This window comes from Arachis hypogaea, chromosome 8 (genome assembly GCF_003086295.3).
Source record: "Arachis hypogaea cultivar Tifrunner chromosome 8, arahy.Tifrunner.gnm2.J5K5, whole genome shotgun sequence".
Lineage (NCBI taxonomy): Eukaryota > Viridiplantae > Streptophyta > Magnoliopsida > Fabales > Fabaceae > Arachis > Arachis hypogaea.
In genome coordinates, this window is record NC_092043.1 from 13,000,251 (window position 1) to 13,103,559 (window position 103,309).

Consider the following 103,309-nt stretch of genomic DNA (forward strand, 5'->3'; position numbering starts at 1 on the left):
TAAAAACGATGGTTTCAAACGCCGTTTTAACCAACTAAAATGCCACTCTATCAGAATAAAAATGGTGGTTCATAAACGCCGTTTTAACCATCTAAAAACGCCATTTTCACCCTAAAAATAATAGCGGCTTGAACCTATCCAAAAACCACCGTTTTAACTAAGAATTGTGGCGGTTTTCTAAAACCACCATAATAACCAGAATGATGCCCAAAATTATGTCGCTTTTTAAAACTGCCATTTTTGATAATAATGGCGGTTCAAATTGCCGTAAATACAAAAAAACTACTATTTTAACCAGATTTTTTTGTAGTGTGCTTATTATTGATTATTAATTTAGTGTCCCTGTAGTTCTTTATTTTATCTTTTCTATTCTTTGTTGTTTTTTTATTGGACTCGCTTTGCTTGTTGCAGATTTCTACAAAACAATGTAACAATATGACAGGTTAAGTTCTGTCAAACTTAATTGAAGAACCAGGATCGAACCTTGGGTAACTAAGAAAACCTTTTCAACTTTTAGAATTGTCTTAGATGATTAATATTAATGATAGTTGACATTAAAATTTTTATTAGTTATGAATTGGTATTTGATTTGGCTATTGTATTGGTTTCATTTACGACAATGTATGGTTGATATTGTGGATGATAAATTAGTTAATTGTTAATAGTTTGGTATGGTTGATTCTTTATGTAATGTATTAGTATTAGTCTAACCTAATCTCTAATACTTATCAGTATTGCTCTTTCGATTTTTGATTTAATTTTGTTCAATTTTTATAATTGAGAATTTGGTGTATTTTAAATATGATTTTTCTGCTTAATTGAATTCTTTTTTTTGTTTTAATAATATATAAACTTTGATATTTAAACTTGTTTGTGAACTTTTAACTAAAAATTATAGATAAATTATTATAAAAAATTGTAAAATTTTGAATTTTATTAATTTAAAAATTATTAAATTTAAATATTTAAATTTATATATTAAATTTTTAAGCAAATTAAAAAAATAAGTTTATCGTTGGATTTACCGTAAGTTAAATTCGTCGGTAACTATTAATTTAACTATTAATAATTAATAATAAATAATATATTACTGCCGAATCTATTGGAAGAAAAATCTGACAGTAGTAACAAATTTTAGAATTTCGTAATTAAAAGTTTATATCTGCTGTTAAATTCGTCGGTAATTAACAGCGAATGAAAAAATTCACTGGTAAACAGTTACTGACGAAATTTATACCCTTGAATTTATTCTACCGTTAAATTCGACAGTAAATAAGTTATTGACAAATTTTTTTGATAAATCTATCGGTAAATTCGATGATATTCAATAATTTTTTTGTAGTGATCAGAAAAGCCAACTAGATAGTGATGGATTGACAAATTTGATTTTGGATACGAACGAGAAGAATATATGATACTTGAAGTTCTACCACTTGAGTTGAGTTTAAAACTATTTGTTGATGCTAGTTGGGTTTTCTTTCCCCAATTAGAGTAGTTATGTTCTTTCTTTTTCTAGCTTTTGTGCCTCATGTGTACAAAAAAAAAATACATTTTTACGCTACTACAGCAAAAAAATTCACTAAAATATGTATATTTAGGAATTATTTTCATAGAGATAGAGACTTGTCTCTACAAATAAATAAGGATATGGCAAAAAAGATATTTTTATACTATGAAGGCACGTTAAATTCTCATTACGTGAAATTATAATATAACTATTATTCTATTTATATAAAAAACTAAAATGAGAATTTTAGTTTTATTAATATGAGAATTACTAGATAATATTATTATAAAAGTGTGATGATCAATATATGAATAATCTTATATGTTTGAGATAATTTGGCTTTAAAATAATGTAAATAGATTTTCATATTGTATTTTAACTTTATGTTGTTAAATTATGAATATTTTCCTTTTAAGTTAGAATATGCTGGATTATACTGTGTTATTTGATTATTTTATATTATTTTTATGAATTATTTAAAAAAAAATAATTAATATCCACTTATATCCGTAGAGATATTCTCTTAGGAAGATGGATAAATAGAAACCTGTGACTTAATTATTATTATTACACAAGTTACTTAATTAGTAGGTTACCAATTATGACACAAGTTACCGGTTGGAGTTATACATCTTAATTTGTGGACGGTCCACAATATAATTTATTTTGTGAAAATGGTGTGCGTTGAGTTGAGTTGCATGAGCACGTTTCCAAGAAGGCTCTGACCAAATTGACCAACCGTAGCGTTTAATATGTAAGGTATTAGAAGCAAAGAGCTATAGAGACTAGAGAGTTTGAATTTTGAGTGTTGTTGGATGAGTGTCCTTCAAGCCAGGGGATAAATGCCCTTAATAGGGGACATACAAGACAACCACGCATATGTACCCGGCGGCAATTGTGAATCACAAACTAATTAAGTAGGTAGCTCTCCAAGTCTGTTTTTAATTTTAAATCTTTCTATAGATTTATAGATGTATTGGTTGGAAATCCATTCCAGCAAGCAATTCAGTTGTTTAGCTGACACTGAAATCAAAATATCATATATTGCATAAAGTTAATGATAATTAATAATCTTACATCACTATACTATGCATGGTTCAAAGACATTATTATTAATAGTCCCGGCCCCGACAAGATGTATTGCTTAAAGATCAAAGCCTTTTAATTTGTGTGTTTGAACCGTTTACTAAAAATAAATGCAATTATGGCTGTTCGGGGGTAAAGACTATAGTGAGGGTTGCTAGCTACACATACATAAATTAAACAAGGAAATGGGAAGGTAAATTGTGTGTCAAAGAAGAAAAATGCTTGTCTTCATTATATTATATTATATTATATTAAGCCCTTTGTAGCTCGATGTAGATGTTGACACTTATCAATTGAATAACTTAAATTAAAGCTTAGGCTTGCTTGAAAATGTTGTGTTAGGGCCCAAGCCCTTGGAATGCACTATTAGAGGGTAATATACATTCTCAATCACTAAAATCAGCCACCAATAATATATTTGTATATAAATACATCTGTAATTTAATTTATTTTTAATGTATATTTATATTCTAACATGTATTTTATACTAATAGTTAACTTTAATTGCTAATTTTAGTGTACACGTAATATAATTATATATATATATATATATATATATATATATATATATATATATATATATATATATATATGGATGCATGATGTCCTGTCTAAATCCAATACGGATATATCTAATTGAATTTTCTCATAATTTCCCTTTTCGTATTATAAATAAAAGGCATGATATATGGACACATATAATTCTTATCATAATTCTTATATTTTTAAATTTCTAATGATCACTTGATTGTCATAATCTTTTGCAATATCCTCATCGCTATTATATTGGATCGTTCTTAACTGAAAATTTGCCTCCCTATACTAGTTAATCCATCTAACCAAAAATCCAGTTGGTACTCTTCAATATTTACCTTATGCATGAAGTAACAAATGAGGCACAATTTTTCTGGTAGCATGCAATATATATATTATTTATATATCAAAATCAACTATTAAAATTAGTCATTATATATTTATGTATAAATACATATATAATATGATTTATTTTTAATATATATTTTATATTTCAATATATATTTTATTCTAAAGAATTTTAACTAATTTTAATATATTTTGTGTACAAATAAAAACGTGTATATATATATACAATTTGGATGTTTATTATCTTTTGGAATATTCTTTTATCTTGCATGTATTGAATTCTATTTTTATTTAAAGAAATATAGAGAATAATAAAAATAAAATTTTAGATTTTTAGTTATAAAATTTTTATGATGTGAATTACATCTTTTAAAAATTTAAAATATTAAATAAAATAGTTATATTATTCATACATAAAAAATTAATAACTAAATCAATTATTTATACATAAAATATATATTAAAATACATAATATATATTAAAAATATATAAATAACATATTATTTATATGCAAATATATATGATAACTTATTTTTTTTATATATGTACATAACATTTTGTCAAATTATATGAATGATCCTATAGCTAGCATGTGTCAAAACACTTTTAGACTTTAAACGTGAATAATAGTGTATAGAGTAATGTTAATGAACATAATTTATTGAAGAATGTTAGCATTAGTAAATTTTGTAATTTATAGTTATTAAATTAGTTATTATTAATATTTGTAATAATATAAAATTATATTTAATAATATAAAATTATTTATTTTCTTTTTGCTAATTAAATATTGATCAAATTTTAATAAAAGTGCTATTTTCTTAGATTTTCTTATCTGCTATTAGATGAGCCTTTTAGTTTAAATGTATATCTGTTCCATAATAATAAATAATATAAATCACCATAATATCTGACAGATGCATCAATAAATTAAATACATAAAATTTCTGTTTCGGAATCATACTTCTTGAGTTCTTGGTCCCTTGACTCCTAGCATTTTAATAGAATATTTTTTTAATAAGCGACTTGTTTAATATATTAAAACTTTGATATTTCTTTGTCAACATGTATAGTTAATTTTCTATAAATAATTAATTATTAAATTCTATGAGTCGGATACAGAGATACTATTACAAATAAACAAACCAATTAGATTGAGCCAACCACTGTAGAAATATTGCTCAAGAACAACCCACCCAAAACCGTGTTTCTTTATGGAAACATCTTGAATGTAATTTAATTAGCCGATACAACATATATATAAATAAAATTGATTTCACACACGTTATTTGGCCAAATTTTGAAACATAATTTGTACTAAGCGATAACCTTTTACTTTGTATTACGTTCAAAAACAAAAGGCAAGAGTATACCAAGAAAATCTACAAGAGAACAAGGTGCTCGAGGACAAACTACACCAACAAACGCCATTGAAGGTTTCTCAACCGTGAAAAGAAAGAATGTCTATCTTAAGGGTTAACAAAAGAAAAAATTGGTGTAAATTTTGGTGTTTGATGCACCAAATTCTCCTTCACGTCTCCAACTGCACCACCCTCCACAGAGTCAAATGTGAATCACATCCTTTACGTCCTTTTCAGATTATCCTCACTCCTCACACTTTTTAACCTTTAACCTTTACGTCCTAATGTATGAGGTTTGGTGTGTTTGAGTAAACATGTTAATTATTGTTATTTAACCATCACTTTCACGATAGTTAGTATTCTCTTTTAAAAAAAATGATATGAAAACGGTATTTATAACAAGACCCAATGATATATGGTGAATGCTACGGTGACTTTGATATTGTGCCTAACTTACTAAAAAAGGCAAATAGATAATATTTAATAAAGTTTAAATATTTTATTTTTGTTTAAACATTTTATTTTTTACTTTTAAAAGAAAGTTAGGCAATTTAGGCACCATAGTAAAAGACACCATAAAACTCACCATGATATATACTATACATACTTAAATAAAGAATATAATATTGGAACTGATTTAACCAAGTTGGGTTGGTCTAATGGTTAACTCACTAGTCCGTTTAAGTAAGTGTCGCCAGCGACAAAACAAATCCTTAAATGAAGCTCAGTACAAAAAAAAAAAAGAATATTGGTATCTAAACTTCAGCAATTAAAAAATGAGTTTCAGGTGTATAAGATTTAATTTACGGTAATAATAGAAAAACAATAACCAAAGTTATTTTATTTAACATACTATCTATAATTTAATTTATATATATAATATAGAATAATTATAATTCTATATTCATTATAAATAAAATAACTTTAATTGTTTAGATTGATTTTTTTTTATTGTTTCTCAAATATTACTGTTGGTAAATATCCACAAGTGTATGTCCACACCATAGCTTTCATTTCTGATGCGAGCAAATAATGAACGTGCAAAGAGCAATAACCTGCCCAGCAATGGAAAGAACAAGCTGAGAATTCTCAACTAACAAGAAACAGATTCGAAGAATAAGTACTAGTGAGTGGCTGTTGGTAGTTGTGGTTTGTAGGGAAGGATAGGGTTTGGAGCCAATCTTAACCCTACTCGCGAGTTGAGATTTTTATATAAATTCAATCTTACTTAATTTGTAAGTATTTAACTCTACCCGCGGGTTATAAAAAAGATGTAATATTTTATAGAAGTTGATGATAATTTAAAATAGAATTGACTTTTATGCAAAAAAAAAAAATATTAAATTATCAATTAAAAATATTCTTTTAGTGACTAATGATCTTTTGGATTCAGTGAGAAGTCTTTAGTTCAACATCTACTTGAAACATATTTTTATATAAGTATATAATATATATATATATATAAGGTGCGGATTGGTCGAATATGATTGAGTCTCAACCCGCACCCTATTTGACCTGTACGAGAACCCTACCCGCATCATACTCTACCCGCTGCGGATTAGGTTGGGGTTGAGTACCATGGATAAATATGGAGAATTAATTTTTAATTAATTAATATTATTTTTTTTGGAAACTATTATTTTTAACTTGTTTTTTTAAGAATTTAAATATTAAAATTTAGAATTTAAAATTAAAAAGAATGAACCTAAAAAAATTATCTCCCTAACTAACTCATGATTATACGTTGATCTTTTTCACACAAAGTAATAATCAATTCTAGAAGGAATTCGGATTGAAAGGAAATGGCGTTTGTTTGTATACGGAAATCAATGCCTAGAGCTTGTTCATTCTCAACTTCCTACTATCACCTGAGGGCTGAGGATTGCAATGGGAAACGGTGTAGTAGTTACGGGTTTGATGGAATGTATATATATTCCAAGAATAAGAAGTATAATAATGGAATGATCTTAATCAATTATTTTTTTTTATTTTAGGATTTAACGTTTAGAGTTAGGATTTAAAATGAAAGTAGTTATTGAATATTTGAATTCTTTTACTAGAACTGTTATTTTAGTTTGGGGATTATTAATTGGTGGATTCTAATACTATTATGATATGTGGCTATAGTAATTATATAAGTATTCTTAAAATTAAAGTTATATTTTTTTTTAAATGTTGTTTAACAATAAAAAACGTTACTTTAATTTTAGTAATACTCATATTAGTCGTAACATAATTATACTAAAATGATACTTATTATTATTGCCAATACGTTTTATTTATTTATTTTCTATAAATATTGAGTCACACTAAAATAAGTGAGATGGCATAAGATATATAGTTGTCTCTGTTGATTATATGCGACAATATTTTTGTGGGAATGATTATTCTGTGTGGGGTAATAAGGGGCATGAATCCAAAAAGAGAGGACGTGAGGCATTGATGCCATGCAAATATGACGAAAGAGGGAAACAGCTTCCTCTTTGCGTGCATGGGAGGGGTTCCTCCGACAAGCTCTCATTCGCCACGTGTAACGTAATCAATTTTGTTTTCTTCGTCCTATCAGTAGTTAGGATTGTGCCATATTCATTTTCAGACTATATAAAATGATTAGTCCACAATTACCAAACTGCCCTAATGTCTTATATGAATATCAGACTTCTAATTTCATTTTCCAGTTTCTAAGCCAAGTAATCTCATTTTCCACACTCTTCATAGTATTTTGTCTTAAGTTGCCGTTAGGACAATATATCGTTTTATTACGCAGATTTTTAGTAAATTTTGTATGGTTTGATATCTATATGATCTGAGAATGAAATTTATATATATATTTTTTATGGATACCAATTTTAATGATTGTATCAAGGATTTCATTTTAAACGAGTAAAAAAAAATTTTGAAATATAAATTAAAATTAAATTGTTTGAAATCAAAATTACAAAAAATAAAGTAAATGACTTCAAATTAAAAAATAATAAAATGTCTCCAACACAGTCAAAGAACTTTAAATTCAAAAGACAATATGAAAATATTAAAAAAAAAGAAAAAATTTGCTAAGAAAAAGTAAATCGCAGAAAAGAAAAATTACAAGAAATTTTAAAAAAATGTAAAGATAATGGAAGGAATCTTATAGAAAAGAGACTCAAGACAAACTCAATAAGTTACTCAAATGTAAATGTGCGTGAGTGTTTTATAAAAATGAATTTTAATCTCTTGATGTTTCTGAACCTACTAAATTTTTTAAACAAGCTGACCAATCTCATTTTACAAAATGTCGCCCTTTGAGAAGTTCAAAAATAATTGTTCCTACCAATTACAAATTTAAATAACTGTCTCCGTGCATAACTTACTTTTGATCACAATATTCAACTTATTGGCTCCATTTTTCGACAAGCTCAAATAAATCGAGACTTTCTGTATCAATTTTCGTCTCTTGATTCAATGCTCCCTATCAATTTAATCGATCGGAATTCTTCGACCAACAAATTTCTCCCTAGAATTATTATTATCATTGAAATTTTCAAAAAGATGAAAAATAAATAATCCTAAATAAATGTTATTTAAAACTGAAAAAAAGTCTGTTTCCATGCAAAAATACTGTCCTAACACGATTTCATTAATTGCGAACTTCACGCATATCATTAATTAATTATATTTTTATTTTCCAAAACTATGAGTTTAATGATAAATATCTCTTCTTTTAAAATTTAAAAATTTTCTTGAGACTGTTATCTTCAAAGAGTTTTTTTTTTCACCTCTTTCATCTTTCATCACCGCGAAAGATCTCAAGCTTCATATCTCACTTCCCTTTTGCATTTTTTTGGTATGTTTCACTTTCTTTTTTTTTACTAAAAATAGGGAGACTCGAACCCGCAACCTCTTAAACGAGTATAGAGAGATTATGCTATTTGAGTTATAACTTATTAGCTATGTTCCACTTTCTTTACTCACTTTACTATTAAGAACTAACATCTTCCTCATTCAAAACTTCTAACCCATAGAAATTAAATAACAAAATACCCTCATCTTTAGGTACACCGACATATGATTATCTTCTCTATTCTACTAAATTCAGAAATTAATCATTGAATTTACTTCTTTACAGATTACAAAAATAAATATTTCAACTCCTATGGTATCCCCTTTAGTAAAAAACAAAGAAAAACAACTTGAATGACACAAGGATGAACAAGAATCTGCAAAATCTTTTAAACACTCAAGTCTGAAAATTTTTTCACCGATGCAGATACTATCATTAAAGATCCTGAAGATACCACCAATGGTAAGAAAATCTTATTCTCTTTTTCTGTCGAGAATGAACTTCATTGCTTTTCTAGCCCTTTGAATTATCTAGAACAAGCCAAGAAAGTTTTCCACTATTTTTTCAGTAGTGAAAATCAGGATTTATTAATCAAACAAAACCTTTTTGTGGTCCTCTTTATCGATCATGCTCGACCATTTTAAAATAACCCTAATTTTTTTTTAAAAACGTAAATTTTCTAGCTTAGTTTAAAAGATTAGAACCCTCTAGAAAAAAAGATTGGCAACACCGAAGAATTTATGATCTCTTTAAACTTTTTCAATTTCAACCATCAATACACCATTGGATGATCGAGGCTACCTTATGCTTTTGGAGTAAGACCACTAACAATTTTCAGTTACCATGTGGAATGGTCGGACTAACACTGTTCGACATCAGCTATCACAGGGTTATCAGCAATTGGACCTACAGCTACCTTTAACATAAAACCCGACAACAAATATCACATTGTCAAAAAGAACTCTTATATATGGAGAATTTATCACACAAAAAATGGGAGAACAAGACACACTAGTCACAAATGATGAGCATGTAGCTTTCTTGTATTACTGGCTAAATGCTATAGTTTTTTGTTCAAAGAGTGTTTCAATGCAGAAATTATACATTTCTCTTGCTACTCCCATTCATGAGAAGAAAAAAGAATTCAATTTGGCCAAGCTCCTTTTAGGAAACTTGTATGATGAATTAGGTTAGATGGCCGATAGCCTTCGTACTAAGTCTTCTGTTAGTGCTGGATGACCACTTTGACTCTTGCAACTTTGGCTCAGTGTAGTTTTTGAAAAACACATGAAACACAAAGGAGGAATACCTCCTTCTGATAGACCAGCAACCAAAGGTCTTCGATTAATTACATTGCAACCAAACTTCATTCATTCTCATTTTACTACTGAACTTTTCTAGAAAGTTTTTTCAGAGCTATACTTGAGCAAATATTTTCAAAATAGAAATTTGAACTTTGCTCCGTTTGTCGATAGTAAATATGGGCCACCATAGTTTCGACGTCCACTAGTTTGAAAAGATAATGATGAAGAGGCACAACATTTAAATGATGAAACATGGTCAAATTTTCTTTCAATTCAGGTGATACCAACAAGTATTCCTCAATACAAAAGGATCAATTTCGAGCTACTTTCTATGTCCCCATTATGTTGCAAGCCAAATAGTATTTTTCCAAGCAATTACCATTTTCGAGCAAAACTCCCCCTTTATTAGATTAACTTTAAGAGTGGGTAATAAGAAATCGACAAATGCCTTGAGCACAATGAGAGACGTCGAAAAAATTACTTTCCAATTTCTTTTGTTCACAACAGTTACATTACCAAGTCATTTGTTGACTGGTGGGGGAACTACTATCCCCCTATGATCGAATATTAGAAGATATTTTTCAAGGGTTTATCAAATCTCCTACAGATTTCCTCGACATCTCAACTTCCAAAACTTTGAAAAGGAAAACCAAAGCACCACAACACTAGAAAAAGAAGAAGACACAAAAATCTTCACCATCAATTAAACAAACTGACAAGGTAACTCTTAAGACTTTCATTCCATCCTCCTTTCTTAGTATAATTTTTCACATATTTTATTATTATTTTTTAATAATATCATTATACAGGGAACTTCTTCAAACAATTCGATTACTTCCTCGTATACTTCGAGCTCAAACAATACTGCCACAAACTCGCTGCACTTTTTAAGCTCACTTGCTCAAGAAATTGAGGTATACCGATAACCTCTATTTCATTTCAATGAAATCATCACATCAAATATTTACTTTCGACACTTGTTGCTAACTGTTATAGGTCAAAAAATCCATTAAAGAACCAGTTTCGAATCTGAACACAACACCAACCAAGAGCATATCTTCTGTCAAAGAACACAAAAAGAAAAGACCGTCCTCATCATCGAGTGGACATGTCTTGTCGCATTATTTGCAAAATAAAAAAGAGATTGATCAGCCTGACAAAGATGAAGATTTTGGAGACTAGCCAAAACAAGAAAATCCTCCAAAAACTCAACCCATCAAAAATAAGCTTCTCCTGAAAGGGTCAACGTCGATCTTACCACCTTTTCTTCCCCTTCTATTGAGAAGAGTCCATCGGAAAAATCAAAGAAAATTATTAAACCTATCTCTCAAGCTAATCTACAAGTTAGTAAAACGCCAGCTCGTTGATGAAGCCAAACCCACTGAGAAAGCTAATCCCAATACTAACACTCATCAATAATGCAATCAACCTGTATTGGATCAAGCTCCTAGTCCACAAGGAACCGAATTAAAAGAACTCCTTTCATCTGTTTCCAACTTATCTCATAAAGTGGACATGACATCTCAAGCATCATCCATCGAGAGTTCACCAAAGTCTCAATTCCAAAAGAGTTATCCCCTCGTGCTCTTAAAGATTTAAAGAAGCTTATTGAATTCTCAAAACATACTGTCGATGAATGGTAAATCAAGATGACCTGAACAATCTGTTTTCCGACATCTTGAGCTCATCCCTCAAGTATCATGTACCTGGAAGCTTCTCCAAGCAAGTAAAGAAGTTCGAGAAAATTATCAATAACTTGCTCATCTCTCACAACAAGATTGCTGACTACAAAAAGGGGATGACGAACATTAAGATAGAATTTGCGCAACTTGATGTTTTATATGAATCTTCACAAAAAAAAACTTATCAAAAATATGAAACCAATGTTGCTCATGCAGCTAGAACTCTTGAGCAACTGATTCGTCGGGAAGAACTTGAAAAAGAACTTGTTCAAGTTCGTGCAGATGTAGCTCTACTATGAGGTCCTTTCCTCAAAGGTGATAAGAGGAAGAAAGATCTTAATCGAGAACTGTGTGAAACAGAAAGTACTCAAGCTAAACTTAAAAGAAAATACGAGAAATTACAACTCGAAGAACATGAAGAAATTTTCGTTTTCAGCTCAATTGATAAAGAAAGAGTATGTCTCAGATTTGATTTGGAAGAACTTATGGGGCCTTATCTATGAAGCAAGTCATGTCTTAAATTACTTTTAGTATTTATTTTCCTTTGTATTTTGTTGTCTTTTACTTTCGACAATTTGACTTTTACTTTAAGTATTATCTTATAGATGTCGATACTATTTTAGATACTTTTCATTGACTGACTTTACTTCACCACCAGTATCCACATGTTTAACTTTATATGCATTTTCTGAATATAGCTTAATCACCTGATAATGTTATTCCCAATTAGAAGACCACTTTTCATAAATTCTCGACTTCTTACCTAATGGTAAAATAGCTTTCAAAACTAACTCACCAATACAAAACACTTTTTCTTTTATTCGTCGATTATAAATACGAGCTACATTCTCTTTGACAAATAATATTATCAAGTGCCGATATACACTCACTATCTAAATCGTTTAATTCATCAAACATTACATTCCAATAATCCTCGATTGGCAATTCATCTTGTCTCATCACTGTCCTAGTATTAAGATTAATTTTCAAAGGTAGCATCGCATCATGCCATAAACCAATTATAAGGTGATGTATTTGTCGAGTCTCTTGGTGAATTTCGATAAGCCCATAAAATTTGGCTTAATGTCTCGTGCCAAGTACGAGGTTTCTTACCAATCTTCTTCTTAATTAAATTAATTAAAATTTTAATGCTGCAAAACTTTCGTTGGCCAGTAAACATGGTATCTTGATCAGTGCTTAAAGTTTGAGAAATTCCAAAACAATGGATGATATGTTCCTCGATGAAGTCAATAATTTTATTTTGACCAACTTCTATTAAAGAAACAGCTTCAACCCACTTTATAAAATAATCGATCACTACCAAGGTGAACTTATGATTTTTTATGATTGATGATGAATCATTCCAATCAAGCCCAAAACCCAACCTCTAAATGGTCAAGGTTTCATAATCGAATGTAATTTAGAAGCAGGTATTTGTTATATTACATCATGTTTCTAACATTCTTGACACGCTTTTACATATTCAATACAATCTTTAATCATTGTCAGTCAAAATACTCGATCACATCGAAGTACCCATTTCATTCTTTCTCCTGCCTGATGGGCTCGACAAATACCTTCATCAACTTTACCAAGAGCAATTACTTGTTCAGGTTTTCTCAAACATCTCACAAGATTTTCTTCAACATCTTTTTTATGCAACTTATCACTTATTACTACGAAGTTCATTGCCCTTAATCTTGTTTTTCAATTGACCTGAACATTGGGATTCTTTAGATATTCAGGAATTAGTTTTCTCCAATCATTATCATCCCACTCATCAATTGCCAAAATTTCTCTTTCTTCAATGGGCACAGGATCTATTTTACCTCTAGCAAATTTTCTAAAATTCTAGAAAAAATTTTATATCTCGAAACAACTTCAGCTAACTCGTTTGCCACCTCATTTTGAACTCTTGGAATATGAATTACTGATATTTTTTAAAAAGAAACCAATAACTCTCATGCTATCGACAAATACTTTTGCAATCTCTCACTTATACACTTAAATTCTTTCAATAACAACTTTAAAACTAATTGAGAATCTCCTAAGATTTGGACATCTAATGCCCCTTATTGATCAATATTTTTAACCCCAATATTAAAGCCTCATATTCGGATACATTGTTCGAACATGGATATTTTAATTCAAACAAAAATTTCGATAGAACCCCATTCGGAGATATGATCAAAATACCAATACCAGCACCATCTTTATACTTCGATCCATCAAAATATAACTTCCAAGGTTTCACATCAACAATATTTTTTTCCTGGTCATTAAGACTATTTGGTCGATCAACTAGAAAATCTGCAATGACTTGACCTTTCAACTGCCTTGGCTGGGACATACTCCAAGTTAAATTCTGTTAAAGCAAGCATCCATTTCTCGATTCGACCTCATAATATTGGATAAGATAACATATATTTTACAAGGTTAGTTTATGCAATTACCTTAATTGTTTTTGCAATCATATAATACTTTAGCTTCGTGCAAGCATAATAAAGGAAAATGCAAAATTTTTCAATAAGAGAATATCTCATCTCGATATTGGACATCACTCTACTCAGGTAATAAATGGCTCTCTCATGTCCCACTTCATCGTCCTGTGCTAACATAAACCTAATAGGGTTTGTCGAGGCTACAACATACAATTTTAAAGGTTCCAAAGGATGAATCGTAGCCATTGTTGGTGCCTTGGATAAGTAATCCTTAATGGAATCAAATGTTGTTTGATGTTCTTTAGTCCACACATATTGTGATTTGTCTTTAAGTTTGACTAAAAGAGAAAAAATTCTGGTTCAACCAAACAATTTCGAAATGAACCGTCGTAAGAAATTGACTTTCCCTCAGAAACACTAAACTTCTTTCTTTGACGTCGGAGGACGTAATTCTAAATTGCTTTAGCTTTATTTTTATTGAAAGCAATTCCTTTCTTATCAGCCACAAATTCTAAAAAAATTTTTGCTGACACTCCCAATGCACACTTTAACATATTCATTTTTAACCCCTTCCAATGCATTGTATCAAAAGCTTGACGTAAATAATTAAAATGTTGATCAATCGAATTTGACTTAACCATCACACCATTGATATAAACATCAACAAATTTTCTAATATCTTCATGAAAAATAATATCCGTAGCACGTTGGTATGTCACTCCAGCGTTTTTTAAACCAAAAGGCATCAAATAACCTATTCATAGGTGCCCAAAATACCAGGACATCGCAAAGTCATTTTTGATACATCTTTATTAGCAATAAAAATTTGATTGTAACAAGAATAACCATCCATAAAATTTAGGATTTTGTTACCAACTGTGGACTCAATTAATATATATGCTATAGGCATAAAATACTCATTCTTAGAAGTAGCATTATTCGGATCTCGAAAATGAATGCACACACATAATTTTTCATTCTTTTTCATTATAGGTACAATATTCGACATTCAATCCACATATTGGGCTACCTGAATAAATTTACCTTTGAATAATCGTTCAATCTCTTCTTTAATTTTGAAATTTATTTTAGGGACAAAGCGTCGATGTGCCTGTTTTACAGGTCGAGAAAAGGGCTTCAACAATAAACGATGTTCCACTAGAAACCGATGAAGACTAGACAGTTCATCATAATCCCAAGCAAAACAATCTTTGTATTCAGTCAAAAGATTAATCAAACTTGTTCGAAATTCCTCACAAATATTTTTGCAAATATAAGTAGGTCTTAAGTCACCATTAAACCCTAAATTAATTTATTCAAGTGGATCTTAGGATTCAAATTCCTTTTTGATATGATTATCATTAATTGAAGACTTTTCAAAACCCAAAAGTTTGAGATCATAAATACAATGGATACTCTTGTACCTTTCGATTATGAAACTCATGACAATTCTTAATCCACTGAGCTCCAAGGGCGTGAGAATGATTAAACGAAGTGGAGTAATTATTTTGAGGATTTTGAGAATTTTTTCCCTCCTAACGCCGAGAAGGATGTCTCTGACGGACTTGCTCTTCTTTATGAGCTAAGTCCTCTTTCATTCTTTCTTTTTTGAATATTGCAGCAGCTTCTGCATAGAAAACAACATTGCACCTAAGACATAAGGACACGCCCCTATCTTACAGCTTCTGGTGCATCAAGAAATCTAACAAGTCATCCCCTACTCCAGGGTAAATCTGTTGAACATTAGCCTCGAAATCACCCAAAGTGGTGTCGAATTCAAAAGAAGTGAATCCATCCATGTTCCCTCTAAAAAATTGAGGCTCAGCAAAATTTGCAGTCGAATCAAAGGGATCGACATCAGCCTTCATATCTTTTTTTCCTTCATCAAACTTTAACTTTCTTTCTATGATCACTTCTTGAATAAAATCCCTAAAACGAATACAATTATTAGTTGAATGACTAGTTGCTTGAAGAAACTTACAAAAAGGTTTTCCTTTCAAATCTTTAACTGAGGGTAAAGTTTTATCATCTGGTAAAACCAATTATTTATCTTTAAGTAACACATAAAAAATTTGTTCCGATTTTAAAATATCAAAACTATACTTTTTGCCACCCTTTTACTTCATTTCATTAACTTTATCAATATTCGAAACATTATTCGATAAAGAACACGCATAAGGTGGCCCTTTTTTCAATTCAGCCAGATCAACTTCGAAGTATTCGTTTTCATAATCTTCACTTGAAGTCTCCATATTAATATAAGAAACTTTTTCTTTTTGAGCAAGAAGATATTTATAATTCATGATTTTCTTTTCCTTTTTAAGCAACTCATCTTGTCAGAGCCTCTCAGCTCAATGAGCCAAATCGAAAATATGAATATTCAACAATCTTTGACACATATAAACACTTAAACCCATGGTTGCAATTTTGACTACCTCACTCTCAAGTAATGACACATAGGAATGATTACATGCATTTTTTAATCTAATCATGAAATCATCGATCAACTCTTCAGTGTCACGTTTGATAGCAACCAGATCAGTTATGGTGACATTCGCAATTCTCTCCGGTAAAACTAGATATGAAAATCATTCTCTAATTATGCCCATGTTAAAATCGAATTTGGCTTTAAGTTCAAAAACTAGGTGAAGGCATTTTTTGTTAGAGAAGAAGAAAAAAACTTCATTTTTAAATTTTCATCGTTGACACATCAGTCGTTTGTACTTCAACAGGAAAAGCTGCACAAAATATGGCCAAATAATAAATTTCACATTGATGTCAACTCGATTAAGTACATTTTTTACAATTCTAGTCATTTGATAATGATCTCCACGCAGATTAGCGCATACGATATTCAACACCTTATCAGCATTCTGATTACGTTGAACAATATGAGGCACACCTTCGATCTCATTGGGATTAACATGTAAATCCCCTTGGTCGAGATCCAAATTTTCAGGATTCATTCCAAAATTTTAATTTTGTGGATGACCTTCAGTAATCAACATTTTGAGCAATTCATTCGACTTATCTAGTCAAACGCTCATACTTAGTTTTATTATCGGCCGTTATTAGATTTAAAGTGGTAGTCATTTATTGAGTTAATAAATTAATCATGTCATAATGACTCTCATTGATATGCTTTCGAAAAGCAGTCATAGGCCTCAAATTATTTGAAGTTGAACCAACACGATATTCTCGATTCATTTCAAAGTGAGAAAAACTAGGTTAATTATTAACTGTACTTATTACATTCCCACATCGCATTGGGGTGCAAAATTTCCTATAAAAATGGTGTAACCAAGAGAAAGACCAAAAGGAGGCCAACCTACGGTTACTGGCAATTGCACTGGATTTGGAGAAATTCTAGGACATGGACTACGCCCACTTCCTCCAGCAGTTGCATTATAAATCACAACATTTTTTTCCAAAACTGGATTTTGAATAACTCCTTCTGCATTTGTTATTAAACTTGCAGAAATTTAGGCCACAAAAACAGGAACATTATTATTTGAAGACTCTAAATTACTGTTAGAAACTTTTTCTGTTATATTAATAATTCTCCCACTCTGAAGTTGCATACACCAAATCAAGATCAAAGTAAAAAAATCTTTGACATAATTTTGAAAAAAATTGTCCCACTGGACGTGCCAATTTGTTATGCATATTTTTAGCAAATCTTGGTCGATTCAATATTTATGGTCTGGGAACAAAACCTACCCCTCTTTTATAGATACCAGTTTGAACGATTGCACGAAAGATTTCATTTTTGAACGAGTAAAAAAGAAAAAACTTGAAATATAAATTAAAATTAAATTGCTTGATATTGAAGTTTCAAAAAGCGAAGTAAATGACTTCAAATTAAAAGAAAGCAATAAAATACCTCCAACACAGTCAAAAGACATTGAATTCAAAAGACAATGTGAAAATATTAAAAGAAGAAATGAAAAGACTTGTGAAGGAAGAGTAAATTGCAGAAAAAAATTACAAGAAATTTTAAAAGAAATGTAAAGACAATGAAAGGAATCCTACAGAAAAGAGACACGAGGCAGACTCAGCAAATTGTCGCTAGGATGTGAGTGTGCGTGAGTGTTTTCTAAAAACGAATTCTAACCCCTTAATGTTTTTGAACCTTCTTAATTTATAGAATAAGCTGACCAATCTTATTTTACCAAATATTGCCCTTTAAAGAGTTCAAAAATAACTATGCTCGCTAATTGTAAATTTAAATAAATGTCCCTTTGCACAACTTACTTTTGATCACAATATTTCACTCGTTGGCTCCATTTTTCGACAAGCTCAAACAAATCAAGACTCTCTATATTAATTTCCGTCTCTCAATTCGACGCTGTAAGTTGAGTCATAGGTTGCTAATTATGCGCTAGTTGGCATTTGGTTTGTTACCCCTAATGCCTCGGCAAATTAGTTAATCAATTACTGTTATTATGTACATATATATATACAATAGCTATTAGGGTATTTTTTAACTTTTTTCCTTTGGGAATTCATTCAGCCCCTTTTTGAATATTGGTTCTCTATTTACTTCCCTTCCTTTCTCTCTCTGCAAACCATCTCTCTTCTCATCTCCTTCTCTTTATCCATTCTTTCTTTCTTTGTTCTCAGACTCATCTAATAGTGTTTGATGAGAGTGAAGCCTCTCTTTCACCAATTTTTACATGATGCGGTGAGCGTGGAGGAGAGGTGAATCTTCAATAGACGAAACTGAGGATAGAAGACTTGGGATTTGACATTGCAATAGATTCGTCGATTCTCTGTTCTCAACTATTTCAATTCTCGATTCTTGAATTTCAATTCTCAATTCTTGACCAGTAATGGTTGATAATCAAGGAGTAAGTTCTAATCCATTGGATGCTCAGTCAATCGCAACTTTCTTGAGCCAACTCTCAACGTTTCAAGCTCAAATGGCAAAGAACAATGTCAATCCAATGCAAGATCCGTCTAGCCCCTACTACATTCATCCAAGTGAAAATTCTGGTAATCCTTTACTCTCAATTACTCACAATGCTAGCAATTATGGTTCGTGGAGTAGAGCAATGTTATCAGCTTTGAAAGCAAAGAACAAATTGAAGTTTGTAAATGGATCTCTTACAAAACCAAATGAGAATGATACACTATTTGAGGCTTGGGAAAGGTGCAATACATATGTAGTATCCTGGATCAATTTGTCATTGAGTCCCAAAATATCAGCAAGCGTGGTTTGGAATAATATTGCTTTGGACCTTTGGAAAGATTTGAAACATTGATATTATCAGGGAGACAAGTACAAAGTGGCTGAACTTCAGGAAGAATTATTCTCTATGAAGCAAGGCGATTTGAATGTGAGTGTGTATTACACTAAATTGAAATCAATTTGGGAAGACCTAAACAATTTTAGACTGATACCTAATTGCAAATGATGTGAATTTTCATGCTCATGTGGATTGGATGTGATACGACAATATAGGCGTGAAGACTATACAACTCGGTTTTTTCAGGGTCTGAATGATCAATACTCCATCGTAAGGTCGCAGTTGATGCTTATGAACCCAATGCCTGATATAAATGCTGCCTTCTCAATGTTGACTTAGCAGGAAAGACAATTTGGTGATACTCAATAGTCAAAAGTTTTCTTCAATAAGACTAACTCTTGACTTCAGCTTAGTGATGAGAGGAATCGAGGCAGAGGCAGAGGCAGAGGCAGAGGAAGAGGCAGGTTTCAGGCTGAGGGAAGAGACAGTGAAAACTGAATGCAATGCACATTCTGTGATAAAACAGGACACACAGTGGATATATGCTATAAGAAGCATGGCTTTCCCCCTCATCTTAGGTAGAGACAAGTTAGCAGCATCAATTACATGGCTCCTGAACCACAAGCTGTGAAGAAAAGTGATGAATTCAGTCAGAGCAATCTAAACAATTACCAAAAGGAAGCTAGTGATTCACCAAAATTAAATCTAACTTCTCACCAAAAGGAAGCTATTATCAAACTTCTCAATGGACAAGAGGCTCATGTGCAACCCCAAATTACAAATCAGGCACAACGTTCCCCAAACACCACTCCAATGGGTCAACGTAAAGGTATCATTTTAAAATATAACACAAATATTTCATCCTTTGTTGCTGCAAAATCTTCCCTTTGGGTCATAGACACTGGGGCAACTAATCAAGTGACATTTGCTTTAAATGATTTTGAGTCATATATTCAAACTAGCCTCATAATTGTTAGAATGCCTGATGGGAGCCAAACGGTTAGTAGCACCATTGGTACCATTAGATTTTCTAATCAATTATACATCACAAATGTACTTTTTATTCCAAATTTTGACTTCAAACTGATTTCTGTGAATAAAATAACGAATGGATTGAAGTGCCAAATGCTTATAAATGATCAAATTTGTGAGATCCAGGACCAAGCTACTTTGAAGAGGATTGGAGTAGTTAAATGTGCGGATGGACTCTATACTATGGATAGTCAAGCTGTTGTTGGCATTAACAAGCATGTAAATCACTTTATTCATGATTCAAGCACTTCATCACACCCTTATGCAGTTGCTACCACTTTGGACAGCAACTATGTGACTACACACATAGCAAATAATGTAACTGCACTCTGGCATTCACGCTTAGGACATGTTCCACGGTATAGACTAGAAATCATGCACAAAATTTATCCTTTAATTGATTGTAATGAGAACATAGATCCTTGCAACTCTTGTCATTTGGCAAAGCAAAAAAATTACCTTTCTCTTATAGCGTGACTGAATCTGTGAATTATTTTGATTTGTTGCATGTGGATATTTGGGGCCCTATTTCCACCCCGTCTATGCAAGGAGAAAAATATTTTTTAATGTTAGTTGATGACAAAAGTAGATATACTTGGGTTCATTGTATGAAAGCAAAATCCGAGGCATCTGAAATTTTAAAGAATTTTGTCAAATTTGTGCAAATTCAATTTAACAAAACCATAAAATGCTTCAGGTCAAATAATGGACCTGAATTTGATTTGAAAACATTTAATGCATCTCAAGGAATTTTGCATCAAACTTCTTGTATTGAAACCCCACAACAAAACGGGATAGTGGAAAGAAAACACCAACATATTTTAGGCATTGATCGAGCATTATTATTTCACTCATTGATACCTAAATATTTTTGGAATTTTGCTATTTGACATGCAGTGTACTTTATTAACATTCAGCCTAGTCAATTTTTCAAAAATGAAGTTCCATTCGAAATTCTTTTTGGTACATTGCGAACTTTGTCAAATTTAAGAGTTTTTGGTTGCTTATCTTATGCATCAACCCTCACCAATGGGAGATCAAAGTTGGATCCTAAAGCTCGAAAGTGCATATTCTTGGGCTTTAAAGATGGTACCAAAGGATTTACTTTTTTTATTTAAATTCTAGAATTTCAAGAAATGTTGTCTTTTATGAGGATTGCTTTCCATATTCTGTGATTTCTTATCATTCTCATGAACATGACCAACCTCAATTTGCATCCAACTTGCATAAAAACACCTTTAACCCCCTTTATTGATGACACTACCAACTTGTGGAATCCTTTGCTGTCCAATCCTGCACAAACTACATCTCCAAACATCACAAGTGGGGACAACCATCTCCCGAGTCCCATTTCATCACATGCATCACAAACTACTCATGCATTATTCACACCTCAGCTAGCACACAACTCTTCATTACACACACCAACACCCCCAATTGAAGTAAGAAAATCTTCAAGAATAAAGAAAATGCCAACATACCTTAAGGACTACCATTGTAAGATACATACCACAACATCTACTATCAATTCTCTTTGCAGGTACCCGATATCACAATATATATCTTATGATGCACTTAGTCCCAAACACAAGTCTTTTTCTTTGGCTGTTGCCACAACTGTTGTGCCTAGCAATTATGAGGAAGCAATTATTCATCCTTACTGGAGAGAAGCCATTCATATTGAACTGGAGACTTTAAAGCAAAATCAAACTTGGTGCATTACAAAACTCCCCGCTGGTAATTAAGAAACTTATAGGTTGCAAGTGGGTGTTTCGGGTCAAACTTCACCCTGACGGTTCCGTTGAACACTATAAGGCCAGGCTTGTAGCAAAAGGTTTACCCAAATAGAAGGAGTTGATTTTATAGACACATTCAGTCCAATGGTTCGCATGACAACCTTGAGAATTGTATTGGCCTTAGCTGCGGCCAAGCAGTGGCACATCAAGCAGTTAGACGTTAACACTGCTTTTCTTCACGGCGATTTGAATGAGGAAATATACATGAAACTTCCTCCTGGGCTCGATCATCCGGCTGTACGATCAGATTCAGTTTGTAAACTTCAAAAATCTCTTTATGGTTTGAGACAAGCGAGTCGACAATGGAACTTAAAGTTGACTGAAACTCTCACCATTGGGGGCTTCACCAAATCTGAATCAGATCACTCTTTATATACGAAAATCACTTCTCAGGGGTTACTATCATTATGGTTTATGTTGATGACCTGGTTTTGACTGGTGATGACTTGGATGAAATTTAGAGAATAAAAAAAATTACTTGACCTGCGGTTTAAAATTAAAGATTTGGGTGATTTAAAATATTTCTTAGGAATGGAAGTGGCCAGATTCTCCAACGGAATTCACATCTGTCAGAGAAAATATGTGCTTGACATCCTCAAAGATTTTGGGTACTTAGATTACAAACCTGTTAGCACGCCTATGGATTACACTTGTGCTTCCAAATTGTCACGAGATAGTAGCACTGCTCTAGCTTATCACACTTCTTACCGGCAGCTCGTTGGAAGACTATTATACCTAACCAATACACGGCTAGACATTGTTTATGCTATAGGGCAACTTAGTCAGTTCATTGATGCCCAACTGATGAGCACATGCGGACAACTTTTCGTGTGTTAAAATACTTAAAAGGATGCCCATTCGTTGGTGTTTTCTTTTCAACAGACAATGACCTCAAGCTCACTGGTTTTGCTGATGCCGATTGGACAACATATACAGATACTCGAAAGTCTATCACTGGCCACTGCTTCTATCTTGGAAGTTCCTTAATTAGTTGGAAGAGTAAGAAACAAAGCACCGTCGCTAGATCCTCATCCGAGGCAGAATATCGAGCCTTGGCATTGGCTACTTGCCAAGCTCAATGGATATCTTTCATCATGCATGACCTTAGATAGCCCCTAACGGAGCCTATTACTCTCTTTTGTGACAATAAATTCGCCATTCACATTGCCACTAATCCTATTTTTCACGAACGCACAAAGCATATCGGGTGGATTGCCACACCGCTCGGAATCAAAACCTATTTGGCCTCACTCACTTGATGCCAGTCTCCTCATCTAATCAGCTTGCAGATTTTCTGACAAAAACTTTGGCACCAGATTCTTTTGCGGTTAATCTTTTTAAACTAGGACTTCTAAACATCCACAGCCCTAGTTTGCGGAAGGATGTAAGTTGAGTCATAGGTTGCTAAGTATGTGTTAGTTGGCATTTGATTTGTTATCCCTAATGCCTCGACAAATTAATTATTCAATTAATGTTATTATGTACATATATATACAATAGCTATTAGGTATTCTTTTTAACTTTTTTTTTTGAGAATTCATTCGGCCCCTTTTTGAATATTGGTTCTCTGTTTACTTTCCTTCCTTTCTCTCTCTTCAAACCATCTCTCTTCTCACCTTCTTTTCTTTGTCCATTCTTTCTTTTTTTTGTTCTTAGACTCATCTAATAGTGTTAGACTCATCTAATAGTGTTTGATGAGAATAAAGCTTCTCTTTCACCAATTTTTGCAGATGCTTCCTAGTCTCTATCGAGTATCAACGATCTAATCGGTGGAAATTCTTCGACCAACACGTTTTAACTCAACTTTTTTTTTTACTGAATATATAAGTGAAACATTATTTAATTATTCAAAAGTAATAAATCTCACAAATCACAAGTAATATTTAGGCGTAAAGTGGTAGTAGTAGTTCATCTCACCCATACCTCTATAATTAGAAATTGATTTCCAATAATAAAAAATGAAGCATATAATTGAGATTAATAACGATCGAGCTCTATATTTTTAAATTATGAAAGATTAATATGATATTATAAAATTATTTTTTTAAAAAGTTAAATTGATAAAAAATATATATATAAATAATTATATATATATATATATATATCATTTTTTTGTCTCTGACAGACAAGTACTCTATTTCTTTTAAAAATTTAAATAATAAAAAAATTAGTCATGGTTATACTGGATAGTTTTTTAAAAAGAAAATCCTTTTACATGCAACATTAAAGCAATAATACTATTTATGTATGTAAGTATCTTTTCGAACCTTCTATCTAAACATAACTATTTTAAAAACTTACAATAGTCACCATCTATCATTATTCATTCATCCAATATTCAAAGTACACAATTTATTGAAGAACAGATGCTCGAATTGGTTTTTAAAAAAAATTAGATAAAAAAATTTGATCCCTGATAAATTTTTATTCTTTAAAAGTTACATCAGATAAATTTGCCTTTTTATCATTTTGAAGGAAATTAATTTATCTTATAGTAATATTTTTTAAAAACTTAATTATTTTATAATAAAATTTGTTAGAGATTTATTTGTTTGATACGTATATTAAAAATTTGATTGAAAGTGACAGAATGATCAATCTATTCGACGAGAATAATTTTCAAAAAATTATAAAAAGCAAAGTCTTGATCTAAAATTTTTTGGAGATAAATTTATAAGCTTACTCTTTATTTAATTTGAAGGGTAATATGGTCAAGGCACGAAACATTTTATTGAGTATATAGTTTAACCGGATATGGAAGTGTCCAAATCTTTTACCAACCTAATAAAGATTTGCAAAATGTATACTTTAATAGAAATAATGAACGACAAGCTAAACTAAGAAGCAAGCAAAAAGAATAATATTAATGGATATATAAATAGTGTGGCGCAGCCCCTTGTTAGTTTGATTTGGTGCGGTAAGAGTGGAAAAATTAAAAAGACTGCACAATATGGGAAGGTCTCCATGCTGCGATGAGAGTGGCCTTAAGAAAGGTCCATGGACTCCTGAAGAAGATCAAAAGCTTGTTCACCACATTCAGAAACATGGCCATGGAAGTTGGAGAGCACTTCCTAAGTTAGCGGGTCAGCAAATTATAATTAAATCTCTTATATAAAGTTTACAATATTAATTTCTTTCACTGAATTCATCATGATGTAGTTTGTTGATTTTGTTGATGCAGGTCTTAATAGATGTGGCAAGAGCTGTAGACTTAGGTGGACTAACTATTTGAGGCCTGATATTAAGAGGGGCAAATTCTCCCAAGAAGAGGAGCAAACCATTCTCCATCTTCATTCCATTCTTGGAAACAAGTACTTTCCTAATATATACTTTCTATCTCACTTACACCAATTCTTTTTCTTCTTTTATTTTTTAGTGGAGAAGAAATTCAAGGGTTTTTAGTGAGCTAGATTCTATTCTATATAGTTTTGTTTCATTATTCATCCATAAAGAAAATGGACAAAAAGTTTTTACTTTTGGCAACAATTATGTTTAGATATATTTCTTTATTAAAAATATAATTATCTATGTGTTAGTTTTTAATAAAGTGAAAACTCAGATGCAGTTAACTTCATGTGAAGTTGATAACTGAGAACCGTTAGATAAAAATTTAGTCAAATCATTTAACAATTCTCAACTATCAACTTCACATCAAGTTGGCTATTCTTGAGTAGAAAGAATGGTTTAGTAATATAAGAGCGATATTGTTGAACAGGTGGTCAGCAATTGCGACCCATCTTCCGGGGAGAACAGACAACGAGATAAAGAATTTCTGGAACACTCATTTGAAGAAGAAGCTGATCCAGATGGGTTTTGATCCAATGACTCATCAACCAAGAACTGACCTTGTTTCTACCCTCCCATACCTCATAGCTTTGGCAAGCATGATGGATACATCATCATCAATTGATGAACATGCTCTGAGCTTACAAGCAGAGGCAATTCAAATGGCAAAGCTTCAGTACCTTCATTACTTACTCCAATCTTCCTCATCAAATTCCAACCTTGCCTTGGACCAACAAAACAATCCCATCAACATCACAAACATGGAACCTCCTTTCAGTTTGTTAAATGTGAAAGAGAATATTAATACTAATAATAATAATAATAATAATGGTCCTTCTTCATTTCCTCATCATCATCATCATGGGAATGGGATTCTTATTGATGATGATAGTAGCTGTCAACCACTCCACTACCACCCAAACTTGCTATTATCTCACTTTTTAGACCCACCATCACAACAAGTCTCTTTCAATTCCCAATCATGTTTGAATAATATTAATGAGCAAGGTCAAGGTTCTACTACTAACTATGCAATCATAAGTCAAATGGATCACACAACAGCTGATGATAATTCCTCCTGGATTCTTCCATCTTCTTCTCCATTGTCATCTATTGCTCCAAATAATAATGGACCCTCTACTACTACTAGTAACAATAATAATCCAGGAGATACAAGCAGCACCACTTCTAGCTATGGAGGAGGAGGAGGACCTGCTTCTTCCTCCTCTTCTTATTGGTCTGAACTCTTTCTTGTGGACCCTACTATCATGCATGAGCTACCTTAATTTTATTGGTGGGTACTCCCATGAAGATGTTATAATTGTCTTCATGTGATGATTTTTCTTTTTGACCCTTAGATGATAGATTGTAGGGTTAGATTTTGATATGTTATAAAAGTGTTGTTTTTATTTGAAGTGTGGCCAAATCAATAAATCATACTTTTATACAAAACATCTTCATAAAAAGATGTTTTTTGCATCTTCATTTGAGTAGCTCCCAATTTTATTTTTATTTTCAGATTATAGTTGGCACTGTATTTGGTTTGTGTGTGTGTGTTTTTATTCTATGCCTTGTTCATCATCACATTATTGTTTCTTGCCACTTCTTTCAAATCAACACACATCTACATATATATAGGTTATATATATTATAGTATGTATAAATATATATGTATTACATGTATGCGTATTTATATAATTGATACATGTTTGGTGTACATAACTCTTGGAAAGATTAGTAGGACATAGTATATGAATGTCAATACAATTATTTTTCTCTTTAATTATCTATTTTTATTTGTTATTAAATTAATTAGATTTCTATGCATTGAATTTGAATGAAAGAGGTAACGACTCATTTTTTTTTTTCAAAGTAATTTTATGATATAAAATCAGAATGTTTGTAACATAAAAATTATTACAACTGGCGCACAATGCACATTGTTAATTTCCATATGAATTATATATCAACAAACATGTATAGTAGTTTCTGCAGTAAAACAGAAGCAAAATAATAAATCACGGCTAATCAAAGTTTCCACAATTCTAAAAATCGTGGCTAATGAACCAAAAGTCATGCTAAATAAAAAAAAAATATTAGAAAGATAATAACATAAAATTATTTTATTTAATTTAATATAACATTCACCTAAAATATAATATCTATAATTATATATTATTACGTTTAAAATAATTTTTTTATTTTAATAATAATTAAAAAATACAAAATAAAAAATTAATACATTAAAAAAAAAACAAATTATCACTTCCAATAGTTCTTAAATTATAAATCCTAAACATTATTCTAAAAAAATTAAAATTCTCCTCTATAGCCACAGTAGTTTTGCGAGCTTTAACTATATATGATTTGTTTTTTTCCGCAGCTTAAACCCGCTTCTCTTGTAGTGAGAATGTATGGCTGCTATAAATTAAATAGAGAGAAAACAGTTAAGAATTGTTTTCTCATCCACCAACTCATCAAAGGGTGGTTTACTTAAGAATGTATATATAAACTTAGTTACTCGAATCAAGTATGGGGGATAGGAGAGGTATATCACTCTTGTAAATCATTCAAGTAAATACGTTCTTGTATCTAGGACAATGAAGGAAATATTGATATATAATTACAATAATCTGTTTGCTTTGGCCTCTTAAATATATTTGCTAATTGATCAGACGGAAGAGTATTAGAATCTTAATTAATTTATTTATTTTCCAACGTAGGATAACCAAATTAAGTACTTTGCCGGTATATATTAATAGAATAATGTCAAGTAGTGTACATCAAAATCAAAATTAGCCAGAAAAATTAGTTATTAGTATAAAATACAAATTAGAATATAAAATACATATTAAAAATGAGTTAAACAAAAAAAATATATATAGTGATAATTTTAGTATACAAGTAATATTTTTGATATTCATATTATACTATAAGGTGAATTCTATGATGTAGAAAGAAAGATTCTTCTACATGTGTATGTTTGTGTTGTCAAAAGGGTAGTGTGACAAGTATTTAGAAAAAGAGTAAATCAATAGACAAGATTTGACATATTACAAGTAAAATATAGTATATTTTGTCTTATGTAACATGTAAATAATGTATTGATTAAATAGACTAATTATATTTATGTTAATTAATTATCAAAGATAATATTAGACCTTGTATGATTTTTTTTATTTTTGGACTTTTTGAATATACGCTCTCTCTCACCAAAAATATTAACTTTATACACAAAAATTTATTAATACTTATTTATTTTAATATATTCTTTTTTTTCTTTTTTGATGACTTAGATATATTCAGTTTCACAAATATAAAAATATATTTATATATTTTAACCAACAAAAAAACATATAACTTTACGTATTTACATACATTTAAATTAATGGTAATATTTATATATATTTAATTTAAATATGATATCAATATATCTGCCAATATTATTCTGGGTACATATAGATATTTATAAAAAAATATTATTCAAACACCACATATTCTTGACATCTTATAAAAATAGTTTGTTATTAATTATTTATATATTTAAATTTTTTTAATTAATAAAACAAAAAAATATATATTTAATTGTTTAAAAAATATTGATGTCAAAATAGCATTTGTAATATTGTCATTTTTATGGTGTAGAAAGAGAGAATATATATTTTGGGAGAATTGATTTTTTTTAAAAATGAAAATTGTAATAAGAAATTTTGTTTTTTTTGTTATAAAGGAAAATTAAAAATAAATTTAATTTTAATGTAGTATTAAATAATTTTATATTTACATCTAATGACGTAACATTACATTAACAAAAATAATTACTTTTTATAGACTGTGTAAATTATCATCCAAAAGATCAAATATAATTATACGATTGTGTAAAATATTTTACACTGTCAATAGATCAAAATTAAACTCACTAAAAATATGTGCACCCAAAATTTGTAGACATATAGGAAAACATAGTAGACACCATAAAAAATATAAGAAAACATAGTTATTTTTTGGTATTATGTAAACGGTATCTTATTATTTTGTTTGTATTAAAATATCTATTTACAGTTGTTTATAAAAAATAATTAAAAGAAAATTTCAAATACTAAAATATAAAATCTTTTAATAATTAATATTTCAAAAAAATGTCTAAAAAAAATTAAATACTTCAAGTTATTATTGGAATATTTTAGATGCAACCTATTATTTATAATTAAATTATTAATTTTTTACGATGATTAAACTATGTTTAAGTGAATATTTAATATTTATCATTTTATTAAACAAAAAAAATGTCTCAACAGATTTAACAAAACTATATGATTAGTTTCTCTTTTAGGGTATAGAAGTGTGTTGAAGAAAGATAATCATTTTTCTAATATATATTATACATTCATTAATTTAATTTAAAATAAATATTAATAAATTTTTGTGTGTAAAAATTAATTTTTCAGATGATATTTATTATGTAAATAAAAATAATAAATTGAATTTTATTTTTTCAAGTAATATGAGTTGAAAAAAAATTATTAACTTAGATGAAAAATTAATAAAAAAGAAAAACTCAATTAATTATTTTTCTTCCAACTCATATTACTTGAAAAAGAAAATTCAATTAATTATTTTTATTTATAAAATAAATATTATCTAAAAAATTAATTTTTACACACAAAAATTTATTAATATTTAATTTAAATTAAATTAATAAATGTATAATATATATTAAAAAAATTATCATCTTTTTTCAATACACTTCTATTTCTTTAAAGAAAAACTAATCCTGTAGTTTTGTTAAATCTGTTTAGACATATTTTTTTCGTTTAATAAAATAATAAATATTAAATATTTACACAATAACATAGTTTATTCATTATAAAAAATTAATAATTTAATTATAAATAATAGGTTACATCTAAAATATTCCGATAATAACTTGAACTATTTAATTTTTTTTAGACAATTTTTTTTGAAATATTAATTATTAAAAGATTTTTCTTTTTTTAGTATTTAAAATTTTCTTTTAATTATTTTTTATAAACAACTATAAATAGATATTTTAATGCAAACAAAATAACAAGATATCGTCTACATAATACCGAAAAATAACTATGTTTTCTTATATTTTTTTTGGTGTCTACCATGTTTTTCTATATGTCTGGTGTTATACAAATTTTGGTGCACATATTTTTAGTGAGTTTAATTTTGATATATTGACAATATAAAATGTGTTTTACACAGTCGTGTAATTATATTTAGTCTTTTGGATGACAATTCACACTGTCTATAAAAAGTAATTATTTTTGTTAACGTAATGTTACGTCATTAGATATAAATATAAAATTATTTTATACTAACACTATATTAAAATTAAATTTATTTTTAATTTCCCTTTATAACAAAAACCAAAATTTCTTATTACAATTTTCATTCTTAAAAAAAATTCAACTCTCCCAAAATATATATTCTTTCTTTCTGCACCATAAAAATGACAATATTACAAATGCTATTTTGACATTGATATTTTTTAAATAATTAAATATAAATTTTTTTGTTTTATTAATTAAAAAATTTAAATATATAAATAATTAATAACAAACTATTTTTATAAGATGTCAAGAATATGTGGTGTTTGAATAATATTTTTTTTATAAATATCTATATGTACCCAGAGTAATATTGACAGATATATTGATATAATATTTAGATTAAATATATATAAATATTACCATTAATTTAAATGTATGTAAATATGTAAAGTTATATGTTTTTTTGTTGGTTAAAATATGTAAATAAATTTTTATATTTGTGAAACTGAATATATCTAAGTCATCAAAAAAGAAAAAAAGGAATATATTAAAATAAATAAATATTAATAAATTTTTGTGTGTAAAGTTAATATTTTTGGAGATAGAGAGTGTACATTCAAAAAGTCCAAAAATAAAAAAATTATACAAGGTTTAATATTATCTTTAATAATTAATTAACATAAATATAATTAGCCTATTTAATCAATACATTATTTACATATTACATAAGACAAAATACACTACATTTTACTTGTAACATGTCAAATCTTGTCTCTTGATTTACTCTCTTTCTAAACACTTGTCACACTATCCTTTTGACAACACAAATATACACATGTAGAAAAATCTTTCTTTCTACATCATAGAATTCACCATACTATAATTATGTTAAAGATATAACAGAAAGTATTATAAATATTTATATTTTGAAATGTATCCTCAACTTTTTTTTTTAAATCTGATATGTGATTGATTGTCTTATCTTATTTTTTTGTATTTTAGAGTAATAAGAATCAAATTTTAAATTTTTTTATAGTAAAGTGACAATTAGGTTATTGAGAATTTTGACTCGGATTAATTAATTAGTCTCTGAAAAAAAAGTATTAATTAGGTCTTTTACGATAACAAACAATAGACATATTATATCCTTTCATCTATAGATTGTGCAAACGAAATCGAATTATCCATGTATTTTATTATCTATAATGAATATCTCATTACTGCCACATAAATATAAGAACGATGTCGTTTTAGATGACAACATTTTTTATCTTTTAAGTTTTCATAACTCTCACTAACTACTTTCTATTTACTACATACAAACTCTAACGAAACAAGTTAAGTTTCGTTCTAAAAGTTGTTATCTCTATAACGATCTTCTATAACTAGACACATTACTATAATTAATAGTACACATAAATATTATCGTTCGATTTTACACGATGAATTGACAAAACGACGTAATATAGATTAACATATTGATATATTTTGTTTAAAGATTAATTAGTTTGAAATTAAAATTCTCACGAACTAAATTGTCACTTTACCATTCTTTTTATCATAAAATTTTAATATTATATTATAAAATCACTTATTTCAAAAGTTTAAAAATAAAAAAAAGTATATAAATAATTTATCTCCAATAAAATATAAATTTTAGATAAAATTAGACCATGTAGATTTGTAATAACTTATTAAGCTTGAACAATATCAACGAGACCAAATCTTTTCAAATATATAAAAAAAAATCATAGAAGAACATGTATATTTAAAATTAAGGAAGGGGAGGGGGATGACTGCTGAAAAGGCAAAAGTAGCAAAACCTTTGTTTCCAATAATGATGAGCAGTTAGATTTGATTCCTTTTCTATTAAGAAGTTGACTGCTAAGGCTTGGATAAATAAATATATATATTATATAACACCCCTACACTACACAACACATTACAAAGTCTTCAACACATGTCCATTCACAAGTGGGGAGTATATATGCCTTGTCAAATGTACTTGTGCAATCCCATTGGTTGGGGTCAACATTGTCAATTGTCATGGTTGTCAAAGTAACAAAGAAAAATCCATGCATGTGGTTAGGTTTGTTCTCCTTCTTCCTTCCTCTCTCAATTTTTAAGTGTAACGGCAAACTTTTTCACCACCTAATCCTACCCCATGGGTTGTGTACCACTTAAAGATTCTTATGTCACTACCACAATTTAATTATGTTTAGTTTTTAAAATGAGATTTTTAACGTCTAATAAAATAAGCGTTTTAGTCTTATAGACTTAGACCCCTGCATTCATTTCTTATTCATGGGCTTAATTACGAAAAAAAACTAAAAAATCAGTAAAATTAATTTTTTTTTTAGTATTTTTAATTAGTAACTCATTTTTTTTTAGTTTATTAATCTAATCATATATTTTTAGTTCATATTTTTAAATATTATTGACTAGTTATTAATTAAAACTAATAATTTTTTTTAAAATTTTTAGTATGACTCATTAATTATTACTAACTATTTAATCATATATTCTTTGCTATATCAATAGAAGTTATGAGTATTTGATTTAATCAATCATTATTTTAAAAATATTTTAAACACCATCTACTAATAATAATGACAATGTGTGTATCCACAAGAAGAATTATATATAATTAATTCTAGGCCATTATATATGAAAGCCAATAGAAGTGACGATGTGTCCTGCGAGTATCAACATCAGTGAAGACAATTATGTAATAAACAAACTCATTCATAATAGAAATATATAAATAATTATATTTTTAATATATTTCTTATATAATTTTTTTTAATGACTAATAATATATCATAAAAATTCTAATGACTAATATTATATCATAAAATTATTTTTTTCAAAAATTTAAGTCAACAGAATAAGACATATAAATTATTATATCTTTAATAATATTTTGATACAGTTTTATTATATATCTAAACATTTTTGTTAATTAAATCTAATTAAACTAATCTAAACCTAACAAAAATTACTCATACAACGCATGTGTGAATAACGTACTTCTTTTTCTTTTTCGCATTTCTCCTTTTTATTCGCGCGTTTCTTCTTTATTGTTATTTTTTTGTTGTTATTGTTGTTGTTTTTTTTCGTTTTCTTTTTAGTAGTTGCAGTCTTTTTTATTTATTTTTTTATTTAATTTTTTATTTTTTTTATTTTTATTTTTATTCTTATTGAGAGAATAAAACAAAAAGAATTATGAGTAAGTAAAACAAGAAGGAAAAAATAAAAAGAAAAAGAAAATAAAAAAAGAAAAAAAAGATGATGATTAAAAAAAAAAAGATATGGAATTTTGAATTGTATAAAATTTATTCAGAAAAATAACACCAAAATCTTTTAACCGTGATACAAAAAAAAATTTAATTTTGACACCAAAAATTTTTAACTGTGACACAGGTTCTTATTAAGAGGGTAAAATAAAAAGAATTATGAGAATGTGAAACAAAAAGAAAAAGGAGAAAAAGATGATGATGAAGAAGAGAAAGAAGAGTTTTAAATTGTGTAGAATTTATAAGAAAAAAACATAAAAAAATTTTAATTATGACATATAAAATTTCTTAATTTTGACACTGAAATTTCTTAATCATGACACACAAAATTTTTTAACCAATTTTTTTTTATCATTGAACTAATTGAGCGGTATTGAACTCATATATAAGATGTTTAACCATTTCTGTGTCTTTTATAATAAATTGTTGTATTTTTTTGTTCCAAAATACATTTAAATGTCTTTTATTGGTTGAGTAAGTTAAGATTTTAAATCTGTAATTTTTTAAAAAAAAAATTTGTGTCATTTATAAAAAATTTCAGTATCATTTTTAATAATTTTTTTGTGTCATTAACTTAATATTCTTGTGTCTTTTTTTTGTTGTCGTTAAACTAATTCAATGATATTGAACTAACTAAAAATAAGATGATAATAATAAAGATGATAATGATGATAATAATGATAGAAGAGGAAGAGGAAGAGGAAGAGGAATCAAATGAAAAAAGAAAAAGACGATAAAAACAAAGAAGGAGAAGGAGAATGAAAGAGAAAGATAAAAAGAAAGAAGAAAAAGAAAGTGGTAGAGAAGTGGAGGAGATGATGATGATAATCATGATATAACAATAATAATAAAAAAAAAAAAACAAAAATATAAATACATATATAAATTTGACTTAGTTAAACTTACTAAAAAATAAAAGTTTGGTTGTTTAGTATTTTTTATTCTGATATAAAAAATACAAAATAATAGGCATATCGATAGCAAAATAAAGATGTTCTCCGTCTGAACAATAATAATCGTGAGACTATATTTTGGCAAAGAGATAATGGCCGCCGGGCTGAGGTTAACACAATATGCACATGTGAACTTCTCATAAAACTAAAATAAAATAAAGTTAATAATCTCATTTTTAAACCCCTTCACAAAAAAGAGAGGCATACATAAAACAAGTTCTCCTAAATGTTTAATTATTAAGCTTTTAGCCATTTAGGTAGAAATATATAAATAATTTTATATTCAACATTGACTAATAATTATCATATCACTATTAAATGATATCCGATTTTACTTAAAATAAGACTACAGCAAATCTAATAATAGTGACTGAGATGTAAGTCTAAATTATAATGGATATAGTACATACAAATAATAATTCGCTTATATAAATTAGTTTATTATGTTCATAAAAAAAGAGTAAAAGGTTGCTTAATTAGTTGCTTCAAGAAGTGATGAGTTACTTATTAGTACTAAAATGTTAATTTTAAATTAAATTGATATTAATTTTGAAATAATAATGTGCTACCTACGACAAGTTTTAAATTGTGTATATCTAACCACTCTATAGGTGTTTTACCTAGGACCATCTTTTGCGAATCCCTGGGTGTTATCTTCTAGCTATTTATTTACCTTACTTCCTTTCAACCCAAAATTTATTCCTCTAACCACTTAGCTTCAATTATTTGTTATTTTCATTGTACTGTAGTCACCTAGTATAATATAATAATATAAATTCTTTACAATGGATATACTTAATATATTGCGCACTGGGGCTACGTTAGATCTCTCCCACTATAAGAAATAAGGGTTTAGTCACATAAAAAATCGTGGCTAAACTCTAAGATAACCGTAGCAACTATACATTGGTCACGAAAAAATATTTGTTGCTAATCGGAGATTGCATTTTTAATTTGTCACGGTATTAGTATTATTAGCCACAATTTTAAATATCGTGGAGACCTTCAAAAAGCCATAATTTGTATATTATTGTCCATACATAATGTCGTAGCTAAATAAAAATAATCAAATTAAAAAGTATAATTTTACCACACTTTATTTGTGTAGACCGAATTTTTCAGTCACAATTTTTGTGTGACTAATGTTGAGTTATTTAATCACATTATTTTTGTGACTAACTCACTCTATCTTTCACATACAATCCGTGACTAATTTTTACTAATTTATTCTAATTGAATAATTTTATTAATTTAAAATTATATTTATATATATAACATTAATAACAAAAATCAAACTTTTTAAACATATAATATCTAACATTTTTTATAAAAAAATATTAATAAGAATTCAGTATAATAATAATAATAATAATAATAATAATAATAATCTAAACTAATATATAATAAAAAATAAAAAAATTTTAACATAAATAAAATAAATTTTAATCTCTTCTAGAATAAATATATTTAAAATTTCAACTATTACTTATTAAATACACCAATTAAATGTCTGGCATATCACGACATAAACTATACACTTTATTTCTATATTTTGATAACAAAAATTTGTACAAAGCTGTCAACTGAATTTTAATTTCTTCATCTCCATAGCTTTTCTCTAAAATTTCAACCAACTTCTCTAAATTTATCACACGTCCTACATTTTCAGCACCAAAGATCTTTTCAATTTACAGCGTTGCTCTACAGGCCATTACACCCAGAAATCGTACCAATAAATTTGTGTCATTATCTCAACTTTGTTCATGCCCATCAAGTTTCATGATGTCTTTTACATCATTTTTCAAATGCCAAACTTGAATTGTCATTCTTTTGCCGGTTTTGATTTCTCCTGTAGAAGTGTCACAACTGAATACAAAATTAAATAAAATAAATAAACTAAATATTAGAACTCAAAAAATCACGTAAAAAAATTGAAATTTCATATACTTTTGACATTCACAACTAAAAGGGTCATTATAATCTTTTTTGGTAGGTACAGTTGGTTTGGACTTATTTCGTCCAAACCTTCTGCAAATTCTTCATTGTTGTTGATATTTTGTGGTTACCGTAATTCTGCTAAAAGGGCCTGAATTATTACGTTTTGCCTTCACAAAAACATCTACTAAAAAAAACCAATAAATAACACCAAAATGAAGAAAGAAAAAATCGGTATTTTGAGTTTGGAGGATACCTTATCATATAAGAGTTCATATAGTGTGGTTAAAGAAAGTACTTTCAGGTGCCGCAGAAAAGTAGGAGTTAAAAGACAACGTAAATGATGAAAAGTTATATTGGAATTTGTCCATTATTACTTTAACTTTCCGCTAAAAGTTACCTGAGAAGTTAAGCGCACATTAAAATTTTAAATCTAAAAAATTCAGTTTGATCATTGTTGTTTAGATTTTTTAACTTTCTTTAATCTTAAAAATATTTTTTTCTATTCTAATGTTTATTATCTACTAAATATACTTTAAATTATTTTATTTTTGATACAATAGTTATTTATTTATTTTTTAATGGTCAAATATAATTAAAAATTTAAATTTAAATTTAAATTTTGAGTCCGTAATATTTTTATCTTTAATTTTTATTATAATAACAATAAATAACAAAAAAATTATTTTAATAAATATATGAACTTCACAATCACTCATTTCATGCCATTGATAGTTGATGATTAACAATGCACTATCCTTTAATTATTTATCTATTATACACGAAACAGTATAATAAAAATGATACATTTAAGTAAGTTTTATAAATATTTTTACCTGAAAAATTTAATGTTTAATAAATTTTAATTACTAAATTAGTTACTAAAATTTTATTACATTAGACAAATTAATTATTATATAAAATTGTTATAAGAAATTTTATAAATTAATTTCTTTGTTACTGAATAAAATAGCAAACTTTTATACAAGTGACTCATAAATTAATTAGTATTAATTTTTTTATAACTAAAAATAATTATAAAATAATTAATTAATGAAATATACTAATTAAATAATATTATAAATAAAAAATTTAATTCAAAATTTCACCAACTAATTTTCAAAAAGATAATTATGCATATAATAAAAGTACAGTACTCACAAAAATATATAGTGAATACTAAATCATGTAAATAAAAACTAAATTTTTTTTAACTTATCCTCATTTTTTAAATTAAAAATGATAAAATAATTTATTTTTAATAAAAATTAAAAAATTATACTTAAAAATTATTAAACTTTTTATTATCTATTCAAATTATATTATTTTAGCTAAATAAATTTTATCTTTATAATTAACTTAAATATTAGAATATTATCTTTATTTTTATAATTTTTTATTTTATCTAAATTTATTTTTTTTATATTTTTAAAATTAATTTCATAAATATATGTTAATGTCAAACTATTTAAAAAATGATACTATACATTAATAAATTTATTTAAAAAATTAATTTATTCAAGACAAGATAACATGGCACGTTAATGTAAGCAGGAAGTACAGTTACGAAAAAATATTATTTGTGACAAAAGATTAAATTTTAGCGATTATGACAATATTTCGTAGTAAATAAAAGATACGTTCATTTATTTTTATCACGATTTAGTGTTTGTAGTTAAAATTTGATGGCTAAATTCTATTTTTGTGGTAGTGTGCCATTTAATTTTTTTAATATTATAAATTTAAGATGAAGGAAAAGTATAAGAGTAATTTAAAAATTTTAGTTAATTTTTTTAAAAATAACAAAAATTTAAGAGTTTGATATTTTTGTGGTACAAATATTATTTTTTATAGATATGAGTTTAACTTTATTCTTTTGTAGATAATTTTATCGATATTTTAAACATTCGTAACCGAATGAAAGTGTATATATATATATACCTTCTCTTTGATTTATTGACAAATGACAATCAAATAAGCCTGCCTAATTAAACTGATGCTGAGCCACGAAGAATTTTCTACCAAAGAAAGACCTAATAATATGTCCCGTTTTGTCTTTACATGTTTGATGAATTTTGTAAAAGTGTAGAGTATTATTTTTGTCTTTAATATTTGAGATAAATTTTATTTATATTTTTAATGTTTAAATCATCATATTTATATTCTAATGTTTATAAATATAATTTAATGTTATTCTGTCGTTAATTATACTAATAGATTAGATTATATTTTTTAATTATTTTTATTTAGACGTATTTATTCTTAATTTGGTCTCACTTGAATCATTCGATTTTAATATTATATTTATTTCTGTCCAGGTTTAATTATGTCTCTAAAAAAGTAAATTATGTAAATATTGTAGAAATTAATTTCAATTTTTGATGTGCTATTATCTGGATTGGATCATCAGTTTTGTCCTAAATATTTATATTTTAACTTCAAAAATTTTTTTTTAAAATTTTACCAACTAAAACTCATAATGTGTAATTAACGACAAAATAACATTAAATTACTTTTATAAATATTAAAATACAAATAAAACGATTTAAATATTATGGATACTAATAAAACTTATCCAAACGCTTGAAAACAAGAACGATACGTTCTTCTTTTATAAAATTATTATTTTATTGTGATATGTTTAAAATCCTGCTTCCAGAAGTGTTGACTCTAAATTAAACTTTAAATATCAAATATCAAACAAGGTAAATTTTGTCACATTATTATATTGCAAATTTACTTTTACTCTTATCATCTTTTTTTTTTTTATTTTTTTTCCAATAATGCTAATTTTAGTAAAAAAAAATTTATATTAAGAAATGATATTTATGATACTTCTTTCTTTTTCTCTCCTATATATTTATTAAGAAGTTGGCGTGTAGTTTCCGGGTAAAACTGTAATGTTAATCTCAATTTCCCTTTGTTTATAGTGTAATAACTGTTGGTAAGATTCACAGTATGCTGATGTTTTTTTTTTTTTTGGACTTGCTTTGCTAATGTTTAAATTATCTTTTCATATGGTAACTAATCCCTTAAAAAAAAGTGTTTCTACTTTCTCCAGTGTTGTACGTACATGGATCAAGATACTTTGGACTGGGATTTAACTCAAGAGTTGGGCTTTGTTTTCGTTGTCAGTTGTTGGGTTTAGGATCATCTTATTTTTGGAAAATGTATGTTTATATATATATAGGGTTTAGGGTTTAGGATTTTAAAAAAGTAGTCGTGAAAGTAGATGCTACTGCGGTGGTTCAAAGACTCAATGGAGAAAAGAAATTGGCCTCCTATCCAAATCCTGTAATTAGAAAAGTAAATGAGTGGAAAAGAAAGAATTGGAGTATACATTTTGTAAAAATTTATAGAGAAAGCAATAGAGATGATGATTGCCTAACAAAAAAGAGTTTAAATTTAGATGATAATTTTGTGTTTTAGAATTTACCTCCTTCAGATCTAGTTAATATCCTCAGTAATGATGAAATATGGATTACCTTATTCCGTTTAGTTTGTATTTAGACCTTTGTTTTCTGGGTTTTTATAATCCCGTTTCAATACCAAAAAATATATATAGTGGGATATATAAAAACACATGGAGAGATTAAATTGATTTATTGGGTTGGGAGATACATGAGCAACCAAAAAAAAAACACATGGAGAGGGAAAGGAGTGTGTCATGTGTGTAATAGAATATAACTTGTCTCTCTCTCTTTCTCTCTCTCTCTCTCTCTCTATATATATATATATATATATATATATATATATATATATATATATATATATATCCTTTCTCAATAAAGAGTAAGTTATTTTTTATAAAATGTCTGAATGAAATAAATTATATCATCATGATTAATATTAATTTTTAATTTAACTTAATAATTAAATATAATATTTTTTGTAAATTATAAGTTACAAAAGATATTTTATTTTATATTTTTTTAATTTTTTTAAATCACACATATATTAATTAGATCTAACAATAAAAAAATTAAAAACTAAAAAGAACAAATAAAAAAAAACAAAAAGTCGAATCACAAATTAAAAAAAATGGTGTTAATTAAGTAAGGACTATAGTTGTTAATGGAGTTGATAATTTGATATAAGAATTACGTAATTTTGTAGGTATGAAATTTAAGTGATTTTACTATAATTAATTAATTTGGTTGTTAAAATTTAAGTTAAATTAAGAGTTAATATTAATTATCTTGATGACATAATTTATCATTTCATCTAATAATTATTAAATTTATCATAGAATGTAATTATTTACTTTTTATTTGAGAGAAAATTGGATAAAATTTATCATATATATGCCAATTTTTCGGTGTGGATTATTTTAGCATCGAATTTGTCTAACTTTCTTTTTAAGATAAATTTATAATATTTTAAAATTATTTATTTTCATATTATGTAAATTAAATATTGCCTTTTAATATTTTTTAATAAATTAGACATCAAAATTTAGACACCATATATAACAATCACCATATATGTATATGTAGTAATGCAATTATTTTATGTGAAGTTGTTAATTAAAAATTCTAAGATAATTTAACATGTATGTTTGAATAATTTATTATCAAATAACTCTTAACTATCAATTTCATATAAAAATAAGTGCACATACATTTTTATCATAAATTAACAACAGTATCAAAACGACCACCTTTCTAAAATTTATTAGGAGTGTATATATATGAATTGAGTATGATTTTTTTTATTAGGTCATATGTTTATTAAATGGATGGCTTTAAAACAAAAAAAATAAATAGATCCTTAATTTTTTAGTTTGTGGACATTTGTTTTTAATAACATGATAAGATAAGGTATTGAGAATAAGATACAAAGGATAGAGACACAAAATTTTGTATTCTTGTATTTTATTTGGTAATAAATTAGAACAAATTATGAAAATCTATTTTATTCTCATTTTCTTTCGTTCAAAAAATTTAAGAAGAAAAATATAATAATAAAAAAATATAATTATAAAAAATTAACAAAAATAATAAAAGAAAATAAAAATAAGTCGTATCTATGGTTAGTATCTCTGTGTCATTCCTATCAGAATGGATACAAAATACATTAATTCAATATCTCTAAATATAATGTATCTGTCCATATGTCATCTGTCAAACAAGATTTTATATCTCTGTGTTCCTGTTTTAGTGTCCTGTGTCTATAAACAAATGCAGCCTTAAGTTTCTTCTGAGAATTTGAAAATACATTTAATTCATTGACCTTCTCAAAACTTGGACATATCGATCTCTCTGAATTTAATTTGTCCTAATTTAAAAACTCTTCCATGTGTGCATCTGTGTATTGGCCAAATCAGTACAACAGAAGTTACATTTGATTTTTTTGTTGAGTCTGACAAACTCAAATTAATAGAGTATTTATGATTTTCTAATAGATAAATTTAGTCTTTTAATAATTGATATAAGTATTAAAAAATAATTATGTTAAATATACCTTAAAAATAGAGTTTATAAAATATTAGTAATTCTTTTTCTTCTTAAAAAAAATAACTCATCAATTGGTTAAATTACTATGCTCTTAAATAACTTATACTATCAACATTTACTGTTATTTAGATTTTTTTTATCAATAATAGACTTATCATTGTAATTATTTTTTAGTAAGAGTACATAAAGAAAACCTAGTATATAAGGTGTAATAACTTAATAAATATTTTTAAAGAAAAATTTTTTATTTTCTTCAATAAAGAGAAGAACTTAAAAAAAATAATTTTTTTGTCTAGAAAGATAAAAAAATTTTACCAAACAAAATACTAATGAGAAGAGTGAGTGAGTGAGTGAGCGAGTGTTGATTACTTCACTATCCATACTGGTGTTCTTCTTAGATACATTTCCTTAACAGCGAAATGCATGACATGAATAGTTTCTAGAGGAGGATCCATTCATGCAAAGTGGTGCCTTATCACAAAGAGAATTTTGCACTGGGACAAAATACTTGACATCTGCAATCAGTATGATATAGCACTATTCATTGGTGACGGGCTAAGACCCGGATCCATATATGATGCGAATGACATGGCTCAATTTGCTGAGCTCTTGACGCAAGGAGAACTGACACGTAGAACATGGTAAAAGGATGTTCAGGTGATTGATATGCACAAGATTCCTGAAAACATGCAGAAGCAGCTAGAATGGTGTAATGAAGCACCCTTCTACACTCTTGGTCCACTAACAACTGATATTGCTCCTGGTTATGATCACATTACCTCTGCTATTGGTGCTGCCAATATCGGGGTACTTGGTATAGCTCTTCTCTGCTATGTAACTTCAAAAGAACATCTCGGTCTACCAAATCGTGATTATGTGAAGACCGGAGTTATATCTTACAAGATAGCTGCTCATGTTGCTGACTTAGAGAAGGGTCATCCACATGCTCAAGCCTGGGATGATGCACTAAGTAAGGCGAGATTTGAATTCCGATGGATGGATCATTTTGCTTTATCTTTGGATCCAATGACGGCCATGTCTTTCAATGATGAAACATTGCCATCTGAAGGCGCAAAGGTAGCCCATTTCTTCTCTATGCGTGACCCCAAATTCTGCTTTACGAAGATAACAAGGATGTCAAAAAGTATGCTGAGCAACATGGCTATGGCAACGCCGAGGAAGCTTTGAAGCGTGGAATGGATGCTATGAGTGCTGAATTTTTAGCTGCCAAGAAAACTATCAGTGGGGAGCAGTATGGTGAAGCTGGTGGAGAGATTTACTTGCCAGCAACATACTTAAGTTCCAAAGAGAGAGGACCATATAAATGAAGCAAATCAACGGGAGAATTGGCTACACAATCGGCCTTATCTATAAGGATAGTGTGAAATATTTTTAAGCTGGTCGTAGGAGAATAATATCTTAGAACTCCTATCTTGAACTTTACTTTTATTGTGAATTATCCATTTGTCAGGAATAAATTGTGTACTAGTATTTTGTTTGGTATAATCTTTTTATCTTTTTGGAAAAAAAATTATTTTTTTAAGTTCTTATTGTTGAAGAGAATAATTTTTTTTAAAAATATTTGTTGAGTTATTACGCCTTATATATTATGTACTCTTTATGTATTTTTACTAAAAAATAATTACAATGATAAGTCTATTATTAAAAAAAAATAATTTAGGTAACATTTATCTCAACATCCACTCAAATTTTTTACTTTAAACATGAAGGGTGAATTGGAATTTTTGACAAATTGAACTTAACAAATCCATTCTCAATATAATAATTAGTATTCACACAACCTAAAACACAAAAAGCAATTGAAACTCTTCTAGGAAACACATAAAAAATATCTAGACAATTAATTTTTATATGATACTAACCTTAGTTTAGTATTTTCTTTTTATGGTTAGAGTATTCATTGTCTAAAAAATATCTAGACAATTAATTTTTATATGATACATATTGTCTATTTTGGCCTTCTAAAAGTTTTTTCAAGTTTTATTATTGATGTACAAAAAATCAGTCAATAAATTAATTATTTATATAAAATATATATTAAAATATAAATTTTATATAAAAATATGTTAATCAATATATGTATTTATACATAAATACATAATATCTAATTTAACGACTGTTTTGTTTGAAGATTTCTATTAAGTGATGGTGTGTGTTGTGTCTAGGAATGAAAATCATATCCTCTCTATAAATGCGATTATGAAATAAAAGTTTCTCATATCAATGTGAAAACAAACTAAGGGTATAGCATATAGCTAAGTAATGTACCTTATCAATGTGTGACTTTTGAACTTTAAAAAATGAAACGAAACCTTGTCATAAAAATCAAAGCAAAACTTGAAGCGCAGCTATATATCCTACAAAAATGGCGCAAATTAAAGGAAGTATATATAAACAAGATGGCCTGCTATTAATTTGACTTGTTCCAATAGTCAAATGAACTTTCGGTTTTCTTTTTGAATAAAAGTAACTATCTTTATTTGTCTATTTCTTATATTAGATGAATAATATTTGGCGGTCTAATTAATAGTAAAATATTTGTTTCAACCAACAAATTGCTTTGTATATATTGAGTGAAATGAGTAATTGAGTACTAGCCTTTTCATAAATTTCTTTGTTTAAGAAGTTTCAAATTTTTTCCATAGTTTTACAAGTGTTGGATTGAAAGAGATGTTCACAGTGATTACAAAAGGACCAGTTATATTACAAAAGCACCTGAAAAATATTAATTAAAAAAATGGATTACACATCTTTTAATATAACTAAAAAGTTTATATATACAATAACAAATCAATATAATTTATATCATACAAAACAAATCTAGTGCCGAGAAATGTAAAACCAGTTAAACAACAGTAATGCCCCATCATTTATGATTAAGATTTTTCTCCACCTCACTATGTGTGATTTTTTTGCTGCCTCATTGGGTCATTGTTCACAGGTAGATAATTTGGCAGATATTGGATTCTATATGAAATAATGGTGATGATATGAAATAATGCTGAACAATAATTCGCGACCTTCGGATAGCAAGTTGACACTGTAGAACAAATGAAGCACAACCATCCCTTTATTTATATATATTCCATGAAAACTTTGATTTAGTGGGAAATTATCAATATATTCTCGGCGCCGTGAGAATCACAGGATAAATGAAGCTACAATTCCGGCACAAAAGCCTATCATAGCCTCATCATATTCATATATATCATGAAATTAAATCATACATATATCATTATTGGCCATCATGGGATCGTGTGAACTATGCTTCGTTTCTTTAAGAATCTTGGGATTTGGGAGGGGTTATCATTTCTTCCTTTTAATTGTTTTCCACTTTCCTACAAGCAATGGCATTGGATTCTACATTTACATGCTAAGCATAGTGTCCAAAGTCAAAACATTAATTAAGTAAACCTTATTCGTTTCCAAGGCTAGAGATCATGCATGTATGTCAATTAATTAAAGCAGCAACTTTATTTCATATATTTTTCATCTATTATAAAATAAAAGAAAAACAACTATTTATACCCATGAATTTTATAAACACGGACAAAAATACTTATTAAAGAAGGAGACTAATGTTGTATCCATTAAAAATGGATTTCGTACTACAAAAATACTAAAATTCTAAATTTATGTTAACTTTTTAATAAAATTCCAGAATTATCTCTAACATTATCTTCAACATCAACTCCCAACTATCTCTTCTTTCCCACTCAAACTTTTACATTCCTCCATTACCACCACCTTAACCACCTCTTTTTTCTCTGCTACTCCACCACTGCAATCATAATGACATTTCCATCTTCATGAACCCATCTCCAAGAAACTTGATCACTGACACAACCTCTCCAACTATATCCTTCTCCCCCTTTCTCTCTCCTTCTTCCCCAAACCCCGCGTCATCTTCGTCACAGTCAACGCCACACACCTCCATTGCCGTTGTGGTTATCGGAGTCATTCTCTGACTTGACAAGTATCCTAACATAGATATGATTGTAGATTTCTGAGAGAATTTGAACAATAAATACACTCAATTGGTTCAATTTGGGTATAGATAAAAATAAATAAATTATTAGTTACAGAAGATTTATTCAACTTCATTAATTATATGATAAATTTGTAATTTGTACTGTTGTAAATATAGGACCTTTTTCCATGGAGTCCATAAGCTTGAAGTGGATCTAGGAGGAATTGAATCGCACCATATATAGGAAGGGACCTTGCGCGCTGGATCTCGGTTCAGTCTTGCTTCCGGAGCTTCTCCATCTTGTGGCGACATTAGACGGGGTCTTGGCCGGAGAGGCATTGCGGCATCTCTGTGCAACGGCGCTGCTGGAGGTTGAATCTGGTGGCTCTAAACTCTGAACTTGCCACTGTGCCAAGGTATATGTGATCTGTGCATGGACTTGAGGCGGCGCTGGGGCCGCCGCGAAGTTTGGGTGACTGCAGTTGAAGGTGGTAGCATTGTGTGGGAACAGATGGATTGCCTGGTTACCTTGTTATCGTCTTTGACTCTTTGTCATCATCAGCGTAGAAAGATGGCGGTAGTGGTGGTTAGTGGAGTAGTAGAGAATAAATAATGGTTAACGTAATAATGACAATGGAGGTGTTTGAGATTTGGAAAAGAAGAGAGGAGGAGTTGAAGATAAAAATGGGGTAATTCTAGAATTTTATTAAAAAGTCAACATAAATTTAGGATTTTGGTACTTTTGTCGTACGGAATCTATCTTTGATGAATACAACATTAATTTCCTTCTTTAATGAGTATTTTTATCAGTGTTCTTAAAGTTCATGAGTACAAATGGTTGTTTTTTCTAAAATAAATATCTATTTCCAAAACATCAATAATAAAATCTTATCTCATTAAATGATTCAGTCATATATAGATCACACGAGATTATTGAGTTTTATATGGATAGATCTTTTCTACTTATTTTATATATGATTTTTTTGGGGTCTTCCTCTATCTTTTATTCCCCATTTAATTTTCATCTCATTCATCTTTGTAGTTGAATACTCTATCAATTTTTTTTATGTCTAAATTACTTGAAATGAGATTCTACTAATTTTTTAATAATAAACTTTACTCCAACTTTATCTTTTAAACTGAGTTTGTTTACAGGAATGGAACACAGAGATACAAAGACACAAAATCGTGTTTAACGAATGAGATATGAACAAAGACATTGTATCTAAAGACACTGAATTAGTGTATTTTATGTCCATCCTGACAGGAAGGACACAAAGACACTGACAAAGGACACAACTTATTTTTTATTTCTTTTTTTATTATTCTTGTTAATTTTTCATAATTATATTTTTTATTATTATATTTTTTTTCTTAAATTTTTTTAATGAAAAAATAAGAATAAATTAGATTTTTATAATTTATTCTAGCTACTTTATCACAAACAGAATATAAGAACACTAAATTTTATATCTCTATCCTTTATGTTTTGTTTTCAGTGTCTTGTCTTCCTGTTCTCAAAAACAAATGTAATCTTATATATCTTTATTTCTTACTTTGTCCATACGTATCTGGCTTCATCTATCTCAACACTCATTTCTACTACATTTAACATAACCGGTATAATGACAGTGCGATAACATTTATCTTTTAAGTTTTAGTGATGCCTTTTTCTTACCTATAAAATCAAACACACTGCTGTTTTGACTAACCCATTTGAATCTTATATTTTATATTCTCTTCAATTTTTTTATTATCTTGTATGATACATCCAAAATACTTATAATGTTTTACTTGTGATATGATATTTTCTTCCATTTTTACTTATGTATTAATATTTTTTCTTGTAAACCGAATTTACATTCCATATATTTTAACTTACTATAATTTACGACGTAAATTGTACACCTCTCCACAAATATATTAACTTATTATTTAAATCCTTCTTTTGACAAAATGATATTATCGAAAAAAATCATGTGTCATGGTATAGATTTTTGGATATGTTTAATAAGTACTTCTAAAATTAATATAAAAAAATATAAAATTAAAAATGATCTTTGATATAGTATTATAGTCTTACACCAATTTTAAAAAAAGAGTAATACCCCAAATAGGTCCCCAAGGAATTCACGTTTAGACAGATTTGTCCCCAACGAAATTTAACTAAAATTTTGTCCCTGACCTTCTTAGCTACACACCAGATACGTCCCCACACCAGGTTCAGCCGGTGAAGTCTAAGGTTAACGTCCTACGTGGAGGTAACCTAACTGACGTGTTGGGTTAAGAGTGACGCGTCACGTGGAGGACACTTTGGTCCCTGTGCTTGTTGGACAAAACGACGTCGTTTTGGGGAAAAGGAGAACGACGTCATTTTTTAAGAGACAAATAGGTCGCCGCGATGGAGAGCAGTGCAACCAAATGACGCCGTTTTATTTGGGGGGCCAATTTAAAATTAGGTTGTGTAGTTGATGATGGTTTCTGAAATTGATGATGGCTAGTGGAGGGACGACGTCAACTGGAAGTCGGAGACGTTGTGGAAGAAGCATGAATGGCGAGTTGAGTGCTGACAGTGGGACGATTCGAATCGGGAGGGGTCGACTGAGAAAAGGAGAACATTCCAAGTGCTTCTGCAGGACATTAGCTGTAATATGCAGGTCGCGGACGGCAGAAAACCCGAATAGGTTGTTCTTTGGTTGTCCCTATTTCAAGGTATTGGAGAGTATTTTTGTTGTGTCATGTGTGATAATTGCCATGGGTCTTTAAAATTGTTTGCCCTGTTGTTGTTGTGATTGCAGGAGAAACAAGGTTATTGTGAATTTTTTGCATGGTTTGATGAGATTTTTGGGTATGCGATGGAGGATGTAGTGGAAGGGCATAGATTGGCTTCTGTGGACAGTGGTGCGGTTGATGAAGGTGTTGTAAGGTTGAATGATTGCTTGGAAGACATAGTGAAGCAATTGGAAGATTTGTTGTGGAAGAAGGATGGGGATAACCAATTTGTGAAGAAGCGTAATGTGTTCGACTTTCTTAGGGGTGTAATATGTGGTGCATTGATAGGTGTGGTTGTGTTTTGTATATTTGTGGTGGCTGTTTAGACAAACTGGATTCTATGTTAATAATCAAGTTATTGTATTGAAATGTGTATTCATGGTTAGATGGATATTAGATGGACATGCATTATATTGATCAACTCAATTGTGGTCAAATAGGATAAAAGAAATACATTGCTTTTGGCTTCTTGCAGCCATATATCAAAAGAGTGAAGTAAATGATATTCAAAACATTGTAAGTACGTAAGTAATTTGATTCAGTAGCAACATAACTCAAATGAAGCAAAACAAAGGTCTGTTTCCTTCAACATACACCAAAACAAAGGTCTATTTCCTTCAACATACACCAAAAGCAAACCAAACCAAACAAAAGGTCTATTGTATTAAACACAGAGAACACTAAAACAAAACAAACTAAGCAAAGAGGTTCTACTTCCTCAAACATAACAAAATATGGTGTTTATAATAAGTTGCACACTGATTCTTAAAGGGTCATTTCTTCTTAGATTGGTTCAATCCCGGTGTTGGGATGAATTTAAACATTTCAGATGCTGCTGGAATAGTGGTAGCTGCAGTCGTATCTGTACCGAGACTCCCCTGTACCTGGGGCCTCCTAATTATTTGCTTTGGACGTCTGAATGGTTGTTGAGCCTAGAATAAGCAATATTGTTATGAATTTTTTTCTTACAACTTTCAACATACACATTAATCTAATTACAAGTTGCATACCTTGGGTTGACTTGAGACATTAGTTGTGGCTCGTGAGGTAGGATTTTCAGTTTGAGTATCATGAGAGGTAGGAGTAGGAATTTACATGCTACCCTCTACAGATCCTTCATTCTGTATGACCAATTATAAGGCAGTTAGGTACCCAAGAAATAACTAATAAGACAATTAAGTCCCTAAAGAGTAACAGTTATGGTACAAAAAGGTCCCCACGTACAGGGGCAATATTCAACTCCACAATATAATGCAAACTAAGACTCTGCAAGTGATGGACATATGCAATAGATGTTACCTGAGATAACGGGGCTGATTGAGAAACAGCCATCTCATGCTGTGGCTGGACCTGCTTCTTCTTTCCTTTGGCCTTTGAAGATGATCTTTGTTGGGGTGCCCCTTTGCATGTTTTGGCATTGTGAACAATATCTCCACACTTGGAGCATGTAACTCTGAAGGTCTTCCTGGTCTTTACCCCATCAGGGCCGTCTTCCACTGCATCAGGTCTCCTTCGCTTCACAGGACGCCCAATTGGTCTCTTAATTTTGGGGGGTATGGAACTAACTACTCCAGATTTATCCCAATATTCCTCACTGTTGACAGGGCATATGGAATGAGCATAGGTAGCCCTGAATGCATCCATCTTCAACCATTGATGGACATATCCCTCTGGTCTATCTCCTCTTCTACCAATTGCAGCCATTGCATGCACACAAGGGATCCCTAGTGTCTCATGTAAATTGGAGTTGTGATTAATATATGATGAATATATCAGAATGCTAAACCCAACAGCATGTTAAGCACACCATATAAATTCCAATGGAGCACTAAATAAGAAATTAATACAAGTAAAATGTAACCATTACCTGTTAGTTGCCGCATGTTACAAGAACATGTACTGTTTCCTAGATCCACTCCCACTTTCTTCATGTGATACTGCACCTCAAAAATTTGTCTGGCATCATCTCCAGTCCATTGAGCAGTCCAGTATTTACATTCTTTCATGATGTCATCAATCCTCTTTTGTTACACTGGTGCCACTATGCCTGTGTAGGTGCTCAAAACTCTCTTATGCCGGGCCATCCTCCTCATGATGTAGCATCTCAATTCTTCAAGCATTGTCAAAATAGGTTTTTCTCTGTAGTGTACTATCTTGGCATTCCACACTTCTGTCATATTATTGGTGATGTTATCTAGCTTCGGCCAGTGACTAAAATGTGATTTTGTCCAGCATCCAGGGTCAAATTTTGCAAGGTAAGCCCATGCATCCTTATTTACCTTCTTTAGTCTATTCATGTGCTCTCTGAACTCTGCCTTTGTACTGCTTTTAGCACAAGTCCAGACGACATTCTTCAACTGCTTGCTCTTGTACTTATTGGTGAAATTCTTCCATATATGTCTAACACAGTTCCTGTGATGGGCATTCGGCATAACCTCCTTCATCGCTGGCATCAAACCCTATACAAAATTCATGTGTGGTATAACTAAATTAATCATTGTTGCAAAATTAGGAGTAAATTTTATATAACAGTAAAATAAAGTATTCAAAGATAGCATTTACCTTTTGTTGATCACTGATGAAGTTCCATCCTTCAACTGCAGCAGGGCCTAAGTCATTTTGTAACAAGTCTAAAAACCATTTCCAGCTTTCTTTAGTCTCACTAGCAACCACTGCGTATGCAATCACGTAAAAGTGATTGTTGGCATCTTGTGCTACAGCCGAAAGCAGTTGTCCACCGTAATAACCCTTCAGGAAGCACCCGTCTAATCCTATCAACGGTCGACAACCAGCCCTAAACCCATTTTTACAGGCATCCAAGCACACATATAACTTGTCAAACAGTGGAGGGGATTGGGGAATTGGCTCCACTGCTAACAGAGCAGTTGAACCATGATTGGTTCTGTGTAGTTCTTGTAGGTAATCTCTAAGCTTTCCATATTGTGCCTTCTCATTACCAACATACTTCTCTCTTGCTATCTTCAAACCTCTGTACAACATCTTATCACTAATTATCACATTATAATCAATTTTTATATGATCCCAAGCCTCTGCATGGGTTAGCCTTGGCTGACTTAGAAGCCTTTTTGCCAACTTCTCCGCAACCCAATTTTGATCGGCCATGTTGCTTCCAAACTCTCTACCACAAGTATGCACAGGATTAAAGGTCTTAATCTGGTAGCCCCCGGACCTAGAGTTCCTAGCACAGTAAATAATCCAAGGACAGTCATTCTTCTCATGTTGTGCTTTATCACCTACTGCCTTAGACCCAGGCTTGCTAGCATTTTGTTCTTTATCACCTACTGCCTCAGATCCTGGCTTGCTAGCATTTTGTTTTTTATCACCTACTACCTCAGATCCTGGATTGCTACCATTTTGATCAGGGTTAGCTTCAGTAGAATTGGCTACAGCTGGAATGTTATCAACTGCATTCTCCTCTTCGCCTCCGTTTGATCCACCATCTTTTGTCTTAGCTTCTCTCTTAACTCTTTGTCTTGCTTTGGCCTTATCCTTCTGTATCTCCTTTCCAGCCATAAACCCTCCATGAACACATGCTGCTCTCACCCTCCTCTTATCATTCTTGATGTAAAATATTCTTCTGCCTTCAGCTATAGTATAGTCCTTTAGAGCCTTTTTGAACTGGTCTAAAGTTTCAAACTCCATCCTCAATTGAAATTGAACTTCTCCAAAATCTGCATTTGGATCATATTGAGGCCAATTAAATCCTTCACCCCCATCATCACTTGAGTCTGGAGGAGTCAAGAAGGCCTCTGACTCATACTCAAAATCAATATCTGACTCATCCCTTGACTCCACTCCAATCTCCTCTACAAATGTTGAAGGTTTTCTAGGCTCATTCCCATTAACCTCATTAGGTCCATTGTTGTCAGCTGGGCTTGGTTCAACACTGTCAGGCCCAACTGTCCTTGACCCACCATCACCCTTCTTCCTCACTTCAGGCCCATTTCCACCACTTACAGCACATTCATCTTTCTTATACCCTGCTTTTTTACCTTGGGTCTTAGCCTTGGAACCTCTGGTAACATTGACATTTGGCTTTGAGGCTTTCATTGTAATTTTTTTCTTTTCCTTATCAAATTTTCTCCCTTTCGTTCCACTATTTTTTTTGAACACTCTTCATCTTCACTTGATTCAGAAATATCATAACCTGAGGGTGGGGGCTTATATGGCTCATCTTCTGTAGATTCATACCCATCATCATCACTAGAACTACTCTCAATGTTCGCATCATTATCCAACCCATCATCTTCAACAACTACCTCCGTAGCACCCTCATCAGAATCAGATAATATCTCCTCCACCCCTTCTAGTATTGGATGGTCAAAATATATATAAAATTCATCTGTATCCTCATTATGTATCTTATTCTTCTGTAACGCTCTGATTTCTTTATCTCCATAAATCGGGTGTAGACCAGACTCCAAAGTTTCAGATGTGGGATCATATCAGTACATAGCTTTATAATCATGGTATCCCAAGTCTAGAAAAAGTTTCTTCAAGTCAAAGAAACAAATGAGGTCAACATCCATTGGGGAAAACCTTTCTACCTTCCCATTAATGTACACCAAGACACCTTTGTTATCTCGAACAAAGCTTCCACCATGATGAAACACTAGGACCACATCTTCCGACATCTAAATGCCAACAAATAAACAAGTACAACTCATTTCCTATTATATCCAATATTGCTAATCACTATAACTATCCACGACAATGCATGCAACCAAAATTGGAAATTCAAAAACAACCAAGTAAAAAAAATGTTTCACTGACCTTGATGAATTGGGTGTTGAACCAACTGCCTTGACAACCACTTTCACGATCAATGTCACCAACGAGTATGAACAGAGCAATGAGTATGCACAATGTTGATGGAGGTTGATGAAGGTATGGAAGGGTTTTCTTCGTAAAACCTAGCAGAGCTAATGGGGTATGGAGTAATTTCACAAACAATTGAATATGAAAAGACTTGTATATCAAATTGGCCCCCCAAATAAAACGGCGTCGTTTGGTTGCACTGCCCTCCATCGCGGGGACCTATTTGTCTCTTAAAAAACAACGTCGTTCTCCTTTTCCCCAAAACGACGTCGTTTTGTCCAGCAAGCACAGGGACCAAAGTGTCCTCCACGTGACGCGTCACTCTTAACCCGACACGTCAGCCAGGTTACCTCCACGTAGGACGTTAACCTTAGACTTCACCGGCTGAACCTGGTGTGGGGACGTATCTGGTGTGTAGCTAAGAAGGTCAGGGACAAAATTTTAGTTAAATTTCGTTAGGGACAAATCTGTCTAAACGTGAATTTTTTGGGGACTTATTTGAGATATTACTCTTAAAAAAAAATAATATAAATTCATTTTTTATAACTTTAATGTATTCTAAAAACAAAAAATAGTTCTTAGTAACCAAAAAGTTCTCAACATGCGTGATAATATATGCACAAACAGACAACATATATGTTACTACATAAGGGTTTCTTTTGTTATATGCATGATATGTTGGTAGTAATTAGAAAAAAGCTAAGTCATAATTAGATGCATGCTAAAAGAAATGTAGAATACTACTTCTATATATGTTATGTCGCTTATTTATGGTAAAAGTCTCTTCCCTCTTTGTTTTATTAATTAAAAAAAATACTTAAATTTTCAATTTATGTAAGTAATGGTGTATGTGTTCTATTTAGAAATTGAATTATATCCTCTCTCTAAATGAGATTATCAAACAAAAGCTCATAATATATATCAATGTGAAAACAAATTAAGGCTATAGCAATGTGTGACTTTTAAACTTTGAAAAATGAAACAAAAGCTTGTAATAAAAATCAAAGCAAACTTGCAGGCTTGCAGCTATCCTGCAAAAAATGGCTTATATTAAAGAAATTATAAAAAAGATGGCCTGCTATTAATTGACTTGTTCCAATGGCCAAATTAACTTTCGGTTTTCTTTTTAATAAAACTATCTTTATTATATTTGTCTATTTTTTATATTACGGTCTAAATTCTTGTTTCAACCAATAAATAACGTTGTATATTGAGTGCATGATGAGTACTAGTTAGCCTTGTCATGAAAGAATTGTAAAAGATGATCATCATTGAATATTGATTATACAATCAGAGTCAAATTCGGACCAATTCAATTCATTGGTCAATGACCTATGGTTTTGATTATTGTAATCACTGAAAATTTCAACTACTTGATGAATAATGCACTAGAAAAACAAGGTCATTTCAATTAAACTACCGTTTATAATTAATCATATTGATGTTGATATATATTTATTATGAATTTATGATTTCAAAATAATATATTCAACCCCATTGCTACAAATTTTCGACGTAATCTGTTAAGACTAAGAATAATTTGTAAAAACTAGCTAGCTCAGTTCGAAATTAAAGCACTTACGCAGTATGTTAAAACTAGAAAAGAACAATATTTTCAGATTTTTTTTCCTTAGAGCAAATTAATATAAGTAAGAAATATGAAACCTAAGTTAAAGAAATTATTTTTGTTAATGATCAAAGTATTCTAAAAGTACATATTATAGTTTTTTTTTTCTTTTTTAGAAAAAAAAGTTCAAATGTGCATTATATTAAAACACTAAGATTTTTATTTCTTCTATAACTTCTTTAGAAGTTTTAACAAGTGTCATTACTCATTAGCAAAATGGCTAAACCTTGTTGAAAGCCCTATTAATTAGTATCTATGTTTTTTTTATGGAATCATAAAGATTTGAATATCATTAATGCCATTTTAATTAACCATGTTTGAAATGGAAAATACTTCTGCAATTCAAAAGATATATTAAAATTAAAAGATAAAGCCAAAAAAAAAATATTGTGTCAAAGAAAAGACCGGGGGGGGGGGGGATGAAAATTAGAAGAGACGACCCTAGTATATGGTATGTTACAAATTACAATAATGTGACACCTAATATTGAGGTCCAAATATCATAACCCAAAATTTAGAGTTAAACTATTCTGATGAGGTGATAAAATTAAAAAAAAAATTATATATATATATATATATATTAAAAATCAAATACTAAATCAGTTTTTTTTTTCTAAAAATATAAAAACTTGAACCCACAATCTCTAAATAAGTATAGAGATACTATGCCGTGTGAGGTATAGTTCATTGGCAAATATTATACCCATTTTGATCTTCAAAAAATTTCGAATCAGACACTTTAGTCCCCAACTAAAATTAATTACTCGATTGGTTCCTAACAATTAATTTCGTCAGTCACTTAGATCCTTGATTCCGTCAACTTTAACGGAAGACAAAATGGTCCCTGACAACTCTAACAGGGGACAAAATGATCCCTGACAACTCTAACAAGGGACAAAATGATCCATTACCCCTTTATTCGAAAACGACGTTGTTCTTCCCCAATTTTTATCATATCTCGCACAACCCTAACATTCATATTCTCCTTCTTCACCTTCACAGTCTTCTTTTCCATCTTTTCCTTCCATCTCTTTAGTTCCAAGATTAAGACATGGTGTAATTGCCACACGTATCGCACCTACCCCAACATGTCATGGATCACACACTTCCTAAATCTCTATGACGGGTACATCCACCTCCTCTGCACTTTATCCACCAGAAGCATCCACTTTCACGTCCTCGATAACATCACCTCCAACCCCGACAACGTCCACGACATCCTCAAAACCAAGTTCCACAACTACCCCAAGGGCACGCATTTTATGTTGGACGTTAGGACATCATGAGAAGATTATCCTTCGACATCATATGCAAATTCTCATTTGAAATAGACACTGAGTGATTCATTCCTTCTTTTCTAGAGTTCAAGTTGGCAGACAATTTCAACCTCGCATCCAAGCTATTAGTACAATGAGCAATGTCGCCGTTGCCACTCGTATGAAAACTGAAGCGACTAGAATGGTGGACAATGTGGTCATGGAGATGATAGGTCAGAGGAGGAGGGAGATAGCAACGAGGATGACGGGTCTTGACAAATCAGACTTGCTGTCTAGATTCATGGGATTCATCGAAGACGACAGTAATTGAGAGATATAGTTATTAGTTTCTTGAGTATGAATTGGTTGAGAACAAGTTGATGATTTTTTTTTCTTATGAATATTGAAGTTGTAGAGTGTGCATTATGTAGCTTGAAGTTACAGTGTTAGACTATTAGTACTATGCGAGATATGATGAAAATTAGGAGAGAATAGTGTCGTTTTCGAATAGAGGAGATCAGAGACTATTTTGTCCCATGTTAGAGTTTTCAGAGACTATTTTGTCTTCCGTTATAATTGACGGAGTAAAGGACCTAAGTGACTGACGAGATTAGTTATTTGAAACCAATCGAATAATTAATTATAGTTAAAAACTAAAATGTCTTATCTGAAATTCTTTGAAGACCAAAATGATATATTCTCCTCCTCTTATTATTATTATTATTATTATTATTATTATTATTATTATTATTATATACAAATAATTAATGATTTATTGTTGACATTTACGCAACATGGTTGAAAAGTTATATATTTCAAGTTTGCAAATTCTTATAAGTTACATGTATCCGATAATAACCCTAAAAAGACACACCCTATCCACACTATTTTATTCTCTTTAAAGAAAACAATGAATCACCCTGCAATTTCCCTCTGCAAGATCATAAATAAAATATTTATTTTATTATGTTTTTAATATTTAGCGAAGATAAATGGTTGGATAAAGCAGAGAGACAAAATCACTAAACAATAGAAGCCAGCAAAGTCAACATTGCTCTGTTTTTTGTGGGCACCATAAGTTTTCCTCTTCGTATCACTCTCTAATTAAAAAAAGAGGAGTATATATCTTTTGTCTTTGTGAAGTTTAAGGCTTCCGAAGCGGTTACATAATAAAAATAATAATATCAATACACAAGAGAAGGAAGAAAAAATAACATAAGCTTCCTTTTTGTCTCGCACAATAATTATCGTTTTGTTTAGATTCTCCCACAAAAGATGTTCTCCCTCACTCCTTTTACTATGTTTCTTTTTTGTCATAATCATCATCATAGTTCATATATATATAAAGCTTATGCGAACTAGGAAGCTGAACAGAGGAAAAGAAAGAGAAAGAGCGTGAGCATAAACTATCATCTAATCAATTCCCAAGTTGAATTGAATCCTTTCTGAATTTTGATTGAATAGGTGAGCTGAGATTCACTCACTGTTCTGTTCTGTTCTGTTCTTATGCTTGGCTTTATGGTGTAGGTTTGTTGTTTATGAAAATTCTGCTTTTGACTATTGGATTTTTGTTTTTGACCATGAAGTTATTGAATTTGTAAAGGTGCTGTGATTTCCTGAATTGGGTTTCTTTCCAAATTTGAATTCAAGATGTCTGCAGAGTAGCCTATGCTGAAAAATAACTGAAATCATTCCACAAGTTGCTCCAAAGCTGTTCTTTTTCATGGCTAAGTTGTGCTGTTTCAAGGCTTCTTACTCTCAGGTAAGAAAATGTGACATTATTCTCTAATTCTTACTGAATTTGATGCATATTCAGTTTTCTGTGGAGGACTATTTCCATGATCAACTTGAATTTAATGTGTTTATATTCTTGTTATTGTTCAGTTACTTTGGAGGCTAAACTTCAGTTCTTCTTCTTCTGAAATTTCTAGTTTGATGGAAAATATTGAATTTTTTAGTGGTTTGGAATGATAAATGATTCAATGATTCTTTATAATTTATCTTGAATTTCTTTCTAAATCTTGAAATTCTAGCTTGGTTAGCAATTTTGGTGAATAATATTATGGTGTAGGTAGGAGAGATTATTAACCGATTAATGTTGCCTCATTAGTTGAATGTCACATCAATCTGTCGTTTCCCAACCACTTTCTTTTTCTTTTTATGCAACTTCTATCTTCTTAACCACAATAAATTTTTTTTTTTTGAACTACTACTTTTGTATGCAACTTTAATCTTCTTAACCACTACAGATTGATCTGGTATGCAAACAATGGAGCAGAATAAGAATAGTGACTTAATCAATCTTGATATGTAATGAAATACTTGTTTTGTCCGAATCTTCATGCTTTGGAACTTATAATTGTTTTCAATAATAGTCACTCAAATACAATTAACTTACAAACCCATTTTCTATTGTTCTTGGAGCACCCATGACCACCCAATAGACCAAATGATTATTGTAATAGCATGTTGTTAATGATATATCATCTGAAAATATTCTTTGAACATGTATCATATTTTATATTGATATTCATTCTATCATTTTTAGATGTTCAAATTATTGCAGATGTTTTGAGAAAGCAAACAAATTCTTTTATTTTGAAATCTTGTTTGGTTGCATTATAGCTTGTAGCAACACGTTCTTCATCAAGCACTGGTAAGGGGAAAAACCATGATGGGACAGTAAAGTATGGTTTCAGCCTAGTGAAGGGGAGAGCTAATCATCCAATGGAGGATTATCATGTTGCCAAGTTTGTGCAGATTCAAGACAAAGAATTGGGTTTGTTTGCAATTTATGATGGCCACCTTGGAGACCGTGTTCCTGCCTACTTACAGAAAAACTTGTTCCCCAACATTTTAAGGGAGGTGGGTTTGTACAATTCCATATGTTTCTATGCTATTCTCCTTGATATAATGAGATAATAGAATGCATTTCTTGTATTTCTTGTCCCTAAAGAAATGTTTGTTTGAATTGATATCTCAGGATGAGTTTTGGGAAGACCCAACTTTATCGATCTCAAAGGCTTATGAGAGCACAGATAAGGCAATTCTATCACACAGTTCCGATTTGGGCCGTGGTGGATCGACGGCTGTGACTGCAATATTGATCAATGGACGCAGGTTGTGGATTGCTAATGTTGGTGATTCAAGAGCTGTTCTTTCAAAGAAAGGACAAGCTTTACAAATGACCACAGACCATGAACCTAACACTGAACGAGGTAGTATTGAGAACAAAGGTGGTTTTGTCTCCAATTTGCCAGGTAACTTTCTCCATCCGAAACAAATACACAAAACATTACATGAATGCAAAGGTGATTGAATTAGTGATGATTTGAGGATGGCACTGACCTGAACAAATTAATGAATGAATGCAAAGGTGACGTGCCACGAGTGAATGGTCAACTAGCAGTATCACGTGCGTTTGGAGATAAGAGCTTAAAGTCGCATTTGCGGTCAGACCCAGATGTACAAACAAGTGATATAGATGCTGAAACTGATCTTCTAATCCTTGCAAGTGATGGACTCTGGAAGGTAATGACAAATCAAGAGGCAGTAGACATTGCCAGAAGGATGAAAGAACCACAGAAAGCAGCAAAGCAATTAACTGCTGAAGCATTAGAAAGAGACAGTAAAGATGACATATCTTGTGTTGTCGTTAGATTTAGATGATCATCATTATCTTTCAACACATACACACACAAACATACATACATACATACATACATACATACATTAGTATATCACATAATTGGTCTAAATTCGTGGTTGAGTCAGTTATGCAAAGCTGTAAAAGTGCCTTTTTTGTATTAGATTTTGTCCGTGTGAGAATGTCCCATTTCTCTATGTCAAAATCTGTGCTAGTGTAGTGATTGTTTGGACGGTGATTGGTCCTAATCCATGGCTGTTACTATCATTTGATACGAATGGACCCTATATATCTTTGATGTTTTGATTTTGGTCCACACATGTCTTTATTTTGTTCCATTGTTCCAAATGGGGAAGGGGAGAGGGCTGTGCACCTTGGTCCTTTAGATGGTTTTCCAAGAATCGGATTAGAGTTTTGGTACAAGAAGTACTTTGAGTAGTAAGAACACTTGGAAAAGGTATTCGAGGAGTTAATGATTTCTTAATAATTGATTCATCATGATCTACCTTTATAACACTAATGAATATTAGTCAATGCTCATAAAAAGATGGTAAGAGAATCAAGTCACAACAAACAATGCGTCAAGGGTTAGCTATCTTTCTACATCAGGCAGCAAATGAGAGGAACTAGGAAGGGGCTAGTTCAAGTGGAATGAATTCAATCACCAAAAGGGGCAAAAACCAGTAATTTAAAATTTAAATAATGGCTCTTGATAACAATGCTTCTATATGATATCTGTTGATGATCATCTTATTAAACTTTTACAAATATCCAAGCAAACATCCAGTACCTGAACATGGTATACAGTCAGTACTCAGTAATAAACGAGGATTTACATTCACTTCATTCCCAACAAAAATTAATTTATCAACTGATGGTCGTCGACTGACCTTCAAGTAAACCTACAAAGTCAAAGAATTACATATTTCAGCTCGAGTTTACTAAATTTTAAACTATACACATTGAAGTCTCGATTTTTCTAGAATGCTGAATGCAGGATTTTATAAGGGGCGGAATTACATCAATCAGTAACATAATTTGGTCTCACTACTCATAAGGCTTAACTGAGCACAAAACTACATGCCATAACTTGCAGCCATGCTTTCTTTTAGGATATTCCAAATGTCCAATTTCATGAGGGAACACTGGTTGGTTCCATATACTTACTGGTGCGTACCACGGCTAGTGCTAGCCTCCCCAATTGAGACTGAGGCAAGGGACTTAGAAGCCCAAGCTTTAGCATTCATTGCTCCTTCCTGCAGATTACTTCTCTTGCATGGCTCTTTAAGGCATTTAAATGACTGTACTGTTCGCTTCAGATACACCAAAGGATGTTCCAACAAGCTCCCTAATCTAACGTTTTGGAGAACCCTATTCCAAGCATATTGGATACACATAAGCAGTGTAGGAAAAAATAAGTAAAGTAGTCTCAAAACCACGAATGCAGTGGCCAAAGCCAAATAAGTCTCCTGCCGCAGCAAATGTTCTGGAGATCTGGCCCAAGAAAAGGGGCAACTTTCTTGCTCTGTGGTACCATGACTCTCATGAACTGACAGATGCCCAACTTTATCCAGGGATAGTTGATCAAGTGAATCAACCCTAACTCCTGCAATGACAACCAAAGATTAACTAAAAAGAAAATAGGGATATCATGATCAGCTAAATTCCCAAATTGCATAAACAGGAAAATATTCTAATTGTTTCTAATATTGTTGTGGAACCATTAAGTATGTTGTGTTTCAGGATACGCTTATTTATTTTCCCCCTTTAACATGTAAAAGACACTATTTAATTGCAATACAGAACAACCAAGGCACATGCAGAGCATGAGAATGATCAAATATTTAAATTTAAGCTTAACAAATCTTCAAGCTATGTAAAATAAATGAACTCATAAGCGACAATATCAAAATACAAATACAAATATGAAAGTGACATAACGAATGTTACCGGTAACTTCATTGTAGAAAACTACGAGAGAACCCAATATCCGAGATCCGTGATAACGAATGCGCATAGTAGAATTTAAAATGAGTAGTGTAGGGAAACCATGAACACCGTATTTTGATAATATGCTGCAAGAATCAAATAGGCATTAAATGGAAAGAATCCATGAAACTTGAAAGAAAGGAATTGGGACTGAAAAGTGAAAACACAAACCTTGGCCTAACAGATGATTCTTCAATAGCATAATGGGGAATGGAAGGGTATAGGGAAGACAGGATGGAGAAAACTGGTCTAAAAATCCGAGAGAAAGGACACCATGATGCATAGAAAAGTACAGCTACATATTCATGACTATTCTTGTGAACCATACTCAATGCCTTCTGCAAAGTAACCTCATCTCCCTGCATAGTTTCAATAGGCAATTAGGCATCATAAATTCATACTTACAATCCTCTATCAGCAACCATAAACATTTGAAAGAAGTTCTAAGAACTGGATTTAACAAATCAAAGTTTCTTTGAAAACATACATGTGCTACGAAGAAAAATAACATAGGTCTGTTTGGAAGTTATGGTAGTGGGAAGGGCTACGGATGGCAGTGACAAATCAGAACATGTGCGTGTGAAAGTGGATCCTCTCCTTACGATCCTACACACTGAAATGTGACCCTGAAAAACCCCGGGGTATGGAAGGGCGAGCTGCTGAGGTGTTCCCCACTTCCCCTTCCCTTTCTCTGTAAACTCTCAAGTATAAAGCTCCCTAAAACCATTCCTACTATTCCTTTGGCGAATGCAATCCCTACGGTTTCTAAAATTACCTAGCTAACAACAAGGCACGTTGATTCACAGTTGCTGAAGACATGAAACCTAAACAGCATAATAAGCAGTTCCAGCTTCCAGCTTCCAGATTCCAAACTCAAATTATTGAAAATTAAAGCAATCACAGATTCATCATCTCAATATCACAAAAAGGCTAGTCAAAGCAATAATCCTAAAATTGCAGTATCAACGTCAGATTAAGACGAAATAAATATAAGAGGTAAAGGGAAAGAGAATAATGAGTGACCTCGGTGACACCAGTGTAACGGATGGATCCAACGGAATCAGGGAGCGAGCAGGTCGCATCTCGAAACCCTAATATGAAATCAAAGACTGTCTCCTTCGGACATATGGCGGCGTCGGCGGCAGAAACCGAAACCTTGTGCGGTTGGGCGGTGCAAGAAATGCTCCAACAGAGCAACGTGGCGACCACGATCTCCGATCCCGAAAACCTCATCATCTCCCTCGTTCCTTTTTTTTTCCCCTCGAGTAACGAACGAACCAAAAATTGGCACCAAACCCAGCCGAAAAGAGTTTCCAAAAACAAAAAGTTAGGGGAAAAAAAAAAGAAAAGAAAGGAAGTTTGGGGGAATGGAAAACCCTAATCGTATAGCGTACAGGATTTGAAGGGAAGGGGGCAAAAAGAGGGGAATGAGGGAGATGAAAGGAAGGTCGTGAAGACAGAGATGAGAGGATCTGACGTGGCAAAATCTGAATGGATAGATTCTTATTTTCTTCTCTTTTTTTCTGAAAAATGAAAGAATAAAAAAAAGAGGAGCTGGGTTGGTTTGGAAAATGGGGAGTGGGAAGAAGAAGAAGAAGAAGAAGAAGGGGGTTATTGCTATTGGTATCAGTTGGTGGGTGCGACGATCGGTGGTGGCAACGGTATCACCGTTCAGCTTTTACCAGTGCGTGAGAGAGAGGTTTCACTTGCTTGGTTCATTCTTTACCTTTTTCGTCAACAGATCAAAGCACTATGGTTGGTTTAAGTGTCTCGGCATGCTTTATATGCATGTCAGCCTTCACCTTATTTTTGTTCTCCCCAAATATAAAAATGGTTAATTATTTATTTAACACCCGACGATAATCCATTTTCTCCCCCATAAACAAAATTTGTTAAAAAAAATTAAAAATTATTAGATAATTTAATAAATTTGACTAAATTATTATTTAATAATTTTTTTTTAAATTAGAAGTGAGACTGGAACTCATAATATTTAAATGAATATAAAGAAATTATGTCATTTGAATTATAGTTCGTTAGTAGTTATTATCTAATAGTTATTAACTATCACCTTCACATAAAAATAATTGTACGTGAGAAATATCTTTAAAAAAATATTAAATTTTTATATTATGTTTGATATAAAATATACAAAAATTAATTATATCTTAGCTTAATTTAAAATAAATATAAAAATTAAAAAATAAATTTAAAGTTTAACAAGTTAAATAAAATTTTTTACATATTGATGAATTTATCTCACAAATTTATAAATTTATTCCAAAACTTAATGGTTCGTGAGAGTATATATTTTAATTTTTTGCTTACGAACAAAAAATAATAGAAAAAACTACCAAAAGTACCAATAAATTTTACGAATAGTGACAAAAGTACTCATAAATTAAGAAAATTCACAATATATCCATGAAAGATGGATTTCATACGACAAAAATATCCAAATCCTAATTTTTTGTTAATTTGTTAATAAAATTCATAAATTATCCCACTCTAATTCCATTTTACCCTTGTTCATACACTGGGTCAAGCTGTCCGACCCGGGATGTTTAGCGACAAGCCGACCGACCTCTTCAGGTCAGACTATCCGACCTCTTCTCAAAGAGCTCGGCCAAATGCCCGACCTCTTCTCAAAGAGCTCGGCCAACTCACCAAAGGAGCCCAAAGCAGGCCCAAAACGAAGGAACACAGCCCAATCTAAAGGCAGCCAAAGCCCAGAAAGATAAAGGCGGTTCCCTTGAAGATAAGATGACCTCACTTAAAGATAAGATAAAGATAAGATAAGATAACTAACTTATCTTATCCACAGGAGGCCACATCTCACCATTATAAATACACTGGAGCACCCAGGTATAACTCATACTCTGATTCTACTCAATACCTGCTTAATACCCTTGTTAACTTAAGCATCGGAGTCCCTTGCAGGTACCCCCCACCCTCCGAGGACACAGGATCAGCACCACCACCAAGTCCAACAAATCGGACACATCAGTTCCAGCCGCCGTACACCCTCCGGACACGTCGGCTCCGACCAACACAGAAGATCTCGTCCGAGATCGACCTACAGTTTCAGGTAACCCTCGGAACATTGGCGCCGTTGCCGGAGAACCTGGAAGTCATCCTACCACCATGGCGGACAACCATGACAACGACCACAATTCAGATCTAGAGGATAGAACGCCGCATAAAAACGCGGATGCCACCCCCAAAAGCACACCCCAAAACGGGGGAGATAAGTAACCTGCAAACACAGAAATCATGGAAGCACTACAAGCTCAACAAAACCGCCTCCAACAACTCGAAAAAGAAGACGAGTATCAACAGGAAGCCAAGAAGGACCTCCGAAGGGAAACTAGGCGACGCCGAGAGTTAAAAGATAAGCTCTTAAAACTCGAAGCTGATCTCAAAACCGAGACGGCTCGATCCAGTCACGAAGATAGCCCCCACAAAGATCAAGACCCATTCACCAAAGAGATCATGAAAGCTAAAGGTCCCAAAGGACTTCAAAGCTCCCAACATGACTCCATACGACGGCACATCAAGATCCAAGCTATCATCTTAGAAATTTCAGAAGCAGGATGTATCTCACGGAGGCCTCAGATGCAATCCGTTATTCTCCATCCAGAAGGACAAAGCCAAACACGCATCAAGCCTATTAGGGATCAAGCAAGGAGATCGAGAGAGCCTTCGCAATTACATGGAAAGATTTAACAAAACATGTCTGGACATACAAAGTCTGCCAACAGAAGCAGCTATCAGGGGTCTCATCAATGGTCTACGAGAAGGACCTTTTAGTCACTCAATATCCAAGAAGCACCCAAACATCTCGGAACGAGGTACAGGAATGGGCAGAGAAGTACATCAACATGGAGGAAAACTCTCGACTAGGAGAGATCTCAAAAACCGAACATTCCTACTCCTCTCAGGATAAGGATAAAGAGTCCAAGAAAAAAGAAGATCAACATGGAGAGAAGCCTAGAAAATACCACAATTACACCCCCCTTCGGGTGTCTGTTGTGGATATCTACCGAGAAATATGCAACACTGAGAAGATCCCATCAACTCGCCCAATCAAAAACAAAAGAGGTCGGACGAGTTGAAGGTCAACCTCACACCAAAGAGGTCGGACAAATTGAAGGTCCACGTCACACCAAAGAGGTCGGACAAGTCGAAGGTCTACCTCACACCAAAGAGGTCGGACAAGTTGAAGGTCAGCCTCACACCAAAGAGGTCGGACAAGTCGAACGTCTCACACCAAAGAGGTCGAACGAGTGGAACGCCCACCTCACACCCCTGAGAGACATGTTCATGGAGGATTCGTGGGAGGAAGGATCTCTAAATCATCCCGCAAAGGACACCTCAAAGAGGTATATTAAGGAAGGGAGAGATGTTTGAATAGGACTACGGGGTGCAAACAAGCCTTCCAGAATTTTGAAAATTCTTGGGGCAACCACCCATTCTTACCCAACCAAGGAAAAGTGAAAAGCTCATATTATACCTCGTAGTGGGAAGTTTGGCAATAGCCTCATCACTAGTTAAAGAAGACAAAAGTGGGCAACAATCCGTCTACTTCATCATCAAGGCCCTACAAGGGGCTGAACTAAACTATCAAGAGATAGAGCAGTTCGCCTACGCCCCCATACTCACCTCTCGATGACTCCACCCATACTTTCAAGCTCACACTATCAGAGTTCGGACCAACCAGCCCATCGAAGGCATCCTACAAGAAAACAAACTTAGCAGGAAGAATTCTACAATGGGCAGTCAAAATCGATCTTCGACATAAAGCTCAGACAGCCATCAAATCATAGTATTTGGCCGACGTCATTTCAGAGTACACTGACACCCCGGGAACTCCTACAAAATGGAAACTCTACATGGATGACTCTTCAAACAAAACCGGGAGTGGTGCAGGTATAATTATAGAAAAGCGATCAGGGAAGCCAAATCAAGCCAAATGACTAAGCTGAATACGAGGCACTACTGGCTGGTTTAAGGCTAGCTAAGAAGGTAGGAGCTTACCATGACCAATGACTCACAAGTAGTCACCTCACAAATAGAAGGGAGCAACCAAGTTGAGGATCCCACCACAAAAAATACGTCGGGCAATTCGGGAGACCCTGGACAAAACCAGAGATCAGGTCGGACAATTCAGGGGACCCTGGACAAAAATAGAAAATAGCTCGGACATTTCGGGGAATATGAAGTCTGACACATACCTCGGGAGCAGAATGCCCGAGCTGATGCATTTTCAAAACTAGCCAACACCAAACCAGGGGGTAATAACAGAAGCCTCATCCAGGCTACATCACAAGACCACAACAAGTCAATCTCAGGGATGTACTCAGGGTCAGCCACAGTAACACGCATTAAAAAACTATGGAATCCAGCCAATTAGACATGCCGTCCGAGATCTTAGTATACATCTCAAAGACATAGGTCAACTATGGGGTTACTACCAAACAACTCGGGCAACAACTTGAACAATAACAGCAAAACATCAGGTGTCAGATACAACAGTAAAAGGGAAACCCCAGGACTCACACGAAGGTCTAGGGGCACCCTTTGGAGGCAAGAACGGAGCAAAAACCCAAATACAAAGTCAAAGCTTTACATCAAAAAGCATGCCAACTTCCACATTGCCCCACTAGAGGAGCTCATCAGTGTAATATCACCTTGGCCGTTCGCAAAGAGGGGACTCGACCTCCTCGGACTATTTCCCCAAGGATTGGGACAAGTCAAGTTCCTTATTGTAGGGGTGTTCATAAAATGGATTGAGGCAGAGCCCCTAGCTAATGCCACTGCTCAAAGAAGTCAGAAAATTCTTGTACAGAAATATTATTACAAGCACCAATTCACATCCATAGAACACCCACAAGCCAATGGACAAGCAAAAGCTGCCAACAAAGTCATACTAGCTAGGTTAAAACGGAGACTACAGGACGCAAAGGGAGCTTGGGCTGAAGAGCTCCCACAAGTCCTATGGGCATATTGGACAACTCCACACTTCACAACGGGGGAATCACCCTTACGATTGATTTATGGAATGGAGACAATGATCCCAGTAGAGATCAAAGAAGGATCCCCCAGAATGATCTTCTACAATGAAGAGGTCAACTCCCAAATCCAAAGGAAAGAACTCGACCTACTTCCAAGAGTCCGAGAGAGAGCTCCGATCAAGGAAGAGGCGTTAAAACGTCGAATGGCCTCAAGATACAATCAGAAGGTAGTACAGCGAAGCTTTGCCAACAACAAACCTGATCCTAATCCGAAATGATATCGGAACAACTCGACCTGGAGAAGGAAAGCTAGCAGCCAACTGGAAAGGACCATACCAAGTTGTTTAGAAGAACTGGGGAAAGGTTGCTACAGACTTTCCGAACTCGAAGGGCAAGAGCTACCAAGGTCATGGCATGCCTGCAATCTAAAAAGGGCGCCAGGCCGAGATCCAAAAAGATTGCCCGACCTAGAAAGGTAAGTACTAACATGTACACACTCTTATCTTTATATTATTGTTTAAAAGATTGCAGATACCCTAAAAAGTTTCCTACCAAGACGCCCGACTACGGCAGGTCGGCAAGGTGAAACACCAAAATCACCGCCCGATCACGACAAAGTCGGCAAGGTGAAACACCAAAATCACCGCTCGATTATAAAGCGACAAGTCGGCAAGGTGAAAACCAACTTCACCGCCCGACCACGATGAAAACCGAATTCATCATTTGATTTCGACAAAGTGAAAACAAAATTCACTGCTATACCAAGACGCATTAATCTGAAACGCAAATTTCACTGCCGGATCACGACAAGGTCGGCGGGGTGAAAACCAAATTCATCGCCCGATCATGATAAAAGTCGGCAAAGATGAAACCAGAATTCATCACCCGATTTCGACAAGGTCGGCAAAAAAGTGAAAGCAGAGTTCTCGCCCGATTATAAAGCAACAGATCGGCAGAAAGTGAAAAACAATTTCATTGCACGATCACGATAAAGACAACCGTCCGATAAAGGTGAAAACGCGATTCACCCAAAGGACGATCTAGAGACGACAACCACTTTCTACAAATCGGCAAAGATGAACACAGAATAATGTAAGAAGTTATCGAAAGTGATCTAAAAAAGAACCTGACGAGGTCTTACAGATCGCTAAAATAATAACTTAAGGACTGGTCGAACGTTAAGAAGTCGAACCAAGTCAACCCAAGTTATAAGTAAACCCTGGAAAGAGGTCTGGCCAACCCTATTAAAGAGGATTACTTTAACTTAGAAGGGCCTGACATAACAAAGTCAGCCCAAAACAAAAAGTTATACAAGTAGTCCTTGAAAGAGATCTGACAAAGATCCAAGAAAGAGGACTACAAAAAATAACTTAAAGGAGACCGACATAACCAAATCGGACTCCTACCACTAAAAAGTTATCAAAGTAATCCCTGAAAGAGACCTAACAAAGGTCCAAGAAAGAGGATTACAAGAATAACTTAGAAAGAGATCGACCTAACGAAGTCGGTTTGCTACAAAACAAGTTATAAAAGTAATCCCTGAAAGAGACCTAAACAAGGTCCAAGAAAGAGGATTACAGAAATAACTTGGAAAGCTACAGATTGGACCGACAAGAAGAAGTCGGACCAATAAAAGCAACAGCTTGGACCGACAAGAAGAAGTCGGACCAACAAAAGCAGCAGCTTGGACCGACAAGAAGAAGTCGGACCAACGAAAGCTACAGCTTGGACCGATAAGAAGAAGTCAGACCAACGAAAGCTACAGCTTGGACCGACAAGAAGAAGTCGGACCAACGAAAAACGTGCGCTAAAACGGACATAGCTCCGCCCAAAAAGCCACGGCTCCACGACAAGGCTATCAAAATTGTTCAGAATGACTAAAAAGTGTTCTACAAAAACACTAAAAGGTCGTCTGACAAATTAGCCCCAAGGACCACCTCGAACAAGCAGAAAGTGGACAAAATCAGAAGTGATCAAAAGAGGTCAGACAACAAAGTACCGACACTCTACAAAGATCAACAAAAACGGATAAAGACATCTCGCAACAGCCAGATGAAGGCCAGAAATGCTTTGCTAAAAATACGAAGTCTTGAAAAAAGACACCACTTAAAAAGCGAAAAGCATAGCCTCAAAGACAGAGCTAAAAAGTCATCCAAACAAACTATAAAAAGGTTCCCCATCGGAACACTACCTAAAAAGTTGTTGGATTATGACTAAAAGCCCGAACAGCGAAGACAAACAAGTCGAAAGAAGGCTGAAAAGTCCCCTCAACAAAGTAAAAGGGGCAATACCAGACTCGCACAAGGAGAAACTACTCAAAGATCGACCAAAGTCAGGATGCTTGAGCATGACTTCCCCAAAGAGATCAAATCTCTGAAAAGCACGATCTCACGGAAAGATCAAACTCAAGCAAGGGCAAAGTCAGATAAAGAAGAGGCGCAAGAACGACTTCAAAAAAGAACAAGCCAAAAGGTTGGGAAACAACTTAAGGCTCAAATGTGTTTAGCCAAAAGGGATACAACTCCGCTCAAAGAAGGCACAATCTCAAACAGGGCTATGAACGTCATCCGAGACTAAAAAAGGTTCTACATAAAGAACACTAAAAAAGTCATTGGACAAATCACTAAAAGTCCGGATATCAAGCCGCAAGGACAACTTCGCCAAAGCAGAGGGTTGTCAACACAAACTTAAAGCAAGGCGTGATCCAGAAGGCAAGGGTAGAAAACCCACGCTACCACACAAAAGAGGTTGGACTATCAAGTACCAAACCTCTAGAAAATCTACAAAGATTGCGAAGCAATGAAGAAACAAGCCAGACAGATGCTTGAGCACGACTTCCAAAGAGATCGAAGCTCTGAAAAGCATGATCTAATGGAAAGATCGAACTCAAGCAGGGGCACTGTTCATACACTGGGTCAAGCTGTCCGACCTGGAATGTTTAGCGACAAGCCGACCGACCTCTTCAGGTCAGACTATCCGACCTCTTCTCAAAGAGCTCGGCCAAATGCCCGACCTCTTCTCAAAGAGCTCGGCCAACTCACCAAAGGAGCCCAAAACAGGCCCAAAACGAAGAAACACAGCCCAATCTAAAGGCAGCCAAAGCCCAGAAAGATAAAGGCGGTTCCCTTGAAGATAAGATGACCTCACTTAAAGATAAGATAAAGATAAGATAAGATAACTAACTTATCTTATCCACAGGAGGCCACATCTCACCATTATAAATACACTGGAGCACTCAGGTATAACTCATACTCTGATTCTACTCAATACCTGCTTAATACCCTTGCTAACTTAAGCATCGGAGTCCCTTGCAGGTACCCCCCACCCTCCGGGGACACAGGATCAGCACCACCACCAAGTCCAACAAATCGGACACATCAATTCCGATCGCCGTACACCCTCCGGACACGTCGGCTCCGACCAACACAGAAGATCTCGTCCGAGATCGACCTACAGTTTCAGGTAACCCTCGGAACAACCCTCACTCCCTCTTTTCCTTCTTCCTCTCTCCTCACTTCTCTCTCTCTCAAAAATCCTCACAGAGTCACATAACTCTCCTCCTACATCCTCACTCTCCTCCGCCCCCACCTACTCCATCACCGTCAATCTCCTCCCCTCTCACTGCATCCCCCTCTCACTCTTAAAGTGGCTACAATATTTTCGTCGCGGGCCTATGACCCAACCTAAGGAGAACGTCGTTGTGGCGCACCTGTTCCAGCCAAGGAGATCGTTAATGAGAACACCGCCGTCGCGCACGTGAGAAGAGAGAGGAGTCGTGGTGCTGCTGCATGTAGAAAGAGGGTTCAGAAAGTTATGACTAAATCGGTTGAGGTCCAATCCTCCACCACCACCATTGATTTTGACCTGGTCTGTTATAGGAGCAGTTTTGAACTCCATGGCAAGGATTTTAAAAGTGCATGTTGGGTTATGAAAGGTTGAAAAAGTGAATTGAGGTTGAGGGTGGGGTAGTTTAAAAATTTTAATAAAAAAATTAACAAAAATTTAGAATTTGGATACTTTTGTGAACCATCTTTCATGGTACAACGTTAATTTTCTTAATTTATAGATACTTTTGTAAGCATTTATAAACTTCATAAGTACTTTTGGTAGTTTTTTTAATACAATATTTTAAGCCATGAAATAATAATAAAAACTTATGTTTAATAGTAAACTTATCCCGTTCATATAAATATATTTGACATATCCATCTATCGAGATAAGCCTCAATGTAGTCCATGAAGTTGCACTCGAGCCTCATAGTAGTCCCTGAACTTAAAAGTTCCTCAGAGTCATCCCCGAACTTGCACTCTGGGACTCAAAGTGGTCCTTCCGGCAATTTCAGCACACGTGGCGCAACCGGAAAGCTTAGCTAGCAGCGTTGGTGACACGTGGGACTCACAACGGCTAGCTGTTGTGGCAGAGTAAACTCTTCGGACTCAATTTGGTCCCTCAGGTGAAGTTAAAATCCTAATCCCCTTTTTTGAAGGCCACATTGTTCACTCTGCTGTCTCCTCATCGGTGCTGTGTTCTTCTATTCTCCCTCTCTGAAACCCAAAGGTTATGGCTAGCACGAGCAATGTAGTTGGGAGCTCGAACAACCCACGATCGTTTGGAAGCATCATGAGGAGAATGAACAGAAACAGAGAAGCTCATTTGCCAGAATGGTGTGCCTGCGGGTCGAGACCGGTGCTGCGATGGTCAGGGACGGATTCTAATCCAGGGAGACCGTTCCTGGGTTGCCCGAACTACAATGTAAGTATTATTGTTGTTGATTGCTGTATTTATGGATATAAATTTTGCTGATTGAATTTTCTTTGATGTGCAGACTGTGGGTAAGAAATGGTGTGGATTGTTTATATGGGTTGATAAAGTTTTGGAAAATGCCATGCCATGTGATGATAGAACAAAACATTCAGATGATGATGAAGTATGGAAGATGAAGATGGCTTGAAAATTTGGTAAATTATAAGCTAAAATTAGGGTTCTAAAAATGGAGGAAATTTTGATGTTTGTGTTCATACTGCTGATTGTAATTGGTGTTCTTGTATTAAAGCTGGATAGACAGTAGGGTCAACTGTATCTAGCAAAAAATAAATGACATGCATGTTATATGCATTCCTTGTTCATGTACTTGTTCCCATCCTTTTGTTTGAAAGAAATGAAAATTAAAGTGTTTGATTATATGCATACTTTTGTTCCTGGACTTCTTTTCAATGAAATAGAAATAGACAGGATTTGAACTACTCTTAAGTCTGTAACAGAGGATAAGATATAAACAAAAGATTGAGAAAACTCAATTCAATAAAGTCATAATTCATAATTCATATTGGTAATGTTTGATTCAAAAAAGACATTATAGAGCCAAAACACCAAGTATATCAAAGTTGTTGACATATTGACCTGATAAAATTTAAATACTAAAATCCTCAAAATTGGGACAATGTTTTAGGCATTGTAAACAATATCAGCAAAATAGATACAAAAAAATAGCCTGCTTTTCCTAAACATAATCATCTTAATTTTCATTTTTTGTGTCTGGGTGTCTTGAATCCAGGGTTGGGCACAAACGTCATGAAATTTGCAAGCCTTGTAGCAGTTTCCTGTGTTGCACCTTGCATAGGGCCACTTGTTCAAATACTCCCAGACTTCCTTATTAATCCTTTCAATCTTTTTGATGATATCAAGGAAGCCATCTTGGCTAGTACACCTTGCACAATCCCAAAGTAGCCCTCTAAGCTGGAGATCCTTCCATTTCTTATTGAAGTTCTTCCACAGATGCCAAACACAGAATCTGTGATGGACATCTGGAAAAACCTCCTTAACTGCATTTATAAGGCCTTGTTTCAGATACCAAAGAAGGGGTCAGATAGTTGTTTTCGGACAGCAAAACTGTCCCTACAGATATATAAGTGACATCAAAATAGTCTCTAGACTTGTTCAAGTGACATCAAACTAGTCCCTAGACTTATGTAAGTGACATCAAACTAGTCCCTACACAACACTGTTACAGAACATTATGCATAACAGGATAAATGAGTAACAATAGATTGACAGAACATTATGCAGCATATAATCAGTCCAGGATTAATTCTATATACATAAACAGCAGCCCAGTGTATTAACATCATATAATCAGTCCAGGATTAATTCAGCATATATAATCAGCAATATGTGCCTTAAATCAAACTAGCAAATAAATCACAAGGACATGCACCAAACTTCACTCTCCGTGTAGTTCCCCACAAAACCCAACACCAATACCCTTTTTTTTCTTTTGCAACTGAGGAAAATATATATATACAACTACAACTTACTACCAACAAAAACAGGCACACATAAATAAAGAAAATCTGCCAAATTTGGAGCTAAAGTAATCACTAACTAGAGAGGTTAAAAAATAATAAAATAATATACAACACTGAAGGTGGAGATGAAACAAGAAAAACCATCTAGAAATAGTAATGGTAAATAGTAGTTAATGAAAGCTCATTAAATGGCATCTGTTATCTTCTTTATATCATAGCATTGATTCAATCCTAATCTTCTTCTACCATTTTCATCATCACTCTCACTCTCTCCTTTTCATTACTTGACAGTCGGCAACAAAGCACCACTCTCTTGCTTTTCTACTTCTCCTTCTCCCTCTAATATTTTACTGTGCTATATTATCACTATATTCAAATTAACAATATAAGTTAAGTCTTCTATTATTTTGTGATTTTCTTTTTCAAAATTTTTATTAGAAAAGGTTATTGTGGAACAGGGTATTGAATAGAGTGCCTAACTTTGTTAGTTGTTAACGGTTAAATTATATGATATTTCACCTTTATTTTGATCATGTTGCTAATGATTTGTGTCATGTGAACATAAGAAAGTGTGAAATCAAGAACATTATTTTGGTGTAACTAAGGATAGCAGTTTTCTAGACACTAACTTCAATCTTGGTGGATCAAACCATTCAAAATTACATACCCTTTCCCACAACTAATCCACTAGTCCAGACCAAATTCATCAAACAATTTGACTATTTCAATAGCTAAGTTAATTTCATTAGCAATTGCAAAACTTACTTTATATTACTCTAACTTATGTATGCAAGAATCCTTTATGATCACACACTCAGTTTAACTAAACAGCATTACATATTACATTCAGTTTAATTAAACCAACCCAATACAAAGAAAGGCAATTAGGTAAATCAGTCAAATTCAAAATCCATTATCAGAGTTACAAAAAATTTCAACTCCCAAAAGATCTTTACTTCTACTGTGATCATGCAAACTCTATTTAACAAATTCATTGATCAGAGTCATTGTTTTGAAACACATTAACAATTTGGAAACTCCTCCACTAAAAGCAATAAACCCTAACACATAAAGAACACATTTTCATATCATCAAAACACAAAAAACACTCATACTCTACAATTTTCTTGGACAAACCACTACGAAAGCCAGTAGTGATCAAACCCTAGCACAGAGAACATAACAGAGGCGTTCATACCCACCAATTACAATCGAAAAAAACGGCCTGAACTTTTGTGAAATATTAGATTAACAACAATATCAAAAAACAGAGGAACCACATTTTTTTTCATTTTTGGCTTACCTCTTTCAGAGAAACCAGGCTTCCCATGATTTTTTTTTCATTTTTGGCAAACGAGCTTCTCTGTTTCTGTTCATTCTCCTCATGATGCTTCCAAACGATCGTGGGTTGTTCGAGCTCCCAACTGCATTGCTCGTGCTAGCCATAACCTTCGGGTTTCAGAGAGGGAGAACAGAAGAACACAGCACCGACGAGGAGACATCAGAGTGAACAATGTGGCCTTCAAAAAAGGGGATTAGGGTTTTAACTTCACCTGAGGGACCAAATTGAGTCGGAAGAATTTACTCTGCCACATCAGCTAGCCGTTGTGAGTCCCACGTGTCACCAACGCTGCCAACTAAGCTTTCCGATTGAGCCACGTGTGCTGAAATTGCGGGAAGGACCACTTTGAGTCTCGGAGTACAAGTTCGGGGATGACTCTGAAGAACTTTTAAGTTCAGGGACTACTATGAGACTCGAGTACAATTTCAGGGACTACATCGAGGCTTATCTCTCCATCTACCACTTCAGAAATCAATCGTATGATCAATTATGATTAGATGGCATAAATATTTGAGTTACACCACTTCAGAAATCATGCATATGATTAATTTGATTAGATGATCCTTGGTGTGTTAAAAAAACTCAAGCCACTCAATTTGATTGGAGTGAATCTTCTTATTTTTTTTAATTATTTGTTAAAATATTATTTTTTATCATTCAATATCTTTTCTCACATTTTTCTTTTTGTTTCACTTAAAAAGTGTAAAGTTACCAGAAAAAAAAAATTTTGAGAAAATCTATTCCCCTATTTGATTCACCCAAAGTTACTTTCATACTCCTTGTTTAGGATGGAATATCATGTTACAATTTTAAAATGTAACAATCTAAAGGAGACTACAATTATAGTTACAAAATTTATTGTCTGTTATCAAATCAAAATTTAGATTATAATCACTTTAGGCTATCTTGAAAGAAATCCTTTCAATATGATATGAGGGACTATCTTTAATGCAGTAATAAAAGGGACTGTCTTTGATTCTTTAAGTGTTAGCTTTTAAAGGGAAATTAAATACTAGATCTCTCTTGACCCTTGAGTTCCCCTCATAATTCCATGCTCATCAGTCATCATGCTAAAAAAAACCAATTCATCTTCCTCATAAGTGCAAGGTTGTAGTAGCCAATTTGTTATGGCGATGAGAACACCAATTAAAATCGAATAAATGTGATAAGGAATTTAAACCAGGCAGTACACATAAGATAAAGAATCTCAAAACAATATCAATAGGATGGTGCAGCAATGGTTATTTTCTTGTCAAAGACCAAAATCATCAGGTAATTTGGAATTTCTCCAAAAAAAAAAAAAATAGGGGAAAGAATAGCTCCAACATATGATCAACCTAACTAACATCTAGAATAGACCTAATTTTGATGTCATTATACCAGTCTACAAAAATGAAAAAACAAAAGGGAACTTCTTGAAAAACAAGCATCTGAGTACTAGCAAGAAGCATGAGAAGCATCACACCAGAACTGCAAAATGATCTCTAATGGAGATGCCACCAGCACAAACTTCTGAATCTACCAACAAAATAATGCTGCCTCCAACCAATTTTCTGTCTAGTACCAAAAGGAAAAGGAATCAACAGAGAGAGAGAGAGAGAGAGAGAGAGAGAGAGAGAGTCTACATCTAGTGTGACTTTGATTTAACAAAACACAAAACACAGAAAAGCATGCATAAGCAAATAATTCATGCTAACCACTATGTTGTTATCTCATCAAACAACCTTAAAAGTTGAACCTTTTTCAGCAACAATTTGATCAAAGAGGTATAGAAGATCCCTAGACACATGAGTTCATCATAAAATAATTTTCTATACACTGAATATAAGGGTGTTTCATTACCTTTTCTAGGCTATCGCACTTCACAGGAAGTTGAGAATATACAAGCAGAGCCTTGTGGTTACCACCAGAGCACTCTGCAGAACTACCAGTCTACCATACATGTTTAATTCAGAAACTTTTTAATCCACTGCATATTTGTTAGTCAGCCTATCTGCACCCGAACTATCTGACTGCTAACGAAAGTCAGGCATACCCATAGAGTTGGTTTGATGTATGTCAACTTGCTCACTCTTGGCATTCTCTGATAAGCAAGACTTATTTGCATTATCACTTTGCTTGTCAAATGGGTTTAAAACACTGCTACCAAGAGCAACAGATTCACAACCTTGCAATGTTCCCTGCATAATGCTTTCATTAGCATATGTATCTACTGCAACATCATTATTGTGAGAACCAAGCCCTAATTGAGGCTCCATGAAAGCATCATCAAAGGTACCAGCAGAAATATTATACAGATTTTCAAAAATCGAGGGTTGCTCATCATCAGGAGGAGTTAGTAAGTTACATTTCGAACTTGTCTGCAACAAATAGTCTATTCTGTGATTTTGGTCATTCAATGGATTCTTTTCCTCTGCAAAGCTTGTCACAAGCTCAACAGTTGGAGGATCGTGATTATCATTGACATTATTTGCTACTGAAAGATTAGGGGCATCATCAACCCCACCACAGTCAGAGGCACCTTCTGTGCACGTGCTTAAAGAAACATTATTTGTGTAGCCAGTGGGAAGGGAAATTCTCTTGTCAATAGGTAATAATTCACCGTCAAAACAGTCTCCGATAGCAGACTCTGTCAGCAAAAAACTCTGCATTCTGTCTGAACAATTTATAGAAAAATGTTTTATATCTTTCTGAGATGGAGAAAGAGAAAATCCATCAGAACTACTCTGCAATTGAGAATTACTAGAAACATCTTTAACTTCAGACTGATCACTACACAAAATGTGTTGCTTGTCATCCTTAGCAAGCTTTCCATCACTAATCTCTAAATTGTTGCCTAAAAACCTTTTCCCCTCAGCATTTGGAAAAGGCCTGTTGCTTCCAGAACCTACATTCTGCTCATCTTCCACTAGTCTCTCAGAAACACCATCCCCATTGTTGTCAACAAGTGTTTGTGCATTTCCCCAGGGAGCAGTTTCATGGCATTTGGTACTAAAATCACTAACACCATTTCTTATGCACGTCACAGAATTCATTTCATCACAATGTTGAATAATACCACACTCATTAATGGTGACAGGAGTTGGGAGAACCAAAGGAATAGGATTGCAGGCAGCACCACTAACTTCAATGATATCAACTGTCTTCTGATTTAGAACTCTATCCTCCTCAATTGAACATCCGCGAACTGAATTTACATTATGGGTACCATCCATCATGGATTGATAATTTGCAGTTTGATAGTCAAAGGCTCCACCAATAGAATCTCCTAATTTACAACCCCCAGCCAAAGAGCTACTGGAATTCTCATTCAGAGTGTTTAGCTTCTCTCTTTCAGTTGATGATGGAACACTAACTTGCGTTTTATGGTGAGATTCTACAGATGTACTAGCTAAACTTAGACAGCTTGCATCAGCATCAGGCTTTACGTCTCCAGCAGGGCCGTAACAAAGAACCTGCTGGATGGGAGGTGGACAGGGAAGAAAAAAAAACCCTAAAATTTCTGTCTTTCATTTTTGGAACAGAATAAGAAAAACATCACAAATATAATAGCTTACACTTCCAGATGGCACATTGATATTATACTGCGGACTGTCATCGGGATAACTAGATTTTACAATATTTATATCTTCTCCACAAAACGAAAGCAAGTGTGCAGAGACTTCCTTGAACGACTCAAACTGCTGCCCATAAGGGCTGCAAAGCAACAAATTAAGGAAATCCATTAAGAATCTAATATACGTATATATATGTATAAGAAGTTATAACTACAAGAAAGCATATATGCATGTCTCTACCATTAGAATTCAAGTTATGGCTATCACAACTAAATATTTTAATAAAATCTATTTGCCATCCTCAGAAATAATACTTGCAGCATTCTTGTTCGTTAGGGTGTGTTTGTATTTTGATTTTGGAGGGAAATGGAGAGAAGAGAAGGGTTTGAAGATTCAAATGGAGTTCTCTTCAAAATCAAAACTCATCAACTAACTCCTAAAAAACAATTCTATCAATTTAATCCATCAACCTTCAAATCCCAACAATCTCACTCATCCCTCCATCCATTTTCTAATTTTTGTTTCTTAGTCAATTACTCCTAATTGATGGTAAACACCAACAGCAAATCAAAGAGGAAGACAGAGATAATAGGAGTTAGCCACATCAAATGTTATATTTTCACCAAACGAGAAATATTTTCAATTCATTGTTCAAAAAATAAAGTCAAAATTAATTGGATCAAACACAAAATGTGATGAAATGTCTTCTTGAGAATATCAGAAGTTAACAAAGAACATATAACCCCCTCTCCCTCCCCAAAAAATTAAAAGAAAAAAAAAACAACAACAACAACAATGATTGGTTTGTAAAAACTTCACAATGACTGTAATTAAAACTAGACTCGCTAAGAAAATTGAGTGTCATTCTCCCCCGAGTTGATCATCTATAGGAAAAACTGATCAGTTTAAAAAAATGAAATATGCTAGGCTACAATAGCATGCACTAGAAATATGCTTAGAATTAAATTCTTTAAGAAAGACCCACAAAAATAAAAATAAATTGACACTGGCAAAGCATCACAACAATGCGAAGAAAACAAACACGTGAACTTGAACACAATTCCCTCCAATGGAGAACTGTGAGACCAAAACAATAAAAAAATAAATCAATCCATCAATAAACAATAGTAGAATTCCTAACCCTGTATCATATCTGCAAAGTACTATCACATGAAACCTTGATTGATATTACTAATACTATAATAGTGTGATAAAACTCTAGAACAACACATAAGTCTTGATAACAATAATGCTACAAATCTCTACCTCTATAGGATATATGCAAAGAACTATCACATTACAAATAACAATTCAAGGAAATGACACACATAGGTCAATTTAATTTCCATATACAAATCATTCAGCCGTTGAATTCGAACAATCAATTAAACACAAAATACCACACTTCCATGCATCTATAGCTAGCAAAACAATCAAATGAAAGAAACAAAACTAAATAAAAATAACATGAGCAAAGAGAAAAACCTTACGTAACGGCGACAAAGAATGGAAGCACGACCGGCTCTCTTCTTGACAGAAAGCAAGACCTTCCACCCAGCCGGCAAGAAAGAACCAAGCTCACTCGCCTCCACAGTCATTTTCTTCTTCCTTTGACTACTCCACTCTCCCTTCAAACCCTCCAAGAACTCAACAACCTGAGCCTCATTCTCTAACCCCACCGTCCTCTTCTTCACCTCTTCCGAAACCGGGTCAACAAAACCCTCACCCTCTTCCTTCTTCTTCGGTGGAGGCGGCGGAGGAAGAGGCGATGCTACTGGCACAATCGCCATCGAATTCTCGTTCTTCCGCGGCCGCCCTCGCTTCCGCTTCTTCATCGCGCTATCGTCCGCGACGTCGCAGATCGGAATGTTCTGGAGCGCGAAGACGTTCGGGTCCGGTGACTTGAACTCCCCCTGGAAGGGGACGAGTGCGTTGTAGCCTACGCTGGTGCCTCCTCCCCCGCCGTCTCGCGCGGCGGTGCGGAGAGACTCGACGCCGAAGAGCCTCTGAAGCATTTCTATGATTTTGGAGTTTTCTTCGTCAAGGGGAATGTGGGCGGCGGAGGCGGGAGGGGAAGGGGCGGGTTTGGGTTGCTTACCACGCGGTACGAGGCGAAGGCGGGAGAACGTCTGCTTGCGGCTGCCGGCGGACTCGTTGAAGACGGAGCGGTCGATTTTAGGGATTACGGCGTCGTCTTGGCAACGGTGTTGGGCGGGTGAGGAGGTTAGGGAGAGCGCGTAAAGCTCCGATTGGGAGAGTTGGCGGAAGTCCACGAGATGGAGAGACTCGATTTGAAGGGAGCGGCGGCGTTCCTCGTCGTCTGCGGCGGAGGCGGAGGGCTCTGGCGCCGTCGCCATTGCATTTGGGTTCGCCACCGTTACTTTGGTGTGTGCCTCGTTACGTGTGAGAGAGAGAAGCGGAAAGAGAGATTAGGAACTGAATCTGAAATCGAATTGGAGGCGAAGGATTGAATAATTGAAAATTTTTCATATATAAAAATATTAAAAATTGCTACCCTCTCCTCACTCTCAATATATTTGTTTCAACTCTCCAAATACATTTGTCATCTTCTTAATTTACTTTTTTTTTTATTGGTTAATTTATTTTCCTATCACGTGAGTGGTCAGTGCATCCACCAAAGTTAAACGGAATTCATGGGTAAGGGTAACTGTATGTCTGTAGGGATTAAGCCATTCAAGGACGGTTTAAAATGGCTGGGTGAACTGAACCGGACAACATAGAAGAAATAATTTTTTACTTTTTCACGTGGGTGTTCATGGGCTGGGCCGGGTCGGAATAAACTGGAAGTTAACTCGGTGTAAAATTAATATGTATAACCAAGTTGGGTTGGTCTAGTGGTTAGCTCACTAGTCCGCTTAAGCAAGTGTCGGGGGTTCGAATCCCGCCTTGTGCATGCAGCAACCCATTGGCCAGCGACAAACCCTTAAATGGAGCTCAATACCGCGGCGGATTAGTCCTTGACCTGTCGGGTTGGAGGATACCATGGGAAACCAAAAAAAAAAAAAAATTAATATGTATAAATTTATAAATTTTATATATTAAAATAATAAAATTTTATTTTTAAAATTAAATTTAACAAATGTTATATCATAATTATACTAAAATAAATTATTTTAAAACAAAAATAATACTATAATATAAAAAATATTAATTGAAGTATAAAAATATGATATAACCTTACTAATTTCACTCTAAAATATATATTTTTATCATAACGAATAACTTTGGATCAAATTAGGTGATCCCAACTTGACACGAAAATAATATCGGGTAAAAATAATAAACCTGAACCTAATAAAATATACAACGGATCTGGATCGGTTTCGGACGAAATTGGGTTTTGGACATCTTACTTTTTCTATAGATATAGTAAAATTGATAATTAAACGCGACGAATTAGTCCTTGATCATCAAAATTTCTTTAATCTAATTTTAATTATTAAAATTTATTATTTTTTATCGTCACCGGATCAGTTTCGGGCGAAATTGGGTTTTGGACATTCTACTTTCCCTATAAATATAGTAAAATTGATAATTAAACGCGACAAATTAGTTCTTAACCATCAAAATTTCTTTAATTTAATTTTGATTATTAAATTTTTTTTTTGTCATCATCAGATCGGTTTCGGACGAAATTGAGTTTTAGACATCTTACTTTCCCTATAGATATAGTAAAATTGATTATTAAATGTGACAAATGAGTCATTCACCATCAAAATTTCTTTAATCTAATTTTGATTATTAAAATTTATTATTTTTTGTCATCACTTAGTCATCAATTTAATTCCTTTAATCTAATTTTTTTAATCTAATAATTTAACAATATATTTTATCTCATACTTTTAAACATTAATGATTAAGTGATGGCCAAAAATAATAAATTTTAATAATTTTCTAGTATTTTTTCAAAAAAAATTGGTAAATTATTTTTCATAGCTTAATATATATTTTTTGTTACATTTAAAGTATGAATAAATGGTCAAATTCATTCTTGAAAAATTAATTATTTTTTAAATTAGTTTTCGAAAAAATTTTTAAATTAAATTTGTCCTTTAAAAATTTTAAGTTGATCAAATTAATTTTTTGTCACTTTTATTTTTGATGGCGTTAAAATTTGTTGATATAGCACGGTAAATAACTTTATAACATATATTTAACATCAGTTAATATAACAAGTTTATGAAATTAGATTAAATTAATTTTAAATTAAAAACTTTAAATGTCTTAAAATTCTCTCAATTTAGAGCTGGTTTAATATAATTTTATGAATTTTTCGTATTAATTAAGATAAATTGGTTATAATTCGAGCTACGTCAATTCAAATTATAAACAAATCTAATTCGAATTTTATTGTTTTGAATTACATTATAGTGTGTTTTGGTTGATTGATAAATAAAAATCTGATTTGACTGAATTACGTAATTAAAATCAGTCCTTAATTTATATGCGTTGTTTACCCTTAATATAATGTCACTAAGCTGTCACATTAATAAATTTTGAGGCGGTTAATAATAAAACTATAAAAATAATAGAAAGACTATTTTAAAGAACGGATAGCTTTTCTTTTTTGGATAAACCGTATATCATTTGGAATTTTGGATCACCTTTTTGTGGGTTACTTATGGACTTGGACTCTTGGATCATAAGTCATAACTGAAACCATATCTACAGCTGTTATGAATGTGAAACACATTTGTCCACGGAAGCCCAATATTTGCTAAACAACATAAAACTTTCATCTGGTGTAAGCAAGGCAGAACTTGTACCCAAAAAAAAGGATTTGGCTTTTCTGAAATTGTTCATTTACTTTAGAGAGAAAAGTAACGCAATTTAAGCCATTGATAACATAAACGGTTTTGATCACCTTAAATAAATAAATGATAAATAAATACATTAAAAGAATCAAAACGTTAACTATTAAAAAACTAAAAAGAAAAAAAAAAACGCGCCACTTTACAAAGATAGCGCACAGAATTAAATTTCTGCAAAACTGAATGCCTGTAACAATAAAATTTGTATTGAGTAAAAAATGATGAAGAGAACCATACAAACATTGAAAACGCTAGTAGATACTGAACAAAAAAATGGTAATTACACAGATGACGGAATTATTAAGTGAAACAAGTATGCTAGTTCCATTTATGGATACTACGATGATGGTGTCCCCAATAAAGACGAGCAAGCCAAACATGGAGGTGTTACTTCCTGAAACTAAAACGGTAAATTTATCAGAAGAAACAAATGAGTTGATGATCACAATGATACCACCATGGAAAGGTAATTTTTTTATTGAATAATTTTAAATTTCACCGCAATATATTTGATAATATTTTACTCAATATATTATTTTTTTTATATTTGCAGAAGATTGTCAATTGATTTCTCAAAACGTAAAAAAAACCCAAATTACACAACACAATTCTACATTAATTACTTTTTCCAGGTATGTTTATAACAGTTATATTTGTACTCTTATTTTAGTACTCTTATTTTTGTATGTTTATAACAATTATATTTAGAATTTTATTATTTATTTTTATTCAGGCCAATTATAGCAAAAAAAATACCAAAATTAGGCATGGAATTTGACACAGTACTAGAAGCTAAAGACTTCTGGAAAAGTTATGGTGGAATGATGGATTTTGATGTTCGACAATTGTATGCAAATAAATGCAAGCTTGATAATTCTGTAAGTAGTTTTAGACTTGTTTGTGCAAAGGAAGGCCAACGAAGACCAGATAAACGGGATCATTTAACAAAGCAACCTCGCGCCGAGACTAGAACAAGTTGCCAAGTAAGAATGTCACTCAAGTTTGCTCGAGATATTAAAAAATATGTGATTTGTGACCTTGAGTTAAATCACAATCATATTTTGCAAATTCCGGAAACCAGTCATATGATGCCATCACAAAGAAAGATTTCAGAAGTACAAGCATTGCAAATAGATTTGGCAGATGAAGCTGACATAAGACCAAAGGAAACACATGAACTAACAAATTTACAAGCTGGTGGTAAAGATGTCCTTGGATATACCAAACAAGACCAAAAGAACTATCTTCGAAGCAAACGAAAGCGAGACTTGGCCTATGGTGAAGCAGGTAGTTTATTAAAGTATTTTCATCGGCAACTACTTGATAATCCCTCATTTCAATATGCTATACAGTTAGATAACGAAGAGAAAATAACAAATATTTTTTGGGCTGATGCAAGAATGGTTATTGATTATGCTATCTTTGGTGATGTAATCACATTTGACACTACATACTGCACAAACAAAGAAAATAGACCATTGGGTGTTTTTTGTGGATTCAATCACCATCGAGAAATAGTAATATTTGGCGCTGCTCTTTTGTATGACGAATCAAAAGAATCTTTTATATGGTTATTTGAATCATTTTTGGAAGCTCACATGCAAAAAAAGCCTAAAACTATTTTCACTGATCAAGATCCTGCTATGGCAAGTGCTTTGGTAGAAAAAATGCCTGAAACATATCATGGATTATGTGTCTGGCATATTATGCAAAATGCTATTCGACATTTAGGGAATAAGTTGAAAGATGGTTCTTTTATCTTGAGAGATTTCAAAGCTTGTATGTATAATTCTGAAGATCAGTTTCAATTTCAAGAGACATGGGATGCATTGCTTCAAAGATACAAAGTGGAAGACAATTCTTGGTTGAAGAGTATTTATAAAGTGAAGGAAAAATGGGCTCATTGCTATATGAAGAAGGTGTATACTATTGGAATGCGAAGTACTCAACTTAGTGAAAGTTTTAACAGTGATTTGAAAGATTTTATGCGGTCAAATTTAGACATAATACATTTTCTCAAACAGTTTGAGCTAGCTGTTGGTGGCAAGCGATACAAAGAGCTACAAGCTGAATACAATGCAAGACAAAAGCTTCCTAGACTTAAGATGGTTCATTCGCCGTTATTGACGCATGCTGCACAGGTATATACTCCTAATGCATTTGATTTATTTCAAAATGAGTTTGATTGGAGTTCTGCTGCATATATTATTTCTCGTATAGAGAACAATCAAATGTCTGAATATCAAGTTGCTATTTTTGATAAAGATGGAGAATACACTGTATCCGGCAATGTGAAAGATATGATTATTTCTTGTAGTTGTGGAATGTTCGAAACAATGGGATTCTTATGTTGTCATTGTTTAAAAGTTTTAAATGTTTGGGATGTGAAGCAAATTCCGGCTCAATACATTATGAAAAGATGGACTAGAGAAGCAAGAGAGATGATTGTTCATGACTCAGATGGAAAAGTTGTTCAAAGTGATACTAGAGCGGATGCTACAGCACGGTACAAGAATATATGTTTCAAAGCAATCAAATTAGCTGCTCGATCATCAGATTTTGAAGTAACATCTAATTTTGTTGAGCAAGTTATAGAGGAGACATATAAGAAGGTAGATTCTTTTTGTAGACACAATCAAGATGATAATGTTTCAAATATTTTGAATGCAAAAGAAATCGTTAATAGCTGTTCAGATAGAGATGCGTTAGAAAGATTACTTGAAAATGTGAAAGGATTGAAAAAAAAAGGAAGGACGAAAAGGTAGAAAAAGACTCGAGAGCTGGGTTGAAAAACAATCAAACAAGAGAATGGCGTCAACAAATGGAGTGAAGTTACAACACCAAATTTAGATAATTAAATGATAGAATGAAAAACTATTTATTTAAATTTTGTAATTTTTCTTTTTGAATTTATAACAAATGACTTTAAGAAATTTGAGATGATTGTTTTGTTTATATTTTTTATTATTTGTCTATTCTAATGATAATATATTTTTTTTAACTAGTCATACATTTAAATTTAAACTACAACATTAGACATAAAACAAGCATCATAAACATATAAAAACACATAAAAATATAAATAAATTAATTTAATGTATATTAATATAAATTTAGTAGAGATCTATTAAACCAACATCACATCATTAGTTATTGTAAACACTCTTTAGTTTGTTCTCAATTAGATTCTTATTTTAAGTATAAACAAAAAAATTGAGTACATTTATCTAAAAAAAGTTAGTACATTTACATGAGTATTTTTTTTATATTAAAATAAAAAATAAAAAAATATTTTTGACCCAATTTAAATTAATTAATTTTATTTTTTATTAAATTTTTCAAAAAATTATTCAGGATTCAAAAAAGATGAAAGATTAAAATCACGCAGTTTTGGAAACTGCTGCTTGCACAATTTTCAAAATTCTTTTAATGTATTTATTTATTATTTATTTATTTAAGATGATCAAAACCGTTTATGTTATCAATGGCTTAGATTGCGTTACTTTTCTCTCTAAAGTAAATAAACAACTTCAGAGGAATCAAATCCAAAAAAAAGGATGAACGAGTCTATCGGTACGTTTTTTTATTTTTTATATGATATAATAAGAATTTAATTTTTATAAATAGATGGTACAAAATAACTTTACAAAAATGTCTAATCTCATATTATCACATCATTAAAAATATATCATTTTCAAACTCATTTTTTAAAAGGTCATCTAAACATAAAATTTAATTGGATAACTATATAAAATTATTTATTTTGTTAATATATTAAAATTAAACTTATAATAAATAAAAAATCATATATCTCTATTCAGGGTATTAACCTCAGAGATACAATGAAAACAAATTATAAAAAAAAAATATAAAATTATAACAAATTAAATGTTAAATTTTTTAAAATATTTTAAAACATTTTTGTAAAAAAAATAGAGAATATATAAGCTAAGAAGCTAAAGGTATTGGATGATTGAAAGAAAGATCTTGCTGACTTGCTGTTGAAGAAGATATGGGGGAAGGGAATTAGAGTATTGGACAGAAGAAAATTGAGTGGCTCTTGAAATCTCAGAAAGCCGAAGAAAACAGGTGGCAGTGGACAGAGAATAAAAAATATTGAAGGTATTCCAATTTCCACAGAAGATAGGATAAGACAAAGATGTTGGTTAAGGTTTGTGAAGGAAGGGCAACTACTTGATCATGATTCGTGAGGCTGGCTGTCATCTTGTACCATTTGTACGTACTACGTAGTACGTACCGCACGCAATAATTGGCGGTTCCCAACTTCCATCCATCTACAATACGTTCTGCATTTGTTTTTTGAGAATTAAAAACATTAAAACAAGGCATATAATTTAATATTTTTATGTTTTATTTAATAATAAAATAAAATAATATAATTTATTTTTATTTTTTATTTAAAAATTTTGAGAAAAAAATATAATAATAAAAAGTATAATTATAAAAAGTTAATAAAAATAATAAAAAATAAAAAATAAAATATATTTTTTGTTAGTATATTTATATTTTTTCTGTTAAGATAAACATAAAATATATTAATTTAATATCTTTAAATATAATATCTTTATTTATATCTCATCTCTCAAACATAATTTTATATTTTAATATTTCTGTTTTAGTGTTTTGTTCCTATAAACAAATACAATCTTACATTCACAAATCACAATACTCACTCCGGTTTTTAATCAATTTTATTTAAAAAGCTGTAAGCTAATTGTTGTACTCTATTTATTATTAGAGGAATTTTCTTAGTATGTATTGCATTCATTTTACATTGAATCCTATATCAATTTATATATTGTTTTCTATTAAATTAAATTTTATAATTAAGTTCAGATTTTAAAAGGTTTATAGAAGTAAATAATTTAATTTAATTTTATATATTGTTTTCTTTTAAATAATTCAAGGGATTAAGTATGATTTTGATTTTTAAGCTAGGAATTGAAAATTTATTTTGTCTTTTGGTCTTTTTTTCGCTACAAAATGGTCCCAAAAATTTAGCTTCATTTTAAAATCGTCATTTTTACTAAAATTTTATTTTTAATTACCATTTTATCCCTAATTAAAAAAAAAGAAAAACGGGTTAAAGGCTGGGAACAGGGGAAGGGTTAATCACTCAATCACGCTGGGGGCGTGGGTTTTTAATGGAAGAAGAGGGGGAAGGGAAGGTGGGGAAGGGAGTTCGCCGCTGCTGTTCCTCGCCGCCGCCGCCACTGCTTTCTGTCGTTCGGTCGCTGGATCTCGCCGCAACTCCTCGGCATTCGGTCCTCGCCGCTGCTCTTCGACATTGACGCCAGCAGATCCGGCAAGGTGGACATTGTGCGCCGCTCGCTGCTCGCCGTTTCTGCTTCTCCTCCTCGCTCGGTCGCCGGTCGTCGCTGCTTCCTATCATTAGAACTGGGATTAACAGCCCAGCTAGGAGCCTTGGTGCTGCCATCATCTTCAACAGAGACCATGCATGGAATGATCAGGTATGTCTTTTTCGTTTCTGGCTTTTTTTTTCTCACTCATTTCTTTTTGAATTTCATATCTCCTTTTCTTCATTGCAGTGGATTTTCTGGGTTGGGCCTTTCATTGGAGCTGCTCTTGCTACTGTGTACCACCAGACAGATAGTCATCTGATTTTGCTTCTGATTACGTTGGGCCTTTTTTTTGTATTTTTGCTTCTGTTTATTCTTCTATTTCACTCTAATTTTGATTTTGTTTATGCTTCTTATTACATTGATTTTGCTTCTGATTTTATTATTGTTATTGCTGGTTGTTGTTGCTTCATTATTGCTACTATTTCTGATTTATTTCTGGTTGAATTTGGGGAAGAAGGGGAAGGAGAAGGGGAAGGGGAAGGGTTGTTGCTTCATTATTGTTGTTGTTTCTGATTTATTTCTGGTTGAATTTAGGGAAGAAGGGGAAGGGGAAGAAGGTAGGGGAAGAGTATTTTAGTCCTAATGACGATTTTAAAACTAAGCTAAACGTTTGAGACTATTTTGTAGCGAAAAAAAGGTCAAGGACGAAATAAATTTTCAGCCCCTACCTTAGGGACAAAAATCATACTTAATCCTAATTCAAGTACTCAATTTTAGGCTGAGATTGGCACCAACCTATCATGAGCATGGAGAAGTCTTCTAAAAGGTCATAAGGCATTAGAGAAGGGTGAGATAGGGTCACCTTGGCGTAGTCCTCTTTTCATTTGGAATGGCTCAGTTGGGCTTCTATTGACAAGAATTGACATTGCTGCTGTTTTGAATAGTTCTTGTATCCATCCCCTCCAAATGGCACCAAAACCCATGCGTTCAAGAACAAGATCAACAAAGCTCTATATAACAGTGTCATACGCTTTTCTAAAATCTAACTTCACAATGATCCCCTTTATTTTCTTCTTTTTTAGCCATGAAACTCTTTTGCACGCAATAAGGTCTCCATCCAGGATTTGTCTATCTTGTATAAAAGCTGTTTGAACTTCACCCACCAAACTTCCCAACACCGCCTTTAACCTTTTTACCAGAATTTCTTAAATAGTTTTATATATGCTTCCAATCATACTAATAGTTCGAAACTCCTTCATCTCGCTCGGGGTGTCCATTTTTGCAGCTAAAGTGACCCAAGTCATGTTCAACGATCTCGGTAAGAAACCATATCTAAAGAAACTCGCCACCGATTCACTAAACTCTCCTCCAATAATTTTCCAAGTTTTCTTAACAAAGTACATATTAAGCCATCAAGACTTGGTGCCTTTATAGAGCCACAACTCTAGACCATTTTTTTTTTATTTCTTCCATTGTCAGCTGTTTTTCAATATCATCTGCCTGCTCACTAGATATTCTACTCAGCAACCCCTCCTTGATCTTTATCTCTGGCATAACCTCTTGGTGGTATAAGTTCATGAAGAACTTTCGAGCTTGTTGTTTGATTCTTCTAGGATCCCTTACCCTTCGACCACCGCATCTTAACTCCACCACTTGTTTTCTTCGATTTCTAATTGTTGCCATAGTATGGAAATATCTTAAATTTTTATCCACCTCTTTAATATATTTTTCCTTGACATTTGCTTCCAATATTACCCTTTCCTCTTATACCATAACTCTGGTTGACCTGTCAATGCCTTCCTTATACTCAGATTGATCTGTTCCTCCTCCCCTCTCTCTAACTTGATCTCCACTTTGGCTATTTCTTCTTTAAATTTGTTTATCCTTGCATTGATATTCCTAAAAACTTCTCTGTTCCATCTTCAGATGTGTTTCTTCAACAATTTCATCTTGTCTTGAGTTGGAATGTTACCCAACTTGAGCCATTCTTCTTTTATCATTGAAATAAATTTTGGATTTGAGAACCAAACATCTAGGAATAAAAAAGGCATGGGTCCCAATTCGTAGAATCTGGTTTCAGCCATGACAGAACATGGTCAGATTTTGAGCACTGCACCACCTCCAATTTGAAATGCGGGAACTTCTGAATCTACACTGGGTCGACACAAATCCTATCCAATATACTCGCTTGACTTTCCCTTCTCCACATGAACATCCTACCATGTAAAGGCAAGTCCACTAAATTCATCTCTTCCATCCATACTTTGAAAACTCTCATACCTTTCTCACTGCATCTTTCATTAGAATTTAACACTTCATTATAGTCTCCAATAGCAATGAAGGGGACATTCATACTTCTTTTTACTCTAATGATCTCCTCCTATAGAGTTCTTCTTTCCCTAACAGAATGATCGCCATAAACAACCAAAATTGCTATCTCAAAATTTTCCTCCTTTAGTGTTCCCCTAATACGGATCCATCTACTTCCAACTCTCCTTTCTAGATCCATGAAGCTATCTTTGTCCCATATGCATAGTAAACCCCCGCTAGCCCCACTAGATTCTACTGTAACCCAGTCAAAGTCTCATTGTCCCCATATTTTCTTCACAATATTTACATTTATCTCTTTCATTTTTGTTTCAACTAAACCCAAAACCCATGGATATAATTCTTCACCATCTCTTTCATACAACCTAACTTTTTTTTACTCCCCAGGCCGCTACAGTTCCAGAACACAATCATTGAGTCAAGATTAAGTCACCAACCTGGTTTAGAGACGGTTTCTTTTTGCCTCTGACCCTTGTTTTGACGTTGATATCTTCAGGAATCTTTCTTGAGTTTTTTCTCACTTTCATCAGGAACTTCACTAGTTCATCCTCGTTATCACATTCCATCATAAGCTCTGAACCCATTCTCCATGATTTGATTGCAGCCCCTTCAATGTCATCTTTCTCATCTCCTTCATCAATGTTACGTCTAATCGTTTCTTCTTTTTTGCAAAATTTCCTTCCCTCACTTCGTCTTTTCTTGACCTTTGTTCTACCTCCCTTCTCTTTTGTGAAGCTATTTTTTTCCTATTTTTTGCAATCACTAACGAAATCCTCTTTCTCATCGTTGCATCTGGAGCTTTGTTTTTTCTTCCTTTTTTTTCCTAACGTTGCTTCACGTGGCTTTCTTTTTCTTCCATTGTGATTACTTTCTTTAGCTTGGGCTAATTCACATCATATTTTTTCTTTAGGGGCTCCCATATTCAATTCTCTCTTTTTAATGGACTCCTCAAAGCCTAGTAGTAGAATTGGGTCAGAAAAAGACTCTTCCCCTTTTAGCCCGTACTCCTTTGTTTGCTCATCATGACTTAGGCCTCTTTTTAGAGCCCGTTGAGTTTTTTGGATAACTTCAAGAGAGATCCTATCATCAAAGATACATCTTGTGGATCTAGAATTTTCAAGAGGCATTAAAACTTTTAACTGTTGCAAGTCTAAACAAACACCCCTATCTTCATGTGCTTCCATATTTCTATATAACAGAATTTAGTCATCATTTAACTCATTGTCCTTCACATAAATATTCTTGATTTTCTCCCCATCTTTTGCCATGTCATCATCTTCTTCCTCAACTCCTATTACTTGACTTTTTATCTTCTCCTCCATTTTTGATCCATAAAGTTCTTCATTATTTTGCTTTTCCATCTCCGCATCCAATCTGTTCTTCCTTTCCCAAATTGCTACCTCTTTCACCTCCATGTTTTTTTATAAAAATTTTAAATTTATCACCATCCACCTCTAACATTACTCAGTCATTAATCGGTATACCCACCAGGACGTGTCCACCAAAGCTTTGATCGAGTCAAGGTTGTGTCGTTCCATCGAGCTTTCCTCTATTTTTAACACTGTATCCCAAACGACATCAATTTTGTGAGCGTTCTCCTCACACCATGCATGAAGAGGAATCCCAAACATCTCAATCCAAGCTTTGTGAGATCTATTCATTTTACCCATTGTCCATTGTCTAATCTCTCCGAAATAATTCAATAAAAAGGTGAGTTAAACGCTTCTAACATAATTTTTCTCAGAATCGAAAACCAACAACATCTTGAAGGATCATAAAGGCTTCACTTCCTTCAACATATGCCACTTCTTGAACAAAATTGTGGTTAAATCTTCTGCTTCCAAGGGAATAACTGATTTCCCAATAATACTTTTTTCTAACATATTCACCATGTTAATGTCTGACCTTCCTTTTATCTCTTCAGGCATCACTGAGGCCTTTTTATTCTCCTCTCTGTCATTCATTATTCCTTCCTTGATCGGTTGGTTCATTAGGATTTCCTTGAAAGATCTTTCACCGATGTTCTGCTTCATTTGTTTCTTTCTTTATTCATCTCACCTTCTGAACTTTTTTTTGAGACTATAGTTGTTTTATCTTGCCCCAATTGTTTGTCTCCATCTAATCCTCTTTTATATCTTGCCTCCACTACTAGTAGGGATGCTCCTATCACTCTCCAACCATTGAGTTCTCTAGCCGCTCTCACCACATGGTTCTTGTACACAAACCTTACAAAAGCAAATTTGAGTCTTGTTTTTTGCCTCTGTTTTCTTGAGAGATAGACATCAACTACGTGTCCTTGCTAGCTGAATATCTCCCATAACCATTGGATTGACGTGTCTTCATGTATGTTGTCTATGAACACCGTAAATGGTCTTTCTTCTAGTTTTATAAAGCTTTCAGTTACCTTTGTGTTGTCTATGTTACTTTTGATTACTCCTTGGTGTTTATGTGGTCTATCATGTGGGATTAGACTCCGATGATTTGTTATCTTCTTCTTACCTCTACCTATTAACTCCTTGAATCCTCGTCAACACTCTGGTTTTCTCTCCCTACTTAGAACTTACTTTAGAATATTTTTTTCTGGATGTGGCGAGAACAATTTGCCAGGAACCTATATATGACATAGGAGGAGAATAAAGTAAGCTGGAACAAGGAGAAAAATGAATTGTATTCAATGTCTACATGCTATGATATTGCATTTTACTTCTACCATGTTCATGAACAACAACTAGATTCCAAATTCGGAGAGAAAAAAATAATCTAACACAATTTAAAAACTCAAATGCACACACAAAAAATTAGCTAGAGCATTTTTATAAAATTTAAGTCACAATGACTTACATACCATGAAGAGGTTTCACTCCAGATTAACCCATGTCTCAGCGCTTCGTCAGCAATGCCACCAGCACCTATAATTTTTGTTCCACTACTTTTTCACCTGCCCATCATTATTTGCAATCTAGTCTAAGTTCGAACAACTACTCATTCCGACGAATCCACAAGACCAAACACTATAAAATGGCTCAACTCAAGCTTAAACTTCATCAAATTGAGACTACATAACAAGAGACTATTAACCCGGTTTCTCTTCACACTATAGAGATCTGGCTCGCACAAAATTTATAGATTTTTAAAGGCAAATACTTCTTACTAGAGAACATTTTGGCTCAAGTAGAAATTTTGGCTATAGAGTTCATGAACCGTCCCTTTTCTTTTTCTTCAATAATTTTTTTAATGCAAAAATCTGCTTGTAATACTTACGTCAATTTTTTTTAATATTGGGCCAGTTTTGGTGTGTTTGCTGGAAATGGCCTGTTTAATGTGTAATCCAGTTTTATGAGAAACAAAAATGGAAATGCCAAAATCACCAGGTCCAGTCATCAAGCCTAAATGAAAGGGGCGAATTGATGGTTGTTCCCAAAAAACCCGAGTGCAGCATTGGAGATAGAGACCCAAATTAAGGGGCAGTTTTGAAACTTGAATAGAAAATGGGGGGAGCGTGTCTGTAGCCCGGGGGGCGAATTGATGGGGAGAGGGCAAATGTCCACAATACAGCTGGCCAGGAGGGGGGAACGCATGGCTGATTGGGCAGATTGCATTGTCTCTTTCTTCATAGGTTCACCCAATAAAGTAGTTAAAAATTGGATGGCAAGTAGTAAAGTCACTTTCATTTCTTTAGTTACTAAAAAATTTTTACAAAGAGGGAGGAAGAGTTCTATGGATGGTTGTAACGACCTAGCTTCTAGCATATCATGACCAATGCTAGCTGCTAGGCACTACTACACGGCTTTCCCTAGAGACTTTAGACCCTATATTAAATATATACATATGAGCCTGTAGTGCTAATTGAGATCGCGTGTCAGATATATAGATATAACAAAATAGATAATAGTTAAATAGATAATATATACATGAAGCATAGAAAATACAGAAAACATAGTAATATCATACATATATGCCCAAAGGCTCATTTAGTACATCATAATTCACACCAAGTTACGTCGTTGCTTATTCATGCATGAAAATATTTACAGACTCCATATTTATACTAATAGGCCTTGACTCACAAGAGTCACTGTAGTCTGGGACCCATTCTAACTTGTTTATATAGGTATTTACAAAAGCACCTAGCACTCTAAAAGTCTATACAAAGAGAGGGCAAAGACAACTACTACTAGTGCTACTATTATAACTACTGCTGGTCATCGATCCCTGGTAGCTGAAGAAACATGAAAGTGCTATATGAAAGTAAAAAAAATTCGCTCTGACCCTCCGGTAATGCTACTGCTGCTCGCTAGCCTGAAGACCAGAAACTCAAAGAAGATCTCGCCGGTTTGCATCTGTGGAATGGGGAAGTAAGGGGTGAGAACCTAAGGTTCCCAGCAGGGTACTACACAAGAATCCTATGGGGTTCCGCAGCCTAAGTCTAAGACTTAGCGCAGTTAGGTTGGTAAGTCACACAAACAAGTACAAGTACAAGTATATAGCAGAATAGTAAACAAACACAAAGTACAGGAAGCAGAGACAAAATACAATCACAGGTATAAGTAAGCAACCACAAACATAAATAATGCAGCAACCAAGTATGATGCATGTCTAGTCCTATGCAGGCCATGAGCTCATGCGTCAGTTGACTACCCGCAACCCGATGTTACCTAAGAACTAGTCCTGGATATGGTTTTCCAATTGCGTCCATCCGTGTATACGTGTCGATGTGGTTAAGCATACCACCAGTCCGTGACAACAGGCAATCGTCGCAAAGCTTAAGCTAGAATATATGCACAAAGGGGAAACATAGTTTTAGTAATCAGTGGGTAAATACTACCTCCAAACAACCTCTAGCACCTAGGGATTTACAGTTCTTTTTCCGCGACACATCTCAACAAACTTTATCTCTAAGGGACTTCTCTGCCCTTCTTTTTAAATAAGACCTGTGCCCGGTTCTTTCTGAAAATATCTCAGCCTTGTTACATATTTTACCATTTTGTCCTTGGAATTCTTGTATATTTCCAATTTTTCCATTTTCATACATAACTTCCTTTTTCTAGTTTTCTTTAGGCTTTTAGTGACGCTTAGCTTTCACCATTGTTGTTATTACTTCAACATTTTACCCTCATATTTTTTTCTGAACGACCTTCTTATCCTTCATTAATTTAATTAATTATTTTTAATTTGACTTTATGTCTAAAATTACTAATATTCCCATAAGTACTCTAGTTTTACCGTTTAACCTGATTTACCGTCAAAATATTACCGGGTTAATTCTAATATTTTTCTATGACCAAATTATCCATAATATTTTTAATTAATATCAATTCTACCCTTAGGGACCTAAAAGATCATTTCAACTTTATTAATTTATTTACTTATTCTAGTTACCACTTTTTACCGTTTTACTTCTAACTTTTACTAAAATTTTTATTTAGACCCGAAACTTTATTATAATTATAATTTTGACTCAACTAATTTAAATAATTACTATCTTACCCCTAATGATACTAAGTTCAAAATTTTATTTATTTTTTATTTAAATTATAGTTTTAACTCTCTTTTTACCCAAAAATGACCATAAAACCTTTTTTACTTTTACACCTTTGTTCCATAGGATTAAAAATAAGTTTTCTAACCTCTTTTTAACCCTTATACATGTGACTTTCATGATCATCTAGTGGCTGGATTTCTAGGGGTGTAATTTTTCATTTTTATCCACTTTTAGTGACTTTTAAGGCTTGAAACTTGAACCCCAAGTGCTCCAAATAATTTCAGTGGTTTCATACAATTTTTGGAGGCAAATAAGCTTCATTTATCACTCTAATAACAGTCCAAAAACATAGAAGCATCACTAAATTTTCAGAATTAAGAATCAAGCACAAAATCACCACAAAGTGGCTCATATGAACACCGAAAACAAGCACAAGCATACTCTAAAAATTCAGTTATTAAACCTTTCACACACTGCAAAACGTGAACACAAGGGCAGAAGCACAGCTGATGATGGTGCAACTTTGTTTTTGGCTGAAAGTATCGCAAAAACGTCGAAATTCAACCACTTTGAACTCGAATCTCTCTAATTTCTTAGGCGTGCTCCATGGGTGCTTCAAGATGAGTTCTCTATACATGGAGGAGAGTAATAATTCATCATAGCTACTATTTTTAAAATAGAAAAGGAAAAGAGGAAGAACAAGGGTTTATCTAGCCGAAATTTTGGTATAAATGCAAGGATTAGCGAAAATGGGCAACAGTTTATGCTTGTATGGTTTGAGTCCTTGAAGAACACATGAAGAAAAATGAAAGAAGAGTTGAAATAGTGGCTGGAGCACAGAGAACAAGTTTAAGAATTTTCTGTCTTCCTCTCTCAAGAATTTGGTCAAAAGAGTGTAAAAATGTGTAAAGTGTTCTGTGAATTTTGTGGCAAATACTTCCTTAAATAAAAAATCAACATCTTAGTGAATTTATGATGGTAAAAGAGGCTGAAATTTTTGTAGTCAAGGGTTAGGATTCAATGAATAAGAAGCGTGAAAACGAAAAAACTTAGACAGCGCTTGCATATCGAACTTATCCACAATTAACCGCAGTTAGTTACTCAAGGTTAAATGCATAGCAGAGAGGGGTGAAAAGCTGAGATAGTCTCGGCCTAGAGGTTGGGAAGGAGATACAAGTTACTTGGATGCCATGTAAGAAGATTTGGGGTCTCTAGGAGTCATTTGCGGAGTATTAGTAAAAACTTCAGTTCAGGTAACTTTTACTGTGCGCTAAAATAATTAATGGCTAATATTTATTCTTAAAAGAGTAAATCATGGATGGATGACTAATATAAATCTTGAGGCACATTTAGTTGGGAAGAAATTATTTTGACCATTGATTTCGAGGTTTTCGGTTACTAGAGTTTTTCTCGACGCATGCATAACTGTCATTAAAAGTGAATTCTCAGCTCAAAAAGTTTCTAGTGAAAAAAATAAATCAATGGTAAGCTAATATTTATTATTTACTAGTCAAATTTGACTTAGGGGAATTAATTACCCTCATAAAGTTAATTTTGACCATATTAATGGCCTTTTTTTTAATTTTTAATTTTTTTTCTTTTTTTAATTTTCGTTTTTTTTACCATTGGGTCGGCCTCACTATTTCTTATTGGGGCGTGATTCGAGATTTTGTGAAATAAATTTTAAAATATCCAGAAAAATCTGTTTATCGAAAACCGATTCTTACATTCTACCCTCCTTAAAGAAAATTTTGCCCTCAAATTTCAACTATGCACATGAAATTATAATGACATCCATATCTTGTGTTATGGTTAAGGTTCTTAATTAGTATAACACTCACCTCAAGCGAAGTGACTGGATCTAGTGGCGCTTGTTAGTAGTCACGGTAAAACTCTACTCTGTTGATGGGGTCTAGAGGCCCTATCTGAAATCCTCTTGCGGCAGTTCCTTACCAGATGTCCCTCATTATTGCAGTAGTAACATATATTTGTACCAAACCGGCAAGGCCTCCCGCCATGATCTTTTCCACACTTCGGGCATATGAGGTCATCTTGAGTTTATTGAGGTCTCCCTGTACCCATCCTAGATTATGATTATTGTTATTACCATTGAAACGAATGGGAAGGTCACCTCTAGGTCGGTTCCAGTGCTGTTGTTGTCCGTTAGATTTGAAATCTCTACCCTGAGGGGCTAGTCTCCGATCGAAACTATATTGTGCAGCCTCTCGATGATTTGCTCGTGCAACTGCCAGCTTCTTTGAACATTTCTCTGCCAGTTAACTCTTATTGACTAATTTAGCAAAGTTCCTGATCTCCATTGGACCCACTAAGGCTAACATCTCCTCCCTGAGACCTCCCTCATATTTAATACACTTCCACTCCTCATATTTTGCAAGATTTTCCTGGCAAAACTTCGAAAATTGACATAAGTCCTCGAATATCTGGGTGTACTCATCCACCGTCATGCTTTCCTATCTTAACTACAGAAATTCCAACTCCTTGGCAGTGCGGGCAGATGGAGGGAAATACTTCTTGTAGAACTCAATGTGAAAGTCACCCAAGTGATCTCAACGCCTCCTTGTTCCAACAACTGGCTCATTCCCTGCCACCAATGATGTTCATCCCCCTTCAGCATATAAGTGGTGAACTCCACTTGTTGTTCTTTAGGGACATTTTGCACCTGCAGAGCCCGTTCTATGGCACAAAACCAATCATCTGCCCCAGTTGAGTTGATGGTTCCAGAGAAATTGGGTGAATTAACTTTAAGGAAAGATGCCAAAGTCATTAGCCTATCCCCTTCGGGTATGCTGTTTTCCAATCCATTTTCGTTTCCATTACCATTCCCATTACTGTTCCCATGCTGTCGTTCCATTCTTTTCACCGCTCTGTTAGTTGCAGCGACGGAATTACGCACAGCTGCAGCCATTACGTTCATAGATTCCAACAAGGCGGCTGGGTCAAATGTCGGCTCAGAACTCAGACTCGATTGACGGGGGCTATGCCTGTTTGCAGACATTGAGGTCATGTTAACACAAAACGATCAACATTAAGGTGATCAGTCTTAATATATCCAGTTTAAGTGCTAACATTTTGAAAATAAATGCTCACAGACCATCATGCAAAATGTATCATTAGAGACACCCTAGCAGCATGGAAATACACAAGCAGAGCATGCGGTGAAGCATGGTCAGTCCATCCCCAGGCTCTACCAGGGATGAATTGCTCTGATACCATTTGTAACGACCCAGCATCTAGCATGTCATGGCCAATGCTAGCCGTCAGGCGCTGCTACACGGCTTTCCTTAGAGACTTTCGACCCTATATTAAATATATACATATGAGCCTGTAGCGCTAGTCGAGATCGCGTGTCAGATATATAGATATAATGAAATAGATAATAGTTAAATAGATAATATATACATGAAGTATAGAAAATACAAAAAACATAGTAATATCATACATATATGTCCGAAGGCTCATTTAGTACATCATAATTCACACCAAGTTACGTCGTTGTTTATTCATGAAAATATTTACAGACTCCATATTTATACTAACAGGCCTCAACTCACAAGAGTCATATAGTCTGGGACTCATTCTAACTTGTTTATATAGGTATTTACAAAAGCAACTAGCCCTCTAAAAGTCTATACAAAACAAGGGCAAAGACAACTACTACTAGTGCTACTATTATAACTACTGCTGGTCATTGATCCCAGGTAGCTGAAGAAACACGGAAGTGCTGCGTGAAAGTAAAAGAAGTCACTCTGACCCTCCAGTACTGCTACTGTTGCTCGCTAGTCCCAAGACTGGAAACTCAAAGAAGATCTCGCCGGTTTGTATTTGCAGAATGGGGAAGTAATGGGTGAAAACCTAAGGTTTCCAGCAGGATACTACACAGAAATCCTATGGGGTTCTGCAGCCTAAGTCTAAGACTTCGCGCTGTTAGGTCAGTAAGTCACACAAACAAGTACAAGCACAAGTATATAGCAGAATAGTAAACAAACACAAAGTACAAGAAGCAGAGACAAAATACAATCACAGGTACAAGTAAGCAACCACACATAGATAATGCATCAACCAAGTGTGATGCATGTCTAGTCCTATGCAGGCCATGAGCTCGTGTGTCGGTTGACTACCCGCAATCCGACGTTACCTAGGAACTAGTCCTAGATATGATTTCCCAATTGCGTCCGTCCGTGTATACGTGTTGATGTGGTTAAGCATACCACCAGTCCGTGACAATAGGCAATTGGCGCAAAGCTTGACACCATAATATACGCACAAAGGGAAAACATTGTTTTAGTAATCAGTGGGTAAATACCCGCCTCCAAACAACCTCTAGCACCTTGGGGTTTACAGTTCTTTTTTTGCAGCGCATCTCAATAAACTTTATCTCTAAGGCTACGTTTGTTTTCGAGAACAGGACAGGACAAGACACTGAGAACAGGACAAGACAAGACACTAATGGACAGAGACACAAAATTTTGTATTCTTGCATTTTGTTTGGCGATAAACTAGAACAAATTATGAAAATTCAATTTATTCTCATTTTTTCTATTCAAAAAATTTGAGATGAAAAATATAATAATAAAAAATATAATTATGAAAAATTAACAAGAATAATGAAAGAAAAAATAAAAAATAAGTTGTGTCCCTTGTTAGTGTCTTTGTGTCCTTTCTGTCAGGATGGACACAAAATACACTAATTCAGTGTCTCTGTCCATGTCTCCTCTGCCAAATACGATTTTGTGTCTCTGTGTCCCTGTCCTAGTGTCCTGTCTCTGTAAACAAACGCAGCCTAAAGGACTTCTCTGCCCTTCTTTTCAAATAAGACTTGTGTCCGGTTCTTTCTTAAAAATATCTCAACCTTGTCACATATTTTACCATTTTGTCCTTGGAATTCTTGTATATTTCCAATTTTTCCATTTTCATACATAACTTCCTTTTTCTAGTTTTCTTTAGGCTTTTAGTGACGCTTTCACCACTATTGTTATTACTTCAATATTTTACCCTCATATTTTTTTCTAAATGAACTTCTTATCCTTCATTAAGTTAATTAATTATTTTTAATTTGACTTTATGCCTAAAATTACTAATATGCCCCTAAGTACTATAGTTTTACTGTTTAACCTGATTTACCGTCAAAATGTTACCAGGTTAATCCTAATATTTTTCTATGACCAAATTATCCGTAATATTTTTAATTAATATCAATTCTACCCTTAGGGACCTAAAAGATCATTTCATCTTTTATTAATTTATTTACTTATTCTAGTTACCACTTTTTACCGTTTTACTTCTAACTTTTACTAAAACTTTTATTTAGACCCAAAATTTTATTATAATTATAATTTTGTCTCAACTAATTTATATAATTACTATCTTATCCCTAATGATACTAAGTTCAGAATTTTATTTATTTTTATTTAAATTATATTTTTAACTTTCTTTTTACCCAAAAATGACTATAACACCCCTTTTACTTTTACACATTTGTTCTATAGGATTAAAAATCAGTTTTCTAACCTCTTTTTAGCCCTTTTATACGTGAATTTCATGATCATTTAGTGGCTGAATTTTTGGGGGTGTAACTTTTCATTTTTATCCACTTTTAGTG

The 103,309-nt window shown here is 32.8% G+C and overlaps 6 protein-coding genes and 1 pseudogene across 12 annotated transcripts; 5 read left to right on the forward strand and 2 right to left on the reverse strand.

The window, feature by feature from the left end:
• Positions 1–22,691: 22,691 nt before the first annotated feature.
• On the forward strand, positions 22,692–23,272 carry LOC112705017 (uncharacterized mitochondrial protein AtMg00810-like). Its single transcript, XM_025755878.1, has 2 exons — positions 22,692–22,941; positions 23,043–23,272. Exons 1-2 carry the CDS (start codon positions 22,692–22,694, stop codon positions 23,270–23,272), a joined length of 480 nt encoding a protein of 159 aa, XP_025611663.1.
• Positions 23,273–24,928: 1,656 nt separating this feature from the next.
• Positions 24,929–26,926, forward strand: LOC112706176 (transcription factor MYB53). The gene is made up of 3 exons (XM_025757336.3): positions 24,929–25,243; positions 25,342–25,471; positions 25,876–26,926. The coding sequence occupies exons 1-3, from the start codon at positions 25,111–25,113 to the stop codon at positions 26,729–26,731; spliced, it is 1,119 nt and encodes a 372-aa protein (XP_025613121.1). The 5' UTR covers positions 24,929–25,110; the 3' UTR covers positions 26,732–26,926.
• A 15,956-nt stretch (positions 26,927–42,882) lies between these two features.
• LOC112708335 (phosphomethylpyrimidine synthase, chloroplastic-like) lies at positions 42,883–43,734 on the forward strand (annotated as a pseudogene).
• Positions 43,735–57,880: 14,146 nt separating this feature from the next.
• Positions 57,881–60,830, forward strand: LOC112706178 (probable protein phosphatase 2C 10). 3 transcript variants are annotated; one of them, XM_025757339.3, is made up of 5 exons: positions 57,881–58,334; positions 58,457–58,632; positions 59,496–59,735; positions 59,854–60,130; positions 60,247–60,830. In XM_025757339.3, the coding sequence occupies exons 2-5, from the start codon at positions 58,594–58,596 to the stop codon at positions 60,537–60,539; spliced, it is 849 nt and encodes a 282-aa protein (XP_025613124.1). In that variant the 5' UTR covers positions 57,881–58,334; positions 58,457–58,593; the 3' UTR covers positions 60,540–60,830. The 3 variants fall into 3 exon arrangements, with proteins under 3 accessions (XP_025613124.1, XP_025613126.1, XP_025613125.1); XM_025757341.3 differs by having other exon boundaries at positions 57,903–58,334; positions 58,521–58,632; XM_025757340.3 differs by having other exon boundaries at positions 57,973–58,334; positions 58,474–58,632.
• A 395-nt stretch (positions 60,831–61,225) lies between these two features.
• On the reverse strand, positions 61,226–64,310 carry LOC112706177 (5'-adenylylsulfate reductase-like 4). 2 transcript variants are annotated; one of them, XM_072200722.1, is made up of 4 exons: positions 63,529–64,310; positions 62,677–62,864; positions 62,467–62,591; positions 61,226–62,122 (listed from the first exon to the last, which is right to left on the reverse strand). In XM_072200722.1, the coding sequence occupies exons 1-4, from the start codon at positions 63,739–63,741 to the stop codon at positions 61,680–61,682; spliced, it is 969 nt and encodes a 322-aa protein (XP_072056823.1). In that variant the 5' UTR covers positions 63,742–64,310; the 3' UTR covers positions 61,226–61,679. The 2 variants fall into 2 exon arrangements, with proteins under 2 accessions (XP_072056823.1, XP_072056825.1); XM_072200724.1 differs by having other exon boundaries at positions 62,993–64,259.
• A 13,054-nt stretch (positions 64,311–77,364) lies between these two features.
• On the reverse strand, positions 77,365–82,285 carry LOC112706180 (uncharacterized). 4 transcript variants are annotated; one of them, XM_025757342.3, is made up of 4 exons: positions 81,209–82,285; positions 79,724–79,862; positions 78,009–79,624; positions 77,365–77,723 (listed from the first exon to the last, which is right to left on the reverse strand). In XM_025757342.3, exons 1-3 carry the CDS (start codon positions 82,078–82,080, stop codon positions 78,182–78,184), a joined length of 2,454 nt encoding a protein of 817 aa, XP_025613127.1. In that variant the 5' UTR covers positions 82,081–82,285; the 3' UTR covers positions 77,365–77,723; positions 78,009–78,181. The 4 variants fall into 4 exon arrangements, with proteins under 4 accessions (XP_025613127.1, XP_072056821.1, XP_025613129.1 ...); XM_072200720.1 differs by having other exon boundaries at positions 77,365–77,719; positions 78,009–79,621; positions 81,209–82,267; XM_025757344.3 differs by having other exon boundaries at positions 78,009–79,621; positions 81,209–82,226.
• Positions 82,286–85,322: 3,037 nt separating this feature from the next.
• Positions 85,323–90,348, forward strand: LOC112705019 (protein FAR1-RELATED SEQUENCE 5-like). Its single transcript, XM_025755880.2, has 3 exons — positions 85,323–87,167; positions 89,728–90,047; positions 90,126–90,348. Exons 1-3 carry the CDS (start codon positions 85,323–85,325, stop codon positions 90,196–90,198), a joined length of 2,238 nt encoding a protein of 745 aa, XP_025611665.1. The 3' UTR covers positions 90,199–90,348.
• The last annotated feature ends 12,961 nt before the right edge of the window (positions 90,349–103,309 follow it).

Coding starts and splice junctions, on each gene's coding strand:
- LOC112705017 (XM_025755878.1), top strand. CDS start 22,692: ATGGAAGTGGCCAGATTCTCCAACGGAATTCACATCTGTCAGAGAAAA. Junction 22,942..23,042: donor TTATGCTATAGGGCAACTTA/GTCAGTTCATTG, acceptor TCTTTTCAACAG/ACAATGACCTCAAGCTCACT.
- LOC112706176 (XM_025757336.3), top strand. CDS start 25,111: ATGGGAAGGTCTCCATGCTGCGATGAGAGTGGCCTTAAGAAAGGTCCA. Junction 25,244..25,341: donor AGCACTTCCTAAGTTAGCGG/GTCAGCAAATTA, acceptor TTGTTGATGCAG/GTCTTAATAGATGTGGCAAG. Junction 25,472..25,875: donor CATTCCATTCTTGGAAACAA/GTACTTTCCTAA, acceptor ATTGTTGAACAG/GTGGTCAGCAATTGCGACCC.
- LOC112706178 (XM_025757339.3), top strand. CDS start 58,594: ATGGCTAAGTTGTGCTGTTTCAAGGCTTCTTACTCTCAG. Junction 58,633..59,495: donor TCAAGGCTTCTTACTCTCAG/GTAAGAAAATGT, acceptor GTTGCATTATAG/CTTGTAGCAACACGTTCTTC. Junction 60,131..60,246: donor TTTTGTCTCCAATTTGCCAG/GTAACTTTCTCC, acceptor ATGAATGCAAAG/GTGACGTGCCACGAGTGAAT.
- LOC112706177 (XM_072200722.1), bottom strand. CDS start 63,741: ATGATGAGGTTTTCGGGATCGGAGATCGTGGTCGCCACGTTGCTCTGT. Junction 62,592..62,676: donor GAATCATCTGTTAGGCCAAG/GTTTGTGTTTTC, acceptor TGATTCTTGCAG/CATATTATCAAAATACGGTG. Junction 62,123..62,466: donor TTTCTACAATGAAGTTACCG/GTAACATTCGTT, acceptor TTGTCATTGCAG/GAGTTAGGGTTGATTCACTT.
- LOC112706180 (XM_025757342.3), bottom strand. CDS start 82,080: ATGGCGACGGCGCCAGAGCCCTCCGCCTCCGCCGCAGACGACGAGGAA. Junction 79,863..81,208: donor CTTTGTCGCCGTTACGTAAG/GTTTTTCTCTTT, acceptor GTTGCTTTGCAG/CCCTTATGGGCAGCAGTTTG. Junction 79,625..79,723: donor TCAATGTGCCATCTGGAAGT/GTAAGCTATTAT, acceptor CCTCCCATCCAG/CAGGTTCTTTGTTACGGCCC.
- LOC112705019 (XM_025755880.2), top strand. CDS start 85,323: ATGGAATTTGACACAGTACTAGAAGCTAAAGACTTCTGGAAAAGTTAT. Junction 87,168..89,727: donor TAGAGGAGACATATAAGAAG/GTAGATTCTTTT, acceptor TTTTAATGGAAG/AAGAGGGGGAAGGGAAGGTG. Junction 90,048..90,125: donor ACCATGCATGGAATGATCAG/GTATGTCTTTTT, acceptor TCTTCATTGCAG/TGGATTTTCTGGGTTGGGCC.